We start from the raw sequence: 135,015 nt of genomic DNA, 5'->3' as shown, positions 1-135,015 counted from the left end.
ATTGAAAATGCGCATTTCTAATCGTATATCAGTGTTTTAAACGGTTTTTGGCTATACCCCACCCCCCCCCCTACTATTCCATTAACATTCAGAGAAATTGAGATTTGGAGTCATTCTGTCATTCATATCAGCATGGTGTATTGCGAAATGATGACATCACAATTTCTGACCTCGTTGCCGATTTGTCTCAAAGATTCCATGATTTTCATGATTTTTAATGATTCATAACTTTCTTATTATACGCTGTTGGTCATAATAGTGGAATAATTATTTTTACCCCAATTTATTAAATGATTTTGACAATAATTTATTCGTAATACTAATAGATCTAGATAATAGTATACATTCTCAGATTTTAGTGAATGACAATTGGGGAGTGTTTGTTTTGCGTGACTGCTAAAGCATGTGTGTGCTACTATGCTAATCAACTAGGGGACCCACGTCATTAAGTCATAACTGACAGTAATGGGGATTCATGCCTCATAAAAGGGCACTAATACATTGCGTCCCAGAAAACACGAAACCGAGAATTATCGATGTTTCATTATAACTCAGTCACATTTATAATTAATCATAACACCTTCATTAAGCATCCTCATTAAACCAGAATGTACATTCACATCTGTGAGATAATTTATACCACATGCCCAGAAACGTGCTGTAAGAAGCCATATATAGGCCTACTATATACTTGTTTGGTTCAACATGACGTCCAATTAGAAGTACTTCCTACTACAGCCGTCTAGCTGAAGTGAGTTTTCAGCGTGGGTATATAAATCAATAAAATGGAATGAAATATCACGGCAATAACAAATAATGATTTTTAAAAAAATTGAAATAAAAACCCTTAAGATTTTACTTCTTCATAGTGAAGAAGTGAACTCTCGAGGATTTTTTCAATTGTTTTAATTATTATATACAGTGCGTCCCAGAAAAAAAAACCAAGAATTAACGATGTTTCATCATGACACATATTTCTAAAACTTCGATCCTCCTCTTTCATTTGATGCAACTCACATGATGATATTTTACGCATGAGTGATTAAAATCAATTTTAAAAAACTATACCAAAAAGTCATTTGGCGGACGGTATCTGAATTTCAAAGAGAAAATCACATTTCTAGAAAGTTCATTTTATGCCCTTTCATAATGACACCTCAATCAGGAAAATTGAGCTAGGAATAACTGTTTGTTTAAAATAATGCTTGCATTTCCATAATTAAACGCATTTTTACTGGCTGCCTGCCGTAGTAACAAATATAAATTGACAAAAGACTTAACTCCGTTTCGTTGACGATCAGCCATGCACACAAAATACGAAAGACTTATTTTGTTCTCGATGATGATGAAGAAAGTTTACGTTTAGTGCCCACTTTGAACCAAATTCTCATCATCCCTATTCCCCTTCCACAGATTCATGGGAGTAAGGGCACATTTCTGCCGAGGGGGTGGGGGGCGTTATGCCAGAATATTGATATTCTGTTCTCTACTTCTTATCTTAGACAATGTGAGTACGGCCACATTTTACTTACCCAAATAGGCATACATCCATAGTTTTGCCGAGAGGGAGGGGGGGGGGGCTGTTTTCTACTTCATTTATTAAATTCGCGGGGGGTAGAGCTATCGTGTTTGCCCGAATATGTTTTGTTCTCTACTTCTGTTATGCATTGTCTTATCTTGTATTATTGACGAAAACAATTCTATGAATCTGGCAAAGGTAAACGCTCAACCACATTAATAATGAAACTATAGCATGCATTTATTTATCATTTTTTGTTATCAGTTTTATTTATTTGCTTGTTCAGCTTACTCTTACAGCGAAGTTGCACTCTGCAATTGTTACCGTTCTTCAGACAAGTGGTTAACGGATGATGGCTTTCTCACTGATGTAGACCGACTTCCGGTCACCAGGTTACATTTCGGAGACACCGGAGCCTGTGATGAAATGATGAAGTACAAGCTCGGCCTTCTGGAGTGCGTATGAGGGCCACAATAACTGTTAAAAGGGAGCTGCAACCTGATGATTTGTTGATTTGATTTTAATAGAAGAGAAGCGAGGAAATAATGATGAAATGTGGATCAGTTAACGGTAAATGAAAACCAGATTAAAAGTAAGCAAGTTATGAATTTAAAAAGCTTTCTATTTAATCCTTGAACAAACAATTTGCAATAACTTTAAGTTTGTTTTCATCCCTAAAATTCCTGAAACCCCTTAATGCGGGGAGGGGTTGCCGAGGCCCTTCGCCTCCTGAGTGTAGCTACGATATACGGTATCAAAAGAGTAATTTGTCATTGACAGCATTCAAGTGGCGTTGCTTTGATTTGATTTGTTTTTATTTGATTTGGTTTACGAAACCATGAATGCTGATTATGCAAAACACACTACATTCTCATAACTTACAACCCAGCGAGAACGCCACGATATATTGCGTTATACATACACAAGTTCCGCTTCCTGGTATTTACACCCCCCCCCCTTCTCTGCAAATTCTACTGTATAACTTTCTTTTGTCAAATACATTTCACCTAATTTTCAGTATAGGAAATAACTTTAAATTCCAATCACTCAACCAATCAATGCCGAGTCGTGATGCTATTTTACTTATTTAAAAATTCTTTGATATAGGTCATAAGAGTAGAGAAATGAATCTTGTCAATTTTATTGTAAACTTTGCTCAGTTTATAATCTATAGTAAATATATTAGAGAATTGTTTGGAAGTGAAAAGCACTGGATGCGTGTTGTATATTTAATAAAAGAATTAAAGGTAGAAATTCGCTCCTATCTCGATATGAAATGTAATCAAAAGAAATTCCATACAAACGAAGTAACACAAATATTTTCAATATTTCAGTTAGTGATTATGTCACAATATTTTCAGTTTTGTACTATATATAATATGTAGCGATTGCATGAATTTTTATCATCTACGTACGTTTCCTGATCCCACGGTAGATTATTCAATTTTTATCATTATCAAATATTACGAATCTCATATATACAACCTAGTATTAACCGCTTCAGAAGCATGATTAATTATTACTGGTATTGAGAACATTTTATGATAACGACGTATGCCTACATTTGATTTTTGTTTGTACCGTGTACTTTTCTGTCTTTCACCTCCTTTCCTCTTGAAAGAAATATTTGACCATAAAGCCAATTTATTCATAAAAAAATGAATAGTAATTCATCCAGACTTTTATTAGTTGTATTGTATATCAGGAGTATATCAATTGAAGACTTACGAATTTTTTGATACACATTTGTCGAATAAAGGAAACTTTGCATAAGACATACGAAGAGAATACGAATAAGCACAAGAAAAAGAAATAGAGAATAATGCATGATGAAAATTACTTTCGTTTATACAACATTTCATCAATGATAGTCCATTTTCAATATTATTATAATGTAAATGTATAGCATATTTCAATCAAATATGCAGAAAAATTGCAAGGATTAATAATTGTTTATCATGATTTAACATTTTTGTGTCACCCTATATGCCTGTCGAAAATGGTAAAAGCTGACATTTTTTTTCTTCTCTGCGTTATTCTTTCATTCTAACAAAATCAAATTATATGGCATGTTTTGAATACCATCACAAGTAAAGCAGGGCCCTGTTTCGTAACATTGTTTTCAATAACAAGTTACAATAAGTGTTATGAGCCACTTAAATCGGTGCATTTGATCGATTGAGAGAAAATTATTAAGTAGAGGTGTATTCATGTTTTAAAAGGTTATGTTAGTTGGATTAGAGTGGCCCTTTAAAGCCGTCAGCCCACAGGTTTCTTAATTACAAGCATAAACCTACATATATTATGCTTTCTAAGCAGTCAAGTAAAAACAAATCCTCTACACTTGGATTCTAACTTTCTTGAGCCGCGAAATGACCCCCGAGGATCTTCATTCAAAAGCTCCATGATAACCACTCATAGGAAAGCATTCCGATTTTGGGATTACCAGCGTGAACCCATTACCAATTAGACTATCATCATCACGTATAAAGTAAGTGCATCTGAGCATGGGTCCATTATCTAAGCAGGGAGGTCATATATCTACGTAAATACATGAGTCTACTTATCCATTTAATCAGGCTATTCAGTGAATGATTCGTCTAATGGAGTAGCCTTGACTGAATATTCTACCAGTCGCGGATCCAGGGGGCACAGGGGATCGCCCTCTCCGTAATTTCGAACTTATTTGTATTTCAGGATTATCCTTATCCTTTTTTTAAACTTACGTCTGCTTTTCTCTTTATCTGTCCGAAGCATGAATTTTTCAACTGTCTTCCCTGTACCCTTGTACCATATGCTTGTCATCTTTTCTTGTTAAACAATTAAAAAACCAACACAACTTCATACTTTTTCGATGATTATAACAAAATACTTAACCAATTGATTTTAATTCGTACTTTAGTTTTAAGAGGGGCTTACCATTACAAGCCACGCTTTTCAATAAGCCCCTCATTTTCGTATGTCACATAGAAATTGTTTTATCTTCAATAATGTTCAAATTGTCAAAATTTGTTTCATTTCATTTTGTTTTGTTTTGTTTATTTTATACTATAGTGATAACATGAGTAACAATATGAGGACACTTTTAGTTATCGTAATTACTACCCACTCCTAAAAATGTTGGACGTGTCCACCGTCTCCCCTCCGTATTGATGTCTAATCAAGGGTAAACTGGACTATTGTCATTTAGGCCTAGGAAAAAAAAATCAAATAAATCATGCAGTGGATCTACGCCATGCGAGGCTACCATGCAGTGTACACCCACCCCACCCTCCTCCGTTTAACAAAATTCTCGAAACGCCACTGTCGGCCCTTGAAACCTTGATATACAGTTCTTCCAATACCTTTCATCACTACTGGACAAGTGTGCATGGACGGAGTTTCATTGTGCTCTATAATTAGCTATATTGATTACATCAATTAATCACACTAAAAGTGGATCGGATAAATTGGAAAGTTCGTTCGTGTAAAACAAATACAAGTATCTTTCACTCCCACATGACATGATCGAAATTTAGTGCACTATCTGTCAATATTTGGGAGGAGGATGCATGTACCTGCCATCATGATGATACTGTTGCCCATGGTGATGATGATGTGGATGCTCGTTCTGGTTGAAGGTACGTGAAATAGTTTTACTTTAATATAATGTACATGTTCACCAATAAGCGTATTTTGTGTGTGGGATAACAAAGGTGAAATACAAACAAACTATGATTAATATATTGCTTCTTGATGATTATCGAAGTTGGAATATCATTTGAGGGAGGGTGTGGCCATTTAAACGATTTAAAAATCAATTTCTCCCAACACTTTTGTTAGGGTATGTTATACAGATTGTAGTGCTTTTAAACTGTTATATTAAAAATAGCGTTGGTGATTATAGGCATGATCAAACAACAATTACATTAATAGTATACCGTTGAGGGTGAAACAGAGGTAACAACCAGAAGCGGAGGGGAAATGAATTCGAGAGAAACAATTATAAGAAGGGAGTAAGACTGTCAGAAAAAGAGAGAAATAATAAGATATATAGCAATTTGAACACGGGCTAGTAAGCTTGTTTTTGCTTCTTTGGTTTGTTTTTCTACATTAACCATGAGCGCAAAATCTTTGAAGAAATCACGTTCAGGGCAATTTTAATATCTCTATTGTATCGCCCATATATATTACTAATATACGTAATGAGTTATAATGCCTTCAGTTTTTTTTAAAGACAGTCTTTGCAATCGTGATATATTCAAACATATGTGAATTGTTCTCGATGTCAGGTGAAGCCACCATTCCAAATTCCTGCCAGTTACCCTGTAAGAACATAACCACTTCATCAGGAGAGCCAATCCAACTTATCCCCAAACGGGTTTCCAAGATAAATAGCAGTAGCCGTGGCAACCTCGAATTATTCGGGTCGTCAACGTTGATGTTGATTTGCAAACTACCAAGTAAGTTCAATGTGAATGGCACCATTTTTATAGATTTTAAAAAAAAAATAGTTTTACCAGAGTTGTATGCACACAGGACAAAATTTGACGATACGTCAGTTGAAAACAGTCAAGAAATACCTCTTGCTAATCAGATTATAAAATTTGGTAACAGGATTTAGAAATCACCCACTCCTCCCTCCCCCTCCCCACTCTTTTTTTTTTACGATTTGCTAACAAGGCTCTTCAGTTTCAATTTTGCTAACAATTTTTTTTTTTTTAAGATGTTGAGGGGGGTTCTAGGACAATTACCCCCTGGGCAATCACCCCTGGAAAATTACCCCCCGGAAAACTACCCCCACAGGACAATTACCCCCTGGAATATTACCCCCCGGAGAATCACCCCCGAGGACAACTACCCCCAAGGACAATTACCCCCCGGAAAATTACCCCCCGGAAAATTACCCCCTGAAGACAATTACCCCCGAGGACAACTACTCCTTAGGACAATTACTCCCCGAGGACAATTACCCTCTGATGACAACTACCCCCCCCCCCGATGACAATTACCTCCGAGGACAATTACCCCCCGAGGACAACTACCCCCGATGATAATTACCCCCCGAGGACAATTCCCCCCGATGACAATTACCCCCCCCCCCCCGAGGACAACTACCCCCGTGGACAATCAGGATTCAATAGCAAAAGACGATCTGACACATTGAGAGATGGCTACGAGCCCATAACAGATCCCCTGCATGAACCCATATTGTTTCAAATACTATAGCACGTTGTCTTCCTCATTACTACACATTTCCCTTTTATTAGAATTTATGTAACGCCAATGCGGTTGGAATTTTGCACGAAGAATGTAAGTTTTAGGTAATTGTCCAGCGCTTTTCAAAATGCATAGAAATACATTTCTCTGGAGCAGCGTTATTTTAACTTTTTGTTAGTTACGGTACCCTCTTAAGAAATGAATAATGAATAATTAATAGTCTTTACAGACTATTAATTTTGACTGTGGCTCTCGTCAAGTGCTATACACCTATGGGCACATTTAAGATTAAAAAGGAGAAGACATTTTCAAACTGGTATCCACACACAATCCACACACTAGAAACTATTTAAAGTACTGTATGCGGGCACCTTGCCGCCGAATGTACATAAATAAAAAGTGATATATTCGGTCATGGCCTTGATACACAAATATGAGGATATTCGGGCCTCTCGTTGCCCTTATTTGCCTTGCTGTCAAAATATTGTCAGCGAGCGAGGAAGGAAGACACTTTAGTATCTTCAAAGTTGTATTTTCTCATTTAATTACATATTTTAACCGTTTTTGGTGTCTGATTCTTGTACAAAATCAACGCTTTCCAAACATTCTCTTGCGGCACCCCGGTTGAAAAACGCTGTGCTGGAGTTACAAAATCAAATGAGATGAATTACCAGAGAGCGGATATTTATTTTCGTTTGACATGGCACCGTACATATATATATATATATATATATATATCTTGAAGGCAATTTCTATTTCAAAATAATTTAACGTACACGAAAACATATTATACTTCAGCATGACAACAGAAATAAATAGATAACGTGAAGAAAACCTTAATTATGGATCATGGCATGCAGGGGCGTAGACAACGGGGGGGGGGGGATGAGGGGGATGCATCCCCCCACCTCAAAAGGTGGGGGGGGGGATAGCATGTACAATCATCCCCCCAGGTTTTGGGGAATGATATTTGCTTACTTAATAAGTCATAATGATGATAATAATAGTAATAATAATAATAATGATAACAATTATAATATTAATAATAATAATAATCCTCATCATTATTGTAATTGTGTTTATTGTTATTAGCCGCATTCACACGGTGAAAGCCAATTCAGACGGTAAAAAAAAGAAAATCTTACAAGTATTTTGTGGTTATCTTGTGGTTTGGAAACCACAAGATAACCACAAGATTAAACAGGCGCGGATCTACGGGGGTTTAGGGGGTTTAACCCCCCCCCCCTTCGGCGGCCCAAAAAACAAACAACAACAAAAGGGAAAAAAAAGAAAGAAAAAAAAGAAAGAAAAAAAAAGAAAAAAAGAAAGAAAAAAGAACGCACGCTGGAGAGAAACCCTTTCAAGTGCAAATATTGTGAGAAGATATTCAACTCATCTGGTAACTTAACCAAACACATGATAACTCTGGATATAACTGTGTATTTAACCGTTACTTGATTTAAAAAGACGTTATCATGCACTGCTTTTTATGGTCTCCATTGTGTTAATAGATGCCAGGAAAACATCACTTACGGGGTTCAAATAAACACCCCCAAAAAAATCGGCTCGCCGCTTCGCGGCTCGTGGACGATGCTCCGCATCGTCATTATTTTGGTCAACCCCCCTCCTTAGCAAAAAGCTAGATCCGCCCCTGAGTCATCCCCCCCAGGTGTACGAACCTGTCTACGCCACTGATGTCATGGATGAGGACCCATTATACATACAAAGACAAATACACGATCAGCTGATTAAAAAAGTTACAGAGGATAAAAGGAAATATTACATCCTAATTTCTACGTTGTGCCATTGATGGTGAGAGAGACGGTAACGCGTACTCATCTGCGCGCAATGTATTGCTCAATTTCTAAGAAATGTAATTCCTGTTCTTTACTCTGTAGCAAAACTACAGGGGAATTGGGCAACCTCCACCCAGCCCCCCCCCCCTCCCCCCATATCGAATTGAATAATTTGAAAAGACTGAAATGAACTTCATAAATAACAAAGAAAATTAAGGTTTATGCAATTTTCTGTAAATAGCAATTTGGAGAGAAGCTTGCGTTATACGTCACAGTGTTATACATTCCTCGGGGTGATTGTCATTGGGGGTAGTTGTCCTCCGGGGGTTATTGTCCTCGGGGGGGGGGGGGGGGATTTTCCTCGATGGGGGGAGGGGTAGTTGTACTCGGGGGGGGGGGGTTAATTGTCCTCGGGGGTAGTTTTCCTGATAGTTGTCCTCGAGCGTAATAATAATAATAATAACGTTTTATTTACCCGGGGTAGCCACTTCAGTTATGAAACTGCTCTTCCAGCGGGCCCTGCAAAACATAATGTTATTACTACCCTTCTCTAATCTAATATGTTGAGCGCCTAGCTAGAAGGCAGAAGGTCCCATTGTTAAAAGTCTTTGGTATGACTCGGCCGGGGTTCGAACCCACGACCTCCCGTTCATGAGGCGGCGCTCTAACCACTGAGCCACCATGCCCAGTAGTGTCCATGGGGGGAAATTGTCCTCGGGGGTAGTTGTCCTCGGGGGGTAGTTGTCCTCGGGGGGTAATAATCCTCGGGGGTGGTTGTCCTCGTGGGGTAGTTGTCCTTGGAGGGGGGGGGGGTAATTGTCCTCAGGGGGTAATTCTCCGGGGGGGGGGGGGTAATTCTCCGGGGGGGGGTAATTTTCCGGGGGGGGGGGTAAGTGTCCTACGGAGGTAGTTTTCCGGGGGGTAATTTTCCGGGGGGTGATTGCCAGGGGGTAATTGTCCTGATACGATGTGAAACAATAAAGATAGTCGATTCGCTCTTCCCCGTTTCAGTTCCCTCGATTTACTCTTGACAGTTAAGATCTGCCGTCCTTGCAATATATCAATGTAGCCTATATATCAATGTTAGATATTGTAAACCAACGTAAAGAAACACAAGCAGCAGAAAAGGGGTAAGAGAGAGAAAGAGAGAGAGAAAGATAGAAAGTAAAAGAAAGAGAGAGAGTAGGAAAGATAGAGAGAGAGAGAGAGAGAAGATGATAATTTGTTTTAATCATGAAAATTGTTCTTTCACAACAAGGTCTACCTAGTGGGAGAACAAGAGAAAGTACAGTAATTAATGACTCTGCAATATCATTAGGCCAATTACTTACCTTTAAACAACAACAAAAAACAAATTGTGGAGAGAGAGAGAAAGAAAAAAAGTATGAAAAGTAACAAGTGGGGGGGGGGGGAGGGAAATGGAATGAAAAAGTGACGTAAGAGAGAGAGAGAGAGAGTGGTGGGGAGAATGAGAGGAAAGAGGAGGAGAACTTGGGAAGGGAGAGAAGGTAAAGTAGAGATAGAATAGGAGAAAGAGAGAAAAGAAAAGGTGGGGTCAGAGCGAAGAAAAGATGGATGGGAGGGATGATATGTTTTTCTCTGAGTTTGTTATTTTATCTTTGCCACCCTTTTCATCTATTCCTTCTATCCGTCGTAGGTTGCCTATCATCGCCATGTAAGAATAAAGGTGTTTGTTCGGAGACGGATTATAGCTATGCGTGTGTGTGCCCTGATGGGTTTTTCGGCCATAGTTGTGAACGTAAGTAGATCTATTGTCATTATTAGTGTTTGTAACCATTAAGCTAATTAATTTTTATTTAGTTTATTGGGTTAATGGATTTGCTGTTATCATGGTTATCACTGATTATTATTTTAAATTAAAAAGTCTAAGTATTTCTAATGGGATATATGGCTACGATATATTCTGTGCTTTATCTGTCCATAAAAAAAAAAAAAACATTCTTCAAGAACATTATTCTAATTACTTTGCATTATGATGACATAATATAATTATACATGTACATGAATCAACATATCAAAATAAATGTCACCAAATATAAATAAGAATATGACAAACGAATTTGTTCTACAGAATGTTTTATTTTTCCATCCGTCTGAAATAATGAAAATGCATTATTTTAAACAAGGATGCTTATGTTTTTTAAATATACACGAATTGATTGATATTACGTTGTTTTCTGCGCCCACTGGAAAACATCTAATATATATCGTAAAAAGGTGGGATATATCGGAAGGCGATGAGCAGAGAAACAATGAGGTTAACAAAATTTGATTATACCAGGGAGGTGTACCTAACGGACTTAAATTGTGTCATATGTCAAGTAGAAGGCTATTACATAGACAAAATCTTCAGATTAAGAAGGACTTAATTTGTTTTTATTTTGAGATGTTGTTTGGAAATCTGTTTTCCTTTTGTATCATTCCTGTTATATCAAATGCCACTTTGCTGTATGATGATCTAAATATAGACCTGCCGAGAACATGCGCAGAACTGAAGGCACATAACGGGACCTATCTTATTGATCCAGATGGCCCGAATGGAAACCTTTCTGATCCAGTGGAAGTTGAATGTCGAAATGGTAACTTTTACTCAGATTGTCATTCAAATTATATAATTATAATTCATAGGGCATATCAAGTGGGCATAAAGACAATTTTGTTGGGGTATGTCGTTTATTGCCCCCAAACTTTCCGTTGTGTAGGGAGCAAAAAAAAAAAATATTTCAGCCACAGTAAAACCCGTTGGTTGCTCCAGTGTGTCCTCTTAATGTTTCGATATTATAACAGTATACCCTGCTGCCAAGAAAATATGCATTTTTGGTTACTGGAATATTGTCAGGTTACAACTTCTCGGCGGTGAGGGAGAGGTTGGAGGGTGAGAGGAATGGAGAGAAGAGGATGGGGGGGGGGGTGCAGCCCTAAACCTTTCCCATTCCGCTCCTATGACTGTGGCTTGGGTACAAACAAAATGTTTTTATAATTAACGATGTGGGCTGACAGACTTAAATGAAGGGGTTGGAATTGATTTTTATCCGACCAAGGGGTATGAACCAAAAATGATTTACTAGGTTATGGGCATTTATGTGGACTAACCCTCCCATTGACCCTCCGCCTCAGACGTTGATGCTTACCCTCATTGATCCCACATTGATCGTACTTCGGGAAATTTTTACTATGAAGAAAAAAAAATCGCCTCCCCCTTTCTGATGATATTGGATCAACCCCCGGTCGCAGGCCGTGTGAGCATGCATTGCTCTTTTGACTATAGGCTCTAGTATGGCGACAACTTATGTTCAAACTGTACCCGGTCATTTTGTCGATGACTCTGAAAGGGAGAGATGTCTATCATGAAAGGGTAGCCACAGTCGCAAGTCGTCACTTTTTAATGGGGGAAAAATCGACCGCTTCCCCCTTTTCTGACAATCTTGTATCAGCCCTTGGCCAGGAACCGTAGGACCAGTGATCTATAAGACTATAGAATACAGAAGGATAGCAATTTTTTATTATTATTTATTACAATACCAAACATGCGTACAAAATAATGTTCCGACCATTTAGCCGGTCATTTTAGCTTTGACATTGAGAGGTCTCAATAGCAATAGCCCCAAGACTGACAGTTTTGATGAAGGAGGAGGGGCTCACACATAAAAGTCATAACCCCTTTTCGTCTTTCACAATGCTGTCTTTACCCTGCCCCAAGGCGTGACCACCATTTCTCACAACATTCCTGGTGAACAGCAAGTTCCTCAAGGCTTTGAGGATGAAGGTTCTTACAGAAAAGAGGTGGAATACACTCTACCCATGGATTCCATCGTTGCAATACTAATGGACTCCACGAGCTGCAGGCAGTACATCAGAGCAGCCTGTTCCTATACCTACATGATAAGTGACACCAGAACCAATAACATTTACTGGGTCTCAAGACAAGGGATCAAGATGACAAACTGGGGAGATGCACCAAGTAATGTTACCGGGTGTCTTTGCGGTGTCAACAACAGTATGTATTGTTATTTCATTTTCTAGATAACTCTTATAATTTTTTGGGGTCTGATCTGATCAAGAATGCTTTTAGTATATATTGAATAACATTTTGTGTTAGAAAAAAAAAATTGAGGTTTGTCACAAAATAGGAACGCCCTTGCCATCATTTTGATATTAAGCTTTGTTTCGCGGAGTGTTCGCAAGATAAACATGACAAAGGCACATTTTTGTAGGCCCGTGTTCTACAGCGTCGACGTTGGGTTACTTGAGGCTATTGTCTAAAATCGGGTTTAAAGAAGGAAGTTATAGTATATGGTCTAAGATTTCCTTTAGACCCGGGGTCTGATTTAACTAAATCAGTAGAATATGGACCTTAGAAGTTAGATTTATTTTTCATCAACCAACAACAAGAATTCAAAAAGCCTACGTACACTAGGACCAAACCATGCATGTAAATCTCAATATCGCCGCGTTGTTTTACAGGGCCTATACTGTAGTCACACTTAAAGGTCGGGTGACATCCAATTATAAGTTGATTCCTGTTGATATGCAGGGCTGCATACAACTCATATTTTGTTTTTCTAATATCTAAATACATTTCATAATTTTCTCAGACCTGCAAAGCTCCACCCTAAAAAAAATGATCCTTCCTAGCTCTAATGACATCAACTGTCAATCATTAGTGAGCTAACAAGATACAGTGGTATGTAGCTTCACCAGAGCTGACCACAATACTAACATAGGAGTTGCTTTGTCAGACGTGCTGTAGCATAACCAGGAAAAGAAAGGTATCTGTGGAGGTATTGTATAAAATCATGCAATTCTTTTGTAAACATGTGTTGGGCAGGCCAGCTCGGAAAGTTATATAGCCCTTCAGGAATCAACTTATATTTGGTTTTCACTCGACCTTAAATGACGTAGTTGCTATAATGCAATATCTGCTAAATTGTAGATTAATTTTCCTTCTTCTGTACATGTTTAGCTTGCCACAGTTCAGGGGATTATTGCAATTGTGATAATTCTGACCAATGGATGACGGACGAAGGCTTCCTGAGGGACCTAACTCGACTTCCGGTCACCAGACTACATTTTGGAGATACAGGGAGTGATTTTGAAAAGATTAACTACGAACTTGGATTTCTCGAATGTCAATGAGGGCTTCATTCAAGAGGAAGATTGCTATTTTGTTTTTTCAAAGTATTTGAGCACGGGGGGGGGGGGGGTCCTTCAAGGCCGTCGATCCGTCTTCAGGATGATAATACATGTTTTAATCATGCTGGATGGGGGGGGGGGGGGCGGCGTATGGCTATTATGTCTCTTTGAGATAGTTCCTAAAGTTGTATATTGTTTAAGTGCCACATTTGTATATAGTACGCTATACAAATTAATGTATGGGTGTTATATATAGCCCTATATATTTTCTTTTAAGATTTTCAACAAAAATTGTTGTGCAAATGAGGGGCAGGATACCTTTGACTCTTTAATTCGAGTGAACAACGATGTGTCTCCTACATGCAAAATTCAATTCAAAGACGTTTACCAATGCACGACGCCTCAGTTTGGCACTATAATGAGAACAGAAAAAAGGGACAAAACAAACTCTTGGAGGGGTAATTTTTTCGATGTTGCTATTGATGAGGATGATGTTGACTACATTCCTAGGGCAGTGGCATAGCTACACAGTGTGTCCCAGACAAAACGAAACCGAGAATTATTGATGTTTTATCATAACTTAATCACAATCATAATTAATAAATGACACATATTTGTAAAGCTTAGATCCTCCTCTTCCATTGGATGCAACTCATATGATGCATATTTCACGCATGAGTGATTAAAAAAAATTTGAAAAAAGGGTACCAAAAAGTCATTTGGCGAATGGTATCTGATTTCAAAGAGAAAATCACATTTCTAGAAAGTTATTTTCTGCCCTTTCATATGACACCTCAATCAGGAAAATGAGCCAGGAATAACAAAGTTCTGTTTGTTTAAAGTAATGCTTGCATTTCCATAATTTTATCAGACGAATTCGTTTGCACTGGCCACTGGCTGCCTGCCTCAGCAATAAACAGAGTTGAAAAAGACTTAATTCCGTTTCGTTGACGATCAGCCATGCATGAAGTCTTTAGTCTTCTTTAACTTCTTTCCTTAACATATTTCATAAGTTATTAAATATTTACTTTTCTAAAGTTAAAGACAAAGGAACTACCCACAAAAAAAAATCACCGAGACTTCCATGGATTTTTTTTCATTTTTACGTTCAATTAACAGAGTCTTTCGTCTATGGCTGATCTTCAACGAAACGGAGTTAAGTCTTTTGTCAATTGTGTTTGTTGCTACGGCAGGCAGCCAGTGAAAATGAATTCGTTTAATCAAATTATGGAAATGCAAGCATTATTTTAAACAAACAGAACTTTGTTATTCTATTTATTGGCGAATAAAAATCAATCAATCACTATTTACCCTTCGAGATCATAATGGACTCGTCCGTTCAATGTCTTTGTGTTTGTCACACTATTACTCCACTGAGTAGACGGTGCTCGGCAGGGCCGTGGTCGTCATGTAACGTATTTTTTCATGTTGTACCGGCTGATTGCACATACTCTGACAATTGAAAGAGTTGTAGATGAAAAGGGGAACGATGAATGAAGCACATTACTAGTTTATCATATCATAAACTCAATTAATGAAGTTTCATCCTTGCAAGACTTTGAAAACCACAAAGTACAGATTTTACCAGTCGCATGCAGCTAAGTTCAAGGGTACTTTGCCACAAAATGTTACAAGAAGTTTTCAACGTAGACACAGGCTGAATGTACATCTTTCGGAATGAATAAAACGTACATAAACAGCATCACATATAGATAGTGAAATTCTACCAAACAGTAAGATAGAATTTAGATACTATATACGACTCAAGAGTACCGTGGGTTGGGTGAAGTTATTTAAGGGACATTGGTGGGATGGGGGAGGGGGAGGGTCGTACTATGTGAATGAAATGCGAATGTCCCCCTCTCCCACAATCGAAATAATTTTTCAACCCATGCATGTTGCCATTTAGTGGAGGGGGAGTCACAACCTTAGCTATTTTCTTGATTTGGTATTTTAATACAGTTTCCCTATCTAAGCATCAACTCGGATGATTGTCTGGTGAAAGATTTTCCAAACCATTCTATCGAATAACACACTGTAAAAAAGAATTTGTTCATTGGTAATTTTTACGTATTTTTTCCATGTAGAATTTACTTGAAAACATTAGTTTTGCCACTTACGCACTAATTTTAAGTCTTGCTAACTCAAACTTTCAATTTAGTGGAATATTAAAATCAAATACATAAGAACTTTAAGTAATTTCAGCTTGTATTAATTTAGTAATTTTAACTCAAAATCAGAAATTATACGTATTACTCAAACAATTTATGTTGAATATTCTTATCTTTTTAAAGTAAGGACCGATGCAGTGCGTAATAGAAATATTTACATAATTTATGAATATTCATTAAGACCAAATTAAACTCTTTTTTAAATAAAACAATTCTTTTTTGTGGTTGAATGAAAATTTAAGGACTTTAAAACATTTACTAATTCATTTAACATGGCTAAGCAAAGACAAGACAATTTTTAATTGTTACCCAGTTCAAAACAAATCAAAACTTGATATTTCAGGAAATTGTCAACCAATTTTCCTTTTAAGATGCTACGATCAAGTATATATAAAATTTGGAGCCTTTCAATATGTGTCGAATTGAAGCGTATGTAATAGTTTGTGATGGTGGTAGATATACGGTTAAATCTTAAATAGAAGTAGTGTTAGTGATTAGTGATTAATCTTAAATAGAAGTAGTGAATGATTAGTGGATGTTACTTGTTAGATTAGATGGGTACCAAATCGTGCAATATGTAATCCTATCATAGCTTTTTTTTAATTATCTAAAATGATTACAATACTTAAATTATTTACGTTAATGTAACTCGATTTAACTGAGTAAAAATTTATTCAGCAAAATAAGTAAGTTCTACTTAAGATGCCGTAGGTAATATTTACTTAATAAAAATAAGGCAATTCTTTTCCTCAATTTTATTGAGTTATTTCGACTATTATTTTTTTACAGTGCATGACCAAGAGCTCAGCTGTCGACCTCTGATATTATTCAGAAGCTTCCGTCTTGTTCCCGCCATGGCAAATACCTCATTATTAAAAACTCTTTCTGTCCATGAAATTCTAAGCATCCTTCTCAGGAACCAAACTTCACAACTTTCTAGTCGCTTTCTTAGGTCTGATGTCAGTGTTCAAGCTTCACATCCATATAGAACTGAAGACACTTAGCAATATTATTGAGTACGCGGAGTCTCGTCTTCATCTTCAGCTTCTTATTCTTGAAGATATTTTCTAACTTGGAGAAAGTGCACTCCTTCTCTTGATTTCTTGCTCGCCTCTTGCATCGTCTGTAATTGTAGTCCCGGGTAATTAACAGAGGTGGCTTGTTTTATTTGATTGTTGTTGATCTTAAGAGAGCATGGTATTCCTCCCTTCTTTGAAATTACCATGCATTCCGTTTTCTTGTAATTTAGTGATAATCCTCTCTTGTCACTCTCTCTCTGACGACAACATCCAAACGTCGCTGCAGGTCCTTCTCAGATTCTGCGATTAATATAGTATCATCTGCAAACGGCATACAGTATGTTTTTGATATTATGTCCTCCTACCTTTAATCCTCTTTCCTGTTCTAGGTTTCTAAGTATCAAATCACAGTAATAATTGAAGAGATCCGGAAGCCCCTTTTAATGTTGATGTAGTCACTTAATTTTGTTTCCAATCAAACACATGATGTTTGTTCGCAATACAGATTTTGCAATAACTTTACATCCTTTGTATCTAGTTCAGTCTTGGTTAAGTGTTCAAATAACTGAGTGTGTCTTACCTTATTTGAAGGCTTTCGTATAATCGATGGAACACAGGAAGACTTCTTTCTGCATTTCTACGGCCCTTTCTGCTACAGGCCGCAAGACAAAAATAGCATTTCTAGTTAATTCCTAAGAGATCTCCTTATTCTCTTATCTGAGGTGAGCAGCTAGGCAAGCGATCATCTCATACAACAGTTACGTGATGGTGCTTCAAAGAAACCGTGCTAGCGTAACACACAATCTAAAACATGCCATAAAGTACGGTCTGTACAACTGCAATGGAAGCTGCATTTTCATTTTTATGTTTCTTATGGAGAACTCCAAATCTTGCATTTGGACAACCCGTTCCAGTATTTTAAATACGCAGGGCAAAATTGAGATGGGCCGATAATTTGAAGGAGGGCTCTTATAGCCACCTTTGTGAATTGGGATAATCTTGGACCTTTTCCATTGTTGCGGAAATTTACCGCCCAAAGAGAGGTAGATCAAGTTGGCATCTCGGTAGCACATGCTTTCAAAACAAAAACTGATATTTTATCTACACCTACAGACTTAGTATTTTTCAATTTGTATATAATTCACAACACATCATTTCCTTAATTAAGGGAATCAGGAATTTCTTTTGCTAAATTACTTCCTACTTCAGCAAAGAAGGTATTGAATAGGTTAGCAGTATCAACATTACTTTCTGAATTAAGCGCAACTATTGGCGTTTCACGTTTCTTATTTGGATTGATAGATGTTAATGAAGCAATAAGATAAAACATTAATTGAACAACAAATTAGCCGTGTCTTGTGTCTTTATTTACCATGTTGATGTTGATGTGCTGATGTGGAGAGAATGAGAGAGTGACAGAACGAGAGAGGGGGATACCGATTTTTATTTAAAAATTGGAAGTCAGAAATGAAAATTAGTGGAAATGCTGATGAAAAAAGACTGACTTGACAGAGAATTTTTTGTATTATCCAGTTTTGGCAGGTTTTAATATCTCAGTTTACATTTTGGAGAGATTTCCTTAGTTGTGGACAGAGGGGAGGGGTGGTGCTGTTCTTTCACTTTCTATCCCAAACCAGCAGTAGGCCTGATAGCTCTAGTGTCCAGGTACACCCCGCACCCCTCCCCCCTCCCCGGAAAGCCCACATTTTCCGAACATTTTGACATCAAATACTCATTTTGGCAAAATATGAAGTTACGTCTTTGTGTCACTGAACACTCGATATGATGTCTGGAGTTAATCAATGTTTCAAAAATTGATAATTAGATAGGACCTATGCCATGCACGCCTGTTTTGTATTTCAGAATGTATTTTTGTGGTCACCCTAAGCGCCGTGGGGTGATGTCATATGAGGAACGGCTCCGAACACTTTCTTGGTCTTCTCTTGCTTCTCGCCGAGATTACCTTCTCTGTACATTTGCATTTAAGTGTCTCCACGGAATTTGTAACTGTGAGACACTTAGTGCAAATATCCATATCAATCCTCGCCATCCTCATACCCTTTTGTTTCGTCATCTTCCCCCTAGGACTCTGTTTTTCTTTTTTCCTTTCTCCGTCTCGGCGCCTTCCCAGATTTTGGGACACTCTGCCTCTGGGCATCAAGGGTGATGCTGTCATTTCTTCATTGACTTCTTTCCTTTCTTCTTTGAAGGGAACAATTTTTTCCAATTCGTGATCCTCTCACCCCTGTCTTCTTCTCTTTCTACTTCTTGTATCGCTGATGGGGGGGGGGGGGGTGGGGGGTGGACAAAATGGCTGAAAGGGGGTATTGCTGCTTGTCGGTAGTATTGGATATCTTAATAAATTATGTCACAGATTTTAATTCATTGATTGTATTCTAACTCAAATTTATCTTCTCCCTGTTGTATAATTAACTTTATATATAAGAAATTAATTGGGTAGTTTAGTTTGTATGATTTGACTTATTCTAACATTGGCAATTGCCTTAAATGTTAATTTTTCAACTCAAACTTCCATCTGAATATACATGTGTTTTCCATCCTGTGTTTTATTAATTTTGTGTGTTGGGAATCAGGATTTGCAAATGATTGATAATATACTAATGTTGTAAAATTATAATAAATTGTGGTACTATGAGGTAGAGGGTATGGAAGCTAATAGAGGAGTGAGTTCTAGTCGTGTTGTGTTTTTTCTTTAACCATTGTACTTTTATGTGTAATATTTGTATTTGTATATTATGTGATTGTGCAATATCATATTTTTATCTCTCTACACCGTTACCTATTAGGGCTCGCATGCCTCCGGCCAACAATGAAGAATTTCACTTTTGCGAACCCTGGCCCAGTAACCATTTCTTTCCTCTTCTCCTTGCTTCTTATTTCCCTCTCTTTCTCTATTATTTCTAAGATAATTGTATCTATTATGTCGACTTTGTATATATTACTGTATTGTACGGCCGAACAAATAATAATAGCAATACTAAAAGTCACCATAAAGGTCAGTCTTGGCCAACCTCGGATTAATTTTGATCTTTAGTTCATCCGAGTTTATATCATGATAGAGCCACCTTCAAATTTAAGTCATGCAACATGAAAGACGGAGGTAATAGGAAGAAGTACAAACGAACGTTGAAATCAGTTTACTCCAGAGAGAGGTCATAGAGGTCATCATATTTTCTTCACTTTAACATTATATTACACAAATACTGTAACAGTTGAAAAGTATATGGGTATTAACGAATTAAAACACGTATCTGTTCAAGAGTGCACTAAACTGATGACAAGCATAACATTAAAAGAAATGGCATAGTCACTATAGTTCCTTTCGACCGTCATCAATCTGTTGATAATTCCTCTTCAATGTTTGGTTTAACCACGATAACACACATATTCCGAGACACTACACTGGGATTTAGGAACTCATCATGAAGGTCCGATGTGCTCGGTTGAGGCTGGTATGGTAACGGAGTACCCTGTAGTGACCTTGGAATGGGAGTATTATGCAGCAGGGCTGAACACTGTGGTGCTCCCGACGGGACCTCCTCCAAGGCAGGCAGATGTGTCGCCATAGACTTTGTGCGTGCACCACTTCTCGTCGAAGCTGTGTTTAATTCTGGACGGTGGATTTCTGCTGGCGTCGGGGCGTTCAGTTCCACCATGTCCGTGTCCCTTCTGAAGTTGACGTTGATATTCTCTACTCGAACGTTGTTTCTGCAGTTACGATGAATTCCTCGTATGCGTCTCTGGCGCCATGTTTCATGAAAGTCCCGAGACCAAGCGAACGGATTAGAACAGATCATTAAGGGACGCCGTTTATAGGTCCCAACCTCGTCTCTTCTCTCCTCTATTCGTCGGAACTGCTGTTGCGCATGGCTGTTGATATCAAGGTTTATGGTGATGGTATAGCATTGGCAGGCACAACAGCAAATCAAGGAACTCAAGTCCTGGCGGAAAGACTTGTTGAAGATGCAGTAGATGATGGGATTATAAACGGACGAGGTTTTGGCGCAGAAGGCCGGTAGGATACGAAATGCGTCTGGAATCTGATTTACTGGTATGTAAGTGACCCACATTGCAATGACGGCGTAAGGGGTCCATGATATAGTATAGGCCATGGTGATCATACAGGCGGTCTACAAGATGAAGGGGAAAAAATTAAACAAATTTGTTTGGAGGCTTTTATCTATAAGGGCGTCCGAAAGCATGAATATATAAACAACAACAAACTGGGCTACTCACGAAATAGTCAGGCAGTCGAGTCCTATTCATATATTTATGTTCTGTCATGACCGTTGTCCTCTTCCATTTTGAGTACATACCTCTTTACAGATAATCGTACTTATACTTGAGTGTGCAGGTGGACCACTACACCGGGGTTTCCCCCTACTCTTATACGAATAGTGCAGTGGGTTCTTAATAACGTGCAAAGGTAGTGACTCTTCTCTACATGGGGCCTCCATTTAACGTCTTATCCGAGGGATACAAGAATATATCGTATTACTTACACTTATTAAGCCTATGAATATTATTGAATACGCCTGTATTTTAACACAAGGTTTGCACTGTCCATTTTGCATCCACTTATATGTACATTATAACGAGACAGCTACTGTAGTCTAAGCAAGCGTTGCCGCAGACCTACGTCAGCAGATGAAGCCACATGGTATTACGATGTAACTATCACATAAATCGACAATGACAGACCTTATACATGTATTTGTAACGTATGACCAAGAAGTTCTTGGTATGACACAAAGACATCAGCAGTTAGGAAGCCTTTGATCCTATAACTTGTACCTTCAACAGGCGGATTTCTAGAAGCATCCTGCCCGCGTTGTGGCCCACATTGATCCTTCTGTTGTGGTGGATCATTTTCCTTGCTATGGCCACGTAACACAAGACAATGATCATCAGGGGCATGAAGAAGACGACAATGGTGGTGAAATAGGTATAAGACAGACCGGAAGGACTTGTATCCGCAAAGTCTATCGTGCAGGATAGATGGTAGGGCTCAGGCACGTAACTGGAGGAGGGGGTGGGGGGGGGGGGGAGAGATTAAACAAAAACATGAACAATTGTTTGTCATTGTTACACAAAAAAAACTTGATTATAATTCTATGATTATCGAACAAGGCAATATATTCCTTGATTGTGACATTGTGGTTAGGTTGTCGCTCCTCATGTGTATGAAACGTTCAGTATAATAATTTTATTGCAACATACTGTACTCAGTATCTTTAACAAAGCATACAGTATAATTCGATCTAATAAGAAACAAGTTTGTCATTCAGTTGCCGTCTCTTAAGAACTCAACGAATCAGGATCATGTTTTATGTTGAAGAAGTAATGCTACAGATTGTTTTACATGTTTTTATTAAATAATTTCAACGTAGCTCTATTAGACAATTAAAAAAAAAAATATATATAATAATAATATGCCGAGTAATTTTGATGGAAAAATACATTATGGGACTCAGTGGCGGATTTAAGGGGGACCCAAGGGACCCAACCAGCTCGTGTCCTCAACCCTTTGAAGGCAATATGGCAAAACAAATATGTGGTCTCTAATTTGTGTTATTGTCTCTTTCTTACAGAATACTGGATCCTTCCCCGATAGTGTTAATGAAATACCCCCAAATATTAATAGGAATTTTGAGAGGGTGCAAACACCAACCTGCTCCAGCCGAAGAGTGGTGGTGCCGTGGTGAAGAAGGCGAAACCCCAAATGGCGACAATAACCTTGATAACGAATGGTCGAGACTGGTACTGATCTGGAGATGGATTTAAAATGAAAAAGACGATAGCCATGAGAAACGGTATTACTGCTTGCTGCTGCTCATGATAATGATATGGAGATGTTGATGAATATAATGATGTTGAACATAACGATAATTATGATAATGATAATATATAATCGTAACAACAACAACGACAATAATGATAAGAGTAATAATATCAATATTGATAATAAAAATAATAAAAGTAATAATAATGATAATGGTAATAATTACATCCATACGACCACGCAAACCCGACCACGCACCCCAAACAAACCCACACACACACATCCTCTGTCATTAAAAAAAAGTATGCGGTCTTAAAGAGAAGGTTGAGTTCTGGGAAGAGGTGAAAAATAATTTGTGAGCATTACTCATTCTTATTATGCAAGTGTGGAAGAACATCAGTTAAGACATGTTCCCTGAAAAGCATGGCTCTTCAAATGCCTTCATATTCTAAATATGCATGTAACATCGTAAAAATCGGGGGGCCGGCTTTTTACGCCACGTGTTCGTGTAGTCCCATATACATCTTTCTGTGCAAGTGTTTGTAACTTTACCAAGACTTGGCCAAATTTCTTATCATTTTGATGATTCCAGAACCTTGCAATACACACAAATTCTCATATGCTAGATGATCAACCTTTTCTGGTCGGTTCCACACCGTTTCTTTCACGATGCAATCGCATGACCAGAACTCAACTTCATCTTTAATCTTTTCTTGATCCTACATCTTAAATCCATCTAATTTCAACATCGGCATTCACAGATATACAATGTGTTCCAATTAGTATCCTAAGTTTGGTACTAATCCCGTCTTAATCGATGAGTCAAATAAAAACACACCCCATTATTATGGACAAGACAATATAGTGTAATAAATTGTGATTGACGTGTACGAGGAAAAAATCTACATAATTGGACAGGGGCTTAAAGTCATACAAAAATTGGTAAGTCCGAGGATGTTTATTTCGTACACGATGGTCACCTCATTAACTCGAAAACATATAAGATGATTCATTAATCAGTTCTTAATTATGTCATCATGCTGAAACCGAATACGATGGAATTGCAACATCTAGTACCAAATCATTAGCTGTTACTGAAGAATATATTACTGGTGAGTGGTGACAAAAGAAAGCAAGTGAGAACAAAAGTCATCCAATCGCGCCCGACTTTAATTGGAATAATTCAGATTGAGGATGATGCATCCGTCATGAAATAACGTATTCGTATATCGTCTGATAAGAGCCAGAAGTGTATTAACTCTGACTCTGTGTTATATCTCCTAGGAGACGATCTTCTATGTAGTTCAATAGCAGTGTTATATTGTAGGCCTAAAAGCATTAATTGTGAAAACAATGCTAAACTGTAGGCCTACTGTATCGTAACATTCATTCATTCATCCCTTCATTCAATCATGTATTGATTATCCGTCTAATGATGACGAACACCCTTTCAGTAAAAGCTGATTTCAACATTGTCCAAACTGTATATAGCTTAAACAAAGAGTAAGCAATGATAAGGAAAATGAGTAAAACGTCCGTAATACATGATAATGTTGATTTCAGTATAAGTGTTTTCAACTCTTTTCCTTACAACCTGCTCCCTTACCGGTTGGTTTATAATTTGTTGGTATGAACAACAAATCCACCGCTTGAAAAACAATTTAGAATTACTTGAAGCCAGCTCGTCTTGGTATTAATTCTCCATTAGTTTGCTACAATCTAAAGTTAGCCTTAATGCAGCCGGATCTTGAATGATCCTTTAACAGGGAAAGGGAAATTGATGCAATGCGCCTTATAAATGGATAATATACACATGTATCATAGTATCAGTGTACTGTTCCTTATGTTGTCCTCTGTCCGTTTGACGTATATATGAGTGGATTTTAAACCGTATCTTTAGCTTAGGAGATAAAGTCATCAAGGAATGGACGGTATTAATGGGCAGATTATCCTTAAAGGTAAAGACCAGTATTGGAAACGCCCCAATTTCAAAAAATGAAATGGAAGCTCTTATTACCAATCATGTGAAAGAATATGTTTTGACTAATACATGATACAAATTTTGTCGGGAAACCGCCTACTAATTGATATATTGGGTAAATTAGTTTATCTACATGGTCTGTGAGAGATAAACGCACGTGTCGCGCATGTGTGCGTATAGTCCCATATACATCTTTCTGTGTACAGTGCTTGTAACTTTACGAAGACTGGACCATATTTCTTATCATTTTGATGATTCCAGAACTTTGCAGTACACACCAATACTTATATGCTAGATGATCAACCTTTTCTGAACCTTCGTTCTTCTCAAAGTTACATATAGGAAGAACGAAAAAGTTCACAGAATATTGTTCATCTTTACCAAATCTGTTTAAACCTAGCTTTCATGCTACATTTGTATGTAGTCCCATTTACCCATTTCTACGTGAAGTGCATGTAATTTTCAACAAGAGTATGTCAATTTCTTGTTATCTTGATGTTTCAAAAAGCTCACACCATATTATGTATTATATACTTAATTGGATATCATTGATGTAAAATAAAGATAATTTTCGAAAGTGATTGACAGTAGATTTGATTTATTTTAACCGTAAGCCTTACTTCTGATCTTAAAACCGTGTCATGAATGTCATGAATAATAGATAGACGGTGTACGTCAGTTTTAATATTGCACATCTACGATAGAGATCAACAGGGTAAAGTTATAGTCATGATAGTAGTAGTGATATAGTAGCAATGATATAATAATGACGGTGGTGATAACGATGCTACTACTACTAACAATAATAATAATAATAATATTGATAACAATAATAATCATAATAATAACAATAATGATAATAATAATAATCATCATCATCATTAATACCCCAACTAGTACTAGTACTACTTCTACTACCACCACTACTTCTACTTCCACTACTACTACTCTACTACTACTACTACTACTACTACTACTTCTACTACTACTACTACTTCTACTACTACTACTCCTACTACTACTACTACTCCTACTACTGATAATAATGATGATACAAACGAATTTCATTAAAAAGAATAATCTTGTATACAATTTACATGAGAGTAGAGAATACAATTTTGGAAGAAAGTCATTGGTTTAAGAGTTACTTTCAAAATGAACAGAAAAAGTCTGAATAGTACATGCCTTTCGGCTAGCAAAAGAAAATATAACAATTTCTTTCATCAAAGTACTCTTATTGGCTCATAGGGAAAATACGGACATGAATTTCCTCAGTAAGAGCTTGCTGTGACACTTACCCACATTCTCTCTGCATAGCTTGGCGTATCTGAGGAGAGCAATAACCATCAACGTTGCCATACTACCAACCGCAAATAGGAATGATGTGAAACCATACCAGACACAGCCAAACTTCCCAAAGGACCACTAGAAGGAAACACACATTTGAGAAAATTATTTCATAATTCATAATGATAACTGTTTATCATACAGCGCTTTACCAGTTACAACGTACCCGATCAAAGCGTTACAGTATTATTACCCTGGTCAATGGATTCTTTTATTATTCTGCACTATACAGTGCGTCCCAGAAAAAAACGAAACCGAGAATTATCGATGTTTTATCATAACTTAATCACAATTATAATAAAAGACACATATTTGTAAAGCGTGGATCGTCCTCTTTCATTTGATGCGTGAGTGATTAAAATTAATCTGAATTTCTAGGAGAAAAATCACATTTTTAGAAGGTTCATTTTCTACCCTTTCATATGACACCTCAATCAAGAAAAAATGAGCTAGGAATAACAAAGTTCTGTTTGCATTGCATTTCCATACTTTTATTAAACGAATTCCTTTCCACTGGCTGCCTGCCGTAGCAACAAAAAGATTAGTTAAGTCTTTTGTCAGACCTAAGCTTTACAAATATGTGTCATTTATTAATTACAATTGTGATTAAGTTATGATAAAACATCAATAATTCTCGGTTTCGTTTTTTCTAGGACGCACTGTACAGTGCACACTCTCCACTCCCTTGGAGTGGGGAGCATTCCAGCCAGTCGCCCTTTTACCCGCGCGCACATGCTATTCTAACCACACTGACGTTCACATTCTACCGAGTACCTATTTTAACACCTGGGTGGAGAGGAGCAATAATGGTAAAGTGCCTTGCGCAAGGACTTAATTGCTTATTTATATAATAATAAAAATTATTAAACTTAATATTTAAAAGGGTTTGATTTGCTTTTTTAAACTCATTAATTTATTTACATTCGCAAATTTTGCATTACAATATTCAATCAATTTTTTCATCATACAGGTAATGTCAATATCCTTTTAACTCACCTTATGAAACGCGCGAATGTGACGATGACGTTATACTTTTATATTATGATTTATAAACGTACATGCATATACATACACACATACATGCATACATATATATATATATATTTATGTATAGATGTTAGTGAATAACCTTTACAACAGCTTTGACAACTCTTGTGGAAATAAATACAATACAAAAGGAAATAAGAGAAGATATATATATATATATATATATATATATATTGTATGTATATATGTTATATAAAATACTAAGAGGATAAAATGTCCAACGAGATGCAGAGTCAAAGTAGTATAGTAGAAAATATATTTATTTACAACGCTAGAATACTCAAGAAACATAGATTGAACTTCACAAACCATTTTGATTTATTCTCATCAGGCGAAGTGAGTGTTTCAAGGCTTTATATGGTTATACAGTGCGTCCCAGAAAAAAGGAAACCGAGAATTATCGATGTTTTATCATAACTTAATCACAAACATATTTGATAAATGACACATATTTGGAAAGCTTAGATCCTCCTCTTTCATTTGATGCAACTCACATGAGTGATTAAAACGAATTTGAAGAGAGGAAACCAAAAAGTCATTTGGCGGACGGTATCTGAATTTCAAAGAGAAAATCACATTGCTATAACTTCCATTTCCATAATTTTATCAAACGAATTCGTTTTCACTGGCTGCCTGCCGTAGCAACAAGCAGAATTGACAAAACACTTAACTCCGTTTCGTTGACAATCAGCCATGCATGAAGTCTTTCGTCTACGACTTGTTTTAAACGAAACGGAGTTAAGTCTTTTGTTAATTTCGTTTGTTGCTACGGCAGGCATCCAGTGAAAACGAATTCGTTTGATAAAATTATGGAAATGCAAGCACAACTTTAAACAAACAGAACTTTGTTATTCCTAGCTCATTTTTCCTGACTGAGGTGTGATATGAAAGGACAGAAACTCAACTTTCTAAAAATGTGATTTTCTCTTTGAAATTCAGATACCGTTTGCCAAATGACTTTTTGATTTCCTCTCTTCAAATTCATTTTAATCACACATGCGTGAAATATGTATTATACAAGTTGCATGAAACGAAAGAAGAGGATCTAAGCTTTCCAAATATGTGTCATTTATCAAATATGATTGTGATTAAAACATCGATAATTCTCGGTTCTTTTTTTCTGGGACGCACTGTATATATATATATATATATATCCACACAAAAGTATATGGTTACACAGTTGTATTCAATAAGGACCAGGGGTGTTTCACAAAGGCTAATATCGACTTTAAGTTGGAGTTAACTATGGCAGGCCGTTCATGCCACTGTTTTCTCTCACCGTTTACTGGCATTGGTCTCTCAAGGGATGTACAAATCATGGTCACAAATCTACAGAATTTACATTTTTTTGATAGGTCATTATCGAAGGAAAAAATATTCTTTAAAGATCATAATGTCGGGAGCAACCAGTAGCATGAACAGTCTGCCATAGTTAAGTATATGTTGTTGTTGTTGTTTTGGTTTATAGGCGTTTATCGTTCAGGAGTGAATATTTACGCCTCTACTGTTAGGATTTTTTCCTTTCAAAGTAGATTTATCTTTTATAATACACAGATTTTGAAAAATTGAATTCGTAAAAGCTAAACTTTTTAATGTTAATCTTTTCAAATATACAGATTTTGATAAATTGAATTCTTAAAAGCTAAACTTTTTATTGTTAATCTTAGTCTTTGTGAAACACTCCCCGGGACTTTTAAATTCACCTATGGATAAACAATGGAACTACGACTTCCCCTTTTCTTCTTCGGATTATTAAAGTGTTAAGGTGTTAGGGTGCAGGGTAATCTGTATTGTTGAACATGATGACGGATAAATTGCACTAATATGAAAGGGAGGGGTATAATTGGGAGATAATAGAGGAATGTGGCTGAAAGATAGAGTGTGAAATTCAATTACAGGAGAAAAAGAGAGAATTATGGAGGTAGAGAGAGAGAGGAAGAGGAAAAGAGGGGGGGGGGGGGGGGTCAGAATGTATAATCATATAACCCAGTGATTCTATACATATCTTCTATGCACGTTTCCAAAGAGATGGTAAAGAATATCGTAATATAAACTAAAATATTTTTTCCTTATTTTTCATCAAACGTTTGTTTCGCTTTGTTATTCTTCTTGATGTCAATATTTTAGCGACGCCCTTTTAATGAGGATGTTTAACTCAGAAGGCAAAGGAAAAACAGCTGCGGATCCATGATCCACTTCTGACGTGCAATATACAGCACATTATATAACAAAAAATATATACGCAAATTGGGAAGAATCTAGTTATAGAGTTATTACCTGTGTGAACATCACTTGCATTTCAGTTTAAAGAGTAACTAATATTCTGTCTAATGATACCATATTCATAACTCTGCATCTAAGTATTGTCGAAATTCTTTCGTACCAAGGTTGGGCTGAAGCAATGAACATGAGTCAAAAGTCCTTAAAGCATTGTAATTTCAGTCCAAAAAATGATTGCTGATATTATATTCACATTGATTTTTTGCATTTGAATAAAAACGTCACATTTTTGTTCAGCTCATTCTCAAGAAAAGGCTCATTTACAAGCAACAGTTATGATATTATCTTTGTCATAATGACACAAATCTTGGTTTCTCTCATATCCCTTGTGTAAGGTAAACCTTGGGTTGCTTGTTTTACTTATGAAAGTCTACTGTCAATATCTTTTAAATGTCACATTTATTTGTCAGTTTTCACTTTCAGTTTCAGTTTATTTTCATATTTTACTTGTTGTATAATACATCATTACATTTGGCATGTTACATTTTTGTAATCATTTTTTTGGATGCATTTATACAAACGGAAAGAATGATACATAAGACTAAGTCAAATAAAAGAAGAAATATGATAGAGCCTAAAGAGAATGAGCAATGCTTGTAGGTCATAGGCATAGACTAGTAGGTTATAGGCTATTTTCAGCTTATTCTCAAGAAAAGGCTGATTTACAAGCAACATGTATGATATTATCTTTGTCGTGATGACACAAATCTTGGTTTCTCTCATATCCCTTGTGTAAGGTATAATTGGGAGATAATAGAAGAATGTGGCTGAAAGATAGAGTGTGAAATTCAATTACAGGAGAAAAGAGAGAATTATGGAGGTAGAGAGAGAGAGAGGAAGAGGAAAAGAGGGGGGGGGGGGTCAGAATGTATAATCATATAACCCAGTGATTCTATACATATCTTCTATGCACGTTTCCAAAGAGATGTTAAAGAATATCGTAAAATAAACTAAAATATTTTTTCCCTATTTTTCATCAAACGTTTTTTTCGCTTTGTTATTCTTCTTGATGTCAATATTTTAGCGACGCCCTTTTAATGAGGATGTTTAACTCAGAAGGCAAAGGAAAAACAGCTGCGGATCCATGATCCACTTCTGACGTGCAATATACAGCACATTATATAACAACAAATATATACGCAAATTGGGAAGAATCTAGTTATAGAGTTATTATCTGTGTGAACATAACTTGCATTTCAGTTTAAAGAGTAACTAATATTCTGTCTAATGATACCATATTCATAACTCTGCATCTAAGTATTGTCAAAATTCTTTCGTACCAAGGTTGGGCTAAAGCAATGAATATGAGTCAGAAGTCCTAAAGCATTGTAATTTCAGTCCAAAAAATGATTGCTGATATTATATTCACATTGATTTTTTGCATTTGAATAAAAATGTCACATTTATTTTCAGCTCATTCTCAAGAAAAGGCTCATTTACAAGCAACATTTATGATATTATCTTTGTCATAATGACACAAATCTTGGTTTGTCTCATATCCCTTGTGTAAGGTTAAACCTTGGGTTGCTTGTTTTACTTATGGAAGTCTACTGTCAATATCTTTTAAATGTCACATTTATTTGTCAGTTTTCACTTTCAGTTTCAGTTTATTTTCATATTTCACTTGTTGTATAATACATCATTACATTTGGCATGTTACATTTTTGTAATCATTTTTTTGGATGCATTTATACAAACGAAAAGAATAATACATAAGACTAAGTTAAATAAAAGAAGAAATATGACAGAGCCTAAAGAGAAAGAGCAATGCTTGTAGGTCATAGGCATAGTCTTGTAGGTTATAGGCTATTTTCAGCTTATTCTCAAGAAAACTTGGATACAAGGAGATTTTAACGGCACGTTGAAAAACACCTGGTGCTAAGTCATCCTCGGCAGAAAAATTATGATTCGGGTATCATTAGACAGAAAAAAGTTCACATCGATTATGACTTTTTAATCTTACGTTACCAAAGTTAGATTTACTTTTTTTTTAATAAATACGCACTGTATATACAGGTGTGCTCGTTTGCAGTGGCGTACGCAGGATTTTTTTCAAGGAGGTTGTTTAAAGGGGGGGGGGGGGGGGGAGTGGGCACTATTTTTGTTTGTGTCCCCGGAAATCAGAAAATCGCGCCCACCGATATTTCGCTTAGTGGGAGTGGGGCAGGGGGCGAGCACAATTTTTTTTTGTTTGTTTAGGGGGGTTTAACCGCCCCCCCCCCTGCGCCCGGTGCTGCACTCCACCCAAGTGAAGTAAATGGGGACCTGGTAGGCCATGCAGGGTAATTATGCTTCATCGTTGTAGAGCGCTTAGAGACTTCTGATAATGTAAGTGTTATGCGCTGTATAAACACGTATAATTATTATTATAATTCTGTTTAGGATAATAATCACCAACTTCTCAGTTTTGTTTGGTTTTTCCAATCAACCATTGTGTCAACGTACGTCCTTTCCAAGCCTAGTCGCTCACAGTCTTAAAGCGTTCGGCGGCCTTTTGCGAATATTTATAAATAGACAAACTATATTTGATAGATACTTGTTTGAAAGGGGGATTGTTCAATTAAATCTCTTGATTGAGAAAGCTCATTTTAAGTCTGTTCAACTTTTTATGAACCTCGGTATGAAAGGTAATAATTTGCTTATGCTAATTGATATTTATGATGCGATACCCAGGTAATGGATAGATGATTTAGGGTAAATACAATTCATCGAGGTCGATGTTATATGTTATAATACTTATTGTCATATTTCGTGTTCAAAAAAAAGTTTTGGGATGTAAATTCAATAACAATTTATGATTATTTTACAAAGGTACTACAGCAGACGTATGGGTTGCAGGTAAGGGATGGGCAAAATAATTATGATTTTAAAGATTATTGCACGGAGCCATATATATACTAATCAGCATGTAGATTTGGTTATTTTGGTGATAATTTATATTCGTTTTGTAAACAGGAAATAGAAACATAGAAACATTTATTTTTTATCTTACGGGAGCGTTCAAAGGATATGCCAGGTTTTAGTACAACTTTTTGAGTTAGATGAAATTAAAGATTTAGAATGGCTAGATATATTTGTTGGGTTGACAGGAAGTTCATATAGAATACAAATCTGTAATTCTATAATTTTTCATTGTGAGGTATGTTATATTTAGGTCAAGATCGGGGGGGGGGGGTGCCAACTACCAACTTTAAAAAAAATGAAGAAAACTATTTTGAATTATAAGGATGAGGAAAAGAAAATAGCCATTAGAATGGGAAAGCTGGGATTACACTTTCTACAGTGGGAGCAGCTTAGTGTTAATTAAGATTTATTTTCGTCTCCACCATGAGCTTGTTAAAGTGTAATAACTCTATTGTGCAGCCTGGTTAAATCATTTATTTAGTATATTTCTTGAGTTGAGAATGTTACATCCACTGAGTGAGTAGGGAGTGGGTATGTGTGCGTGTGTGTGTGTGCGTGCGTGTGTGTGTGCGCATGTGTGCGTGTTTTATGATTATGTATGTATGTATAGATTTCAGAAGCACAATGAAAGCATAACCCTTTCTATGTAACGTGATAGAAATGTTCTCATATCTTTCAAACCTATCAGATCTCAAAATATATCACATCTCTTACAAGCCTCATGCCCCCCCCCCCCACAACAAAAAATGAATGAATGAATGAATGAATGAAATGAAATACCCCCGAAAGGCAAAAGTATCCACGGTGCGCTAATGTCGGACAAGCAAGCAAATGAAATATAACAAAATGAAAAAAAGAATGAGATGAAATACACACGCAAAAAACATAACCATATGCCTATACCCCATCCTCTGTGCCACCTAGATCCTTAAATAAGTGAAACAAAGGGCAATAGAAGGAGAAGGTAGGGACTTACCCTATGTCTAAAAGCTGAAATCATTGGTAGTGGATACGAGACGACACAGATGAGAAAGTCTGCTATTGCTAGGTTGATTGTCAACAGGTCAATTGGCTTTAATTTCTCACGTTTCCGTAGAGAGATGACGATGACTGATATATTTCCGATAAACGCTATCAGAGCTTCAGCAAATAGAAGAAAAAAATTAACAAATTAATTTCTTCATTTTTTCATCATTCCTTCATAATATATACAGATACATATACATACACAAATACATTTCTCATATGATTTAAGTGTTTCATAAATTTATGGAATTGATTTTCAAAGACTGTTTAGACAAAGGGGTATATACACCATAAACTTACAAAAAGATGCAGAGTTTAAAATGATCTCAAGGCAATTTGAGTTTAGAAGGATGTGGATGCAAAAACAACGCCTACCTAATACATGCCCCTGAAATCGATTAGAATCTTTCAAGGAGGTCGTATTCATAATTTACTCAAGGAAAAGGTAAAAAGTCAGATAAAAAGGAAGTTAGAGGGAGGGAGAATAAAAATTATTTTAATGATGGTCGGACACGACAATTTCAAGTACTTATGGAGATTGAGTGTATTTTGTCAGCCTGATTATTAGCATAGGCATACACTGTCTGCATGCTATTACTGTACACGGGGGCTCCTCTTTGTACAGTTTTGAACCAGGGTGACGATATTCACAGATTTGCTCTTATTTTAAACAAAACGCAGACACAAAAAGGGACAAAAAGGCGCTCTCACATTTTTTATTTACTAACAAGGGCACAACACATCACCCTCCCCGATTTCAACATTTGCCGACAAGGTTACGAGCAAATTTGCAAAATATCTCAATTTCCCGATAAGAATGAAAAAATGTGATTTTTTTTTCTTCTTCTTGGTCAATATAAATTATTTTATATTTCCTGTTTGAAACGGAGGCTATCAAACGCCACGCCCCTCTATATCGATTGAATTATCGATTGACTATTAGTGTTGCCTAACCGCACTCCATCTAATTAAAACGGTCATGCATGTTACGTATTGGTTTATAACGCGATAGACACAGTGCTGCTTATGAGGTAAGATTTTTTTCTTCTACCCTGTCCTATGTAATTTATTGTTACCTCATTTTCCACTTCATGATTTAACTAGACCAAGAAGTACCTTTGGGTAACTTTTTTGCTCTTATTTTACAAATCTATCCAAACTTATTTTAAGAATCCAAAGCCTTAATTCTTAGTGGATCCCTCCATTTCCACAGTTTTTACTTTAAAAAAAGAGAAACATACACAACTTACAGCAAACAATTTTGTTGTTATGATTGTTTACATTGGCTGTGTTGGAAATGAAGAAAAATGAGAAGGTACGTCGTATGTCGTGAAATGCCCTTTTCAAGGAAGCTAGAATATTCTTCTAATGAATATTGTAAACTATCATAAGAAGGTGTTCATCCAGGGGGGTGTTTCACAAAGATCCTAAGTAGAACTTAACACTAAGTTGGACTTAAAAATTATGGACAGCCATTGGAGCCTTAAAATGAAATATGTTCAAAAGCAGAAATTCAAGTATTTTAGACTTTTTTATAATTCCACATCAAGAACATGAAATCTCCTTGATGATAGAAAATATGAATGATTTGAATCAAAATTTCATGCCTTTTTAAAATAACTTTTACAAAATATTTTCAAAGATGCTAACGGCTTTCCATAATTTTTAAGTCCAACTTAGAGATAAGTTCAACTTAGAATCTTTGTGAAACACCCCCCTGGAAATATGATAAGAGGTAGCGATGCTAGTAAAGTGAGGGGGCTGTCAAATATACTCCATTAAAAAAAGTGGGGCAAGGCCTTCAGTATCGTATCCAGGACCGGTTAGCACTGGTCCATAACAAAACAACCTACAGTGGGTCTACAGCACGAGGGGCTACCTAAAGACAAACATCTTGGCCCGAATTCACAAAGCAAGATTTGAGCTCAGACCAAGGTTTGAGCTCAAACCTCCATTTGTTTCGCCAAACCTCCTTTTGTTCTTTACAAACCAGGTTTGTAAAAAACGCGTAAAACGCGTCATATGACGTACGAAAACCAAGGTTTGTCGACAAACCTCCTTTGTGAATTCGGGCCCTTTTGTCTAAAAACGTTTCCACCTACGTCGATCAACTGCTAGATAACAGACACCACATGGACGATTTAGTTTTTATATTATAAGTGCCTTGTGATACTTTTTTTTCTCCACAGGATACTAAATCATTTCTTTGTTTTGTAAATTATCGAGTAAAACACGAGGACATAAGCGTGTTTCATTGTCTTTTCTTGTAACTGAAGCCCCACAAATTTATCTTGTCCGATAATCCTCTGATTATTTCCTTTTAAGCGGTAATGAGGTACATTGTTGCGTAATACAAAAGGTTCGTGTTTTATAAGGTATTACATGGTTGCTTTCAATTTCAAAGCATATTAGGTGCCCATCATATAGTATTTGATCTGACTGATTTACGAATTTTCGGCCATGTTCCTGGAAAAAGGGCTTATGATAATCATAATGACGATGTTGGCAATAATGTTAATGATGACAACTTATGAGTAATGAATTATAAATTAGTTGATAATCACTATAGCAAACCATTTACAAAAGTAAAATATTAATGATTATTGAAATTTAAGATAATCATCAGTGTAACCTGAAACGTGATATGGTCTGTCTAGAAAAATAAAAAAAACAGTTGCATATCTATAGGTTGGGGGCATGAAGGCTTTAAGAGTATTATAGCCACCCGTCGCCTCGGTAAAACACAGTCTGGCATATATTAATTGCATAAAATAGTGTGCATTATAAAAAAAGCGAGAAAGTATATGGTTTTGGCGCTCAGAAATTGTTTGAACCAACCCCCCCCCCCCCCCTGAGAGGAGTCTCGATCCACCACTGCAATGCATTAATATTAAAGTAAAGCGCAAAACAATGTTGAGGAATGCTCAAAAATTGTTGTGATAAAATACAATACGATGACTTGAAAACGGAAAAGAGCCCTTCTCAGCCCTATAATTCCACATATTAATTATACATCTTTGTATGACCGATTATTTATTTACTTTGATAACTTGTTGCTAGTACTATCTGTATATTCCCAGGACAATGCTATCGGATAAGCTGTTGTCTGTTTGATGATTTTGCTTGTTTGTAATGATATGTACCCGCTGTCTATTTTACAATTGTACTTCGTTATCTTTATGATGTAATCGCAGACACATGTACAGCCCAATTGATGTAACTTTCTCTTTATAAGTGAACATGCCTTCCTATACTTAATTCTCTCCTCTCTTCCTTTCACTATTTTTTCTTTCCTATCAACGTTCTGTTATATACAATGTAATTTTCATAATAATGTCTATAATGTTCTTTCGGTAACTGTGTTAATTTATTATGGGCGTTCCCAACTCAAGCTACGCTTTCCGGGTTTTCGCCTCCTTCCGTATCTGAATTAATTACTGTATACTCTATGTTGAAATAATAGTTACATATATCATGTATATATACATTGTGTTTTATATTGTGCTGTTGAGAAGGAAATAAATGTTAATAAATACAAAATACAATAATAAATGAATGATGTATATACTTACATATAAACATCAAATAAACCCCTGCCCAAATGTCTCCTTCGTAAGAGAGTACGGATGTGTAGTGATCATCTGAAAATTGGTCACGGGTCCTCAGGGTCTCGTTCGTCCACCATTTGGCATTCACATCCATCTTCTCCCGGCGCCTTTCCCTTTAATGCTCACTTTTCCACCAACAAGTCATCTATATCTCCAGTAGATCGTGATCTACCCGCACTCACCCGGCAGCTACTTCTCTTGAGCCCGCGTATGATGGCATTCCTCACTTGACTCTGATATCGAATTAAGATGCGAGTAATTAAATGCAAATTAAAAACTGAAGAGAAAAGAATAGGTCCCTTTTTATATATGCATAATACAGCGGAGTCAGACTTTGGAGTGAGGATCTCGACACCTATCTCTAGCAGATCGCGACACCCGCACTCACTCCTAACCTGCAACTATACTCTTTAGCCGGCGTATTCCTCATTTGGCTGTACTATTACTGTGAATTAAGATGCGAGTAATTTTATGCAAATCAAAAACTGAGGAGATAAGAATCGCTCCCTTTCTTTTATCTATGCATCGTACAATGGAGTCTGACTTTGGAGTGAGGATCCCGAAACGAATGCAGTATTATACAGGAGAGAAAATATGATGTTTGTTTCATAATCAGTGTGGTATGAGACCATCAGCGTATGATCATAAAACCATAAATCGGTGCACGTTACTATATAACAAAGAAGCCCTATAGCTAAATGGAATGGACATTAACTAAAGCATCAACAACTAAGAGAGAGAGAGAGAGAGAGAGAGAGAGAGAGAGCATAATTATCTGCTAATTAAGAAAGCTTTTTATGCCTCCGTTACGAAGTAGCCGGAGGCATTATGTTTTCGGGTTGTTCGTCCGTCCGTCCGTACGTACGTCCCGTTCTCGTGATCGCGTTATCTCAAGATCCAATGGATGAATTCCTGCCAAACTTAAAACATGTATGTATCTGGCAGAGCCAATGAACTGATTAGATTTTGGGGTCATGAGGTCAAAGGTCAAAGGTCAAAGGTTACAGGGCTCATTATGTATGCAAAAATAGCTCGTGATCACATTATCTCAAGAACCGATGGATGGATTTCTGCCAAACTTTAGTCATGTATGAATCTTGCAGAGCCAATGATTTGATTAGATTTTGGGGTCAAAGGTCAAAGGTCACAGGGCTCAATATATATGCAAAAATAGCTTATGATCACATCATTATTAAAACCAATGAACAGATTACCATCAAAACATGTATTTATCTTGCAAAGCAAATGAATTGAGTAGATTGTGGGGTCATGAGGTCAAAGGTCATGGGGCTCATTATGTATGCAAAAATAGCTTGTCAATGCCTTCTTATTACAAATGACGGATGGATTACTTTCAAACTCAAGACAAGTATGTACAGTGCGTCCCAGAAAAAACGAAACCGAGAAGTATCGATGTTTTATCATAACTTAATCACAACCATAATTAATGAAGGATACATATTTGGAAAGCTTAGAGTCTCCTCTTTCAGTTGATGCTACTTACGTGATGCATATTTCACGCATGAGTGATTAAAAGCAATTTGAAGGAAGGAAACCAAAAAGTAATTTGGCGGGCGGTATCTGAATTTCAAAGAAAAATTCATATTTCTAGAAAGTTCATTTTCTGTTCTTTCATATGATACCTCAATCAAGAAAAATGAGCCAGGAATAACAAAGTTCTGTTTGTTTAAAGTAGCCATTACATTTTTATATTTTTAACAAACGTATTCGTTTTCACTGGGTGCCCGCCGTAGCAAAAAAGCAGATTTGACAAAAGACTTAACTCCGTTTCGTTAACAATCAGCCATGCATGAAGACTCTCGTCTACGGCTGATTGTCAACGAAACGGAGTTAAGTCTTTTGTTAATTTCGTTTATTGATACGGCAGGCAGCCAGTGAAAACAAATTCGTTTAATAAAATTATGGAAATGCAAGCACTACTTTAAACAAACAGAATTTTGTCATTCCTCGCTCATTTTTCCTGATTGAGGTGTCATAATATGAAAGGGCAGAAACTCAACTTTCTAGAAATGTGAATTTTTCTTCGAAATTCAGATACCGCCCGCCAAATGTCTTTTTGGTTTCCTTCCTTCAAATTGCTTTTAATCACTCATCCGTGAAATATGCATTATCTGAGTAGCATCACATGAAAGAGGAGACTATAAGCTTTCCAAATATGTATCATTAATTAATTATAGTTGTGATTAAGTTATGATAGAACACATAGGCGCCAGAAGTGGGGTGCCAGTCAAAAAAGTGGGGGGGGGGGGGGGGGGGGCAAAACGCATTTTTGCCCCCCAAAACGCCCCCCCCCCTCCAAAAAAAAAAAAAAGCAGTAAAGGAGTAAACATGGTTTGTATTTTTAACCCAAAAGAACATAACAATAATAAAAACCTGAATTAAATCTCATTTACAATTCCATTCAAAGAAAAGGAAAGTTCACAGGAATTAATTTCATAAACATTGCGCATGCAACCTATATGGTATTTATCAATGGAGATCTTTATAATAGCGATACGAGCATATCGTGGACACATTGTGCGAGAATGGGAAAGCGTGTCTGTTTTTTTGTTATAGGGGTGCGAAGACATGAGCCCCTGAACGCTTGCGTACTGATGGGGGGGGGGGGGGTGTATTTCTTATTCGATACCAGTGATTTACAAATGTTACTGTTACGTCATGATTTTCCGGTATTTTTTTCAATTTTTTTTGTTAGTCATACCTTTTTATGCTTTTGTAGGAAAATGAGAAATTCCCAAATTACAGTCGGGCGAAAAATACGCCTTTTTAGAAGCCTTTATGTCTGCAAATTGGCTGGGCTTGAGCCCCCTTACTTTCTGAAAAAGAATGTTAAAGAGAAAAAGAAAGAAAGACGGAGAGAAAAAATAAGTGACCTCCCAATGTCACAAATAAGGTATACAAAAATGCTCATCTGACCGTAATTTAATGCCTAAAACCCCAGAGCTTACGGGACCCCGACCAAGAACCCTAAGGCGGTCCCCTGGGGCGGGTTCCTAGAAACCGTCATAAGTCTAACTTCTTGACTATCCCATTGAAACCCGTGTTAATTCTATAACACACGTTTCAATGGGATAGTCAAGAAGTTAGACTTATGACGGCTTCTAGGAACCCGCCCCAAGATGCTCATCTGACCGTAATTAAATACCTAAAAAAAAAAAAACGAGCTTCCGGGGGCTATGCCCCCTGGATCCCACCAAGGGCCCTAAGGGGGGGGGGGCCTGGATGCTCATCTGACCGTAATTAAATACCTAAAACCCCTGAGCTTCCAGGGGCTCTGCCCCCTGGATACTCATCTGACTGTAATTAAATACCTAAAAAAAAACGAGCTTCCGGGGGTTATGCCCCCTTGGACCCCAACCAAGGGCCCTAAGGCGGGCCCCTGGATGCTCATCTGACCGTAATTAAATACCTAAAACCCCTGAGCTTCCGGGGGCTCTGCCCCCTGGATACTCATCTGACTGTAATTAAATACCTAAAAAACCCGAGATTCGGGGGTTATGCCCCCTGGACCCCAACCAAGGGCCCTAAGACGGGCCCCTGGATTCTCATCTGACCGTAATTAAATACCTAAAACCCCTGAGCTTCAGGGGGCTCTGCCCCCTGGAACCCCACCAAGGGCCCTAAGGCGGGTCCTTGGATGCTCATCTGACCGTAATTTAATACCTGAAACCCCTGAGCTTCCGGGGCTCTGCCCCTGGACCCCACCAAGGGCCCTAAGGCGGCCCCTGGATGCTCATCTGACCGTAGTTAAATATTAAAACCTCTGAGCTTCTGGGGGCTCTCCCCCCCCCTGGAACACGTCAATGGCCTTAAAGAGTGCCCCTGGATGCTCATCTAACCGTAATTAAATACCTAAAACCCCTGAGCTTCCGGGGACTCAGCCCCTTGACCCCCTGCCGAGGCTCATGCCCTGGACCCTACGCCAATTTACCCTCTACCTGATCGTTAAAAATCCACTTTGAAAAACGTTCCGCGGGACCTGCATGTAACGTGTAAGACTGGTAGTGTTGCAGATTTTTCGTCTCCCCCCCTTCCGAACGTTTTTTCTCATTACGTCACTGCCCCTGGAAGGTGAGCCCCCTGGAATGTTTGCCCCCCCCCCCCCAATCCCAAATTGCTTCCGGCGCGCCTGATAGAACATCGATACTTCTCGGTTTCGTTTTTTCTGGGACGCACTGTATATCTTGCAGAGCCATTGACCTGATTAGATTTTAGGGTCTTAAGATCAAAGGCCAAAGGGTCATACATGTATATACAAAAATAACTTGTAATCGCGATATTCTGTAAACCTGTTAATGAATTACAATCAAACTTGAATTTGAAAAATTGCTCTATGGCGGAGGCATCATTTTCGACTGCGCGCTGTCGAACATCCATCTAGTTTCTTCTTCTATCCCTTGAGTTGGTCATCTTCATCACTTAGATGTTATAATGTACATGTATGTTCATGTGAAGTCCTCTTCTCCTGATCATTTCATAAACATTACAAGCATTCCCAGTAATAATGTGTACATAGAGAGAGAAAGAGAGAGAGAGAGAGAGAGAGAGAGAGAGAGAGAGAGAGAAAGGGGGTGGGGGTGCTGTCTCTGGCACATCTGGCAATTAAGAAAGCTTCGTTCTTGATTATCCCTTGGGTAGTTATCATAACCACTTACAATGTTACGTTAGGTGTTCATGTGGAATTCCATTGATAACATCATTTTTTTAAAATTAATCTTCAGTGACTGAAATAACAAGTTTTTGTTTAATTGGGGGAAGTGGTGAGAGATAGGCATAGACCATTGTACATGCAAACAAATAAAAAAAAAAAAAAACGCGGAGAAACTCTTCCAGAAAATGCAGAGTATACCTGAGGCCTAATCTGTCAAGACAGTATGGTCTTGCATACTTAGCGCCTTGGGAAGGCCAGCCGAAGTTTGTGGATCTGTAGGCGTGTGCCCCGCTGACAATGGAAAACATCTTAAACATAATCTCCTGCGATCTCCTACCTTAGTTGTTTGGTGGGTTTCTAAGCGAGAGGAAAGGACGGGCGCCTGATGTAATAGCCGGATACGTCACTGGCCTTCAAGGGGCAAGCCGGAAAGTGAGAAATCTTTCAAAATCAAGAAACTCGTGAATACGATAGAAACCACGAAGTCAGTCTCATTCACCCTAGAAATGGAACTCCGCATAAAAGTTGGTTCATCGCCCCATGTGTGAACAAGGCCAATACAGCCGAGTGTTGCTTCTTCATTCTATTATGTCCCTTCTTTACTATGTTATTTTATATTATACAGGTATGATTTAAATCTCTCAAAGATATAAACCCGAGATATTTTTATATAACCAAATTATACCTAATTATAATCATTATTATTATTCATTTATGATGTAATCCACGGCCTTTTGGCTGGTGCAGCTATATATATTCCTTCCCTCTCATGTAGATCGCGATTGCTAAATTCATTGAGCTGTAATATCAATCTTTCGATTAAGCATGTAATCCCAGAAGAAAAATCTGCATCACAACCATTCTTACATGTTACATGCAGGCCCCGCGGGTCGTTTTTCAAAGGGGAGTATTAACAATCAGGTGGAGCGTAAATTGACGTGGGGTCTAATTACGTATTTAATTACGGTCAGATATGCATCCAGGGGCTCACCTTAGGGCCCTTGGTGGGGTCGGGAGGGTGGAGCCCCCGTAAGCTCAGGGGTTTTAGGCATTTGATTACTGTCAGATGATGAGCATATTTTGATACCTCATTTGTGACACTGGCAGGTCACTCATTCATTCTTTCTCTCTTTCTTTCTTTTTCTCTTTAACACACTGGTATTAAATTAGGAATAAACCACGTTTTAATTTTATCGGGGAGGGGGAGCAACTGTCCCCTAACTCCACCAAGCCCCCCCCCCCACCTCCCCATCAGTACGCCAGCATTCAGGGGCTCATGTCTTCTCACCCCTATAATAAACACACGCTTTCCCAGTAGCTCACATTATTTCCACGATATGCGCGTATCACTATTCTCAAATCCTCCTATAGGGCATGCGGAATGTTTAGAAAATTTAATTCCTGTTTACTTTTCTTTTCTTTGAATGGAATATAATTTTAATGTGAGTAAATTCAGCTTTTATTATCTTTTTGGTTATTTTAAACAATTTTTACTCTTTAACTGCTGATTTTTGTTCGGGGGTGGGGTGGGGGGGGGGGGGGGGGGCGAAAATGCACCCCCCACTTCTGGCGCCTTTGTTTACGATGCAGGGCCCTGATGGGCATAGACTATCGAGTGCAAGAAAATGGCGGTTGGGAGGGTGGCTAATTTGGGAGGTGGAAGGATTATGATAATGATAATAATATCGAATATTTTTTAGGAGCGCTATAAACAATAATTACCATAGCGCCTACAAATACGAAAATATGAAAAGGGGACAAAAAGTCTCACAGGAAGTAGGTCACAGGGGGGGGGGGGAGTAAGTTTTGAGGGATCTTTTGAAGGTGGCAAGACAGGTAATTTCCATTGTAGAAAGAGCCTAAGAGGGATACTGTTCCAAGTCTTTGATGCGGCTACTGCAAAACGTTTTTCAGCGGCTGAGAGTCTAGATTTGGGAATGATAAGTTTACATGTGTCGGTTGTTGAGTGAAGATTACGAGATAGTTTGGAGGGTGTCATAAAGATATTCAGGTGCCAAATGAAAGTTGATTATTGTGTATACATTGTGAGTAAGATAGACTTATTTTCGGGGAGTTTGGACTAATCGACTAGAATCTTACACTAAAGACAAATCAAATAAAATTTAAAAAAACAACGACGAAACAAAACAAAACAAAACAAATTAAAAAGATTTTAAAAAACATTACAAAATAAGATTAAAACTAAACAAACAAAAGAAATATGCGATGAAAAAGGGGGGGGGGGGAGATTTATGATTTTATGGCCTCACAAAAGGGTAGGGCCTTCAATCTACCCCTTAATTTTGTTAATACTTTGATGCCTTACAAATATCGCTAAGATTTTCTATTTTGACCCCCATAGGTAGGCCTATTCGACTAACTACTTCATTAGCCCTCTATACCTAATGTGATGATATTAATTACATTGGTGGGTTCGGCTGAGGGGGGGGGGGCGGTGTATGGGTGCATGTTCTTGGCCTATACCCTGCCCTTCACAGCCCTTGCTGCAACTTTACGTCCCCAAAGGCATTTACAATAAGTGCTTTTCTTGCCTGGTAGAGAATATTGAGAATTTTTAACAGCAAGTTTACAACAGTTGTTGAAAATCAATTCAATCATTTTCTTTAATTTTACTTGTTAGAAAACTTTGAACCTGTCAAACTGTACAACGTTATCAGTACTTAGGTTTCATCACATCAATACTTAAGTTGGTCAGATCATGTGAGGAGCATGGCTACTACATGTTTCAAATGGTGTGGTTTTATCCGTCGTACTGTCAATACTCGAAATCCAGAAATCCTAAAGAAATCCTTCTTTCTTTTTATTAAAGGGGAACTACCTCCAAATAATAAATGAAAGTATTCTAAAAAAACGAGATAAATTCCTGCCTTATGATGTACAATAAATTTTACGAATGGGTACAAGAGATATATAAATGAAGATTTCTGGGCATGATGTAATGCTTTTAGCATAACATTGGGCGCTGCCATTTTCTTGAACATGTGACGTAACAGGCGGAGTTGTACATGATTGTATCATGCGCCAAACTTTAATTGGAAATAACTTTTAATTCAATAACAAAACCTTTACTTTTCAATGAGGGAAAACCATAGCCGAGAAGGTAAAAATTGCATTTGGTGAAAAATGTATAGTTGGGTAACAATAAATTGTAACTCGTTTATTTAGAAATACTAAAATACAGCACCAACTTAGGCAATTGGAGTACAAAGGATAATCGCAGGTGAATGAAATGCTTCAACACCACAAACACCTGGGAATGAAGCATCCATAAATTTGAATACAGTTGATAAACGACTCGCATAGTAGGCCTACTTCATGCAATCAAGAAAATTGCGATGCCCATGTATTGCTGAGAAACTGCATTATTCTTGCTTTATGCCTTTTCCATACACTTTGGTGAGGAATCTTGTAGATTGATGGGCAAGAATGCAATAAATCTCTCTAAGGGTTAGTTCTCCTTACGTTACGACGTTTCTATATGATCAACATGTTGTATATTTGACATTTCACATATAGATTTGAAGATATATTAGTCGCAATTCGCAACGGCATATCAATTTTGCATTTTCATTCAATGTTTCACTTGTTTGTTACTGTACAAACCAGGCTTTGCCCGGTAACACTACTATTCCCCAGCTTCCAATTATTGTCTTTGTTAAATTATTCATCACCCATTATGTCCAGTGTCACCTGGTTCGAATTTCATGCTTGTAACAAATGAAATTGTGACCTTCTCTCAGCGCTGCAAAATTCCCCAACGACTAACGAATTATTTATTTATGCATAATATAAGTAACCCGAGCAACACCAGAACACTTTTCGTACGATCGTAAAGTATTGTGCCTGGGCGGATTAGTTACCAAGTATTTTTGATCTTGTGCAGTTATCTTGTTAGTTTTCTACACGCCAAATTCTTGTTAGTTCGCCATGAGTGATTTTTCATTCCAACCATTATCTAATGATGCGTTTCATGACTTTGTACTCACTAGAAGTATACAAATGAGTAGGCCTATGGAAAGGGGCGGCGATTTCTTTTCATGACCGGGGGGGGGGGGGGGGGGGAGGGACGACAAAATGCGAGGGACGAGGGAGCAGTGGCGTAATGAGCAAAAACGTTTTTTTGGGGCAGAACATATCCGCATCACCACCACTCTTACATGTTACGCAGTCCCTGAGAACGTTTTTCAAAGTGGGGGGGGGGGGGGGCCTAAAGTATTTGCGATCAGGTAGAGCAAAGCGAAGCAAAGTGGAGCGTAACATGGCGTGGGATCCAGGGTCAAAGCCCCGGCGGGTGTCAAGGGGCGGAGTCTCATGAAGCTCAGGGGTTCTAGGCATTTATTCATGTCAGATGAGCATCCTTGGGGCGGAGCCCCCGGAAGTTCAAGAATTTTATGCATTTAATTACGGTCAGATGAGCATATTTTGATACTTTATTTGTGACACTGGCAGGCAGGTCACTTATTGGAGTGGGGTCCAGGGGGCGGAGCCCCCAGAAGCTCAGGCGTTTTAGGCATTTGATTACGGTCAGATGAGCAACCAGGGGCCCGCCTTAGGGCCCTTGTTGGGGTCCAGGGGGCAGAGCCCCCCGAAGCTCAGCGAAAAATCATGCCATTTTGTAAATCACTGGTATCGAATTAGAAATAAACCACGTTTGAATTTCATTTTGGGGGAACTGCCCCACTGCCCCCAAGCCCCCCCCCCATCAGTACGCAAGTACGAGGGAGCAAAGTGAATGAGAGGGGTGAAGGTGACGGAACTGACTACCCCTCACAGGTTTTTGAAGTTATGTTGTATTAAAGAATTACATTCCTTGGCAAAACTATAGTATAAAAACAAGCAATTTACTTTTTTTCACACTTCAATTTTATCGGTATTTACTTGTACATTTCGAAGTATATTATGCGAGGGAGCGTAGCTACCGAGTGAGAAGATTTTTGCATTTTTTATTTGTCTAAACGCTGCACTCTTGGGCCCTCCTAAAAAAATGAGGGGGGGGGGGACGGATCGCCGCCCCTGCCTATGGATCATCATAGAAAATTAGAAACACTTCTTATTTGAACAGAAATGACAACTCGCTTTTAATATATAATAGGTAATTTTCGTAAATCAACCACGTCTTTGTGAAGTGCCTTAATACAAATTATTTCATTCACCTGATAAAAATAATAGTATTTCGATAGTCAGGATGCAAACTGCTAGGTAGGGCAATCCATAATATTTGTCCTACCTGATGGGAACAACTAAAGGTAACGTCTTTTTTAAACAACAACCAATGAGGAGAACTGTCTTTTATGGGCAAGTCCTCAAGCATTATTTTTTATTCTTTTTTTTTAAATTGTTATTATTATCAACATGTCTTAATTGTTATGCATGTTATCGTTCGATGTTGTGTTCCTGGAAATAAAATAAATAAAAATGTTATACAAATATATTTGGGACGTCGACGTGTACGCACGGGTGACGTGATTTTTTTTATTTAAAAAAAAAATTGTTATAAGGTGCTTTATTTCCTCAATACCAAAGGTAGTAGCCTACAAATAACCAAAATCATGAAATTTACATCATACTGAAATTACATCACATTCAAAATAATCAAAATACAATACAAAATCAGTAACATCAGTGCTAAACCAAACAACCCTCTTACATTTCCTTCTTTGTTTAAAACAATAATAGTAATAATGATAATGATAAAATACTTACTCATTTCATGTTCATTTTTTTTTCTTTCAAAAAAGCTTTATCTGTTCGAGGGGGTATATAGGGCCTACATGAAATATCATGATCTGTCAATAATTTTTTTTTTTTTAAATACAGTATTACTTCGGAAAAGAGAAAAACTCCCCCAGGGAGAGAGAAAGAGATAAAGATTGAAGAAAAAAAAACAGCAATCAGCAAAAAGACACAAGCAAAGAGAGACTGCTGGGATGCAGGGCTGGGAAGTTGCTTCTTTCAAGTGTATCTATATATCTCACACAAAACCTTCCAAGGCCTCCCATTTTTTTAAAGTGAATTTTAAGAGTATCCCTTTCCATTGCAAGTTTTTTTTTCTTCTTCTTTCCTCTTTTCGAGAAATTTATCCTTCACTTCACTTACATTTAAAGGCTCCCCCTTCTCTCTGCTATTAAAAATTATCAATTAACAATCAGAATGTTTACATTACAGTGACGACGACGCGCGGTCGATATGATATCTACGGTCGATTCGCGTCGTTTGGTAAACGAATTAAGATGGCGGCGACCATGGACATGTGAATCGTATTCCGACAAAAAAGTCTAATTTCAGAAAGCATATTAAGGTTGGGAATTCGAAGCTTGTCTATCAGTTTCACGTTGGAAAGTGAAACAAGTATTTAATGGTGAGTTAATTTGTATTGTTACTACATGTTCTAAACGATAAAAGAACATTGTTATTGGTCGGGTCGAGTCTATGCTTTCAAATATTCGTAAGTACAGTCCGACACAAAGGAGTTTACGTTAGTCATTTAGTCAAATCTAACTGTGCTAATTCAAAATCATAATTGACCCGTAACTCTGGCGTGGAGAAACCCTACTAAAACATACCAAAAAATCAATTGTTCAAATAATGGTCATGATTTAAAAGTCGTTATGTTTCTTACCTGTTTGAGTGTTTCATAACAATTTTCTTATCTTTTTTGGAGTAGACTTTCTAGGATCTAGTCTATTTTTCCTAAAAACAGAGACTTAGAGAGTAAAGGAGCCCGTAATCGGCCAGCTCCAGTTTTCGGCCGATTGGTTGGATGCAAGGTAAAATCACTCTAAAATACATCGCATAATAGCATAACACATATCCCACACATACCATACCATGCCAGTGTCACTGAAGAACCACATTTGCAATGGAAAATATATCCTAAAATATCACATTTTAGCGATGTAATCGCCGGTCCCGCTACCCAAATCTGACAAATCGAGTATCTTACCCGTGTCTGTAAGAAATATGGGTACCATAAAATGAGCTTTATTTCAAGTATTTTTCAGATTTAAAGCCTGATTTTGTGCTAGTCGCAAGCTCAAAAGTATGTCATCGCATGTATTAAATCAATGCAGCCGCACATCGCGACGCACACACGATATCTCTTTCTAATTCAGATTCCAACTTCCGATCACCGCTGTGCCTGTCTTCGGCCAGGCGAGCACCAGGGAGCTCCGGCGTGGGATACCTGCTCCGCCCGCTTGTGCTGTACATCAGCGCGGAAACGCACGGCGCGCGCGAGCGCTTCCTATTGACTTTGTACATGCGGCCGTAAACTGAAACGCTCGGCCGATAACGGGCTCCAAAACAGTGAAAATTGAAATGAATATTGTCATGGCAATTCGTGATTTTTTTCTGGGATTCTTTTTTTGTTTAAATAATAATAATATTTGCTTCATGATTTAAACAAGAAATGATAATAAATAGGATGTAAAGAGTCCTAAAAATAGGATTTTGTCTTAAGTGGCCGAAAACGGGCTCCTTTACTCTAGTCTAACCTAGACCGAATTTTCCGTCTCTTTCGTTCGTTAGCCTCTTATTGGGGTAGGGTCGGCTCTCTCTTTAGAGACGGAAACCGTCTATACACATTCCCTTGATAACGCCACGGCCATTTCAGGTCGTAGCGTTTTGCCCCCAAAATCCCCCAAAATGTCATTTTACCTCGTGCATATCCACATGTAAATTAGGCCTAGGCTATAATACATCGGTTCCACTTAACAACTTGACTGAAATAATCAGTTTAATAGTCCCTTTTTAGGAAATTATGGGTCAAAATCGAAATCCATTTTGAAAATCTTTTTCAACAAAATTCGGTCTAGTCTAGACCTAGACAACAATAACCATCTGATTTGGGTCATTTCTTTAATAAAACTGACATTTGTTGTCATTCCCCAATACAGATGGCAACCCAGAGATCTCGTACCGTGGGGCAGGCTATGTACATATTTTCGTCCACGACATTTTCTCCCCGATTTTCTTTATTTAGATCTAATTTCCTGATTTCTAAATCAGATGTAAATTAGGTCGGTATGTCATTTGTCCTAATTACAGTTATCAAAATTTGATAACTCAATATTAAATGGATAAATTACGGACTTACTTATGTGAATTATCCAATTTGTATCTCCGAACGTTCATGCACTCGGAACATAGGGCTATATGACCCGGCGGCCAAAATATTTCCGGGTCAACCTACCAAAACATAGCCAAATGGCCAATCAGAGCACTCGTTTCGTGGGAGTTCGTTGGTCAAGCTGGGCTTACCCTACGTAGCTACGGTAGCTATTGGACGTTCGAAAAGAAAAAATGAATATTCATCAACTAACACCAAGACGAATAATGTTGACGACGAGACTTTCTCGGATTAATCATTAATTTAGGATCTAAATGAGCAAGCTATCGTAAGTCAAATAAGCTATATATATGTTATTTTTAATTTGTGTTATAATTACAGCAGTTATGAGGATGTAAAGAGTGAAAATCTCGTTGCATATCTCATTCATCGCGGTCCGGTCGAACCGAACCATTTGTTCTGTACAGTCCCGTACAGTCCCGATGGGACATACTTCAGTCTCTATAATCGAAGGTCTAGTGGAGCCAAACGTAGTCTCAGTGGAACAACCGACGATTAGCAGAGCTGCCAACTAGTACGGATTTCCCGTAATTGGTACGGAAATTAACGACCATTACGGAATGTTGTTTAAAATTACGGATTAAAAAAAAAAAAAAAAAAAAAAAAAAAAAAAAATTTTTTTTTTTTTTATTTATTTTTTTTATATATTTTTTTTCCCCCCATTTTTCCTGGAAGACTGTGTTGTGATGATATGAAACTCATTATTTAACAACTTTGTGTGAGTAAAATCACCAAAAATGTCAGATAATCATGTGTCTGTGCAATGTTGGCGTGCCGTTTTTATTAGAGTCATAGCGCCGCATAGGAAATTACTGATTTATACCCAAAATTACTGATTTTGAGCCTTGTGATTACTGATTTTCGGTTCTGGAGGTTGGCAGCTCTGGATTAGAGAGACTGAAGCTTTCGGTCTAGTCTAGACCTAGCTAGGCAAATTCATGCAAAAAAATATATTCAAAAAATTGACTTGAAAACACATCAGACAATTAGTCTGAACCGAGTCAGGAGCAGATTTGAAGAAATTATATTTTTAAATGTTGTAAAACCAAAGATTTAAGAAGAAAACTGACCAAGTATCTGTACTAAAAATCGTACATGTAAAATTGGTCGTACACATTCGACAGCTGAAAACGGTTGCGTTACGTGCGTTCTCGAATCCAAAATCATACCTCACACACACACTCTCGCCATACCGCGAATGGTCCGTCGTGGGGAGCTAGCCGGCTGAGAGTTTGCAGCGATACCAACGCAGCGCGCCATTTTAGCGGGACTCGAAAAGGTTCATGGTGGGAAGGCAGCGGCCTAGCTTTTTGCCCAAACAACGCTAGATCGGCTGCTGGCAAAATGAAAATAACTACGATCGAGAACATCGTCGGTTTCTTAACTTTTCAGTGAGATAATTCTGAATTCTAATTGAGACTATATAATAAATTAAATCGACAAAGAAACCTCGGTAGAACTCTTATAACTGTACAAAAGCTTGTTTATTTCTTCATTTGACATTTTGTTTTCAACCATTTTTTCGTGCGCGAGTCAATGCAAACTGTGTATTACCAAACTTTCAACACGCAAGGAACGGGGAACACTCGCGGACCTCGTATCAAATTCGTTGCAAAAAAAAAATTCAAGGGTGATTTTGAAGCAGTGAAGAATATTGGCGCTGCAATGCGCAGAAATATACTTGAAAGAAACTTAAAAAATCATACCTGAATTTTCAGAAAGTCGTATTTGTATTAGTGTACCTAGATGTGACTTGTTTATAACTCAGATTTTATGAAGATTTGTCGGGAAAAAATGTCAATTTTTTCCGTTTGGTGGTCATTTCTAGGCTAATATTTTAAAAGTTACTTCAGTAATGGTCCCGATGTTTCTTTTATCATACTCGCATGTTATTTCTACATACATGTAGATTAAACATAGGATGGTTAAGGGTAAGACCGGATAACATTATAAAAAAGATATATCCTTCCAACCTCCCATATCCAAGTTTTGGGCTGATTATTGCCGACCCACCGCAGCAAGGCCATTCAGATTTTCGTACGCGACCGAAGCGCCCTCTAGTGCCCCATGAATGTGCCTAACCTAGCGAGAGTCTATAAAAACTTTCTCACAGGATTCACTGCAAAATGCTGCACAATACAATTGCATACCGCACCAACGGTATTGTGAGGGCGCGCGGGTGTTCGTGAAGTAAGCGACCAGAATGATGAATTACTCACATGAATTTAATGAGGATCTGAGATTACAGTCGCGCCCGCACCCCATCGCCTTTCCGCCGGTACGCTATACGGTTTGCATTGTAGTGTGCAGCTGTTTGCCATGAAACCTGTGAGAATGTTTATATTATGGCCAACCGTATTCAGCTATGTTCCGCCATTTTCTAATTTTAGGTTTTTTTTTCTTCTTCAAAATGCATTTTAGGTTTTGTTTACCTGCCTCTTAACGCAGGGGTATACTATGGGTGCCAATTAAGGCTAGATGATTCAATATCATACATCATATTCTCACCTAGCCCTTTAAGCTAGGTTGTCGCCAACATATCGGCTAACTTTTACAGTGACTTATGGCTTTTATGCGGCCAAAAGCTAATGCCAAGAATTTGAAATTGATTTTGATATTACCATTGTTACATATTCATAATTATTTAAAATATATCTGCACATGTGTATTTGGTATCAGTTGGTGAATAGGAGATTAAATAAACCATCACAGTCATTGGTAAAACGTAGTTGTTTTTTGTTAATATTGTGATGTTTTGTGTGTTTGTGTGAGATAAGAGGGATAATGAGTCAAACATGTAGAACCCTTTCGGAATACCATGGCAACTCTTTATTTTATTATTATTATTTTTTATTTTGAAACACGTTTTTGGGTAAGCATGTTTATCCATCCTGCCATCAAGTTGATTTTAATAATCAAATGCAGTTCTCTTTTTGAATGGGTCAGTGAAAATTTAGAGAAATCTAATGAACAATATAATGGTTATGGGTATATGAAGTTTCAAGTTTTAAAATCCCTGCATACTTTGGCAACTCAATGATATCCATTGTAGACTAATCTCCATTTGTTGTGCACTGACAAATTAATGTATAACAAATTTTAAATATTTTTTTATTTCTATGTCTTGTATTGATAGATGAGTGGCAGTCAGAAAGGCAAGAGTTTTGCTCCTACAGTGCAGCAGCTGAATGCAGATTTCTTGACACAGCTTGGCAGCCGATTCTGGGCTCCAAACAGCCCTACACCACACATGCCCTATGACCCGAATGTAAGTCAATTCAGATATAATTGATGACAAGTAGAATAAGGCCAACTCATTAATGCTGTTTATAATATGGAAACTTGGAAAGTGCTTGTAAAAAATGTTTGTCCTGTTCCATCTGCCAACTTGAATAATACTGATATCATTATATAGGGGGTTGATTTGGGTTCTGTAAAATCAGGAACTTTGGAAACATTAAACTTTGCAAATTTTTAGTGACAGATATTTATATGGCTAGATTTTTTTTATGAATTCAAAATAGTCCATGGTGATGTTGTGATTTACATTGATTATTTAATTATTTTTTTAATGAACCTCAACATGTAGCAACCTGGGAGTACAGCAGTCTGCTTCAAGGGAACATGTCTTGAAGTGATTTTCTGAGGGATAAAGTATTATTCGTTCAGAATAAGATTTCCGTACTTTGTTTGTCAAAGAGAAGTTCGGGGTACATGTTCAAGATGAGTTTTTCAGGGCCTGTGGATGGTAGTCCGCATTGTCTCGGAGCAAAGGGAAACTCTTCAGTGCAGCTATGCTTTTAAATATTTTTTTTAATTTTTTTATTTTGTGTGTGTGTGCTGTCCTTTAAAGTATCCTACAGGCATCTCACATCGGCAATTTGGGGATGTTTATTGGTTCATCAAATACACCAGTCATGATGAAATAATGCATATTCAACCAATGATCCATACAATTTCTTCCTGTATGTAGGAACTTATGAAAATTAGCAAACCTCACCCCCCCCCCCCCAAAAAAAAAAAAAAAAAAAAAATCCCAAAAATGCATTTTCGGGGTGAGAAGTACTTATCAATCAAAAATGCAATTTTTGTCAGTAAAATACAAATTTTGAGATTAAAGAATACAGTTTTTGAACTCAAGAGGTTGGCAGGTCTGCCATAAGTACAGTTTAAGGAATGTAATAAGTAACATTTCATACAAAAATTACATAGTTTTTTCACCAACCTTCAACATTAAACCGAGTCACTTTAAAGGGACTTTGTAACATTGTTCAGATGAGAGATAGTGGTGCTAAGGTAGTGACTCCAATGTTAGATGTACAATTAAAGATAATATGAAAATTTGAGCGAAAACGGACCATTATTCATGGTACAAATTGGGAAAAACTGATCCGATCGATTCCTTAATTCTTCCAACTATAATATTACAATTTAATTACATTTTAGGTGAATGGAAATCTCACAAAGCAATAAAATGGCTCTACATTCCATTCCAGACATTTAAGTGTTGGCAGATTTTTTATAGCCTATTTTTATGTCTTTTTTTCATGGAAAAACGGTTGGGAAAATTCCAAAATGGTTGGGAGAATTTAGATTCAGAAGCACTGCACATTTGAAACCCCTTGAACAATAAAAATCTTCATATTGCGTGAATTAATTTCGGATTTGGGGCATCGTAGTTGGATAATCCATACATACAAACATAATTTTACGTGTTTTGCATCCTGATTCAACAGATTTGTGAAATCAACCATCACAATGTTACTAAGTACCTTTAAAGAGAAGGTTCATTGATTTCAAAAACTAACTTTAATGTCATTATTGCAAAGGTGACACTTTGATTGGCCAAGGTTATCAAAAGCCAATGCTTGGAAACATTCAAAGTAATGATTATTAACAATTACAAAACGCTTAGATACAGCCCCGACATAGCGCCTGAAAAGCTCCCCATCGCTGTTGAGATATGACGTCACATGTTGAACATGATGTGCACAAGCAGACGATGTCCCATGACATCTCACACAATTTCAGTGCCTGTTTTGTCATCTTTTCTTCAGTTATTTCTCTTACTTCAATACCCTCAGGCGAAATGTTTAATCTATTGCCTCACTCTAATACCCGTGCATGGTATTATTTTGATGAAAAATGCGAGGATTAGAAAAAAAAGGGAAACCGTCGCTTGTAAACAAGATAAGACGCCATTGTATTTTCAGCTGCATAGACCGCGGCATGCTCGGCGTTTCAAGAGGGAACAAATGACGTCCATGCTATCATTCCGGAGGTTTTTTAATTTGAAAGTGTGGTTTGTTTGATTGTTCATTTACCCCTATCCTGTGTATTTACAAACAAAAGAATTTAGTTATCAGTATGGGGTCATATCCCTTTTTGAATAGTGTAAAATTCCTTCACATGTACATACACTAAACTCATTATTATTTGAGAAATAAAAGCATTGCAATTATGTTCATTCTTTATGGGATGTCGTCTGCTTGGGCAGGGTTGGTTCATAATGTGACGGCATTAAAACATCGTTATTTTTCCGGCGAATCTCTCGCATATTCCAGATGCTATGGAGATTGTTTTATTTGTAATTTTATAAATAACCCGATATGTAGATGACCTAAAACTTGCACGATGGCCATCTGTTAGCATACCACTTTCTATTAATACGCTACTTGCCATATTTGTGATTTTCTATGAACCCGCACTTTAAAGAGAAGGTTGAGTCCTGGGAAGAGGTAAAAAATAATTTGTGAGCATTATCATTGTATTATAATGCAAGTGTAAAAGAACATCTGATACACATTTTTTCCTGAAAAGCAAGGCTCTTCAAATGCCTTAATATTCTAAATATGGCAGTTAACATCATAAAGATCGGGACAGATTTTAATGCCACATGGTCGTGTTGTCCCATATATACATCTTTTTGTGTACAGCGCTTGTAACTTTACCAAGACTGGGCCAAATTTCTTATCATTTTGATGATTCCAGTACCTTGCAGTACACACCAATAAATATGCTAGATGATCAACCTTTTTTGATCGATTCCACAATGTTTCTTTCACAATGGAATCGCATGAACAGAACTCAGTCTTATCTTTAAGAGTATAGTGTGTATACAAAATGACTTTTTCCATCAAAAGGAATTTAAAAATAGCTGTCTTCTTTTCAGCTTGAAGACGGAAGAATGAATTACAAAGAGAGGGGATGACAAACCTAATATTCCTTGATACTGTATGTCATCTCGGAGGTTGATACAAAAAAAATTAAATGCTCTATATTTTCATGGCATCTTTTTTACATCTCCATTGTATTATAATATGTGTATACCATGCATTTAATGAGAGGTATATTTTTCATTTCGTAGGTGATTGAAGATGTCTACAAGAAAGAACTCCTGAAGAACAAGTAAGATGAATTTCACTCTTCTAACAATTTGAGAATTTCTTTTAAACATGAGATAAAATGACTTTATCTTAATTTGGTGGTGTATAGATTGTCACAACTGTTAAAGGTAGAGTGAATTATTTGGAGAACAAAAATAAATAAATAAATAATAATCTGGCCACCTCGCTGCCCTGAAATTGGAACTTTAAAAATCCTTGGCTGTAATCAAACATAAGATTTTCAACAATTTTTTAAACAACATTGTACGGGTTAAGTAGTTTTTTTATTAAATTCTTTCTCAAACCTTAATTTATTCATTAATTTTGGATCAGGATTTTTCCTCTCTTTTATCTTTCTTATTTTTTATCTGAATTTTTTGTGGCCCTTCAAGTGCACATACTCCCCTGCCACCCCATAAATGGCGATTGAGACCGAGATAGTACTGCCGATCATTAGAACAGATGACTTTTAAGAAGACCCAAGAAAAAGAGACGGATTGGAGAAAGATTTTACTCTTCTAATATTTTAATAAGCAACTGTGGAATCATGTACGTGCCAAAATAAATTTAAATTAAGGAACTAATGCAAGAAAATAATAACACATTTGAATAACACAAAATAACAAAAGTAACAAACATGTTTAAAATGCAGTGTTTTAAATGTGCCAGCCCTGATATCAATGATTGCAAGTTACTATCCTCACTTTCTATTACGAGTATTACAATTCAATATATACTGCTATTACATTTCCTATTTTGTTTTTTGAAAGCTGATGATAGAAGCCTTTTGTTTGACATTGCTTGAGTGCTTATTAAATCTTTTACTTCTAATCTATGCTTAGGTTTGCTGTACGTCGTATCATGGTGCTTGAGTTCAGCCAATACCTGGAAAACTACCTGTGGCCAAACTATGACTCTGAAAAGGTAATACACGAAGGTCTGACAAATAAGAATTTGTATACCTTTATATAAATTCAGTTTTGAAAAGTATCACGCCTATATCATTTATTGTTGGTTTAAAGTTCAGTTAAGTATTACAGGCCTGATAAACGGTTTCCATTTTTTTTTTCCAGATTTTTTTTTCTTCCCGATTTTACCCCTTTTTCCAGATTTTCCCCTTATATTCCCTATTTTTTACCCCTTATATTCCCTATTTTTTACCCCTTTTTCCAGAAATTTCCCCTTATATTCCCTATTTTTTACCCAATTTTCTTACTCAAAAGGAGGGGGGGGGGAACTGTTGTTAGATGCCATTCCCCCCCCCAATCCTTTTTTTTACTCAAGGGGGAGGGGGGGGGGGGGGTTAGGATAGTGAGCACTAAAAAAAAGGGGGGTGAGGACCCCCCCCCCCCTTTTTTTTTAGTGCTCACTATCACCCCTGGTATTAAAGATAAGGAAAGAAAGTGCATGAGAAGAGATCAATGTGAAAATATTTATTTTTGTAATAATATTGGAATCTATAGCATTCTATTTTGATGTGCATTCTCAAGTACATGTATACATGTCATGTGTTGTTTGTTCTGTGTGAACCAAAAGTAAAAAGGGAAGAGCAGCATGATTCTTAGTTTGATACTTTTGTATTGAATTTAATTCCTGTGAAATGATTGATATATTCCATAACAGTCTGATCCCATGCCTTGCAAATATACATTTTGTTTAAGCCTGTTTATTCTGTGATTGAATACAGCACTTCATGCATTATACCTAGGTCAAGAGAGGCAAATTAAAAAATACACAGGGCAAGGATTCAAAGTCATATTCACATACTCATATTAAGCTACTCATGAGGGACCTTAAATCCACAAGCCTTACTTTCAACCAAGGTCACCTCATCTTTCTTTTGTAAAGCCATATTCTGTTAACTTGTTATATTCAAATTTGTAAAGTGTGATATGAAAGAAAGATAAATAAAACTTGAACTTGAAAACTTGAAAGTCAAGGGAGAAGTAATGTTACATCACAATTCTTCCATATTATGCCATGAACATGTAAGGGTAGCACTACCGGTATATTGTGAATGTGATAAAGTTCTAAGCCAAGTAATTAATGCACTTTTATTTTTATTTTCCAGTCCACCTCCAGTCATCTGATCTCTATTGCTGTCATGATCAATGAGAAATTCAGAGAAGGAGTGTCAGCTTGGGAGGTGAGATTATACTCGATACGAAGGAATATATCTTTATTTGCAGTTTGACGAATCAAATTGAAAGTGCAAAGTGAATTACATGAAATATGGAAAAAATAATAAGTTATTTAAAAAAATTGTTCCATGAACTGCTTGAGTTGAAAACCTGGGGTGATATTCTGAAAATTCTTGTATCTCAAATATTCTTGTATCTTCCTACATAACAAAATTGGTATTCTGAAAATTCATGAAACTTTTCTTGTAATGTTTCTTTTTCTTTACCCCCTGCTCAAGTATTGCTCGCACAGTTTGAGCATGAAGGAGATAAAATGGTGCATAAACCTAATTTACAGGCTTGTAATGATCACTCACGTTATCACGTTTTTGAGTACCTTTGTAGAACAGGCTATCTGATCTACAAAGTGTTGGGTTTGTGAAAAAAGCAACAAATGATCTCTGGCAGGTTTTCTAAATTTGAAAAGCAGCAAGTTTCCTGACAACCTTTTTTTTTTAAAGTCTGCATGATTTGTTAAATCATACAATTAAAAACTTTGTGCGATGCCTCTTGCTGTAGTATCTTGATACTACCTAAATACTTGTACAATATTTGTGTGACAACACTTATTCATCAACGCCAGTCAATGGAAGAAGTAGGGGTGTATGAAATGTTAACGCAAGCTCTGTGTATACATCATTTCTATACAGGTGCTCATATTGTTTATCTCTAGTAATAATGTGCCCTTGCACCTAGTTAACTGAGTAATAGTCTTCTTCATCGTCAGGTGACAAGGGGTCTTTGGTCACTTTGTTTTCCTTGTAATTGCCCACCGGGTAATAGTACTCGTTTTCATTGTCTTCTGAATCCGATGATGTGTTGGTTCTTGAATCACTGTTCAGCTCTTGCTCAGGGTACTGGTACTCATGATAATCAGCCAGCTTCTGTCTGAAGTGCAGTTCATCGTAGTAATCACTGTGTGTGCCATCATCAGATGTCTTTGAAGACCTTTCCATTCGATCTGGATAGTAAGCACCTTCACCCAAGATGTCGTAATGGTTATCGTCCATGCCTTCAAAGCACTTCACATCGATCTCATCAATCAGATCCAAGCTTTGGCACTCTTTGACAGCATAGATGACACTTTCATGAGCAGTTTCATGTTGTTTGGTTGAGTTCTTGGCACATCTTTGAGTGGTCTCTCCTTCAGTTGCATTCACCAGTGTGTAATCATCGTCTTCATCAGACATGACAGCAACAGCACTGTAATCGCTCCCAAACAGGTCTACCTGATCATTACTGCCTCGATGGTCATAGTTTAGAAGATCATACACCTTGTCCTCTGCTATTGTACCAGAAATATCTGGCTCCAAATCATCTTGGCCTTTAAGAACAAAGTAGTCTTGATCCATCCTTTTGTTGCCCTCTACCTTCTTTGTCATGTTGGTTGTTGTACTGTTGTTTAACAGTGGTTTGGGGTATTCGTATTGGTGGTAGTCAGCCAGTTCCATTCCATCAATATGGATCTCGCCATTATATGCCTTTGCTGATCTTTCCATTCTATCAGGAGTGTGTATGATTTCACTAAGAACATTGTAATGGCTGACAGTCACTGTGTCATGGCATTTTGAATCTTTCTCATCAAGAAGACTAAGCACCTGGTACTCATCTTCTTTAGGGATATTTGTATCTTTTCTATTTCTTGGTTTGATCTTTGCTTCATTTCCATGCACCAGCGTGTTGTAGTGGCATTCATGGAGTATAACAGTAGCTACGTCGTAATCACTTTCCCTCAGTTCTTCCCGGCTGTTACTGTGGCAATGGCCAGGGTTGAGATGATCATAAACCTGGTCCTCTGCACCTGCTGTGGATTCCCCAGTCCAGGGTTTCCCATCATTCTCCGCATCAGCCGACTCAGAGACAATGTAATTGTGGTCTCCTTCTTTGTTGTCTTGAAATTTTGAGGATGTGTTGGTTGGTTCACCACTGGCCAGTGGTGGATTATTGTATGGGTATTGTTCATAGTCATCAAGCTCCACTCTGGTGTACACAGGGTAGTCGTAGTTCTCATTCTCATGCTGCTTCCAATCTTTCTTATCAACAAAACCAATATTTTGGTAATCCAGTCCTACCTCATACCCAGTTTGGAACACGATTTCATTCGGTGTGGTTCTTTTCTGGCTACCTATTGGAGTGGACTTTGCCACAGTTCCGTGCACAAGTGTGTCGTAATGGACGTCGTCTGATATGACAGCAGTGGCATCGCAAACGTCGTTGTACAGTTCTTGCAGATGGTTCTTTGTACTTGTAGTACAGCCACGATTCAAATGGTCCAATGCCTGTTCCTCTGCAGTTGTAGTAGCAACACAAGATAATTGTTGCCTAAACGTGTCCATATCATCAAGCTCTTCAATAAGAAATGGGTCCTCATCTTCGTCCTCTTCTTGTGTTCTTAGATCCTTGTTGTCTGCATGCCCTACAACGAAAGGGTGTTCCGTCCCATATCCAAGGTATTCATCCTCCTGTATTTGGCTTCTAGGACCGTAAGGACTGGTCAAAGGTGATGAACAATGTTGAGGCCGTTGGCCGTTGCTGACACATATGTCCAAGATGACATCAGGTTGCCTGTTACTCACATCACAGGCAGAATAGGTGGCATTGATGTAGACATTGTCTCCAGAGTGTTTTCCGTGATCTTCAGAACGCTCATTCTGCCATGCCATCCTGTTTGAAGAGATAGAGTAATGAAGAGGGAGTCATAATGAAATGTGTTATGTATAGTCTCATAACCTTCTACTTGCATTAATTCAGAAATACACATGGAGGATATTATACGTTCAATGTGTCATTGCAATGTTTCAAAAAGAAAATAAGTCAATGAAAAGAAAACATGTATTTCATCTACCAGTAATCCACACTTCCATGAATCTTTGATTATCATAATCCTGCACTCACAGAAAACAAACCAAACCCAAATTTATGTTTATTGTGTTAAAGATAGATTTACAACATATTTTTCGATTCTCTTCAGATATTCTTGATAGGGTTAATGATCACGGTCAAAAAGATTTTAAAATCTATTTGATTCTCATGATTTTCTGCCATGTACCTGTGGTGTCGTCGTAAAATCAAGATCACTGCTGGGACTATGGCCAGAAGTATGGCAACTACGACGACCAAGATAACGGTTTTATCTGTACCACCTGCAAGATATGAATACGAAAGAACCTTGGTGTGATTAAGGCTCATTCAGTTATGAAGGGGAAACCGCCGCAAAAATCTAGAATGGCAGCTACTCATTACAAAGGTCCTACACATATTCATGTAACTTTGTGTTTGAGATACAGAAATGTGAAGTGTACATGTTTTACACTTTGCATTGTCATTTGAAGAAAAAAATGTTAACACCAGAATCAAGACATACCCAAACTTTACATTGGAATTAATTTAGTCAGCAGTGTATCACATTTTTTGAATTAATTTTTGAACTGCAGGCCATGAAATGCAAGGAATTATATTATATAATTTCTATAACTTTAAGACTGTGAAGCAACAGCAACAAGAAGATCAAGAATAGCAATTGGGAAGCTATTATTTCACAAGTAGGATTCTGGTAGGAAAAATGAATTTGAAGAGAATAATAAATATTCATGTTTTCCTCATCCACATCGCGAATAAGTAATGACAACGTTAACAAAATAGAATTAATCATTGAAAATGTTTTCATAATTATGTCACTTGAAAATTAAACTGATGTGGGAACAGGAAATGAACGTGTAAATCATTGCTGACAAAATATGCTTTGAAAAAATGAAAGAGAGAGAGGACAAATCTTTTACCTTTTGGTTTGCCCTCTTCCAACAATACTGAAATCGAAGAACTTTGAACCACGCCTGCAGTTGATTCCACTATACGATCTGTTCCTGATAACGTGGTGTGGATGTAATCTGGCGAGGTCATCGATTGTGTGTCTGATATTGAAGTCGACGTATCTGTCGAAGTCATCGGTGTTGAATCTTTTAGTGAAGTCGCCTTTGCTATATCTTTCTTAGATGTTGAGGTTGGTAATGTTGAACCTGGTATGAGAGTAGGTGTGTCGGTCATGTTTCGATACGACGAGGTTGATGATGTCGAACCCACCATCGGTGTCAAATCTTTTAGTGAAGTCGACTTTGTTATATCTTTCTTAGATGTTGAGGTTGGTAATGTTGAACCTGGTATGAGAGTAGGTGTGTTGGTCATGTTTCGATACGACGAGGTTGATGATGTCGAACCCAGTGTTGAACCTGGTATGAGAGTAGGTGTGTCGGTCATGTTTCGATACGACGAGGTTGATGATGTCGAACCCAGTGTGGATATATGTGACGGTGAATGAGTAATGGACATTGTCTGTTTCGAAGAACTTGGGAGAGATTCTGTGTGGGGATGAAACAAGAATGAACAGAAAATCTTCAAAAGGACTAAGTGAAAGTTTTTTTCTTCAAATATTTCAAACCTGCCTTAGTTTTTTGTTTTAATACATATTATTAAATCATTGCAATATAAAAATTTGACTAAAACTTTGCTAGTGCAGGAAAAAATGTAAAGGGAAATAGGTTAAAAAATCCTGGTGTAGAACGAACACATTCTCAGTGATTGTAATATACAATATTTACTATTAATTACTCTCATTATTACTACTAGTATCATTACTACTATTATCATTACTATTATCATCATCATCACCCCCATTATGAAAATCATCACTACTAATATTAATATCATTTTTATTCAATCATAATTATTAATATTTTTCTTTTTAATCTCAGCCTGATCAAAATACCTGTTGTCACTGGGAAATCTTCGTACACGTCAATATTGGCAATACAGATATCAGGCTTCTGACTACCTCCCAAACTCACTGCTTTGAATGATATCTTGTAGGGAGAACAAAAAAAAGGATTGAATAGAATGATTAATAAAGTCAAATGAAAAAAGGGTTTTAAAATTCATATTTTTTAGATAACAATAATAAATGACACGAAATAAATTTGCTTGAATTTGCCATATCATGCAATATTAATGGATTAATTATTAATATTGCATATCAAAATAATCAATCCTCATGACAGCGTGACAGCTGCACTGCTAAAGCCATGGTAATTATGCTGCATTATTGTAGAGTGCTTTAGAGACTTCTGATAAAATAAGTGTTAGGCGCTATATACAGTGTAAGCAAAAATGATTATTATTATTATCAATGAATTAATTATGAATGATTGATTACCATAATCATATCTTTCTCCTAGCTAAACCAAATCACTAGTTCACTCTCTCTCTCTCTCTCTCTCTCATCGGCAAATTTGAAATTTTGTAGGCTATCAGTGAGTCTTAAACATGCATGGTGCTTGTTTGAATTATTTTCCCGTACCCTGCGGCTTATGTGGTCTTAACACCTGCATGCTATCCTGGATACGCCTCACCACTTTTAGTGTATTAAAGGGAGTGTGTCATGAGGAGACTATGTGTCTTTCCCGTGGGCCTACCCGGGGCCAATCAGGTATAATACGAATACTGACAAAGCGACCGCAGCATTCATGTGGGTGCAAAATAGGCGAAACCGAAGCGTGGGGAGCACTTCGGTCTGTTTCGCGAACGCTAGCGCGCGCTGACCCAGTTAATCAAGTCCATTCGTTTATGTGCAGTTGTCCAAAAGAAAACATACATGTAGATGGCGTTAACCAGTATTTCCCATGATACACTCCCTTTAAGATGACTCCAAAAAATGATTTTTACTTACCTTCGTCTCACTTGAGGGGCATGAAATGTCAGGATAAACAGTCCTCCACTCTCCGTATGTTGATTCCACAGTTCTTACAGTGCCACCTTCACAAACTATGATGTTAAGCTGGCCATTCGTGATGCGAACATAAGAACAAATCTTTCCCTTAGATGACTGGAACACTGATGGGAGGGAACATGTTACTGTAGCACCTGATGTAGCATTGGAAAAGCTGGCACAATATTGATTCCACCCTGTATAATGCATGAAGAAAATCATAGCTAGAAATAAATAATAATACCATCGCAAACCATTTAAACAAAAATCAAGTAAGGGGCAAGTTCAATACACTTTTGTATATTCCAGAGAAATCATTTTTGGCCTGATAATGTGTTGTTGTCATGTTGGCACATTTTAAAGGGTCATGGACAATGCTATTGAAATTGCCCAAAGTTGTTTTTTTTTTCAAAAAAAAAATGTTTGCAAACGTATTTAAAAATGCCTGAAATCGCAACTCCTTACCAAATCTAAATTGACCGATGATTGACAAAATCTGGGCCTAAAACTAAGGGTATTTTCGTTTCAGGTATCGTGTCATGTTCCACCCCCAGTGAGAATAGAATCAGTGATTGAATAATTAAGTATTTCAAGTGTTTAGGATATGAGATCTCTTTAAAAAGAAAGAAAAAAAAAAAAAACTAATATCGTGTGTACATGTATATATTCAACAGGGTTTCCATTAACTCTGTAAGTTGGGGCCTTTGATCTGAGCGACACCCTCGCATCTTTGATTGGTATCGGCAAAATGTATCTGTAAAAAAGGATTTTTAAAGTTTTGTTATTTCATTTTTTGTTAGCACTCCAATACCTAAAATCACTAATATTTCTCTCATTTTGAAAACTATTTAAAAACTATATTTATGCCGTTAAATGTCAAAAATTGAAAAAAATGAATGGAAGAACAATCTTTTTTTTAATGCAGAAAATATTCAAGTTTTGGGCTTTAAGAGACTTAAAAAACATGCAAAGCTGGGATTATTTTATCATTTGGAGTTGTTGTAGACCATGTTTGTTAATACTAAGTGCCTTTTTATGACTAAATTAATAATAATAGTCTAAGAGAAGAGCCAAAACATGCGAGCCATCTTGGATTATAATGACAATGGAAAAAAAATGTGTGCCTACATTATAATCCAAAATTAACACTCAACAATTCTTCTTCTTAATCCTTAAAGTGACTTACCTTCCTCAACATCTCGTCTCCATTCACCATTATCATCAGAGCCTTGTGTGATGTTGCAGTCACCATTGATAAAGTTACACGACCATGCTGATTTGAAAAAAAAAAGATATGAATATATTATCATCCTTAGCATCCTTAGTATTCTCTTATCGTGATGACCGGTAGTCTTGTATTTTCCACCTAGTTTTTGTCACATCACAATGACAGCTAGATTGAGCCTGCTGAGAGCACTGGTAACATCATTGTATGACTGTGAAACATGGACATTGAATGCAGAAATGAAGAAGCAAATCAATGGTTTTGAGATGAATTATATGAAAAGGTTTCTGCATATCCACTACACTCTGCATACGTCTAACGAGAAAGTGGGAGAGATCAACTCTTCATAGAGGTGTTATGGCGTAGTGGATTAGTCGTCGGACTGTGAATCACAGGGTCCGCGGTTCAAGTCCCGCCGCCGCATTAATGTCCTTTGGCAAGACATTGATCTACACTTGCCACTCTCCACCCAGGTGTTAAATGGGTACCGGTAGGAAAGAATTCCTTGAAATGCTGTGAGTGTTGAAATCGGCAGCCTAGCATAGCCGGGTAATGTTGGACCGCCTTGAGGACCTTGCAAGTTCGATACGTGCGCTATATAAGAATCCAATATTATTGTTATTATTATAATTGTGAAAAGAAAGACAGCTGCAGGGGTTAGGGCTTGTAACTCGATGGAAGAATAGCTTGGGAAATGCCATCTTGCAAAAAAAAAATGGTAGAAAGAACCATTCAGTGGAGACAGCCGTCTTACGAGTGAGTAATGACGTCTTACGGGTGAGTAATGACGTCTTACGGGCCATGGATAGGGGCATGCTGACAGGACTAGTTCTACTGGATTTGAGCTCGGCGTTTGACACGGTAGATCATCGTGTCTTACTACAGAGACTACAAGAAGTTGGTATCGGAGGTTCGGCTTTGAGTTGGTGTCAATCATACCTTGATGGTCGCACTCAGGCTGTTCGCATTGGTGAGAATGACTTCTCGGACCCGGTTTCTCTAAACTGTTCTGTGCCTCAGGGTTCAGTGCTCGGTGCGCAACTGTTTTCTTTGTACATTTGTGACATTATCAACAGGCATAATTTCATGTATCACATATACGCTGATGATATTCAGCTGTATATGTCGTGCCTGCCTAATCAAACTGATGTGGACAACACCCTTGCCAGATTTGAGTCATGCATAACAGAGATCTCCAAATGGATGGGGCAGAACTACTTAAGAATTAATCAGGCGAAGACCGAATTTATCTTCTTCGGTTCTTCTCAACAGATGAAGAAGGTCATTGTTCCCCATCTCACAGTTGGTGAGGCACGTGTTAGTCCGGCTTCCAAAGTACGTTCACTAGGTCTAACACTGGATTCCAACATGTCAATGGAACCCCAAATCTCTAGCTGCATCCGATCAGCATGTTATCAAATCAGGCACATTCGTCGAATCCCAGATTATCTGACTCCACATGCCATGAAGCAGGCAGTTCATGCATTCGTCACGTCACGATTGGACATGTACAATAGTACCCTGAATGGACTGCCCGACACTCTCATCAAACGACTGCAGAAGGTCCAAAATTCTGCGGCTCGGCTTGTCACCCGATCAAAGTTATCTGATCATATAATGTAACCCCCGTTCTCGAGGATCTGCACTGGCTGCCTGTGAGGCAAAGACTCAAGTACAAGGTACTTTCCCTGGTTTTTAAAACCAAAACCAACCAGACACCATTATACATGTACTTGTCAGATCTACTGGAGGAGAAGAGATCCTCTAGACTTGGTCTACGTTCAGGAAATGTCCACCAGTTTCAGGAAGCTTGAACAAGGCGGTCTTGGGGCGACAGGTCCTTCTCTGTAGCACCCCCGCGTTTGTGGAATGCACTCCCTTCATACATTAGACTAAGTAAAACAATTGAACTATTCCACAAGCATCTAAAGACCTACCTTATGAAGGAAAAATATGATTAACTCACATGAACATTTCAATGTCTTACTGAATCTGTAATTTGCATTTGTTTTTTTATTTGTTGATTTATTATTAGTTTGTTAATTTCAATTTGTTTATTGTTTGTATTTGAAATGTTAATAGTGAATCTTTTTTGTGCGCCTTAAGTGCCATTGTAGGCAGATATGTACGCTATACAAATCTTAAATTATTATTATTATATTATTATATTAGATTAGAAGAAAGAGGGGCAGATCAACTAAGACATGGATTGATAACATTAAGCAATGGACAGGGATGTCATTTGAGCAGCTCCTCAGCTGACGACAGAAAGTTTTGGAGAGTCTCATGGTCCATTTCATTGTTGCCCCAACGGCCTCCAAGCTATAGAATATTGTTACGGCCCTCCATCCTAGAACGGGTCCTGGATGCTGGAGGGCTGGCCTGTCCCTTGCCTCTATCACCGTCATCCGACAAAGAGTTTGCCATCCTGACTAATGCGAGCGGTTTCTATTTGGCTTGTAGTTTAGAGGCCCGGAAGTGGTTCCGTTTTCCCAAAGTATATGAGTGTGGAGATGAGAGGTGTTTTGGGTAGTTGGACGTGTATTCTCTATGAGAATTTTATATTACATTAGTCTATGGAGACTCAACTAATTACATGTTATGAAACGATGGATTGTTTAACTGTATACTTTATTAATACAAGTCAACTTCTCCAACATGTTATCATAGTTAACACCGACACCAATTACCTGGATTAATCTCAACAAGTAGTAAAGGCAGGTATTGCCTTTTGTAGGAACTCTATTTCTCGCTTCCAATCCTTTTCCTGTATTTAGCTCAGTTGGAGCAAAGCGGAGAGTTCGCTATCTGACTCAGACGAGAGCCAGCGTCGAAGTGACAAAATTACCATCAAATACTGGTATTTATAGCCTCAGAGACGCTCTGAGAGCTGCTTTACGCATGGTGCGTCCGTAATCGCGCTCTGAGCCCTTACGCCCCAAGAGCTTACTGCGCCCTCTACGTTTTCTGCAAGATAACTTAAATTGTAGCAAACTGGTTCGTTACAATATATATAGATAGATGCACCCTTTCTCCTTCAGAGTGAATTTGGGGATGCCTTAGAATCTTCTGATTATCAGTTGGTTATTACTGATTCAGAATTAAGATATGACAACAAATATGGTAAAATACAGGCTACAAAACATAAATGGGTGCAGACTGACTCTTCACGGTTTAGTTTGAATATTGTGTACTAGCATGTTTAGTCGTCAAACTAGTTGGCATATTCCAGTCTATGAGGAAGCTTAAAGCTGACTAAGAATTCTTTTTCTTTTTCTTTTGGAAAACTATCAATCTCGCGGTGAAAAATGTAAATATTTCATATAAAAAAAAGGTAATTTACCTGGTTCCATCTTAGTGGCTGAAGCTATCATGACGAGACTCCAGATAATTGCGATAAAAGGTTGAAAATAGGCCATCATTGAGGAGCAATGGATCACAGAAAGTATGTCTTCTTTAAAAACAGGTGTATTAATTAAGAACATGTTTCATTTTCGTATTGGCATTTTATATGTCTTGATTAGTATTGCATGAGCATTATGAGGAAGTATCTTCTAAGTAAACAGTTTCATATTACCTTTTTTAATACTTTTTTTACATAATTAGATATTAGATGTTAATATTTTCCTTCATATTCACCATATTCTTAGTCACCTACAGATGTTCATTTACTAATTCTCATTTTATTTCTTATATATTTCATTTATTTCTTTATTTTCAATCATTTATTGATTGATTCATTCATCATGATTGATTTTTTCATTTATAATTTTTTCTTGTTTAATCATGATATGAGTTTGTGGATGTTTTTATTCCTCCAATAGGCAAAGTATAGACTTTCATTTTCAATTGCTATGTTGTATAAAATCAAGTGGATATATTCTGCTTTTCAACATGTAGATATTTCATCATTGGATTACATAATGGCAGTGTACAAAAATTGAAGAAATTTCTTTCGAAGCAATTTAAAATTAATTTACTTTAAGTATGAAATAGTCATATTTATGATCTAACCTTTGTGTTTAAAGGTACTATGTCCCATTTGCAGGCCTAAAAAATGAAAAAGTTAAATTCCAACTGCATTTGAAAGATAATACTAATTTAGAACTTCCCTAAAAAAAGTGGGGCTTGAAAATGTATTCAAGTGGGAAAATAATGACTATTAGTTGTCAAATCGACTTTAGGGCTATAGAGCCCAAAAGTAATAGTCTTGATTTTCAGACAATTGTACCGAATGGTCATACGTTTTATGCTGGGCAAAGATTCAATCAGTTTAATCTTGGCCATCACAAGAAGTGGGTTATTGATGTAGACAAATGCTCATGTACCCTTTACAACTCTTTTCATGTATGGTATTACCAAAGAAGAAAAAAAAGCCAGTCAGTCACTCAAGTGTCTGACAGTGAAGTCTAGCAAGTAAACAGGTTTCCTTGCATAATTTGAATATGAGGACACTGCTAATGTTAAATTTCAAAGATAGGACATACATGACATATTCATAATTCCTGCAAAGTTCTACAGCATTTGAGGTTGGCTGCAAAAGGGACATAGTACCTTTAAACAAAGAATTGTAATTACGACTGATATGAGTGGAATCAACCATTTCTATAAGAATTAGAGGGGAAAGCAGTCTCCTCATGGCAAGTTCGTTATCACCATGGCTACAATGTTTATGTATTACGATTGCAATTCTATTTATGCCTGAATAAACAAGCAAAAATAATAAGAGTATGTGATTTGATGTTGAGGAAGGAAATAACACTTGAGACAACTGCATTTGCTTATGACTATTTCATCATTATGGCACTTCATAAAATATTTACATTGTCGTGAAAGAATAGAGCAGTTAAGTAAATTGTGAGAAGTTAAATTGGAATGATGCCATTTCAATTATTATGCAGTATGGAATTAGGAGTCAACTGAATCATAAGTATCATCTTAACTTCAGGAGAAATTCCATACATTTGTCGTCACCACATATTGAAGTATTGCGACATGACAAAGAAAGAATCATGTAAAAATCAGTCCAAATGGTGATGTGATGCAAATATTTACAATCCAAATCTTTAAGTTGCTTTAAGTCATAAGTAATACTAAGAATTTGGTACAAAGAATTTGGTACTCATGGCCAGCTGCCTGTTCACCTGACGGGGCAGATCCATTTGGTTTCATCCTGTCTTTGCTACATTTTTGGTTGCCAATTGCTTCATTTCTTGTGTAGACTATTCTAGTGGTCGGTCTTCTTCAGACAGGGCTGCAGCAGTGTGGTAACTGTTCTCATGCGGATGTTCTTGGTGGACAATTTTTTTTACCCCCTCCCCATTCTTCCTCCTCTGGTGAAGGGGGGGGGGGGATCAGCTTTTGAGTTGACCTTTATGGAGGCACCTGAAATCATGGCCTGAGAATCATGCATGCTTATATGGTGTTAGTCTCTTCACAGTGACCATTTACATTTATTTTGTTAACATCTGCATCAAGTGCCATCACTGTTTGTGTTTGGTATTTCATCGACATGTTGAGTCATGTAACTCAACACTTTGTAGATCAGATAGCTGGTTCTACGAAAGTACTCAAAACGTGGTAAAGTGATTACGTTAGTGATCATTACAAGCATAATTTACACAATGCGCACAAGATAATTGGTGTTTTGAAGTGTTGTATCTTTTCTTTTATCTTATCTTCCATGGAAATTGCAAGAATATTTAAAACAGGGTAGAGGCTGTTGTATCTCATGATGGTAGCAATGTTCTAGCTCAACTTTATTAAGTACATACTCAAGCAGCAAGAAGGAGACCTTGTGTGACTCAAGACTCAAGAGACATTTCAAAGAAACTTCAGACTATTGTTCAATGATTTGAATTTTATTGTTATTATTTTTTTTTAATTTGATTTTATTTCTGCATTTTTCCAAATATGATAAACTGAATAACAAAGAACATATACAGTAATACAAATACAAAATATACAAACATTAATAACTTCTTGTCAATTTAAAAAAAAAATATATATACATAATATACATGTATTATTATGCAAAATATCTGTGGTAAAAGTGCAGGAGACCGCAATCAAAAACGATGCTTGACTAGGATGGCGGCCTCACAAAAAAAACAACATTAGGTTAAAATTTAAAATGAAAAAAAGCGATGTGTGACGTTTCGAGCGGGAGAGAATTTTTTTTGTTTAAATGCATTATGGCAAAAAGTAAATTCAAAGGGCATCCTTATGCTCATATTGGTTGATCTATCGGTTGAACTATTTATATAAAAGCTTTCTTGATCGGTTATATTAAAAAAATAGGCTTGTAATTTAAGATAAAATATAACAAGGCTTCCAGGGATAATAGACTGCTAAAAAATGTTCAGAATCCCAACTTACAAGAATTTCAGCGCTCTACTATCTCCAGAAGATACAAGAAAACTTACAAGAAAACCTACAAGAAAATATACATATATATATATATATTTCCTTGCCTTTTAGTGATTATGAAGGGGTGACCAAAGTTCACAGATATTTTTCTTTTCTTGCACATCACAAAACATCCAGATCAATTATGTCATGTTCTATACGTCATAAGAATCGTAATTTATCATATAATCAGATTCTATAACATTGTGTTGACTTCAAACCAATGATGACACAAGAAAATACCACTACCGGCTTCTGTCAAAAAGTGTGACTTAAGTTCGTGCTGGATATTTACTGCCCTCTTGTGGTGGGCTTTATTAATGTAAACATTCCAAAAAGTGACATAATTTCAACTAGAAGCCAAACTTTATATTGAAACTCTGAAATACATGATAATTACTCTCTATCGTTGAAATTTTGCCCCAAAAATATACCCTTGGTATATTTTGCAAATATCGTTATCGTTCACGTGTTAATGTCAGTGCAGTCCCTATGATATCGACGGTGCTCAAAGATTTTAGTGTCTCAGTCTCACACAGGTATCGCATATTGTTCTCCTGTTCAAGCGCTTTAAGTGTTAGTACGCAAACTTTGGTCATGCGCGAACTATGGCCACACTACCATACTTTTTCTTCTTTTATGTTAGCATATCCTGTTGGTGTTACATGATACGGCTTTATCTACAGCAGGGCAATTCCATGGTAACGGAAGGACACTCAGACAAGATTTTTGAACTTCAGGTTCATACTAAAAGAAATGTTTTATTAGTATGTATTAAACTATGGGGAACAAAATGTGTTTCAGTCAAGTGGAAAGCTTCATCAACTTCACAAAGTTTGGATAAACACTAATTAACTGGAAAAACCATGTCCATTTTTATGTCCTTCCGTTACCAAGATAATTAATATGCACATTCTTAAACTACTTAACTATAATGACAATTTTTTTGGGGAGAATTAAAGGCACTTATATAGGTATTATATCTGTACTGTTTCACATCTTATACTAATAAAACAGTTCTTTTAGTATGAACCTGAAGTTCAAAAATCTTGTCTGAGTGTCCTTCCGTTACCGTGGAATTGCCCAGCATTAATATTTTGTTTTCTTTGATGTTCTGATATATACTAGACATTAATGCTAGAAATTAATCTACATTTGCCAGTCTTCCCCCTGGTGATGTAAATGGGTTTCCGATAGGTAGAAATTCCTCAAATGCCAGAGCCCTTTATCAAGGTAGCTCGGCTCATGCCGGGGTAATATTAGTGCAGCACTTAAAAGCATTAGTATTAAAGCACTACAGGTAGGTAAATGTTACTATTATCATTATCTATTATTACTATGCTATAGGCATGCAAGAAAAAACCTGAGCAGTTTCCAGCTTTCTTCCGTCAAGTTCTAGAGCTTACTTTGGGTTCGTTAAAGGATCAGACAATCTCACTGAGAGAACGGACAGTGCTTCTCATCTTCCTCATTCACTGCTTTAACAGTCTGGTAAGTGATGCCTTGCAACATCCATTCTCAAATCATTCTTTCTTTACACATCTATGGGTATTTAAAGAACTACTTACATTTGGGGTGCTCAGTGTACAGTGTATGATCCAGTCTACATTGTTCTTGCCAGCAAGATACCCTCGAAAGGAAAATTGTGAGGTATTTCTTTTTTAAAGTGTGAAATGCGTAGATGATTAGTGACATACTTAATGCTTTGTTTCCAAAAGGAAGAAGATTAACAACAACAAACAAAATTAAGAAAAAGAAAGATTTTTTTTATCCATTTTTTTTTTGATACTCGAAACAGTTATCACATTACTTGAAACTATTCACTGTTTTTGCTAGAAAACTCTCTTGCTCTTTGCTGTCAAGATTTTTTGAAATAACCAATTACTCCATCTCAAAAGTGGTTTTGATAGATTTCTTTTAGATGACACCTTGTTTTTACGTGAATGGTATATGGTTATATTGCTATTAAACATGATCTCTCTTGTATATGTACCTGTAGGAAGTGGATGTAATACGAGAGCAAGTCCAGAGGCTTGTATCCCTACCCATGTGGGTGTGTCTCCTACCGGTAAGTAACATCAACATTGACCACTTATCGGATGCCCTTTTATATGTTCCACTCTACCACTGTACAGGTTCTTTACTTTTAACACTTTGGTCTATTCTAATATTTGGGTAGACTTGTGTGAAATCTGTTTGTTTGAACCAAAAGGGGACCAGCACTCTAGTTCTAGGCCCCTGCTTTATAATGAGTTGCAGTCCCCTATCTTTTTTAAAACATAGTTGCCATTGGTATCAATCGCAAATAAGTTGTATAATTGATTAATATCAACTCTTTATAAGACGGGGCCCTGAATGAATCTATGTATATTGCTAAATTGAGTTAACCCCCATCTGGTTTTCAGCAGATGATAGTTTGATGCAGCTAATAGAGAAATTGAAACACATTGTCTTATTGCCATATTTTGTTGTTGACGAACCTGTGTAGAAAGATTGATGATTATAGTTAAACTACGTCAGAATTTAAGATTTGAAATGAGAAAACGTAACCCTTTGACTGCTGCTCTTTTCACAAACAGGGAAGGCTTGAAGCTGAGCTGAAGGCCTACCCCAAATACAAGAAGTTCTGGAAGATCATCATGAAAAATGATGCCAAACTAGATGATGAGACGAAGAAGAGGTAAGATCACACTTCATCAGGGATTTGAGAGAAACCTATGGTTGTTCCTATGACGATCGATGATGACCGTTGATGGTTTTACCTGACTGCTATTTAATAAAGAAAGCATGTACAAGCTTGGAAGTAAACAAGCAGGGAACCGATGGCTTTAAGCCCTCTCTGAGGGACTTGGTAATGAGGATTTATGCCTTACCACAGGGCATGAGCACATTGACTTGGTTTCGAACCCGGGACCTCCCGGTTACAAGACCACACTACTCTACCACTGAGGCTTTGCGTCTCTACAAAACCATGACTATTATCTTTATTATCATCAAGGGCAATGAGGTTTTAAGAGGAAGGTGCTTTTACCGAAAACAAAAAAAGATAACATTTTAAATTTCATGACGTTTATTAGAGTCTGAATTACATCAAATATGACCTTCTATGTGAGGATCTAACTAGCAATTCTAGCATGCTCATTTTATGTAATTTTTGAACTACTCTTGCCCTTTACCTCAGCAAAAAGATCTTCTGACTTCATATTTATATTTCTCATTATTTTCCATGATTTCTATTTGTTCCCACATTACTGCTTGATTAATTTGTCCTCATTTTATGTCATGACAGGAACGACTTTGAGCGGAGGTTTCTTGCTAACTTGATCCAGCTTTTCTATACGATATTGGACTCCATCCAAGAGGAAGGTAGATATATGCATGCAGATGAACCAGACATAGTTATCTAGAAAAGAATAATTGATGATATTAATGATATATTACTCGGTTAATTGATTTGTGCAACAAAAGATAGGGATGAAGTGTCAGAATATGATTCATTCGGGAGATTGCCAAAGCAGCATCTACTGATAAATCATAGCATCATGTATTCATTAAAATTGCTTTCCGTCTAGGTCATTCATGTCAAAATTAATGTCTAAAGTTCACATTTGATTATACGCTTCTAGTTTTCATTGTATGTGACAAATAATTCCATCCATCTCCTATACTGAATTTAGGGCAGAGGCATATGGGATACGCAGTTGTATTTGTCTTTTTGTATCAGCCTGATAATCAATATTTTAATTCATTCAACTTTTCTATTTGTAGGATCACACAAGGTACATGGATATGATTGCTAATGCTTTGAATGATAGAATCCAGTGTTTTAGAAATATATAGAATTATATTTTAAATTCTTGAGTGTTTGTAAAGTAATTATGACACAATGTGTGTATTTTTGTTGATTGAATGTATTAAGAGCTTTGAATGGATATGCTCAGTTACTGCCCCCCCCCCCAGAATGTTGAAATGACCAATAAAGTGTAACTCCAATAGAGAATTAACCCAAAATAATCATGTTACTGTTCACAGAGATCATTGTAGACAGTGCTACAAAGAAACCTAAAGAAATCAGCTTGATTTTTTTCAATTTAAATAATATTTTGTTTAATTGCAGGTGATGCTGCAATGGACAAGGTCCATTTCTGTGAGCGCTTTGTGGAGATGATGGTAGATCTAGAGGTATGATATAGTTTTATTCTGCAGTCTTTTTTTTCTCATACTTGATGTTATGCAGTACGTGACCCACATAGGTACATCTTTGTTGTATTAAGTTTGTTTTGTTTTGCTGTCAAACCTGCCATAGATGGTAACTGTATGAAAGATACTCTGTATTGTAGAGCAACTGTTGAAAGTCCATATTCGTCAATTTGACCAAAGGATATGTTAATTTTGTCTCTAGAGGCACAAAAACCTGTACATTAAGGTCAAAAGTGTCTTAAATAAAATGGTATTAATTGATCAGATGATTTGAACTAATAAAACTTTCAATTTGCTCCACAATAAAGTTGTAATTCAGTTTTAAGGTCTTAAAAGTGTAATCATTCAAAAAGATTTGTTTTTAGGCTAACAAGTTTTTTTAAATGTCATGGATATGGGCAAGATACAGCTGTTATGAAGAATATTGATGTCTCCAGCATGTATAGAAAGATTGACTCTTTACAATTAAACACAATGTGATTTTAGTCTCTGTTCATACAGTTTCAAGTTTGAAGTTTATTTATTCCACATTTTACATAAAAAAACAGTTTTTATACAAGTGTATAGGAGTAGATTTCTCACACAAAAAAAATTAAAGATTTCAAATCAAGTATATTGTACAGAAAATAAGTATGAAGTTTCAAAATATATAGATATGACAGGCAAGGTAAAAACAATGTAAAATGTGGGGAGCCTAAATAAAAAGCATAGCTTGTATGTGAATAGGCTCCCGTACTGAGTAACACAATAAAGCAGGTCTGAATTTAAAAGGTATTATAGGAGGCAAAAACGGAGTAGTATATTGTATGCATGCTTGACACTAACTAGAAAACAGTTTGAATTAAGACTCCTAGTATAGTGAATCAGTAGATAGTAAGCAAATTATTACTGTTGGTGAAGGTGATGAGAAAAACTATCACTTCCGAGGCGATCTGGATGTAGCTATCCTTCCGAAGCAAAGCTGAGGAAAGATAGCGTATACATTCTGATCGACGAGGAAGTGATAGTTTGCCATTGCCTGAAACCAAAAGGTGATTGTTTGCTTTATATTCCACATCTAACACAATTTTAACTACAAAAAGAAAAGGACGTGTATGCATCTACATAAAATACACCTAGGCCCAAATTCACACCCAAAAAGTTTAAGTTTAACCCAACCCCTTGAGGGTACGGTGCGCGCATGTGTTTTCTTTTATTGCGTGCATTGGTAATGCGCGCTTAATTACGCCTGTTTTAGTGCGCTTTTGGATAATCTTCAGTGAAAGTGCGTTGCACTGTGTAGATAGTACCTCTATCTTCAGTGAAAGTGCGTTGCATTGTGTAACGAACTTTTTGCTTCTCCCATCAATAATGGGCGAACTATCTTTCATCACATGATTTACTTTTGACCAATCGTAGAGCAAGATTCTTAGTATGTGGAATATATAGGCTAATAACTTCAGAATAATAACAGATTTTAAATCATGTGAGATAAAGAAGCAATTTACATGGGAAAAAGTATGAAGTAAGAACAGATAAACCTTTCAAACATAGATTAGAATTTGCATCATTTCTTTGTTTATTTGTGTTCTTTGAATCATGAAGGCTCAGCTTCCAACGAGGAGGTTCTTCAATGCTGTCATGGATGACGCCCATGTAGTCGTTCGATGTCGGCTGTCTGCACTAGCAAAGAGGAAGGAAGGCAAGCTGTTCAGTGAGGTTAGCAGCAATGAATTGGATAACACCTGAAACATGATAGGCAAAAAGTAGGCCCTAATGTGTTTTTTTCTTCTCAATATTGGGAGGTTATTGAAGAAAAAAATGTTTGAAAAAAGCACAGATAAACAAATCTTGTCCATGTTTTTTTCAAATACTTGCCTCTGAATTTGTTCCGTATAAAGACAATTTATCTCTTAGAAATTTCATTGGAAACATGTTTTGAAATCGGGTAAATCTTGTTGACTGACAAGTTATGAAATCTGTTTAGTATTGATCATTCTGCCTATTACTTATATTTTCTGGAACACCCTTTTTATATGTCTGTTTCATGACAGCTATTGGACATGCTGACATTCTATGCTGGATTTGAGATCAAGGATTCCACAGGAACAGCTCTTACAGACCATGAGATGACTGATATACACTATGATAGGATAAGCTCTCTCCAGGTAAAACATCCTCTTTTATTTTGTTTTCCTCAGTGATAGTCATAATCTTCAAGTTAATGTGAGTGTTTTCTCATGATTTCTGAACATACTGTCCTATGTATTCAGGCAGTAGCCTTGGCTTGAATGTTTCTTTTTACACGCTTTCTGTTGTGATATTCAATGAATAAAGTGTGTGACAAATGAAAAAAATCTACCCTACCTCTTGCATCTTGTAACATCTTGCAATCCAGCTTCTAGAGTTTTATGATAGATCTATACAAGATTTTCAGGTGCAAAGTCTTGAATGTTGCCTTATTCATGCTTTGTTTCATATTTGCATAGGAAAAGAAATAGGATTTTTTTTTAGTTGAAGAAATATGACTAGACTGTCACTTTGTTATTCAATGTATACTATTGTTGTGTTTTATGCAGAGAGCTGCCTTCAAGCTCTTTCCAGAGCTGAAGAGATTCGCAATGTCAAATGTTGCTAGTATTGATACAAGGAAGACACTCACCAAGCACTTTACACAACTAAGGTATGGACAGACTATTGGTTTATTTGATGTGAACGTCTTTTTAAGCTTGATAATTTTTTGGAAAATTTGTTCATGTAGTTATGTGGTTCTGTATTTTGCCCATACAAGTCATTTTATAGAAGCTCATGAATGTGTATCATAACTTGACTTGATTCAGAATTTGGAATTTTGAGGTTTAAAGACCTTGTGTTACCACAGCTAATAGGGAACATATTTTTAGCTTCATCAAGTGTAGCAAGTATATGTGCTAGAGAGACACTCATTCAATGATAGGATTAAAATACTCCAATGGCTATTTCTTTGCTTAGAGCCAGAAGGGCATTAACAACCCGTATGTGTAAAATTATATGAGTTAATGCCCTTCCGGCTGCAAACAGATGTAGTAGGAGACCAGCCTGTAAGTCCCGTGACCAATCTCTGGGAACAAAGGTTTGAAAGTGCTTTTGTGTTCCCTGATGAATACCGGTGAATTTGACCACCAGTCTAAAGTGCATTGACCTTTTTGACCATAGCGCCCTCATTTAAGGTCGGAGGTGTAACAAACTATACATTTTTTGAATCTTCATGACCAGACGAGTAATTTGATATGCAATTTAATAAGGTTAAATGTGTTGGTGAATTTGACCACCACTCAAAAATGTGTTGACCTTTCAACGTTTTTTACCATAGCGCCCTCATTTAAGGTCAGAGGTATAGCAAACTATATATTTTTGGAATCCTCATGACCAGACAAGTAATTTGATACGCATATCAAAACCATTTGAATATATTTGAATTTTGACCCTGTATGACCTTTGTTGACCCCTCACGAAAATGCCCGGGATTTTCAAGGGGGCAGCCCAAGTCAAAATTGTTCGGTATTCATCAGGGAACACAAAAACACATTCAAACCTTTGTTCCCAGAGATTGGTCACGGGACCTACAGGCTGGTCTCCTAGTAATGTATGATAGATTTCTTGCAAACTTTTTCTAATCCCACAATATACTACAGATGATTCACTGAATAATATGAAATCTTTTTATTCCTCAGTGCATCAGACCTGCATCATTTCGCTGCCTTCTTGCATCTGCTGCCCCCACTTGGTGATGATGAGGAAACCACAGTAGAGAAGACATTCCTTTTAGATCTCATGGTAAGATTCATATTTAACCGAGAAAAATATTGATTTATTTTTATCTGTAGCTCTAGTGAGGTATTCGTAAATGATGAATCTTCAAAGAGATATCATGACATATTAGATCCTGGTTAAATTAAAAAACAGACTATTAAAAAAAGAGTTTTAATACTGCTGTAACATACTGTTATGTCCATTAGAATGCAAATGAAACAAGTGTTAATTCAATGTTTTTGCCTAGCTTCACTTTAATATATTTTGATGTTTTGTGATAAATATTTTCTTACTTTGGCTTTATACATGTATGTTTATTATCTTCTTTGTGGAAAAACAATGTATATATGAAATATATTTATATATTGAAAAGAGAACGACAAACTTCCTGTGATAGTTTGTTTCAAATGATACTGTGTGTGTGTCTAGTCTCTGTAATTAGGGTTATCTTAATTCAGATTGTTTGTCATTTTGTTCATACTTGTCATTTTTTTCCTTTGCACTCAGGTTTCCCATCACGAGAGAAGGATCTCTCAAATCCAATCATTGAATGAGACACCTCTCTACCCGACAGAAGAGATTCTTTGGGATGAGAATGTGGTTCCTACTGAGTACTACTCTGGGGAAGGTATGATCTATTATTCCTTTTCTCTTTTTTAATGAATTATATTTCTTACGTTTCATCTTTGTTGCTCACATAGATGATTATACATTTTTTTAAAATCATTTTCTGCCAAATGTATACTTTTTTAAATAATCTAGGTTCAGTCAAGTTTGGTCTGATGAATATTAATAAGTTTAAAATTACATACTGTTTGAAGAAGATTTTTCAATATCATAATTTAGCAGGTTATAAAATTTGTAACATGTTCTTGTAGATGTAACATGTATACTTGTTTTGTAAATCTTCGGAACATTTGAATTTTATAGTCAATCCTAAACTGTTTTGCTCTGTTCCTATATAGTGATTGCATAATGGGTGGTGACAATAAATGAAATATTAAATTTTGAGATACCTTAGTTCACTATTAAAGAAAATATTTATGGTACTGAACTTTATGAAAAAAAGATATTAAAGGTACTTATAGTAGCATCTCGAACTCAGTTGCTATTTGTGTAAGTATTAAATTAAGACGAGCACATCGATCATACCATTCTGATGGACAGCTGGACATGAACCCATATTTTATTCCTAAACTATTTCTCTGTTTTTTTCTTTTAGGTTGCCTTGCCCTTCCGAAGCTGAATCTTCAGATGCTCACTCTCCATGACTACCTGCTAAGAAACTTTCATCTCTTCAGACTAGAATCCACATGTAAGTTCAACACTGTAAAACACATTACCCTGAATTCACAAAGGAGGTTTAATTGAAACCATGGTCAAAAACTTAGTGTAAACCTCTACAGTGGATTAAAATGAGCATATTTAAGCATATTATTGTGTACCCATTGGACGTATACAGACTACACTTATGGAGGTTTAAACTATGGGTTAAGATATATCTCCTGTGTGAATTCAGACCATTATCTTTTATATATTTTGTACTTCTTAAATTACTACATTTATGTTAATACGGTGGGTTCACAATCCACAGCGCCATCTAGCGACACCAGTGTTTAGTCAATTTCATGTAATGCATCAGGGGAAAAATTCAACATTGTATCAGCTATGACTACGTGTTGTATATACCCTGGTCTTGCAGATAAGGCGATTTAATCAGAATTTTGGTGGGGAGGGTTTAAATAGCTTAACCGGGAGTAAAATTTTGCGCTGATTCCAAAAATGTCTTATTGACCCTACTCACAATATTTTGAAATGAAAAATTGGCCTTCCCCGGCTTGACGGTGGGGGCGAAATTAATTGTGAATTCACCCTATTGTCCTCCTTCAAAATGTGCTTTGTATATTTTACTTTTAACACTGTCATTGTTTGAGTAGTTTATGTTTTATGATGATGATGCAGCAACTACATTTCATATGCAAACCCTGTTTACTGAATGGCATTACATTCTTGTAAAGTGATATGTGAGTGACGAAGATCATGGCTTCTACTATACAATGGCTTCCTTCTACATGTATATACTAATCACTCTCTCTTCTTAGATGAGAATAGATATCTCTTGACCCGTACTTTACAATGACTTCTTTCTTCCCATCACTCTCTCTTCTTAGATGAGATTCGACAAGATGTAGAGGATGCAGTGCTGAGAATGAAGCCCTGGAAGGCTGAAGATGGTAGCTGCTTCTTTGGAGGATGGGCACGTATGGCACAGGTAAGCGTTACCATGACCATGTTCAGCTAGCTCCTTACCGGTTTGATTTGCCATGTGAACAGGCCATGACCATGCTTTCAGCTAGCTCCTTACCGGTTTGATTTGCCCTGTGAACAGGACATGACCATGCTTTCAGCTAGCTCCTTACCGGTTTGATTTGCCATGTGAACAGGCCATGACCATGCTTTCAGCTAGCTCCTTACCGGTTTGATTTGCCATGTGAACAGGCCATGACCATGCTTTCAGCTAGCTCCTTACCGGTTTGATTTGCCATGTGAACAGGCCATGACCATGCTTTCAGCTAGCTCCTTACCGGTTTGATTTGCCATGTGAACAGGACATGACCATGCTTTCAGCTAGCTCCTTACCGGTTTGATTTGCCATGTGAACAGGCCATGACCATGCTTTCAGCTAGCTCCTTACCGGTTTGATTTGCCCTGTGAACAGGACATGACCATGCTTTCAGCTAGCTCCTTACCGGTTTGATTTGCCATGTGAACAGGCCATGACCATGCTTTCAGCTAGCTCCTTACCGGTTTGATTTGCCATGTGAACAGGCCATGACCATGCTTTCAGCTAGCTCCTTACCGGTTTGATTTGCCATGTGAACAGGACATGACCATGCTTTCAGCTAGCTCCTTACCGGTTTGATTTGCCATGTGAACAGGCCATGACCATGCTTTCAGCTAGCTCCTTACCGGTTTAAAGTCCAACTGCACTACTTATAACTACTTGCACCCTCTGTATAGCAAACCATGCGTAATTGGTGCCTGTTGGTCCTCCATGATCCTCTTTTCCTTATGTTAATTGAGAGCTGAGTTGATGAGATAACCACCTGTCAGTGACCTTGCAGGGAGGTCTAATCCCCCTGGTCAAACTAGTACAGATGAGCTTTAAATTACCATGCAAACAGGCCTTTACAGGCAATCAATATTATGTGGTATATACAGAAACTATATATTGTAATACCTTTGTGATATAATGGGGGATGAAGCTGTCAATCTGGTGACCCAACAATTGCTGTGGCGACATTTACTCCAGGCTTTATTTCATCAAAGGTATAGGGTTAGGGTCGGTATAAAGTTGTATATACCGGTACTTGTCTTGTTCAGGATTGACTGTAGGGCAATGATGCAGGAACTAGTTTAGGATTTCTTTCCTAGTGTCCTTGAATTTCAGATGACTTTAGTTTTCGTCCAATTTGATAGGATTTTAAAGTTATCGGAAGGTATTAAGAGTTAATATATTTATATATATATAAGAGGTAAAATATTTCTTCTTGCTTGGACATGAGATTGATCTTATTCTAAGATTATATTCATATATAATCATACATATCCAAATTAATTTCCTACTAGACATGAAATCTACAAACTGGGAAGATGTTGTGTTTACATGCCATCTCGCCCCCTTCCTCTTTCTTCTCCTTACACTTCCATCTCTCTCTCTTCTCTCACCTCTCACATTAAACTATTGATTTTTATTGTTTTATTTTTCTGTTCGTCTGCAGGCAATTACATCGTTCTCGGTAGTTGAGGTAAGAAATTGTTTTGGTTATCAAAAGATAAAATGATATGAAATGAAATAATTTCAAATTGTTCGTCATCAACATATAAATGTATTATGAGCATTTAGCAGATGGGTTTTAAGCTATTAAGTACAATTTGAGTTTGATGTAAGTCATATTTTCCTTGGAATTTTACTCTTAGGCTTGGTATTCAATTGGTCTAATGTGAAAGGAGACAAACTATACAAATTTCTTTACCTTATTTATTGTGGTAGTATCGAGTTTTTAGGCTGACTGCAATATTTCTTGATATTCTGTGTGTTTCCCATTTTCAAAATTCTGTTCATGCACATGTGTGCTTGTTTTCTTGTGCAACTATTCATTCTTTTGAAATCTCAGGAATTCATTAACAGTTTGTGATGTTTGTTCTTTAGATCTAAGATTATGATTTGCAAATGTTATCAATATTGGGTCAGTTTGTTGTTGTTTTATATCACTATTTGAAATTGATTTTCGTACTACATGTTTAGGATGATTTATTTGTGTCAAGTATTCTTTTTCTACAGAGATCCTTACGGCAGTTATTTAATAAATGCTGAGTTTTAAATAAATTACAAATAAATGTGATTATTTTGATGACTCTTGCAGGTTTCTAAACCCAACATTGGTGAGAACCACCCAGGCAGCGTGAGAGCTGATATCACCTTGACCCTAAACCTCCGTCAACATATCAAGTCAGAGTGGGAATGTAAGAAATCATGATATACTTTTTGCCCTCTCATTAACTGAAGCTTCTTTTGAAATCACGATTATGTCCTTTCATTTCAGATGTATTTAGAGATACCTGAGTTTGTAGTAACTTTGTAATTTCAGTTTTTAGTGACATGTGCATGTACAATTACATTATTATCATTATTATTATTTATTTTTTTTAAACCTGAGAGTAGTGTTTATTAGTGCAAATGTGCAAAAGGGAAGCTAGACGAGTTGAAAAATATGGTGATTCAAATAAATGTATGATGAAAATACAGAAAAGAATGTTATATGTATCTTTGGAGTTTTGCCACAAAACATCTGTATCAGCCTAGATTTTTAGTGAATATTGTCACTGATAAGGAGCTCCTGTATATAGGATCTCCTCTCTGTTAAAATGCTAAATAGGCTCATTGTTGGTGTATAATATTGCAGTAATCTAATCTAATGAGAAGAACTTCCCTACTTCAGACTGTTATTGACAATGGTATTCATATCCGTGTTTGTTTCATACTATCCAGCACTGAGGAAGCATGATGTAGCCTTCCTTGTCACGGTCCGACCAACCAAGAGGATTGGTAGCACCTTCAACAACAACAAGAACAAGAACAACAAGAACAAGGAGGACTTCATTGACCAGGTTGGAATCGCCTACGTCCGAGGGTGTGAGGTAGAGGGGCTTTTGAATGAAAAGGGAGAAGTGATTGAAGAAGGTATGCACAACTGAACAGTTTACTTCTGTACCATTAAAGGGATAGTTGAGTTCTGTTGCAGAGGGCGCAACACAAATCATTTTTTTGTGAGATAATGAAAAACTGAGTGTCAAATTTGAAAGAACATACAATTTAAATGACAAAATCATCCTTGTTTGATCAAAATCGGTTCAGAGACGGCTGAAATATCCATAATTATATAACAATTTCTAATATTTGTGGAGCTGAATTGGTATGATCGTATTGGCTAAATTTCACACATTTGGGGTAAAAAATTACCTTTTAGCAATTTTAGGTCTTCAAAGGGCACCAGAAATGTCACAGATACGACGATGAGCAATAACCATGCCCTTTGAAGGCATTTGCGGTCTGAAAACAGAACTCGACTATCCCTTTAAGTATATGAATTCATTATTACATATATTTAGATCGAATATGAAATTTCTTTTCCCATGGACCCATTCCTCTTTGAGTATTGAAGAAAGTAGCAAATCTCTCTGACCAAATGTTTGTATAATTGAGGAAAGAAAATGCAGATTGTTGGATTTTGCGTTGTTTAGCGAGGACCTCGAGATTGGGCATTGCTGGTTTGCATCTAGAGTGTTTTTGTGTGGTGATAAGACTTTTATGATATGGTTCATGGAGCTCAAAGTATCATAACATTATTACTGATTTTCATACATTATTACTGAGCATTAGATTCATTGTATGTGCAGTCGTAGTGTGCATGTAAGGCAAATAGAGGCAAATGCAAATGTGTACTATGACAACAAAATGGGGCCATGTGTGACATTAAAAAAAAAATACTACATTGATTAATGCAATGCTCCCTCAGCAGATCTTTGAAGATGCTTAGGTATACATATCGAGGGGTCAGTGACACAAAGACGTAACTCCATTTTAGCCATTTTGAAAAAAAGTGGTTCGAGTGTTACTGAGCACTTGGGCCTTAAGGAGTTAAGTCTATGTTTCACTAGCCATTGACTTCAATGGGGTGTTTCCTGGAAAGCCCACATTTTCTGAACATTTAGATATTAAATACTCATTTTGGCAAAATATGGAGGTACGTCTTTGTGTCACTGAACCCTCAATATTTCTTTTTTTGACCAACTTTGTTATATGTTCAGGTCCAGAACCCAAGCCAGATTTTACAGGTATCACCAGGACATACAGAGTATGGCTGGACTCTAACCAGTACCAGAAGGACATGGCTAAGACAGCGTCTTCTGGGACAGAGGATGTCTATGAGAGCTTCAATATCATGATGAGAAGGAAACCAAAGGAAAATAACTTCAAAGTATGTCAAAGTTATCCATAAGATCAAGTGTAACTTCTTTTCAGATTCAGATTTCAAGAGATTTGTTTCCTTTATGGGACATTCCATGTCAAATCACCCAATGGTTTTAACCCGACCATTTTTTATTTTGATGAAACTTCGTGTACTTGTTGAGTGTGATCTCACAGCACCAAATCTCAAATTTTAGGTAAATCGGGTGAGGGGTTTGGGAGATACTGCTCACCAAATTTTGAGATTTTTGGCAAAAATGGGGGTGGCCGTCTGCCTTTGAACCCTTATATCTCGGGAACTAATGGGTCAATCGTCAGAAAATTGGTATTGTAGGACAGGGAATTTAACAAGAATAAGAATTATATTAAAATCAGCAGATTCTTTGGGTGATTTGACCCTCAAGAACAATGTTATTTCAATAGATATGTATAGTTCGGGAGGGGAAGTGTTTTTGAACGATTATTATCACTGCCCTCATCTTTGTATTTCAAGCCTATGCACAATGTGTGTACAAAGTCCGCTTCCTGGGGGATTGGTATTCCTAGCCTACACATGTATGCACGATTCTCCTGAATATATCCAGGCGACCTCTGTGTCTATAGTAATTCATGGACTTACCCGTTGATTACTAAATCCTCATATTCCTCATAGGTTAAATACAGAAACCACCCTGTGCCAGTATTTATCTCTCAAGTACGAGAGGGCAAATTCACAGGTATGCTTTGCCAAAGATGATATTGCTACGACTGAGATGTCAGCTTGGATCCGTTGATTTAGTGTCTGATGATGCATTTGCTCTACCACATCTCTCCACGAGAGGGAAATAATCTCATGAGCTATTCCTAGTCCTAGGCCTTCTGTTCTGATGTAATGAATATTCGTCTGTCCCCACTTGTAGGCTGTACTGGAGACAATCCGTGACCTGATGAACACTGACTGTGTAGTACCTGACTGGCTACATGACATCCTACTGGGGTATGGAGACCCAGGAGCAGCTCACTACTCAAAGTAAGACAATACCAGGCCAGTGTTTCACAATATCGGCTTAAGTAAAAGTTCTGGCAATGACATCCCATTGAAATGCATGTATTAAAAGTTTCAATGGGATGTCTGTGCACTTGCATTTATGAATGTTTTTGTAAAGTGATGTTACTTAATAATTTCATAGTGATGTCTGTAAAGTTATAAATTTGAAAGGGATATTACATGATTGTATTATTTCAGAATGTAGATCAAACTGTTTTCTATCATTAAAACATACATTTAAGTTTATTTGATACTTATTTGATACATTTTATTCTGATTGTGATACATTTCAAGTTAATTTCAAATGGAAATATGAAGAGCATGAATTTAAAAGGTCCAACTTCAAAGTTAACTTGTTCAATGAATGCACATTCCAAGTAACATAAATGATTACCGTTCCTACTTCTGCTACTATTTATCTTAACCTGTAAATTTGATTATTTTATCCCTGTTTTGGGATCCATTTTACAGGATGACCAAGCAGATTGCAACTTTGGACTGGAATGACACCTTCCTGAACGCTGACCATCTCAGGGCTAGCTTCCCAGACCATTCGGTCAAGTTGATGACAAATGACCCAGCTAAACTAGTGCCTCCTTTTAGGTCAGTAATACTCATATGAGGTGTATTGTTTGTGAACTAGCTCCAAGTCAAAGTCAGAGATAGAAATTAAGAAGGTATATAAGCTGCTTGTGCTAGATCTCATCTAGTGGATGCAGTGAGCAAGGTCAGCATGGAGGGCTAGTATACACAACTGAACATGAACATATTCAGCTAATGACAAACTAAGATTTGCATAATAATAACACATCAAGGTGGCAATACTTATACCCTGCCCTAGTCTGTATGTTGGCCTTGTTTATTATTAGTATTTATGCTGGCCGTTTTTCTTCAGGCATAGTGCTATGGGGGCTGCTTTTTGCCTCGAAAACTGTATATATCAGTGGTGCTAGAGTGTCACTAATACTGTATGTGAAATATGAAGGGAAAAAAATATTGTCCAATTGACGATTGCTCAAGTTTAACTTAGATAGATTATTTTTTTAATTCAACTTTAAAAACAAACAAAAATATCTAATTCTATAAAAGCAATGGATGCTAGGATATCAATGCATATACTATTAACCCACAGCAGTAGTACCAGTAACTTTATTTGCTTGTTTAGCCAAGTGCTACTGGTATGAAATTTCAATATATATGCTATGATGCTTGGCACAGACAGACAATACATAAATCTCCCTTTTTTCTCTCTACAGGATAACATTTCCAGATGCTGAGAAAGGAGGTTCTTCAGGGAAGAAACGCAAGAATGAGGACACCTCTCAGACGAAAGCCAAGAAAGAAATCATTGTGGAACCCCACATCATCCCTAACCGAGGCCCTTATCCATACAACCAACCTAAGAAGTAAGTCATCATATTTGCGATCTTTTTTCTTATTTCAAAAGAAATATTAGGTCTTATTATTTAGCAGACATTGATAATTCTGTTTATTGCTAAAATTGTTTTCTTCCCCAAACAGCAATTTTGCCCAAATGTCTGAAATTAGTTATCCCTCTGCCTATAGGAACTGGTTGATCCCATATTATGCCTATGGGAATTAGAGTATCCAGTTGTTATTGGGTTAACTATGGTTTTGTGTTGTTCCTGAATCCATGTTAACTCAACATTCAGTCAAAGGGAAGAAGAATATGACTTAAACATACAGTTGAATAATGTTTAATTGAAGGGAACTCATTTGCTTAATATATTTTGAATGATGCAGGGTTGTAAATATTAGTTTACTACCTTCTGTGTATTTTTGTTTCTTTCTTCAGGAATGCAATCCAGTTTACCCCAACACAAGTAGAAGCCGTCAGAGCTGGCATGCAACCAGGCCTTACAATGGTAAATCTATTCAGTTTCATACCAGATCAATTATCTTCTTACACTATTGTCTGCTAAGTAATCATGTCATTTAAAATAAAAATAGGTATTCATCATGTTGTCACAAAGCATTTCAAGCGTAAAGTCACATTAATATTAAAGAAGGTGGATCCAGGAAATGTTGTACGGTAAACTAGAGCACAATTAAAAAATGGGGGTAATATTAATTACAAAAATCATCACCATTATCTATCATAACTTCCAGTAAAAGTAACACTTGTTTGATGGGTGAATAGCATTGTAGTTTGTAGATAAGGATAGGAATGGTGACATTTTGTTTTTTCCTCTCGTGATGATAGGTTGTTGGACCTCCTGGAACTGGTAAGACAGACGTAGCTGTTCAGATCATCTCCAATATCTATCATAACTTCCCTGAGCAGAGGACCCTCATCGTCACACATTCCAACCAGGTAAGAACAGGTGCAAAGTCTGAAAGTGACAGATACCTGATCCCGGCCCCCCCCACTCCGAGAACGGACGGACCCCATGCGTGTTGCCAAAATGTCCTTTTCGTAACAAAAGAAAAAGGTTGACCCGTATTGACTTTACACACCGGACTTATGCTGAAAAGGGGGGGTCGGTTGGAACACGCATATGCGTACCCTAAATAACACTGAGTGGGGGGGGGGGGGGCGGGTACCTGATAAAACTTATCTTCAGTGATAACAGTTACCTTGTATTTCTTTGATTCCACTCAGTTCATATAAGCTACCACTAACCAGGATGTACATGTATTATATTCCTATCACAGTCACTCTATCTACAGATAACTTCTCTATGAAACTTGCAGCCTCGAAGAAGAAAAAATAAGTGTTAACTACATTTGTTCAGATACACATTTTTTTCTTCTTCTTTAAATTGATTTGGAGTAAATGATCATGGAATTTTACCATATTTTATTTTATACATTTATTAGCGAAACCATGTGATTACTTAATTTTGAACTAATAAATATTACAAATCATAGCCAAATGGCAAAAAAACATTTCTTCTTGAAAGATGTACTAGAGGAAACTACATAAAGACCACTTGCCTATAAAGATGACTTTTCTTGTCTTTATTTTCACTGTAATTTCATTTTTCATTTTGGTTTGTCTCTTTCAGGCTCTGAACCAGTTGTTTGAGAAGATCATCGCATTGGATATCGATGAGAGGCATCTGTTGAGGTTGGGTCATGGTGAGGAGGCACTGGAGACAGAAAAAGATTTCAGCAGGTAAGCTTGAAAAGTGAAACGCACCATCTGATTTAAGGTGGTATTTGTGATAGCATTTTATTTGAACATGGAAGCATACCAAATTTTAATGGCCAAGGAACGTAGAAGTCATTTGATTATTAAATGTAAATTTCATCTGATTTAAGTTATTATTTGTGATAGCACTTTATTTGAACATTGAAACATAAAATCTTAATGACCAAGTAACTGAAAAATCATTTGAATATTAACATCTAAATTTTGAACACATCTTCATCTAACTTAGACCAAGGGGATCAAAATGAAGTATTGAGAAATCAGTCCATTAATTTCCAGTTTAAGGGTTAAACGAAGCACTCTCTGTTGGTGTAACCATACGCATTGAAGAATGGACTTATGAAACAGAATGTATTTGTCAAACCATCAGGTACGGTCGTGTGAACTATGTGCTTGGTCGTCGCCTGGAGCTGCTCAAGGAGGTGGAGAGGTTACAGGAGAGTCTTGGAGTTCCTGGTGATGTGTCATACACCTGTGAGACAGCCGGTCACTTCTATCTCTATCAGGTAGGTACATGTAGCAGTAGAGAATGGCATGTCATTAAAGGGATTGAGTAACTTTGCTTCAGATTCTTAAAAAAATCCTGGATTTAGCTCATGCTGCAATCATAATTATATACTTTTAGGACATACATGAATTCATGACTTTTACAAGCCATTTCCATGTCTGATTATCAAGATATTTGTCTAAAATAAATTTGAGAAGAAATAAGAGAGTGAGGAATTTTTAAAGTTTTATCACAAATTGGCATCTCTGTGATGCACCTTCTTTGCATGAGCATATAAAGATCATTTGCACCCAATGGTATAGAGATATCGGCTGCTTTGAGAGGCATGGCTGTTTTATAGGCTCAGGGGGAACGCGCACGCATCCTGTCATGACCCTAGGGCGCGCCTCAGGGTCATGGCAGATGTGCTAGTTCCCGAGAACTTATAAAACAGCCAGACCTCGAATATTAAAGCAGTCGATATGTCTTTTATATGCTGAATTGAAACAAAAATATACCAAGAATTCTTACCTTAACCTTTTATTGAGTAAAGATTGGTTAAAACATCACAGAAAATCTAAGACAATGTCTGTTTATCTTCAATGGAAAAAATGACTGACAGTTTCAATCATTTGGGAATCGCGGACAAAAAGCACTGTATGGTGTCCTTGCTCGCACACAGACAATTTTTAACACGTAAAACCAATCGGGGATTGCAGCATGAGGGCACTTTTTAAAAGAAAAAAGGGTATGGCTCAAATCTTGACTGCAATTTCGACCAATCAGATGGCTAGATTTCTAAAGAGAGGTATATAAACATGCTTACTGATAGTTTCATTTATAGCATGTTTCTCTCCCTAACCCCTGGCTACCAGCCAAGTCATTCACCTGCCAAGAATAATGGCATCTTTATGGGTGGAATCTATTTTGCATACATTGGTCGTTGCTATATCGGACAGGCCTCTGGCAATCATTGTAGTTGTCAAGAGAAACCTTTGAGCAAGAAGTATGCATTAATTTGGGAAACATGTTTATTGTAAAACCTTTTGAGAAAACAAATGGATTTGAGCTCATTTAAGTTCTTTAGATTATTACTGTAAACAAGATACGCAAGAGACAGAATTCCTTTCAAATGGGAAGCAGAAGATAATCACGAATCATCTTAAATGTTTTGACCATGAAACATAGGTGGAAGTATTCCTTTTAAAGAGGGAAACAAAAGCTGTTTTTTTTATTATGTGAAGCATCTCCATCACTTTGAGCGTGAAAGAAAAGTGGAGGAATTCCTTTCAAAAAGAGTAAAGAAAAGCTGTGCATGAAGCACCTCATAACTTTAGGCATGAAACACAGGTGGAATGAGGTCCTCAATTAAGGGGGGGGGGGGGGGGACAGAAACTATTCATGAAGCATCTCATTAAATTAGGAGTGTTTCTTCTGGAATGCCCCCCTTCATTCAGTACATGGAATATTGGCTCATTTGCACCATGTACTAATTGGTCTAAAACAGTTGCATGCACACTCAATGTCAGCAGTGACTTTAGAGATGGCAGGGACCATTCTTAACTCTGACCATCCTTCTCCTTCTATATCAGGTGGTGGCACGTTGGGAGAAGTTCCTGAGTAAGGTGAAGCCTAAGGGTGGTAAGGAGGTTGCGGTTGAAGACATTGTCACTCACTTCCCTTTCCATAAATTCTTTGAGAATGCCCCCCAGCCAGTATTCAAAGGGGAGACCTACGTTCAGGACATGGACATTGCAGAGGTATGTACAACCACAATATATATGAAGAGGCTTATCCTTGTCAAATTGGCACCAATTATTTGTTATTGTTTTCTATTAAATTGTATGAGAAAAAATAAAATCTACATTAAAATGACCTGTGTAAATTAAAATTTAAAAATGCATTAAAAAATATCATATATTTTTGGCTTACTTGCAAAATCTAGAAACGGGCTACACGTGTGTAGATTTTTGACAAGTGCCAAAGTGATGCAAAACTTATCTTTGTGGTGAATTTGGGATAGGGCGATTAACAAAAATCTGAAAAGGCTGCTATGACTAAAACAAAAATAAATAAAAAGTTTTCGTGAAAATCTGATTTTTCTCTCCAAAATCTGATTTTTTAGGATGCTCAGTCTGTTTTTTTGTGTCAAGAGGTTGGCGTCTCTGATAATGCTATAATCTTCAATATGATGTATGTATTAAAATTTGAATGATGAATTGTATTTGCATTGTTTTCTAGGGCTGCTACCGCCACATCAAGAAGATCTTCCAACAGCTCGAGGTAAGGACATCTAATGGTTGGAATTTCTGTATTTTCACTTTAAATTTTGAGGATTTGTGTGCTGCATTTTCAGCGTTTCTACTAAGAACTCTTTGAAGTCGCCGTTTTGTTTAAACATTGTTCTCTTTTATATTTGGTATTCAGCTGTAAACATTCAATTTTTTACATAATTTAACTGTCTTTCATGCATTTTCTAATATTGACAGGGTAATTTATATTTTATTATAGAAATATTAAGTGATGAAAGTGGTAAATGAATACAACTGCAAATTACCAATTTGACAATCAGAAACAAACTTAATTCATTAAAGATTTCATTAGTTTTAAGTTTAAAAAAAGTATTATTTTCTACTACCAGTATTTGACAATATCTCATTAAAGGCGGTGCCATAATGCTAATTGGGAATTTTCAGGAAAGGTGGAAACGTACGTTATGAAAGTAAGAAAAACATGTTATTTAGCATGAGGCTAATGTGAAATGATAAGACTAACATCACATATCTCTCCTCCAACCAGGAATTCCGAGCATTTGAGCTACTGCGAAGTGGGAAAGACCGGTCCAAGTACCTCCTGATCAAGGAAGCCAAGATCATCGCCATGACGTGTACGCATGCTGCCCTCAAGAGACGAGACTTAGTCGATCTTAGGTTCCAGGTAAGTTCCTGTCTCTCCAACAGCAAATAGTGATTTACCATGGTCACTACGTCAAATAGAGACTTGAAATAACATCCTGACATAATATGATTTAGAAAATAAAAACATATTGAATAGATGGTATTCAAATTCAATTCAATTAAATTTCGGTTTTATTACAAATATACCAAATAAAAAGTCCAAAGACTAACAATAATTGGCTCACAATGTATCATATAAAAATGCATTAAAAACAGTAGATCTAAAAATTCAGTAATAAATTAAAGTACATTGCTCACATTGTATCATATAAAAATGCAATAAAAACAGTTCATTTAAAAATTCAGTAATAATTTAAAGTATGAAAAAAAAAGGGGGAAAAAATGATTGTAAATTATAAAATGGTGATAATCAGTTTGTCAGTGAATTGAGAAGAAAGAAGAAAGAAAGAGTGAAAAGCGGAAGAGAGGGAGAGGGAAAGGATAAAGAGAAAAAAGAAAAGAGATTTCAATTTATGACAAAAAAATGTAAGCAAATAAATGAGAATTGAGTTGATTCAGCTTAACAAAACATTGTAAAAGTAAAATGCACATATAAGGAAATGCCAAATGATACATTAATACGAATGCCATAATGGAATTGTTATTATACTGTTTAACATTGGTGAATGTCTATGACCTATACATATTGGTGAAAATTATTAATGAGTAATTATCACAGTGTCAGAAAATTGAGAAAAGGAAATACGAGACAGAAATAGAGTGGGAGAGGGGAGGAGGGAAAGGAGAAGGAGAAGCAGAAGGAGAGAGAAAAAGCTAGAGAAAGGGAGAAAGAGAAAGAGAGACGGAAAGAGGGAGAGAGTTCGAATAATGACAATACATTGTAAACAGGTCTAACAAGATTTCAGTTGATTGAATTTAGCAAATGAACAAGAGAGGGAACTGTCGATTGTTTGTAGCGCCGAGTTCTGCATCGTGGCAGGGACAAATGATCGAAGTTTCTTAAGCTGCGGCAAGTATTCACATGGCGCGGTTGTGGCAGGAGATGGCGGTGTCTTACAGAACCCAGAAGTGATTTCGCAAATTGCATGAGGATCTCAACACGTCGGCTATCAAGAGATGAAATGTCAAATTGGTGAAGAAGGTCATCATAGTCAGTCAGTCGAGTAACAAATCATACGAAGAGCTCTCATCTGTACTCGTTCAATTTCAGCATACTGGCGCAGGGTTAAACTTGATCCCCAAACAGGTACTGCATACTCTAGTATTGGTCGTATGTACACAGAGTATATGAACACGAGATCCTCCGGTTTGACACCAAACTTCTTGAGTTTACACAGAATGAAGAGGCGACGTGATGCATTTCCAACCATGCGTTTCACCTGCTCTTTCCATTTAAGATCATCCTGAACGATAACATCAAGAAGTTTAAAAGATGAGCAGGATTGCAAGGGTACATGGGGTATGTAATTTATTTGGTCGTTGTCTTGGTAATTAAACGTGGGAAGGGGGGGGGGGGGTAGTCAAACTATCGTCTACCTCCACCTCGGATTGTTAAGGAGGTATTTGACTAGCCCCTGCACAATATTTTCATCATTGTTATTGATATTTTTGTTATTTCCCCAACAGTATGATAACATCTTGATGGAGGAATCTGCTCAGATTCTAGAGATTGAAACCTTCATCCCTCTGCTTCTTCAGGTAAGCTAGTCAATTCAATGCAAACTCTTATATAATATCATCTTTGTGGAGTCGGGTTTACCTTAACACAGGCTTAATCACTTATTGCTCCAAGCAGCCGATATGTCAATGTAATGATAAATGATAAAAAAAGTTATTAATAAAATAATGCACATAATTACCATGAGGTCTAGAGTCTTGCAATAAGCACTATCATAGAAGCAATTTATGGATATTATTTAACAGGAAACAAGGAGATTTCTAATTAACATTCAAGTCTTCACATAATTGCATTAACATTTGAATGGCAATTGATGTTTTGGGTCCCAGCTATGGAAACTATGACTAATTAGTAGTTACAGAATGGCTTAGTCTAGAGAGATTTACCATTTTTAATAACGTTTGTGAACTCTTTGCTTCTACTTATCCACCATTTCATGATATATCTTTGGTTATTTTATGTTATCTCTTTGTTTGTCTTAGAGAATATAACATAGCCAATTATGTATAATTGAAGTGTACAAATACACAACAAGTTATTCTTCTGTGAACTGACCTACCAATGAAAAGCTATCAGATGAAAGTACATAAATTGCATACTCGACCCTATGTTTGGCATTCCAGAATCCTGAGGATGGTTTCAATCGATTGAAGCGATGGATCATGATCGGTGATCACCATCAGCTTCCACCTGTCATCAAGAACATGGCCTTTCAGAAGTTCTCCAATATGGAGCAATCTCTCTTCACTCGGTTTGTCAGGTTAGGGGTGCCTACCGTAGATCTGGATGCTCAGGGGAGAGCTAAACCAAGGTAGGAACAAAGAAAGAATCTTGAGAAAAATGAATATGATAATGGTGATGATGGTGATGATGGTGTTGTTGGTGAAGTCTCTCTTCACTCGGTTTGTCAGGTTTGGGGTGCCTACCGTAGATCTGGATGCAAAGGGTAGAGCAAGACTTAGGTAGGGACAAAGAAAGAATCTTGAGAAAACTGTATCATACTTGGGAATGATTATTGTGATGATGGTGTTGTTGGTGCAGCCTTTCTTCACTTGGTTTGTCAGGTTACTTTGAGGGGTGCCTATCGTAGATCTGGATACACAGGGTAGAGCTAAACCAAGGTAGGAACAAAGAAAGAATCTTGAGAAAAATTTATCATACTCAGGAATAATGAATGTGAAGATGGTGTTGTTGGTGAATTCTTTCTTCACTGGGTTTGTCAGGCTAGGGGTGTGTATGGTTGGATGCCTGACTTTATTTTGAATGACTTAAAAACTCTCATACTGCTTGTTGAATCTTTTGGTCAAACTTTCCTGAGTTTTCAGCTTTTGTGCCTTCCCTCAAACCAACTTGTAATTTATATTGAGTGTTCCTGTTTAACCATAATGAAATCACTCTTCTTTCTCTCGTGTATGAATTTATCACAGCATTGCCACACTGTACAACTGGAGGTATCGTAACCTTGGCAACCTGCCTCACGTGAAGAGGATGCCCGAGTTCCAGACCGTAAACCCTGGCTTGGCCTTTGACTATCAGCTCATCAATGTCGATAACTTCAATGGAGTGGGGGAATCTGAGCCCAATCCTTACTTCTATCAGGTAAAAATGAGAGAAATACTGAAACATTCCTCAGGTCGATGACAACTGTAAAGGGTGGCTATACAAGGAGTAAATACCTTACACAAACTTTCATCCATTTTGTTGTTTAGAAAAATATTTCAGAAATCAGTTGGGTAATTTACTTTAAGTCTTGTGTATGTAATTGCCTGATGTTTATTTCGATTTTGCTTTTAGAACCTGGCTGAAGCGGAGTACGTGGTGGCGCTCTTTATGTACATGAGGTTGCTAGGATACCCAGCTGAGAAGATCAGCATCCTCACTACATACAACGGTCAGAAGCATCTAATCCGTGATGTCATCAACAAACGATGCTCGGACAACCCAATAATGGGTCAACCCCACAAGGTCAGGTTACATTGTTTATGGATTGAAGAAATATTGGAGTGACGATAGGTGGATTCTACTTCTTTTTAAAACATTTTGAGGGAATTTGTGGTATATAATATATATATATATATATATATATATATATATATATCATCACAATGGGCAAGTAAAATTGCAGGAACTAAACCTATCTATTTAGGCCAGGTTTAAACCCATTGGTGGTCAAACTGTTCATACCATTTAAATCATAATAATTCTTTAAATTTCATTATGGAACAACAATAAATTCTATTGAATAGAGAAGTTCAGCTTTTTAGAGTTAAATCAGGCAGCTTAGTGGCACAAATAAGACGCATCCAGAATGCAAAAGACTCACTAGTTATGGATAGTTACCTCTATGTGAAAAAGTTATGATTTTCAAGGTGTTCTGGACTTGTCTTCTGTGAAACCTATAAGTCTGCCGTCTTGAATGTCTTATTGTTTGCCCTGCTTTATATGATGATGTCATCAAGAGTTAGCTTTTGACATGTGCATGCCTTAATGCTTGTATAACACTACATTGTTTCATCCCTCATCATCAGGTGACGACAGTGGATCGTTTCCAGGGGCAACAGAATGACTACATCCTCCTATCACTAGTCAGGACGAGGGCAGTTGGACACATCAGGTATGGTTATTCAGAGTTTTATGAAATGCCTTTATAGTAGCCTAATTTGTAGAAATTATATAACATTGCATATTTGTCACCAAATTGTTGATACATATAAGCACTCTTATCCTTTTTGCAAAACTGTAACATAAGTTCAGGTTTAAATCTCTAACTATATCAAGCGGGTAAAGTCAAGTTCGCTGAATTTTAGAGTGCCAACCTCTTTAACCTGTAACTATTCCCATAATTAACCAAGTCAACAAACAATCATATGAAATCCATTTTTCATCATTACTGGATTTAGTTTTTTTAATTAATTTGGTTACAGTAATTTGAACAGATGAAAGAGCTTGACACCTTATAAATAAGCAAGTAATTTAAATAAGGTTTGACAGCTCACTTTTATGAATATGAGCCTTTGTGACCAAGTGCATGTAATAATTACACATGTAGGAGTATTTCCCAAGCATCTCTGGTACTGTACAGGTTGCATGTGGGTTAACATTGCCAGAGCAAGGATAACACAAAGTTCTATTACAGATGCTTTGCCAGCAAAAGCTCCACAATCAATTTTCAATGCTAATCAAAAGCCTACCTATACCCTTACCCTATCTATTGTATCATTATTTCAATGTTTTTGTACTCATGCCTGTAGTAAAAAGCTGTTTGAAACTGAAGAATCTTTGTTATTTTATAATAATAATAATAATACTCAGTTTTTATATAGTGCTTATTACAATCACTAAGCGCTTCCAAACTTGGAGATTATTACCCCAGCTTTAGCTGTGCTGCCATTGCCGGCGCTCTAGCATTTTAAAGAATTATTGCCCGTGTAGTATGTCTTTGCAAAGCAACCTTTATATCTGGTCACTTTTAACGCTCGTATGTAAATGTCTTCTTTGTTTGACTACAGGGACGTGAGGAGGCTTGTGGTCGCCATGTCCAGAGCCAGACTTGGTCTCTATGTCTTTGGCAGGGTTTCCCTCTTCCAGAACTGCTATGAGCTATCACCAACATTCCGAAACGTAAGACCAATCAGCATCATAGGTTCATTAAGGATAATTTTAGTGTGCATAAAGAGGAATGTATGCAGGTGTTGTTGTTGTTTTAGTTTTTATGGCGTGTGTCATTCATTTATGAATATTTACGCCCTGTAAGTGGTTACTACAAAGTCTCCAACAAGTAAAGAGTTATTAGTGTAATTTGATTAAAATTTCTCCCGATCAGCGCTATTGTATGGGGTGTACCTTGTTTAAAAGCAGGACCGTGGTTGGATTTCAAAAGTTTAACAAATTGTGCTTAATCTTGAATTTCTTAAATATTGCCCGTTAGTTATTATCCTTGAATGACACAAAGATAATTTCTGCACAGTTTTTGCATTTTATGAATTCATCTCATGATTTTATTCGATGCTAGAAGAAGAAAAAAACATCTCCAAAAAATACAGAGAAACAAATTCTCACAAATGTATGATTTAAATCCAAGTAGGCGTTATTGGTATTGAATTTTATGACTTAATTCATATTTGTTTTTCTTGTGATTGCAGCTGATGTCAAGACCGATTCATCTTCATCTAGTTCCATCTGAGACATACCCACCACAGAGAAAGGTAACAAGGATAGAGGGTTGATCATCATAAAATGCAACCATCAAAATAACTGTTTTTTCTAACTGTCAGGTTACTTGCCGCTATACTAATAGGTTTTTTAAAACAGGGGAAAAAAAGCAATATCCAAATTTGCAATATCCTGTACCTATTTGGGGATCAAAGGACAAGTCTGGTCTAATAATGATTAAATACATCAAAGCAAGTTTGGATAAAATTGTTTGACTGATTTGAAAGTGCAAAATTTCTTGAAAACCTGTGTGATTAACTTTGTCCTGAATTTATGACCTTCACAATTCAATATTTGTGAAGTTGCATGCACACAGCAACATCAAAATGATATGTGCAAAGGCTTGGGGATATCAAAATATACATTTAAGGGAATGATATCACAAACTGATTCAGTTTTCTTATCAGTAAGGGTAGGTTTGTACAAGATATCATAATAAATTAAAAAAACCAAAAGATACTATAGGGGCTTTAGGAGAAGAATGGACAGGTCCAAGTTATTTTTTGTCTCAGTTTATCCCATATGTTGCTAAGTAATATAAATTGACACCAATACCATCATTCTAATTGATGTCTGCTCTGATCCTGACTGTAGTAGGACTCGCTAATTAATAATGTCTAGGACCTTGCCCGAATATTCTCATTGTTTTGTTTTTCTAGATCGGCCAGCCTCCACATGGTGGTGCCATGGTGATAGAAGACATGGCTCACATGGCTGGGTTTGTCTATGAGATGTACAATGACCGCATGCAGAGGATGCATGCACAGATAGGGGTAAGTTTGTTGGGTCCAATGTCTCTTACCAGCTCAACCCTGCAAGGGCCAGGGGAGGGGTGGCTTAATCACGCCCCTCCCCTTGCCAAGACAAGTTCAAGGAGACTTTTTTTTTGGGGGGGGGCGGGCCTTGAAGCCTAGAGTCTAAAGCACCTTTGATACCAAACTTTTAAAAATAAACAAAAGCAGAATTATCACCTCACGGGATAGTTAACTAGTGATAATTAAACAGATCATTTGAGATATAGATATGGAACTTCATGGGCTTATTGAAGAGATGCTCTATTTGTAATACGTGGCCAATATTCCATCTGCCCTTTGTTAAGGGTTAAGCTAAATTAAGACATGTAGAGGACCATTTTGCTGGATGAATTGTATAATTATTAACTATCAAGGCATGTTTGGCATCTTATAACGATGATTTAGATTATAATTTATTGTCATTAAGTTTTATTATAATGTGTTCTATCTGTATACAAATTTCACATCTAGATCTTGTCATGGATATTTAAATTACATATGAATGGTAGTATTGAATGCATACTACCTACACTGTATTTGCATACATTCAAACCTAAAGTTACTTTTCATATGGATTTTAAGATTGTAATGGAGTATTGCCTATGTATTGTAAATTTCTTATTCCTTTGATTTATGCTTTTGTTGTATAGCGCCAAAGAAGAATAGAACGTCTAGCCAAACCTCCAGTGTCTCACAAACCCCCTGGGTCTCACAAACCCCCTGCAAAGAAAGTGGAAGAACCCATGGAGACTGAACCTGTTGAAGAAGCCAATAAGGAGGTGGCAGACGCAAAGGAGGAAGAGGTGGACCATTCCAAGATGCCAGAACATCCGGGGGAGAGCAGTAGTGAATCAGAGGGAGAAGATGATAAGGAGACGCAAGTAATGCAGGGGCAGGCAGAGAAAACGAAGGGAAATGATGATGAGGATAAGGAGACACAAGACATACAAGGGCAGGCTGTGGCAGAAACAACAGTGGAGAAGGCAAAATCAGATGAGTAAGTTTACATTTATTATTCTAGCCCTCGAATGGTGTGTATCTTATAGGGGAAAAATCTGGAGGACAGGAGGCAAATGTAGTCATTGAGAGCAAGCCTGGGGTTCTTCCACACAAAAAAAGAGCCCCCATGAGCTATTTTAGTAATGACAGAGGGCTCTTTTTTAATACAAATTTCCATTGATTGTACCCATGATACTCCTAAATTCCTTGCCATTTCATCATTATCATTTATTTAAGTCTGCATTTTCCCTCTTACAACTTTAGATGGGGTAACTGACTTTCACTGCTAGCTTCCGTTGTTTAAATCAGTAATACTCATAGATATGTAGAGATGGGTGATATAGTGCCTTTTCGCGCCGAATAAGCATACATTTCTTTACACTATGGGGGCCTCCAGACACCACTCAATTCGAGGGAGAAATCCTGCACGCTAATCTTACTTTAATTTCATTGATTTAGGGTTTGAAACTCAATATTGTGTGAAATATCTGTATTTCATAATTATACTGGGGCGATTTTTAATTTTGCAATCGGCCCTGTGAGCAATCTGATGGAGCTCACGGGGGTGAATCGCCCGTCTCCCCCTTGTATTTCGAGCCTTGATGGAGAGTGTACTTAATCTAGTTTGAAAGCCGCTAAGCAGCTGATTTTGGCTTATTGACCAACATATTTATGACTATTTTCATATCCATTTTTACAGGACTGAAAAGATGGAAGAAACTTAACAGCTTGTGAAACTCGAGACATTCAGTGGGATGCAGCATGGATAGACCACAAGAAGAACAATAAATATCAACTTGTTGCTGGTTCAAGTCATTAACATGTACTGTAAAAATTCAGTGAGGATTTGTAAAAACATTTGTGGTGCCTGAGGGGTTGCGTTTAAATTTAGCCCCTCCCCCCCATATTTTTTGAGACAATTTTTTAAAGCGTAAAATCTTGAAAATTGCTCATTTTTCCCCAGAACAGATAAAACATTGGTTATTTGGTCTTGTTCTGGGGGTCATAATAGTAAGAAATGAAATAACCTTGGTCTTAAGAATTGTAGTGAAAACGAATGTTGAAATATGAAGAATGTATGATTTATGGATAAATTGCATAAATATGCTTCACGCTGCGATCTTGGTTGAGGGCGGGGCCAAATTAGCCCCCCCCCCTCCCCAGGGTTAATAGCATTTCTTTATTGCAATGTTACAAAATTGTTGCTAGGGTAGAACAAACATTATGACTCTTCCTGCCTAACACGGCATGTACGCATTTTTGTAATGTTATCAAAATAGCCCTACAAAAAGGAGTTATTGGTCACAGAAATTTGACAACATGTATTGCTCATTAGCATTAATAAGATTAGCCAGTTGTTAAATCTCAGACTCCACTGAATACCAATCACTCTTAAAGGCTAAGTCCCCTCCAAAAATAATTCACTTTCGATAGATGCATTGAGTAAAATTGGATAACTAATAAGAAAGTTATGAATTTTTGAAAAACTACGGAACAATGGAAATCACTTCACAAATTCCCATTTCCCAATTCAGTTATCAGTCGATGACGTCATTGCCTCACTAATGGCTTTATACATTATCCCATTAATTTCCTTTTTCGTCCCCAAAAACTTGATTTCCCCATGCTTTTGCCCACATGACCATTTCACAATCTTTTATGCACTTTGATACTATTTTCTAAATATTGTATATTCATAATCATTGAAATAGTTAATCAAAATTCACATTTTTCAGGATTCAACTGAAAAAATAACTCTATTTTAGTGCTTGGATGTTGGTGTGAGGAAATAACATTATTGGGGGGAAATGTGAAATTTAAATTATCAATATACGGTAAAGAAAATAATTAGTGGATAGTGAGGCAATAACGTCACATACCAATTTGTCTAGTGATATTCAAAGTTTTTCTGCTTCTATTGAAAGCAAGTAATATTTGGAGTGGACTTGTCCTTTAACAAGCTGTTTTGTGGCTCCAGATTACTCTGGCAGGTGAATTTAGAAATATAAATCTGTGCCAAAAATAATCTTTAATGAGCATGACGAAATGTGTCAAATATGAGGACACTTCAAGTTCCCTCACAAACAATTTTTTTTGGCATTAAATTTGATACGAAAATGACCCGTTGCAAATTATGCTACCTGCTCACTATATGGTGTTATATAGAATATGAGTTTTTCTATTTCACAATAATTACCATGTCAAGGGTTTTCTTTGTAATAAAATTCTTTTTTATATATATATATACACTTTGTACTCATTTTAGTCGTCTTTTCATTTAGGTTTTGAAGAATTCATAGAAATATGATGAACACTGAAGGGGCTTTATTCTTTCATATCGGGGTCAGCAACCATGAGAATACGGTTTGAAATATTTCTAATGAAAACGATTCAAACAGTGGGTTTTGTTACATTTTGTCAAAAAGTAAAGACTTGAAATTATTATTTGAAGAAGCCTTTGATTGGAAAAAGTGATTCCTTGGCCTAACCCAATTTATCCATGTTGTATATCGTTGATTAAAATGGCGAAGAGAAAGTATGCATGAGTGGTAGCGGCGCAGCAAATATGAATATTCATGCTATAGAGTGCTGTTTGCTCGAGATTGCTGAATATGCACAAATATTCACCGCTCTTTTTCCCATCGAAGACTTCTTCAAATTATTATTTCAAGTTGTTGACCGGATGCCCAGACTGCAGAGAGTCCAGATTTCGGTACTACTTTACTTTTCGAAAAAATGTGACCAAATTTGCGGTTTGAAGCATTTTTCTTTGTAGGATCTGGAGCTCTGACGGCGGAGCTTCCTGGAGTTAATTATAATAGATGTGTACTTATGATTGTATGCTAAATCTTGCAGCTGTAGCATAACAACACCTTGGTGGATGACAACACTACTCGGCCGGTCAAATAAGCCTAGTTCAACTTGAAAACAACTTACAAGTTTTCCCCGGAACATGATGAATTATTTGCTCAGTCTCAAAATCACGTAGGATAAATATTGGACAAGATGCAATTTTTCTTGCCCGCTTAGTGTCACCTTTGGCTGAATAAACATGATCACTGAAAAATTAATATTTTTTGTAAGCATGATGAACATTGATAATACAACGTTCGTATCAATCCCCCCTCCAACTAAGTTTTATGGTTCTTTCAAAAGCGGTTAACTAGGACGAACTAGCGTACCAATAGACGATTACTCTAAACGAAAGCAGAAAAATCAGAGAAGCAGACTGTTGAAAGTTTCAATTAAATCTGACTAGATATAAGAAAGTTATGAAATTTTGAAAGTTGTAATCACTATACGTATGGGCACTTCAAATTGGCTGAAACAGTAATGTCCATGTAATGTTGTGCCAGACTACTTTCCCATCTGTTTCAACATATAAAATGACAAAAAATATTAATTTTTCAAAAATAAATGGCTCAGGAGAGTCAATTCTTTTTAGAAGACCTATGATGATATGCTACATGTATCTATAATATATTTTAAGTAGTGCCCCAAGGGAGAAGGGAGTTACAATAGTGATATTTTTGTAAACGGCAAATGGGAGTTATCTACGTCCTACGTCACGATCCACTAACCAAACTACCAGTTTAAGGATTCACATAGACTTGGTGATCTCATATTTAAAACATTCATAATTTCACTACTATTGGTCCGATTCATTTCAAACTAAGTACACTTATTAAAGAAAAAAATACACTTGTTACACCTAAAAAAAGACACTTATGAGAATGGGAAACGGGCATTTGTCGATGATTTTGATAGGCGCATTTGTAAGAGATGAAAAAGGATGGGTCCCTTATAAGAAAGAAAAGGGGCTCGTAATCATTGTTAAAAGGGGCACCTATCGCACCTGAAAAGGGGCAATTATCAGAGGTGAAGGGGGCACTTATCTGCAATGAAAAGGGCACTGAGAATGAAAAAGGACAATTTTTATACGGTGCAGAAAGCTGGACTCTCTACAAAAGTCAAGTAAACAAACTTCACGCTTTCATGATGAGACACCTCCGAGCAATCATGAGAATCACATGGATGGACAAGGTGACAAAAAAAGAGATACTAGAGCGAGCAAACCTACCTTCTATGGAGGACCTGCTCATCAGTAAAAACCTACGGTGGACAGGCCATGCCATCAGGATGCCCTCTGAGAGGTAACCAAAGCAACTACCTGCTGGCGAAAGAGGGATTTGTCGACCACGGCTTTGCTACAAGGACATCGTCAAGCGGAACCTTAAGCTGAGGTAAATCGAAATCAAGACTTGAGACAACTGCTACTACTACTATGAGAAGGGGAAGGGGCACTTATCATAAGGAAAAGGGGCACTTATTAGAAAGGAAAAGGGACACAAAAGAAAATATAAGTTGCGCTTATCTGAGTTTAAAAGGTGTAGTTATTACAATGGGAAGGGCACTACTTACAAAGGAAAAAAGGCACTTGTCAAAGGAAAGGGGCACCTCTCAGATTTAGAGTAGACTCGGACTAAAGATTAAAAAGGGCACTTATGAGAATGGAAAATGGACACTTATTGCAAAGAAAATGAAAAAACTTTTTGATGGAAAAGGGGCATGTTTCAATATAAAAGGGGCACTTATCAGAGGTGTAAAGGGGAAGGGGCACTTTTTCTATGTAAAAAGGGGCACTTCTTACAAAGTCAAATGGGCGCTTTTCCTATGTAAAAAGGGGCACTTTTGGGTTCCTTGAAAAAGTAGCCGCCTCTGTGTATACGTACAAACATGGGGTAGAATTTTGCCTATAACCCCGCATATCAGATTAAAGTTTAAAACGTGCAAATTTGACTATGATCTTTGGAGTAAATTTAATTACCTTCATTCAATGCAATATTTCAAAGCAAACAGACATTACACCATTACCTGAGAATTGTAATGGGTTATCTTTAAAACACTTTTATTCCTCTTTACAATGATAACCCTTTTGTATTGACGATTTAATCATGGATTGAGGCCAAGTAAAAAAAAAATATTGCAAAATGCATTCTTATTCCACCAACGGGAAAAGAATCTATTTTGTATGAAAGATGAATCAATAAATTCAAATAAATGGAGAATTCCCTGATGACAATAACATTTCGTTTTTAACTTGCCCCCATATTCAGGTGTACTGCGCATTCCATGATTACATAATCATTAAAATGGATCATCACTGTAAGGGATTATAAATAGATTTTTCAATTATACCAACATCAAGTATGATAGTAATAATAACAAGAGAGAGAGAGAGAGAGAGAGTCAAACTTAAATTGCAAAACTTCTTTGAGAGGTATATAAAAAAAATAAAAAAATCATGATTACTTACAAATCTTCTTCTCAGAAAAAAAGGACCATTTGGCTTTGTAATGCAGGTGACTGGATTGGCTATTCCACGCTGTGATGCTCGAAGCTGGCAAACACCAGTAACCATCACTCTTCTGGTTACATGTATAATACCTGCAGATAATTATAATTTTTTTTTAATTGAAAACTTTAAACTCAAAATGACTCTCACGAACTATCTATGGATTCTGCACCCCTGTCTTCAATAGCTGGCTTGCACTATGAACATGACGGACAAAGAAAGATTACAAAATATAGAGTTCCTCATTCTACCCTCAACAATCGCTGTGGTAGACAGAGGAACGTCCCTTTACTGCTATTATGTAAAAATGTGTAGAACGGATGTCGCATGCATATTCACCTGTTCTACACATTTTTACATAATAGCAGTGAAGGGATGGTTTTTTTTTAATTTTCCAATATTTGCCCTAACATCCCTTTTTTCTACAAACGGGAGTCATATTTTCGGAAAAGGGGTGGTTTTCGAATTTTCCAATATTTGCCCTGACATCCCTTTTTCAACAAACGGGAGTCATAATAAGTCTGTGGGAATGTTGGGACTATCATGGAGAGTAAATGGAGAGGATTGAACATTTTCATTTTTTGGCAAAAACGATGAGCTAACCCCTTGTCATTTTTTCGAAAAAAGGGGCGGTTTTCGAGTTTTCCAATATTCGACCTAACATCCTTTTTTGGATTAAATGGGACTCATAATAAGTCTGTGGGGATGTCGGGACCATCATGGAGAGTAAATTGAGAGGATTGAAATTTTTCATTTTTTGGCAAAAACGATGAGCTAACCCCTTGTCATTTTTTCCAAAAAAGGGCGTTTTTCGAAGTTATCCCAAAAGTGCCTTTACTTACCTTCTTGTGAGCAAACGAGAGTCATAATAAGTCAGTCAGGATGCTAGGACTATCCTGGAGAATAAATTGAGAGGATTAAAAAATTTCATTTTTTGGCAAAAACGATGAGCTAACCCCTTGCCATATTTTCGGAAAAGGGGTGGTTTTCGAATTTTCCAATATTTGCCCTGACATCCCTTTTTCAACAAACGGGAGTCATTATAAGTCTGTGGGAATGTTGGGACTATCATGGAGAGTAAATGGAGAGGATTGAACATTTTCATTTTTTGGCAAAAACGATGAGCTAACCCCTTGTCATTTTTTCGAAAAAAGGGGCGGTTTTCGAGTTTTCCAATATTCGACCTAACATCCTTTTTTGGATTAAATGGGACTCATAATAAGTCTGTGGGGATGTCGGGACCATCATGGAGAGTAAATTGAGAGGATTGAAATTTTTCATTTTTTGGCAAAAACGATGAGTCATTCTTTCCAAAAAAGGGCGTTTTTCGAATTTATCCCAAAAGTACCTTTACTTACCTTCTTGTGAGCAAACGAGAGTCATATAAGTCAGTCAGGATGCTAGGACTATCCTGGAGAATAAATTGAGAGGATTAAAAAATTTCATTTTTTGGCAAAAACGATGAGCTAACCCCTTGCCATATTTTCGGAAAAGGGGTGATTCTCGAATTTTCCAATATTTGCCCTGACATCCCTTTTTCAACAAACGGGAGTCATTATAAGTCTGTGGGAATGTTGGGACTATCATGGAGAGTAAATGGAGAGGATTGAACATTTTCATTTTTTGGCAAAAACGATGAGCTAACCCCTTGTCATTTTTTCGAAAAAAGGGGCGGTTTTCGAGTTTTCCAATATTCGACCTAACATCCTTTTTTGGATTAAATGGGACTCATAATAAGTCTGTGGGGATGTCGGGACCATCATGGAGAGTAAATTGAGAGGATTGAAATTTTTCATTTTTTGGCTTAAACGATGAGTCATTCTTTCCAAAAAAGGGCGTTTTTCGAATTTATCCCAAAAGTGCATTTACTTACCTTCTTGTGAGCAAACGGAAGTCATAATAAGTCAGTCAGGATGCTAGGACTATCCTGGAGAATAAATTGAGAGGATAATTTTTTTTCATTTTTTGGCAAAAACGATGAGCTAACCCCTTGCCATATTTTCGGAAAAGGGGTGGTTTTCGAATTTTCCAATATTTGCCCTGACATCCCTTTTTCAACAAACGGGAGTCATAATAAGTCTGTGGGAATGTTGGGACTATCATGGAGAGTAAATGGAGAGGATTGAACATTTTCATTTTTTGGCAAAAACGATGAGCTAACCCCTTGTCATTTTTTCGAAAAAAGGGGCGGTTTTCGAGTTTTCCAATATTCGACCTAACATCCTTTTTTGGATTAAATGGGACTCATAATAAGTCTGTGGGGATGTCGGGACCATCATGGAGAGTAAATTGAGAGGATTGAAATTTTGCATTTTTTGGCAAAAACGATGAGTCATTCTTTCAAAAAAAGGGCGTTTTTCGAATTTATCCCAAAAGTACCTTTACTTACCTTCTTGTGAGCAAACGAGAGTCATAATAAGTCAGTCAGGATGCTAGGACTATCCTGGAGAATAAATTGAGAGGATTAAAAAATTTCATTTTTTGGCAAAAACGATGAGCTAACCCCTTGCCATATTTTCGGAAAAGGGGTGGTTTTCGAATTTTCCAATATTTGCCCTAACATCCCTTTTTCAACAAACGGAAGTCATAATAAGTCTGTGGGGATGTTGCGACTATCATGGAGAGTAAATGGAGAGGATTGAACATTTTCATTTTTTGGCAAAAACGATGAGCTAACCCCTTGTCATTTTTTCGAAAAAAGGGGCGGTTTTCGAGTTTTCCAATATTCGACCTAACATCCTTTTTTGGATTAAATGGGACTCATAATAAGTCTGTGGGGATGTCGGGACCATCATGGAGAGTAAATTGAGAGGATTGAAATTTTTCATTTTTTGGCTAAAACGATGAGCTAACCCCTTGTAATTTTTTCCAAAAAATTGCGTTTTTCGAATTTATCCCAAAAGTGCATTTACTTACCTTCTTGTGAGCAAACGAGAGTCATAATAAGTCAGTCAGGATGCTAGGACTATCCTGGAGAATAAATTGAGAGGATTAAAAATTTTCATTTTTTGGCAAAAAGGATGAGCTAACCCCTTGCCATATTTTCGGAAAAGGGGTGGTTTTCGAATTTTTCAATATTTGCCCTGACATCCCTTTTTCAACAAACGGGAGTCATTATAAGTCTGTGGGAATGTTGGGACTATCATGGAGAGTAAATGGAGAGGATTGAACATTTTCATTTTTTGGCAAAAACGATGAGCTAACCCCTTGTCATTTTTTCGAAAAAAGGGGCGGTTTTCGAGTTTTCCAATATTCGACCTAACATCCTTTTTTGGATTAAATGGGACTCATAATAAGTCTGTGGGGATGTCGGGACCATCATGGAGAGTAAATTGAGAGGATTGAAATTTTTCATTTTTTGGCAAAAACGATGAGTCATTCTTTCCAAAAAAGGGCGTTTTTCGAATTTATCCCAAAAGTACCTTTACTTACCTTCTTGTGAGCAAACGAGAGTCATAATAAGTCAGTCAGGATGCTAGGACTATCCTGGAGAATAAATTGAGAGGATTAAAAATTTTCATTTTTTGGCAAAAACGATGAGCTAACCCCTTGCCATATTTTCGGAAAAGGGGTGGTTTTCGAATTTTCCAATATTTGCCCTAACATCCCTTTTTCAACAAACGGAAGTCATAATAAGTCTGTGGGGATGTTGCGACTATCATGGAGAGTAAATGGAGAGGATTGAACATTTTCATTTTTTGGCAAAAACGATGAGCTAACCCCTTGTCATTTTTTCGAAAAAAGGGGCGGTTTTCGAGTTTTCCAATATTCGACCTAACATCCTTTTTTGGATTAAATGGGACTCATAATAAGTCTGTGGGGATGTCGGGACCATCATGGAGAGTAAATTGAGAGGATTGAAATTTTTCATTTTTTGGCTAAAACGATGAGCTAACCCCTTGTAATTTTTTCCAAAAAATTGCGTTTTTCGAATTTATCCCAAAAGTGCATTTACTTACCTTCTTGTGAGCAAACGGAAGTCATAATAAGTCAGTCAGGATGCTAGGACTATCCTGGAGAATAAATTGAGAGGATAAATTTTTTTCATTTTTTGGCAAAAACGATGAGCTAACCCCTTGCCATATTTTCGGAAAAGGGGTGGTTTTCGAATTTTCCAATATTTGCCCTGACATCCCTTTTTCAACAAACGGGAGTCATAATAAGTCTGTGGGAATGTTGGGACTATCATGGAGAGTAAATGGAGAGGATTGAACATTTTCATTTTTTGGCAAAAACGATGAGCTAACCCCTTGTCATTTTTTCGAAAAAAGGGGCGGTTTTCGAGTTTTCCAATATTCGACCTAACATCCTTTTTTGGATTAAATGGGACTCATAATAAGTCTGTGGGGATGTCGGGACCATCATGGAGAGTAAATTGAGAGGATTGAAATTTTGCATTTTTTGGCAAAAACGATGAGCTAACCCCTTGTCATTTTTTCCAAAAAAGGGCGTTTTTCGAAGTTATCCCAAAAGTGCCTTTACTTACCTTCTTGTGAGCAAACGGGAGTCATAATAAGTCAGTCAGGATGCTAGGACTATCCTGGAGAATAAATTGAGAGGATTAAAATTTTTCATTTTTTGGCAAAAACGATGAGCTAACCCCTTGCCATATTTTCGGAAAAGGGGTGGTTTTCGAATTTTCCAATATTTGCCCTAACATCCCTTTTTCAACAAACGGAAGTCATAATAAGTCTGTGGGGATGTTGCGACTATCATGGAGAGTAAATGGAGAGGATTGAACATTTTCATTTTTTGGCAAAAACGATGAGCTAACCCCTTGTCATTTTTTCGAAAAAAGGGGCGGTTTTCGAGTTTTCCAATATTCGACCTAACATCCTTTTTTGGATTAAATGGGACTCATAATAAGTCTGTGGGGATGTCGGGACCATCATGGAGAGTAAATTGAGAGGATTGAAATTTTTCATTTTTTGGCTAAAACGATGAGCTAACCCCTTGTAATTTTTTCCAAAAAATTGCGTTTTTCGAATTTATCCCAAAAGTGCATTTACTTACCTTCTTGTGAGCAAACGGAAGTCATAATAAGTCAGTCAGGATGCTAGGACTATCCTGGAGAATAAATTGAGAGGATAAATTTTTTTCATTTTTTGGCAAAAACGATGAGCTAACCCCTTGCCATATTTTCGGAAAAGGGGTGGTTTTCGAATTTTCCAATATTTGCCCTGACATCCCTTTTTCAACAAACGGGAGTCATAATAAGTCTGTGGGAATGTTGGGACTATCATGGAGAGTAAATGGAGAGGATTGAACATTTTCATTTTTTGGCAAAAACGATGAGCTAACCCCTTGTCATTTTTTCGAAAAAAGGGGCGGTTTTCGAGTTTTCCAATATTCGACCTAACATCCTTTTTTGGATTAAATGGGACTCATAATAAGTCTGTGGGGATGTCGGGACCATCATGGAGAGTAAATTGAGAGGATTGAAATTTTGCATTTTTTGGCAAAAACGATGAGCTAACCCTTTGTCATTTTTTCCAAAAACGGGCGTTTTTCGAATTTATCCCAAAAGTGCCTTTACTTACCTTCTTGTGAGCAAACGGGAGTCATAATAAGTCAGTCAGGATGCTAGGACTATCCTGGAGAATAAATTGAGAGGATAATTTTTTTTCATTTTTTGGCAAAAACGATGAGCTAACCCCTTGCCATATTTTCGGAAAAGGGGTGGTTTTCGAATTTTCCAATTTTTGCCCTGACATCCCTTTTTCAACAAACGGGAGTCATAATAAGTCTGTGGGAATGTTGGGACTATCATGGAGAGTAAATGGAGAGGATTGAACATTTTCATTTTTTGGCAAAAACGAGGCGCTAACCCCTTGTCATTTTTTCGAAAAAAGGGACGGTTTTCGAATTTTCCAATATTCGACCTAACATCCTTTTTTGGATTAAATGTGACTCATAATAAGTCTGTGGGGATGTCGGGACCATCATGGAGAGTAAATTGAGAGGATTGAAATTTTTCATTTTTTGGCTAAAACGATGAGTCATTCTTTCCAACAAAGGGCGTTTTTCGAATTTATCCCAAAAGTGCCTTTACTTACCTTCTTGTGAGCAAACGAGAGTCATAATAAGTCAGTCAGGATGCTAGGACTATCCTGGAGAATAAATTGAGAGGATTAAAAAATTTCATTTTTTGGCAAAAACGATGAGCTAACCCTTTGCCATATTTTCGGAAAAGGGGTGGTTTTCGAATTTTCCAATATTTGCCCTGACATCCCTTTTTCAACAAACGGGAGTCATTATAAGTCTGTGGGAATGTTGAAACTATCATGGAGAGTAAATGGAGAGGATTGAACATTTTCATTTTTTGGCAAAAACGATGAGCTAACCCCTTGTCATTTTTTCGAAAAAAGGGGCGGTTTTCGAGTTTTCCAATATTCGACCTAACATCCTTTTTTGGATTAAATGGGACTCATAATAAGTCTGTGGGGATGTCGGGACCATCATGGAGAGTAAATTGAGAGGATTGAAATTTTTCATTTTTTGGCTTAAACGATGAGTCATTCTTTCCAAAAAAGGGCGTTTTTCGAATTTATCCCAAAAGTACCTTTACTTACCTTCTTGTGAGCAAACGAGAGTCATAATAAGTCAGTCAGGATGCTAGGACTATCCTGGAGAATAAATTGAGAGGATTAAAAAATTTCATTTTTTGATAAAAACGATGAGCTAACCCCTTGCCATATTTTCGGAAAAGGGGTGGTTTTCGAATTTTCCAATATTTGCCCTGACATCCCTTTTTCAACAAACGGGAGTCATTATAAGTCTGTGGGAATGTTGGGACTATCATGGAGAGTAAATGGAGAGGATTGAACATTTTCATTTTTTGGCAAAAACGATGAGCTAACCCCTTGTCATTTTTTCGAAAAAAGGGGCGGTTTTCGAGTTTTCCAATATTCGACCTAACATCCTTTTTTGGATTAAATGGGACTCATAATAAGTCTGTGGGGATGTCGGGACCATCATGGAGAGTAAATTGAGAGGATTGAAATTTTGCATTTTTTGGCGAAAACGATGAGCTAACCCCTTGTCATTTTTTCCAAAAAAGGGCGTTTTTCGAAGTTATCCCAAAAGTGCCTTTAATTACCTTCTTGTGAGCAAACGGGAGTCATAATAAGTCAGTCAGGATGCTAGGACTATCCTGGAGAATAAATTGAGAGGATTAAAAAATTTCATTTTTTGGCAAAAACGATGAGCTAACCCCTTGCCATATTTTCGGAAAAGGGGTGGTTTTCGAATTTTCCAATATTTGCCCTAACATCCCTTTTTCAACAAACGGAAGTCATAATAAGTCTGTGGGGATGTTGGGACTATCATGGAGAGTAAATGGAGAGGATTGAACATTTTCATTTTGTGGCAAAAACGATGAGCTAACCCCTTGTCATTTTTTCGAAAAAAGGGGCGGTTTTCGAATTTTCCAATATTCGACCTAACATCCTTTTTTTGATTAAATGGGACTCATAATAAGTCTGTGGGGATGTCGGGACCATCATGGAGAGTAAATTGAGAGGATTGAAATTTTTCATTTTTTGGCTAAAACGATGAGTCATTCTTTCCAAAAAAGGGCGTTTTTCGAATTTATCCCAAAAGTGCCTTTACTTACCTTCTTGTGAGCAAACGAGAGTCATAATAAGTCAGTCAGGATGCTAGGACTATCCTGGAGAATAAATTGAGAGGATTAAAATTTTTAATTTTTTGGCAAAAAGGATGAGCTAACCCCTTGCCATATTTTCGGAAAAGGGGTGGTTTTCGAATTTTTCAATATTTGCCCTGACATCCCTTTTTCAACAAACGGGAGTCATTATAAGTCTGTGGGAATGTTGAAACTATCATGGAGAGTAAATGGAGAGGATTGAACATTTTCATTTTTTGGCAAAAACGATGAGCTAACCCCTTGTCATTTTTTCGAAAAAAGGGGCGGTTTTCGAGTTTTCCAATATTCGACCTAACATCCTTTTTTGGATTAAATGGGACTCATAATAAGTCTGTGGGGATGTCGGGACCATCATGGAGAGTAAATTGAGAGGATTGAAATTTTTCATTTTTTGGCAAAAACGATGAGCTAACCCCTTGTCATTTTTTCCAAAAAAGGGCGTTTTTCGAAGTTATCCCAAAAGTGCATTTACTTACCTTCTTGTGAGCAAACGGGAGTCATAATAAGTCAGTCAGGATGCTAGGACTATCCTGGAGAATAAATTGAGAGGATAATTTTTTTTCATTTTTTGGCAAAAACGATGAGCTAACCCCTTGCCATATTTTCGGAAAAGGGGTGGTTTTCGAATTTTCCAATTTTTGCCCTGACATCCCTTTTTCAACAAACGGGAGTCATAATAAGTCTGTGGGAATGTTGGGACTATCATGGAGAGTAAATGGAGAGGATTGAACATTTTCATTTTTTGGCAAAAACGATGAGCTAACCCCTTGTCATTTTTTCGAAAAAAGGGGCGGTTTTCGAGTTTTCCAATATTCGACCTAACATCCTTTTTTGGATTAAATGGGACTCATAATAAGTCTGTGGGGATGTCGGGACCATCATGGAGAGTAAATTGAGAGGATTGAAATTTTGCATTTTTTGGCAAAAACGATGAGCTAACCCTTTGTCATTTTTTCCAAAAACGGGCGTTTTTCGAATTTATCCCAAAAGTGCCTTTACTTACCTTCCTGTGAGCAAACGGGAGTCATAATAAGTCAGTCAGGATGCTAGGACTATCCTGGAGAATAAATTGAGAGGATAATTTTTTTTCATTTTTTGGCAAAAACGATGAGCTAACCCCTTGCCATATTTTCGGAAAAGGGGTGGTTTTCGAATTTTCCAATTTTTGCCCTGACATCCCTTTTTCAACAAACGGGAGTCATTATAAGTCTGTGGGAATGTTGGGACTATCATGGAGAGTAAATGGAGAGGATTGAAATTTTTCATTTTTTGGCTAAAACGATGAGTCATTCTTTCCAACAAAGGGCGTTTTTCGAATTTATCCCAAAAGTGCCTTTACTTACCTTCTTGTGAGCAAACGAGAGTCATAATAAGTCAGTCAGGATGCTAGGACTATCCTGGAGAATAAATTGAGAGGATTAAAAATTTTCATTTTTTGGCAAAAACGATGAGCTAACCCTTTGCCATATTTTCGGAAAAGGGGTGGTTTTCGAATTTTCCAATATTTGCCCTGACATCCCTTTTTCAACAAACGGGAGTCATTATAAGTCTGTGGGAATGTTGAAACTATCATGGAGAGTAAATGGAGAGGATTGAACATTTTCATTTTTTGGCAAAAACGATGAGCTAACCCCTTGTCATTTTTTCGAAAAAAGGGGCGGTTTTCGAGTTTTCCAATATTCGACCTAACATCCTTTTTTGGATTAAATGGGACTCATAATAAGTCTGTGGGGATGTCGGGACCATCATGGAGAGTAAATTGAGAGGATTGAAATTTTTCATTTTTTGGCAAAAACGATGAGCTAACCCCTTGTCATTTTTTCCAAAAAAGGGCGTTTTTCGAAGTTATCCCAAAAGTGCCTTTACTTACCTTCTTGTGAGCAAACGGGAGTCATAATAAGTCAGTCAGGATGCTAGGACTATCCTGGAGAATAAATTGAGAGGATTAAAATTTTTCATTTTTTGGCAAAAACGATGAGCTAACCCCTTGCCATATTTTCGGAAAAGGGGTGGTTTTCGAATTTTTCCAATATTTGCCCTAACATCCCTTTTTCAACAAACGGAAGTCATAATAAGTCTGTGGGGATGTTGCGACTATCATGGAGAGTAAATGGAGAGGATTGAACATTTTCATTTTTTGGCAAAAACGATGAGCTAACCCCTTGTCATTTTTTCGAAAAAAGGGGCGGTTTTCGAGTTTTCCAATATTCGACCTAACATCCTTTTTTGGATTAAATGGGACTCATAATAAGTCTGTGGGGATGTCGGGACCATCATGGAGAGTAAATGGAGAGGATTGAACATTTTCATTTTTTGGCAAAAACGATGAGCTAACCCCTTGTCATTTTTTCGAAAAAAGGGGCGGTTTTCGAGTTTTCCAATATTCGACCTAACATCCTTTTTTGGATTAAATGGGACTCATAATAAGTCTGTGGGGATGTCGGGACCATCATGGAGAGTAAATTGAGAGGATTGAAATTTTGCATTTTTTGGCAAAAACGATGAGCTAACCCTTTGTCATTTTTTCCAAAAACGGGCGTTTTTCGAATTTATCCCAAAAGTGCCTTTACTTACCTTCTTGTGAGCAAACGGGAGTCATAATAAGTCAGTCAGGATGCTAGGACTATCCTGGAGAATAAATTGAGAGGATAATTTTTTTTCATTTTTTGGCAAAAACGATGAGCTAACCCCTTGCCATATTTTCGGAAAAGGGGTGGTTTTCGAATTTTCCAATTTTTGCCCTGACATCCCTTTTTCAACAAACGGGAGTCATAATAAGTCTGTGGGAATGTTGGGACTATCATGGAGAGTAAATGGAGAGGATTGAACATTTTCATTTTTTGGCAAAAACGATGAGCTAACCCCTTGTCATTTTTTCGAAAAAAGGGACGGTTTTCGAATTTTCCAATATTCGACCTAACATCCTTTTTTGGATTAAATGGGACTCATAATAAGTCTGTGGGGATGTCGGGACCATCATGGAGAGTAAATTGAGAGGATTGAAATTTTTCATTTTTTGGCAAAAACGATGAGCTAACCCCTTGTCATTTTTTCCAAAAAAGGGCGTTTTTCGAAGTTATCCCAAAAGTGCATTTACTTACCTTCTTGTGAGCAAACGGGAGTCATAATAAGTCAGTCAGGATGCTAGGACTATCCTGGAGAATAAATTGAGAGGATAAATTTTTTCATTTTTTGGCAAAAACGATGAGCTAACCCCTTGCCATATTTTCGGAAAAGGGGTGGTTTTCGAATTTTCCAATATTTGCCCTGACATCCCTTTTTCAACAAACGGGAGTCATAATAAGTCTGTGGGAATGTTGGGACTATCATGGAGAGTAAATGGAGAGGATTGAACATTTTCATTTTTTGGCAAAAACGATGAGCTAACCCCTTGTCATTTTTTCGAAAAAAGGGGCGGTTTTCGAGTTTTCCAATATTCGACCTAACATCCTTTTTTGGATTAAATGGGACTCATAATAAGTCTGTGGGGATGTCGGGACCATCATGGAGAGTAAATTGAGAGGATTGAAATTTTGCATTTTTTGGCAAAAACGATGAGCTAACCCCTTGTCATTTTTTCCAAAAAAGGGCGTTTTTCGAAGTTATCCCAAAAGTGCCTTTACTTACCTTCTTGTGAGCAAACGGGAGTCATAATAAGTCAGTCAGGATGCTAGGACTATCCTGGAGAATAAATTGAGAGGATTAAAATTTTTCATTTTTTGGCAAAAACGATGAGCTAACCCCTTGCCATATTTTCGGAAAAGGGGTGGTTTTCGAATTTTCCAATATTTGCCCTAACATCCCTTTTTCAACAAACGGAAGTCATAATAAGTCTGTGGGGATGTTGCGACTATCATGGAGAGTAAATGGAGAGGATTGAACATTTTCATTTTTTGGCAAAAACGATGAGCTAACCCCTTGTCATTTTTTCGAAAAAAGGGGCGGTTTTCGAGTTTTCCAATATTCGACCTAACATCCTTTTTTGGATTAAATGGGACTCATAATAAGTCTGTGGGGATGTCGGGACCATCATGGAGAGTAAATTGAGAGGATTGAAATTTTTCATTTTTTGGCTAAAACGATGAGCTAACCCCTTGTCATTTTTTCCAAAAAATTGCGTTTTTCGAATTTATCCCAAAAGTGCATTTACTTACCTTCTTGTGAGCAAACGGAAGTCATAATAAGTCAGTCAGGATGCTAGGACTATCCTGGAGAATAAATTGAGAGGATAAATTTTTTTCATTTTTTGGCAAAAACGATGAGCTAACCCCTTGCCATATTTTCGGAAAAGGGGTGGTTTTCGAATTTTCCAATATTTGCCCTGACATCCCTTTTTCAACAAACGGGAGTCATAATAAGTCTGTGGGAATGTTGGGACTATCATGGAGAGTAAATGGAGAGGATTGAACATTTTCATTTTTTGGCAAAAACGATGAGCTAACCCCTTGTCATTTTTTCGAAAAAAGGGGCGGTTTTCGAGTTTTCCAATATTCGACCTAACATCCTTTTTTGGATTAAATGGGACTCATAATAAGTCTGTGGGGATGTCGGGACCATCATGGAGAGTAAATTGAGAGGATTGAAATTTTGCATTTTTTGGCAAAAACGATGAGCTAACCCTTTGTCATTTTTTCCAAAAAGGGCGTTTTTCGAATTTATCCCAAAAGTGCCTTTACTTACCTTCTTGTGAGCAAACGGGAGTCATAATAAGTCAGTCAGGATGCTAGGACTATCCTGGAGAATAAATTGAGAGGATAATTTTTTTTCATTTTTTGGCAAAAACGATGAGCTAACCCCTTGCCATATTTTCGGAAAAGGGGTGGTTTTCGAATTTTCCAATTTTTGCCCTGACATCCCTTTTTCAACAAACGGGAGTCATAATAAGTCTGTGGGAATGTTGGGACTATCATGGAGAGTAAATGGAGAGGATTGAACATTTTCATTTTTTGGCAAAAACGATGAGCTAACCCCTTGTCATTTTTTCGAAAAAAGGGGCGGTTTTCGAATTTTCCAATATTCGACCTAACATCCTTTTTTGGATTAAATGGGACTCATAATAAGTCTGTGGGGATGTCGGGACCATCATGGAGAGTAAATTGAGAGGATTGAAATTTTTCATTTTTTGGCTAAAACGATGAGTCATTCTTTCCAACAAAGGGCGTTTTTCGAATTTATCCCAAAAGTGCCTTTACTTACCTTCTTGTGAGCAAACGGGAGTCATAATAAGTCAGTCAGGATGCTAGGACTATCCTGGAGAATAAATTGAGAGGATTAAAAAATTTCATTTTTTGGCAAAAACGATGAGCTAACCCCTTGCCATATTTTCGGAAAAGGGGTGGTTTTCGAATTTTCCAATATTTGCCCTGACATCCCTTTTTCAACAAACGGGAGTCATTATAAGTCTGTGGGAATGTTGGGACTATCATGGAGAGTAAATGGAGAGGATTGAACATTTTCATTTTTTGGCAAAAACGATGAGCTAACCCCTTGTCATTTTTTCGAAAAAAGGGGCGGTTTTCGAGTTTTCCAATATTCGACCTAACATCCTTTTTTGGATTAAATGGGACTCATAATAAGTCTGTGGGGATGTCGGGACCATCATGGAGAGTAAATTGAGAGGATTGAAATTTTTCATTTTTTGGCTTAAACGATGAGTCATTCTTTCCAAAAAAGGGCGTTTTTCGAATTTATCCCAAAAGTACCTTTACTTACCTTCTTGTGAGCAAACGGGAGTCATAATAAGTCAGTCAGGATGCTAGGACTATCCTGGAGAATAAATTGAGAGGATTAAAAATTTCATTTTTTGGCAAAAACGATGAGCTAACCCCTTGCCATATTTTCGGAAAAGGGGTGGTTTTCGAATTTTCCAATATTTGCCCTGACATCCCTTTTTCAACAAACGGGAGTCATTATAAGTCTGTGGGAATGTTGGGACTATCATGGAGAGTAAATGGAGAGGATTGAACATTTTCATTTTTTGGCAAAAACGATGAGCTAACCCCTTGTCATTTTTTCGAAAAAAGGGGCGGTTTTCGAGTTTTCCAATATTCGACCTAACATCCTTTTTTGGATTAAATGGGACTCATAATAAGTCTGTGGGGATGTCGGGACCATCATGGAGAGTAAATTGAGAGGATTGAAATTTTGCATTTTTTGGCAAAAACGATGAGCTAACCCCTTGTCATTTTTTCCAAAAAAGGGCGTTTTTCGAATTTATCCCAAAAGTGCCTTTACTTACCTTCTTGTGAGCAAACGGGAGTCATAATAAGTCAGTCAGGATGCTAGGACTATCCTGGAGAATAAATTGAGAGGATTAAAAATTTCATTTTTTGGCAAAAACGATGAGCTAACCCCTTGCCATATTTTCGGAAAAGGGGTGGTTTTCGAATTTTCCAATATTTGCCCTAACATCCCTTTTTCAACAAACGGAAGTCATAATAAGTCTGTGGGGATGTTGGGACTATCATGGAGAGTAAATGGAGAGGATTGAACATTTTCATTTTTTGGCAAAAACGATGAGCTAACCCCTTGTCATTTTTTCGAAAAAAGGGGCGGTTTTCGAATTTTCCAATATTCGACCTAACATCCTTTTTTTGATTAAATGGGACTCATAATAAGTCTGTGGGGATGTCGGGACCATCATGGAGAGTAAATTGAGAGGATTGAAATTTTTCATTTTTTGGCTAAAACGATGAGTCATTCTTTCCAAAAAAGGGCGTTTTTCGAATTTATCCCAAAAGTGCCTTTACTTACCTTCTTGTGAGCAAACGGGAGTCATAATAAGTCAGTCAGGATGCTAGGACTATCCTGGAGAATAAATTGAGAGGATTAAAATTTTTCATTTTTTGGCAAAAACGATGAGCTAACCCCTTGCCATATTTTCGGAAAAGGGGTGGTTTTCGAATTTTTCAATATTTGCCCTGACATCCCTTTTTCAACAAACGGGAGTCATTATAAGTCTGTGGGAATGTTGGGACTATCATGGAGAGTAAATGGAGAGGATTGAACATTTTCATTTTTTGGCAAAAACGATGAGCTAACCCCTTGTCATTTTTTCGAAAAAAGGGGCGGTTTTCGAGTTTTCCAATATTCGACCTAACATCCTTTTTTGGATTAAATGGGACTCATAATAAGTCTGTGGGGATGTCGGGACCATCATGGAGAGTAAATTGAGAGGATTGAAATTTTTCATTTTTTGGCAAAAACGATGAGCTAACCCCTTGTCATTTTTTCCAAAAAAGGGCGTTTTTCGAAGTTATCCCAAAAGTGCATTTACTTACCTTCTTGTGAGCAAACGGGAGTCATAATAAGTCAGTCAGGATGCTAGGACTATCCTGGAGAATAAATTGAGAGGATAATTTTTTTTCATTTTTTGGCAAAAACGATGAGCTAACCCCTTGCCATATTTTCGGAAAAGGGGTGGTTTTCGAATTTTCCAATTTTTGCCCTGACATCCCTTTTTCAACAAACGGGAGTCATAATAAGTCTGTGGGAATGTTGGGACTATCATGGAGAGTAAATGGAGAGGATTGAACATTTTCATTTTTTGGCAAAAACGATGAGCTAACCCCTTGTCATTTTTTCGAAAAAAGGGGCGGTTTTCGAGTTTTCCAATATTCGACCTAACATCCTTTTTTGGATTAAATGGGACTCATAATAAGTCTGTGGGGATGTCGGGACCATCATGGAGAGTAAATTGAGAGGATTGAAATTTTTCATTTTTTGGCAAAAACGATGAGCTAACCCTTTGTCATTTTTTCCAAAAAAGGGCGTTTTTCGAATTTATCCCAAAAGTGCCTTTACTTACCTTCTTGTGAGCAAACGGGAGTCATAATAAGTCAGTCAGGATGCTAGGACTATCCTGGAGAATAAATTGAGAGGATAATTTTTTTTCATTTTTTGGCAAAAACGATGAGCTAACCCCTTGCCATATTTTCGGAAAAGGGGTGGTTTTCGAATTTTCCAATATTTGCCCTGACATCCCTTTTTCAACAAACGGGAGTCATTATAAGTCTGTGGGAATGTTGGGACTATCATGGAGAGTAAATGGAGAGGATTGAAATTTTTCATTTTTTGGCTAAAACGATGAGTCATTCTTTCCAACAAAGGGCGTTTTTCGAATTTATCCCAAAAGTGCCTTTACTTACCTTCTTGTGAGCAAACGGGAGTCATAATAAGTCAGTCAGGATGCTAGGACTATCCTGGAGAATAAATTGAGAGGATTAAAAATTTTCATTTTTTGGCAAAAACGATGAGCTAACCCTTTGCCATATTTTCGGAAAAGGGGTGGTTTTCGAATTTTCCAATATTTGCCCTGACATCCCTTTTTCAACAAACGGGAGTCATTATAAGTCTGTGGGAATGTTGGGACTATCATGGAGAGTAAATGGAGAGGATTGAACATTTTCATTTTTTGGCAAAAACGATGAGCTAACCCCTTGTCATTTTTTCGAAAAAAGGGGCGGTTTTCGAATTTTCCAATATTCGACCTAACATCCTTTTTTGGATTAAATGGGACTCATAATAAGTCTGTGGGGATGTCGGGACCATCATGGAGAGTAAATTGAGAGGATTGAAATTTTTCATTTTTTGGCAAAAACGATGAGCTAACCCCTTGTCATTTTTTCCAAAAAAGGGCGTTTTTCGAAGTTATCCCAAAAGTGCCTTTACTTACCTTCTTGTGAGCAAACGGGAGTCATAATAAGTCAGTCAGGATGCTAGGACTATCCTGGAGAATAAATTGAGAGGATTAAAATTTTTCATTTTTTGGCAAAAACGATGAGCTAACCCCTTGCCATATTTTCGGAAAAGGGGTGGTTTTCGAATTTTTCCAATATTTGCCCTAACATCCCTTTTTCAACAAACGGAAGTCATAATAAGTCTGTGGGGATGTTGGACTATCATGGAGAGTAAATGGAGAGGATTGAACATTTTCATTTTTTGGCAAAAACGATGAGCTAACCCCTTGTCATTTTTTCGAAAAAAGGGGCGGTTTTCGAGTTTTCCAATATTCGACCTAACATCCTTTTTTGGATTAAATGGGACTCATAATAAGTCTGTGGGGATGTCGGGACCATCATGGAGAGTAAATGGAGAGGATTGAACATTTTCATTTTTTGGCAAAAACGATGAGCTAACCCCTTGTCATTTTTTCGAAAAAAGGGGCGGTTTTCGAATTTTCCAATATTCGACCTAACATCCTTTTTTGGATTAAATGGGACTCATAATAAGTCTGTGGGGATGTCGGGACCATCATGGAGAGTAAATTGAGAGGATTGAAATTTTCATTTTTTGGCAAAAACGATGAGCTAACCCTTGTCATTTTTTCCAAAAAAGGGCGTTTTTCGAATTTATCCCAAAAGTGCCTTTACTTACCTTCTTGTGAGCAAACGGGAGTCATAATAAGTCAGTCAGGATGCTAGGACTATCCTGGAGAATAAATTGAGAGGATAATTTTTTTTCATTTTTTGGCAAAAACGATGAGCTAACCCCTTGCCATATTTTCGGAAAAGGGGTGGTTTTCGAATTTTCCAATTTTTGCCCTGACATCCCTTTTTCAACAAACGGGAGTCATAATAAGTCTGTGGGAATGTTGGGACTATCATGGAGAGTAAATGGAGAGGATTGAACATTTTCATTTTTTGGCAAAAACGATGAGCTAACCCCTTGTCATTTTTTCGAAAAAAGGGACGGTTTTCGAATTTTCCAATATTCGACCTAACATCCTTTTTTGGATTAAATGGGACTCATAATAAGTCTGTGGGGATGTCGGGACCATCATGGAGAGTAAATTGAGAGGATTGAAATTTTTCATTTTTTGGCAAAAACGATGAGCTAACCCCTTGTCATTTTTTCCAAAAAAGGGCGTTTTTCGAAGTTATCCCAAAAGTGCATTTACTTACCTTCTTGTGAGCAAACGGGAGTCATAATAAGTCAGTCAGGATGCTAGGACTATCCTGGAGAATAAATTGAGAGGATAATTTTTTTTCATTTTTTGGCAAAAACGATGAGCTAACCCCTTGCCATATTTTCGGAAAAGGGGTGGTTTTCGAATTTTCCAATTTTGCCCTGACATCCCTTTTTCAACAAACGGGAGTCATAATAAGTCTGTGGGAATGTTGGGACTATCATGGAGAGTAAATGGAGAGGATTGAACATTTTCATTTTTTGGCAAAAACGATGAGCTAACCCCTTGTCATTTTTTCGAAAAAAGGGGCGGTTTTCGAATTTTCCAATATTCGACCTAACATCCTTTTTTGGATTAAATGGGACTCATAATAAGTCTGTGGGGATGTCGGGACCATCATGGAGAGTAAATTGAGAGGATTGAAATTTTTCATTTTTTGGCAAAAACGATGAGCTAACCCTTGTCATTTTTTCCAAAAAGGGCGTTTTTCGAATTTATCCCAAAAGTGCCTTTACTTACCTTCTTGTGAGCAAACGGGAGTCATAATAAGTCAGTCAGGATGCTAGGACTATCCTGGAGAATAAATTGAGAGGATTAATTTTTTCATTTTTTGGCAAAAACGATGAGCTAACCCCTTGCCATATTTTCGGAAAAGGGGTGGTTTTCGAATTTTCCAATATTTGCCCTGACATCCCTTTTTCAACAAACGGGAGTCATTATAAGTCTGTGGGAATGTTGGGACTATCATGGAGAGTAAATGGAGAGGATTGAACTTTTTCATTTTTTGGCTAAAACGATGAGTCATTCTTTCCAAAAAAGGGCGTTTTTCGAATTTATCCCAAAAGTGCCTTTACTTACCTTCTTGTGAGCAAACGGGAGTCATAATAAGTCAGTCAGGATGCTAGGACTATCCTGGAGAATAAATTGAGAGGATTAAAATTTTCATTTTTTGGCAAAAACGATGAGCTAACCCTTTGCCATATTTTCGGAAAAGGGGTGGTTTTCGAATTTTCCAATATTTGCCCTGACATCCCTTTTTCAACAAACGGGAGTCATTATAAGTCTGTGGGAATGTTGGGACTATCATGGAGAGTAAATGGAGAGGATTGAACATTTTCATTTTTTGGCAAAAACGATGAGCTAACCCCTTGTCATTTTTTCGAAAAAAGGGGCGGTTTTCGAATTTTCCAATATTCGACCTAACATCCTTTTTTGGATTAAATGGGACTCATAATAAGTCTGTGGGGATGTCGGGACCATCATGGAGAGTAAATTGAGAGGATTGAAATTTTTCATTTTTTGGCAAAAACGATGAGCTAACCCCTTGTCATTTTTTCCAAAAAAGGGCGTTTTTCGAAGTTATCCCAAAAGTGCATTTACTTACCTTCTTGTGAGCAAACGGGAGTCATAATAAGTCAGTCAGGATGCTAGGACTATCCTGGAGAATAAATTGAGAGGATAATTTTTTTCATTTTTTGGCAAAAACGATGAGCTAACCCCTTGCCATATTTTCGGAAAAGGGGTGGTTTTCGAATTTTCCAATTTTGCCCTGACATCCCTTTTTCAACAAACGGGAGTCATAATAAGTCTGTGGGAATGTTGGGACTATCATGGAGAGTAAATGGAGAGGATTGAACATTTTCATTTTTTGGCAAAAACGATGAGCTAACCCCTTGTCATTTTTTCGAAAAAAGGGGCGGTTTTCGAATTTTCCAATATTCGACCTAACATCCTTTTTTGGATTAAATGGGACTCATAATAAGTCTGTGGGGATGTCGGGACCATCATGGAGAGTAAATTGAGAGGATTGAAATTTTTCATTTTTTGGCAAAAACGATGAGCTAACCCTTTGTCATTTTTTCCAAAAAGGGCGTTTTTCGAATTTATCCCAAAAGTGCCTTTACTTACCTTCTTGTGAGCAAACGGGAGTCATAATAAGTCAGTCAGGATGCTAGGACTATCCTGGAGAATAAATTGAGAGGATAATTTTTTTTCATTTTTTGGCAAAAACGATGAGCTAACCCCTTGCCATATTTTCGGAAAAGGGGTGGTTTTCGAATTTTCCAATATTTGCCCTGACATCCCTTTTTCAACAAACGGGAGTCATTATAAGTCTGTGGGAATGTTGGGACTATCATGGAGAGTAAATGGAGAGGATTGAACTTTTTCATTTTTTGGCTAAAACGATGAGTCATTCTTTCCAAAAAAGGGCGTTTTTCGAATTTATCCCAAAAGTGCCTTTACTTACCTTCTTGTGAGCAAACGGGAGTCATAATAAGTCAGTCAGGATGCTAGGACTATCCTGGAGAATAAATTGAGAGGATTAAAATTTTCATTTTTTGGCAAAAACGATGAGCTAACCCCTTGCCATATTTTCGGAAAAGGGGTGGTTTTCGAATTTTCCAATATTTGCCCTGACATCCCTTTTTCAACAAACGGGAGTCATAATAAGTCTGTGGGAATGTTGGGACTATCATGGAGAGTAAATGGAGAGGATTGAACATTTTCATTTTTTGGCAAAAACGATGAGCTAACCCCTTGTCATTTTTTCGAAAAAAGGGGCGGTTTTCGAATTTTCCAATATTCGACCTAACATCCTTTTTTGGATTAAATGGGACTCATAATAAGTCTGTGGGGATGTCGGGACCATCATGGAGAGTAAATTGAGAGGATTGAAATTTTTCATTTTTTGGCAAAAACGATGAGCTAACCCCTTGTCATTTTTTCCAAAAAAGGGCGTTTTTCGAAGTTATCCCAAAAGTGCCTTTACTTACCTTCTTGTGAGCAAACGGGAGTCATAATAAGTCAGTCAGGATGCTAGGACTATCCTGGAGAATAAATTGAGAGGATTAAAATTTTTCATTTTTTGGCAAAAACGATGAGCTAACCCCTTGCCATATTTTCGGAAAAGGGGTGGTTTTCGAATTTTCCAATATTTGCCCTAACATCCCTTTTTCAACAAACGGAAGTCATAATAAGTCTGTGGGGATGTTGCGACTATCATGGAGAGTAAATGGAGAGGATTGAACATTTTCATTTTTTGGCAAAAACGATGAGCTAACCCCTTGTCATTTTTTCGAAAAAGGGGCGGTTTTCGAATTTTCCAATATTCGACCTAACATCCTTTTTTGGATTAAATGGGACTCATAATAAGTCTGTGGGGATGTCGGGACCATCATGGAGAGTAAATGGAGAGGATTGAACATTTTCATTTTTTGGCAAAAACGATGAGCTAACCCCTTGTCATTTTTTCGAAAAAAGGGGCGGTTTTCGAGTTTTCCAATATTCGACCTAACATCCTTTTTGGATTAAATGGGACTCATAATAAGTCTGTGGGGATGTCGGGACCATCATGGAGAGTAAATTGAGAGGATTGAAATTTTTCATTTTTTGGCAAAAACGATGAGCTAACCCCTTGTCATTTTTTCCAAAAAAGGGCGTTTTTCGAAGTTATCCCAAAAGTGCCTTTACTTACCTTCTTGTGAGCAAACGGGAGTCATAATAAGTCAGTCAGGATGCTAGGACTATCCTGGAGAATAAATTGAGAGGATTAAATTTTTCATTTTTTGGCAAAAACGATGAGCTAACCCCTTGCCATATTTTCGGAAAAGGGGTGGTTTTCGAATTTTCCAATATTTGCCCTAACATCCCTTTTTCAACAAACGGAAGTCATAATAAGTCTGTGGGGATGTTGCGACTATCATGGAGAGTAAATGGAGAGGATTGAACATTTTCATTTTTTGGCAAAAACGATGAGCTAACCCCTTGTCATTTTTTCGAAAAAAGGGGCGGTTTTCGAATTTTCCAATATTCGACCTAACATCCTTTTTTGGATTAAATGGGACTCATAATAAGTCTGTGGGGATGTCGGGACCATCATGGAGAGTAAATTGAGAGGATTGAAATTTTTCATTTTTTGGCAAAAACGATGAGCTAACCCTTTGTCATTTTTTCCAAAAAGGGCGTTTTTCGAATTTATCCCAAAAGTGCCTTTACTTACCTTCTTGTGAGCAAACGGGAGTCATAATAAGTCAGTCAGGATGCTAGGACTATCCTGGAGAATAAATTGAGAGGATAATTTTTTTCATTTTTTGGCAAAAACGATGAGCTAACCCCTTGCCATATTTTCGGAAAAGGGGTGGTTTTCGAATTTTCCAATATTTGCCCTGACATCCCTTTTTCAACAAACGGGAGTCATAATAAGTCTGTGGGAATGTTGGGACTATCATGGAGAGTAAATGGAGAGGATTGAACATTTTCATTTTTTGGCAAAAACGATGAGCTAACCCCTTGTCATTTTTTCGAAAAAAGGGGCGGTTTTCGAATTTTCCAATATTCGACCTAACATCCTTTTTTGGATTAAATGGGACTCATAATAAGTCTGTGGGGATGTCGGGACCATCATGGAGAGTAAATTGAGAGGATTGAAATTTTTCATTTTTTGGCTAAAACGATGAGTCATTCTTTCCAAAAAAGGGCGTTTTTCGAATTTATCCCAAAAGTGCCTTTACTTACCTTCTTGTGAGCAAACGGGAGTCATAATAAGTCAGTCAGGATGCTAGGACTATCCTGGAGAATAAATTGAGAGGATTAAAAATTTTCATTTTTTGGCAAAAACGATGAGCTAACCCCTTGCCATATTTTCGGAAAAGGGGTGGTTTTCGAATTTTCCAATATTTGCCCTGACATCCCTTTTTCAACAAACGGGAGTCATTATAAGTCTGTGGGAATGTTGGGACTATCATGGAGAGTAAATGGAGAGGATTGAACATTTTCATTTTTTGGCAAAAACGATGAGCTAACCCCTTGTCATTTTTTCGAAAAAAGGGGCGGTTTTCGAATTTTCCAATATTCGACCTAACATCCTTTTTTGGATTAAATGGGACTCATAATAAGTCTGTGGGGATGTCGGGACCATCATGGAGAGTAAATTGAGAGGATTGAAATTTTTCATTTTTTGGCAAAAACGATGAGCTAACCCCTTGTCATTTTTTCCAAAAAAGGGCGTTTTTCGAATTTATCCCAAAAGTGCATTTACTTACCTTCTTGTGAGCAAACGGGAGTCATAATAAGTCAGTCAGGATGCTAGGACTATCCTGGAGAATAAATTGAGAGGATAAATTTTTTTCATTTTTTGGCAAAAACGATGAGCTAACCCCTTGCCATATTTTCGGAAAAGGGGTGGTTTTCGAATTTTCCAATATTTGCCCTGACATCCCTTTTTCAACAAACGGGAGTCATAATAAGTCTGTGGGAATGTTGGGACTATCATGGAGAGTAAATGGAGAGGATTGAACATTTTCATTTTTTGGCAAAAACGATGAGCTAACCCCTTGTCATTTTTTCGAAAAAAGGGGCGGTTTTCGAGTTTTCCAATATTCGACCTAACATCCTTTTTTGGATTAAATGGGACTCATAATAAGTCTGTGGGGATGTCGGGACCATCATGGAGAGTAAATTGAGAGGATTGAAATTTTTCATTTTTTGGCAAAAACGATGAGCTAACCCTTTGTCATTTTTTCCAAAAAGGGCGTTTTTCGAATTTATCCCAAAAGTGCCTTTACTTACCTTCTTGTGAGCAAACGGGAGTCATAATAAGTCAGTCAGGATGCTAGGACTATCCTGGAGAATAAATTGAGAGGATATTTTTTTTTCATTTTTTGGCAAAAACGATGAGCTAACCCCTTGCCATATTTTCGGAAAAGGGGTGGTTTTCGAATTTTCCAATATTTGCCCTAACATCCCTTTTTCAACAAACGGGAGTCATAATAAGTCTGTGGGAATGTTGGGACTATCATGGAGAGTAAATGGAGAGGATTGAAATTTTTCATTTTTTGGCTAAAACGATGAGTCATTCTTTCCAAAAAAGGGCGTTTTTCGAATTTATCCCAAAAGTGCCTTTACTTACCTTCTTGTGAGCAAACGGGAGTCATAATAAGTCAGTCAGGATGCTAGGACTATCCTGGAGAATAAATTGAGAGGATTAAAATTTTCATTTTTTGGCAAAAACGATGAGCTAACCCCTTGCCATATTTTCGGAAAAGGGGTGGTTTTCGAATTTTCCAATATTTGCCCTGACATCCCTTTTTCAACAAACGGGAGTCATAATAAGTCTGTGGGAATGTTGGGACTATCATGGAGAGTAAATGGAGAGGATTGAACATTTTCATTTTTTGGCAAAAACGATGAGCTAACCCCTTGTCATTTTTTCGAAAAAAGGGGCGGTTTTCGAATTTTCCAATATTCGACCTAACATCCTTTTTTGGATTAAATGGGACTCATAATAAGTCTGTGGGGATGTCGGGACCATCATGGAGAGTAAATTGAGAGGATTGAAATTTTTCATTTTTTGGCAAAAACGATGAGTCATTCTTTCCAAAAAAGGGCGTTTTTCGAATTTATCCCAAAAGTGCCTTTACTTACCTTCTTGTGAGCAAACGGGAGTCATAATAAGTCAGTCAGGATGCTAGGACTATCCTGGAGAATAAATTGAGAGGATTAAAAATTTTCATTTTTTGGCAAAAACGATGAGCTAACCCCTTGCCATATTTTCGGAAAAGGGGTGGTTTTCGAATTTTCCAATATTTGCCCTGACATCCCTTTTTCAACAAACGGGAGTCATTATAAGTCTGTGGGAATGTTGGGACTATCATGGAGAGTAAATGGAGAGGATTGAACATTTTCATTTTTTGGCAAAAACGATGAGCTAACCCCTTGTCATTTTTTCGAAAAAAGGGGCGGTTTTCGAATTTTCCAATATTCGACCTAACATCCTTTTTTGGATTAAATGGGACTCATAATAAGTCTGTGGGGATGTCGGGACCATCATGGAGAGTAAATTGAGAGGATTGAAATTTTTCATTTTTTGGCAAAAACGATGAGCTAACCCTTTGTCATTTTTTCCAAAAAAGGGCGTTTTTCGAATTTATCCCAAAAGTGCCTTTACTTACCTTCTTGTGAGCAAACGGGAGTCATAATAAGTCAGTCAGGATGCTAGGACTATCCTGGAGAATAAATTGAGAGGATTAAAAATTTTCATTTTTTGGCAAAAACGATGAGCTAACCCCTTGCCATATTTTCGGAAAAGGGGTGGTTTTCGAATTTTCCAATATTTGCCCTAACATCCCTTTTTCAACAAACGGAAGTCATAATAAGTCTGTGGGGATGTTGGGACTATCATGGAGAGTAAATGGAGAGGATTGAACATTTTCATTTTTTGGCAAAAACGATGAGCTAACCCCTTGTCATTTTTTCGAAAAAAGGGGCGGTTTTCGAATTTTCCAATATTCGACCTAACATCCTTTTTTGGATTAAATGGGACTCATAATAAGTCTGTGGGGATGTCGGGACCATCATGGAGAGTAAATTGAGAGGATTGAAATTTTTCATTTTTTGGCAAAAACGATGAGCTAACCCCTTGTCATTTTTTCCAAAAAAGGGCGTTTTTCGAATTTATCCCAAAAGTGCCTTTACTTACCTTCTTGTGAGCAAACGGGAGTCATAATAAGTCAGTCAGGATGCTAGGACTATCCTGGAGAATAAATTGAGAGGATTAAAAAATTTCATTTTTTGGCAAAAACGATGAGCTAACCCCTTGCCATATTTTCGGAAAAGGGGTGGTTTTCGAATTTTCCAATATTTGCCCTAACATCCCTTTTTCAACAAACGGAAGTCATAATAAGTCTGTGGGATGTTGGGACTATCATGGAGAGTAAATGGAGAGGATTGAACATTTTCATTTTTTGGCAAAAACGATGAGCTAACCCCTTGTCATTTTTTCGAAAAAAGGGGCGGTTTTCGAATTTTCCAATATTTGCCCTAACATCCCTTTTTTGAACAAACGGGAGTCATAATAAGTCTGTGGGGATGTCGGGACCATCATGGAGAGTAAATTGAGAGGATTGAAATTTTCATTTTTTGGCTAAAACGATGAGCTAACCCCTTGTCATTTTTTCCCAAAAAGGGCGTTTTTCGAATTTATCCAAAAGTGCATTTACTTACCTTCTTGTGAGCAAACGGGAGTCATAATAAGTCAGTCAGGATGCTAGGACTATCCTGGAGAATAAATTGAGAGGATTAAAATTTTTCATTTTTTGGCAAAAACGATGAGCTAACCCCTTGCCATATTTTCGGAAAAGGGGTGGTTTTCGAATTTTCCAATATTGCCCTAACATCCCTTTTTCAACAAACGGAAGTCATAATAAGTCTGTGGGGATGTTGGGACTATCATGGAGAGTAAATGGAGAGGATTGAACATTTTCATTTTTTGGCAAAAACGATGAGCTAACCCCTTGTCATTTTTTCGAAAAAAGGGGCGGTTTTCGAATTTTCCCAATATTCGACCTAACATCCTTTTTTGGATTAAATGGGACTCATAATAAGTCTGTGGGGATGTCGGGACCATCATGGAGAGTAAATTGAGAGGATTGAAATTTTTCATTTTTTGGCAAAAACGATGAGTCATTCTTTCCAAAAAAGGGCGTTTTTCGAATTTATCCCAAAAGTGCCTTTACTTACCTTCTTGTGAGCAAACGGGAGTCATAATAAGTCAGTCAGGATGCTAGGACTATCCTGGAGAATAAATTGAGAGGATTAAAATTTTTCATTTTTTGGCAAAAACGATGAGCTAACCCCTTGCCATATTTTCGGAAAAGGGGTGGTTTTCGAATTTTCCAATATTTGCCCTAACATCCCTTTTTCAACAAACGGGAGTCATAATAAGTCTGTGGGGATGTTGGGACTATCATGGAGAGTAAATTGAGAGGATTGAAATTTTTCATTTTTTGGCAAAAACGATGAGCTAACCCCTTGTCATTTTTTCCAAAAAGGGCGTTTTTCGAATTTATCCCAAAAGTGCCTTTACTTACCTTCTTGTGAGCAAACGGGAGTCATAATAAGTCAGTCAGGATGCTAGGACTATCCTGGAGAATAAATTGAGAGGATTAAAATTTTTCATTTTTTGGCAAAAACGATGAGCTAACCCCTTGCCATATTTTCGGAAAAGGGGTGGTTTTCGAATTTTCCAATATTTGCCCTAACATCCCTTTTTCAACAAACGGGAGTCATAATAAGTCTGTGGGGATGTTGGGACTATCATGGAGAGTAAATGGAGAGGATTGAACATTTTCATTTTTTGGCAAAAACGATGAGCTAACCCCTTGTCATTTTTTCGAAAAAAGGGGCGGTTTTCGAATTTTCCAATATTCGACCTAACATCCTTTTTTGGATTAAATGGGACTCATAATAAGTCTGTGGGGATGTCGGGACCATCATGGAGAGTAAATTGAGAGGATTGAAATTTTTCATTTTTTGGCAAAAACGATGAGCTAACCCCTTGTCATTTTTTCCAAAAAAGGGCGTTTTTCGAATTTATCCCAAAAGTGCCTTTACTTACCTTCTTGTGAGCAAACGGGAGTCATAATAAGTCAGTCAGGATGCTAGGACTATCCTGGAGAATAAATTGAGAGGATTAAAAATTTTCATTTTTTGGCAAAAACGATGAGCTAACCCCTTGCCATATTTTCGGAAAAGGGGTGGTTTTCGAATTTTCCAATATTTGCCCTAACATCCCTTTTTCAACAAACGGAAGTCATAATAAGTCTGTGGGAATGTTGGGACTATCATGGAGAGTAAATGGAGAGGATTGAACATTTTCATTTTTTGGCAAAAACGATGAGCTAACCCCTTGTCATTTTTTCGAAAAAAGGGGCGGTTTTCGAATTTTCCAATATTCGCCCTAACATCCTTTTTTGGATTAAATGGGACTCATAATAAGTCTGTGGGGATGTCGGGACCATCATGGAGAGTAAATTGAGAGGATTGAAATTTTTCATTTTTTGGCAAAAACGATGAGCTAACCCCTTGTCATTTTTTCCAAAAAAGGGCGTTTTTCGAATTTATCCCAAAAGTGCATTTACTTACCTTCTTGTGAGCAAACGGGAGTCATAATAAGTCAGTCAGGATGCTAGGACTATCCTGGAGAATAAATTGAGAGGATTAAAATTTTTCATTTTTTGGCAAAAACGATGAGCTAACCCCTTGCCATATTTTCGGAAAAGGGGTGGTTTTCGAATTTTCCAATATTTGCCCTAACATCCCTTTTTCAACAAACGGAAGTCATAATAAGTCTGTGGGGATGTTGGGACTATCATGGAGAGTAAATGGAGAGGATTGAACATTTTCATTTTTTGGCAAAAACGATGAGCTAACCCCTTGTCATTTTTTCGAAAAAAGGGGCGGTTTTCGAATTTTCCAATATTCGACCTAACATCCTTTTTTGGATTAAATGGGACTCATAATAAGTCTGTGGGGATGTCGGGACCATCATGGAGAGTAAATTGAGAGGATTGAAATTTTTCATTTTTTGGCTAAAACGATGAGTCATTCTTTCCAAAAAAGGGCGTTTTTCGAATTTATCCCAAAAGTGCATTTACTTACCTTCTTGTGAGCAAACGGGAGTCATAATAAGTCAGTCAGGATGCTAGGACTATCCTGGAGAATAAATTGAGAGGATTAAAATTTTTCATTTTTTGGCAAAAACGATGAGCTAACCCCTTGCCATATTTTCGGAAAAGGGGTGGTTTTCGAATTTTCCAATATTTGCCCTAACATCCCTTTTTCAACAAACGGGAGTCATAATAAGTCTGTGGGAATGTTGGGAC

The 135,015-nt window shown here is 37.1% G+C and overlaps 2 protein-coding genes and 1 long non-coding RNA gene across 5 annotated transcripts; 2 read left to right on the top strand and 1 right to left on the bottom strand.

The window, feature by feature from the left end:
- The first annotated feature begins 11,052 nt into the window (after positions 1–11,052).
- LOC105441438 lies at positions 11,053–13,861 on the top strand. The gene is made up of 3 exons (XR_004066500.1): positions 11,053–11,114; positions 12,236–12,532; positions 13,499–13,861. It is a non-coding gene; the product is annotated as an uncharacterized LOC105441438 (long non-coding RNA).
- A 6,144-nt stretch (positions 13,862–20,005) lies between these two features.
- Positions 20,006–37,582, bottom strand: LOC763367 (opsin-5). The gene is made up of 6 exons (XM_001199309.4): positions 36,819–37,582; positions 33,197–33,360; positions 25,941–26,067; positions 22,551–22,647; positions 21,674–21,899; positions 20,006–21,009 (listed from the first exon to the last, which is right to left on the bottom strand). The coding sequence occupies exons 1-6, from the start codon at positions 36,946–36,948 to the stop codon at positions 20,212–20,214; spliced, it is 1,542 nt and encodes a 513-aa protein (XP_001199309.1). The 5' UTR covers positions 36,949–37,582; the 3' UTR covers positions 20,006–20,211.
- A 10,165-nt stretch (positions 37,583–47,747) lies between these two features.
- On the top strand, positions 47,748–102,868 carry LOC577627 (RNA helicase aquarius). 3 transcript variants are annotated; one of them, XM_003725417.3, is made up of 41 exons: positions 47,749–47,905; positions 52,812–52,943; positions 56,043–56,083; positions 56,904–56,985; positions 58,133–58,207; positions 72,980–73,123; positions 73,632–73,700; positions 74,212–74,312; positions 74,922–74,998; positions 75,750–75,814; positions 77,417–77,530; positions 77,866–77,979; positions 78,391–78,494; positions 79,525–79,627; positions 80,111–80,231; positions 80,826–80,918; positions 81,775–81,875; positions 83,386–83,412; positions 84,031–84,130; positions 84,657–84,848; positions 85,976–86,145; positions 87,035–87,144; positions 87,634–87,765; positions 88,419–88,568; positions 88,979–89,048; positions 89,387–89,497; positions 90,192–90,301; positions 90,708–90,843; positions 92,417–92,584; positions 93,066–93,107; positions 93,624–93,761; positions 95,369–95,440; positions 96,044–96,231; positions 96,848–97,019; positions 97,215–97,385; positions 97,949–98,034; positions 98,930–99,041; positions 99,563–99,625; positions 100,292–100,405; positions 101,077–101,423; positions 102,126–102,868. In XM_003725417.3, the coding sequence occupies exons 1-41, from the start codon at positions 47,903–47,905 to the stop codon at positions 102,148–102,150; spliced, it is 4,545 nt and encodes a 1,514-aa protein (XP_003725465.2). In that variant the 5' UTR covers positions 47,749–47,902; the 3' UTR covers positions 102,151–102,868. The 3 variants fall into 3 exon arrangements, with proteins under 3 accessions (XP_030854514.1, XP_003725465.2, XP_030854515.1); XM_030998654.1 differs by lacking the exon at positions 100,292–100,405 and having other exon boundaries at positions 47,748–47,905; XM_030998655.1 differs by lacking the exon at positions 52,812–52,943 and having other exon boundaries at positions 102,126–102,235.
- The last annotated feature ends 32,147 nt before the right edge of the window (positions 102,869–135,015 follow it).

The sequence above is a fragment of the Strongylocentrotus purpuratus genome, unplaced genomic scaffold, assembly GCF_000002235.5.
Source record: "Strongylocentrotus purpuratus isolate Spur 01 unplaced genomic scaffold, Spur_5.0 spur5_scaffold_5, whole genome shotgun sequence".
NCBI classification, from domain to species: Eukaryota; Metazoa; Echinodermata; class Echinoidea; order Camarodonta; family Strongylocentrotidae; genus Strongylocentrotus; species Strongylocentrotus purpuratus.
The sequence above is the reverse complement of the archived record's forward strand: the minus strand, read 5'-3'. Positions and strand labels throughout refer to the sequence as shown.

What these genes read in the sequence shown, in the direction of transcription:
- LOC763367 (XM_001199309.4), bottom strand. Translation starts at nt 36,948, where the DNA reads ATGGATGTGAATGCCAAATGGTGGACGAACGAGACCCTGAGGACCCGT. An exon ending in GCTATGCAGAGAGAATGTGG is followed by an intron (nt 22,648 to 25,940) that starts GTAAGTGTCACA and finishes ATCCATCTCCAG; the next exon opens with ATCAGTACCAGTCTCGACCA. An exon ending in TAGAAATCCGCCTGTTGAAG is followed by an intron (nt 21,010 to 21,673) that starts GTACAAGTTATA and finishes TTCATCTTGTAG; the next exon opens with ACCGCCTGTATGATCACCAT.
- LOC577627 (XM_003725417.3), top strand. An exon ending in CCATACAACCAACCTAAGAA is followed by an intron (nt 88,569 to 88,978) that starts GTAAGTCATCAT and finishes TTCTTTCTTCAG; the next exon opens with GAATGCAATCCAGTTTACCC. An exon ending in TAGTCGATCTTAGGTTCCAG is followed by an intron (nt 93,762 to 95,368) that starts GTAAGTTCCTGT and finishes TTTCCCCAACAG; the next exon opens with TATGATAACATCTTGATGGA.